Consider the following 144179-nt stretch of genomic DNA (forward strand, 5'->3'; position numbering starts at 1 on the left):
TCTAACTTCACAATTCAGTACTACACATGGTTCATCCCATTTTTACATGTTATCAGCAATGCATCACTAACACATAGAATGTGTTTTCAAGCAAATCTCTGATTTTGGTTAACTGGGACTATTGCGGCTGACTGGCGATCCAACTTTCAAAACAGCCGCGGTAGGCTAAGCAAGGGAAATTGTCCATTGAATTACGCGCACAACAAATCCACGTCTGCGTCTGCTATAAACGTTTACCTCTTTATTCCATTTCACATCGCATGTCAATCCAGACCAGTTTCTGCATTATAAGTAGGCGAGTGCAAGGTGAGGCAATATTATCCAGTGCAGAGTGTTGCGGTAAACAAATAGTCTCCTCTTTCCCCGTGCTCACCCCACCATTATCAACAAACCCAACAGGTGCACAGGCTAGAGCAATTAGTAGGCCCCAGCTACAGGTACACGCCCATTGTCACTCCCACACCTAAGTGCCCATACAACAGTGAGTGCATCCACATAACCAATAACAAATTCATAATAACAAATGCATAATAACCTTACCCAAACAACTACAAATAATAAACACACACATGGCTCCTACATTCCGGCCCCTAATTATGCTAAGGCCATAATTAAATAATCAAATATGTAGGAGATAAAACGTTAGTAATTACTAACGTTCCACGTTCCCAAACATTCTGTAGGCTACCCATAACCCATCAATATCTAATACTCACACTAAATGGCTTAAGCACATCTAGAAAGAAGATGCAATCTGCATCGTTACCACACTAGACAGCCCAAGCTGCTCATCTTGAACACCTTCAGGGAAGTCAACCTTTGTCTGCTGCTTCCACAGTTCCTCAAGTGTGGCAACGGAAATCCTGTTAATGGTGACTTCTCGTTCAACACAAGCAGAGTCAGCAATGTAGTCTCCTCTCAGCGGCCCATTCACTGTCCATCCCAACATGGTCTTTACTGCATAAGGGCCGCCATCTGCACTCCGAATAACTTCCCACGGCTCTAGGGCCCTGGGAACATTAGTCCCAATGAGCAGGTCCACCTCTGAGTCAATCTCAGCTATCTTCACATCTTTTAGGTGTGGCCACTTCAGAAGATCTTCATGTTTAGGAATGTTGCCTTGATTAACAGGCATGCGTTTCTGTGTGAAGAGCTCGGGTAGCGCACAGAAGCAGTCTGTACCCAGCCCAGCTACCTCCAGGTCTGTCACGATGTGGCTGCCAACAACCTTCTCTTGACCCATTGTCCTAAGGAGGATACCAGTTTTTCTCCCATTGAGACTCAGCCTATTCATGAGACCTTCAGTGCAGAATGATGCAGAGCTCCCCGGATCTATAAAGGTATATGTGATGAGTGTTTAATTTCCTTTCTTAGACTTCACTTGGACGGGTAGTATGGAAAGTGTGCAATCACGCTCACCGGCCCCAGTGAGCCCGCTGGTTTGTACAGAGATCAAAGCTCTGCCACCTGCTGTTTCTGCTTCCTTTTTATTCACTTGAACCATTTTTGCTTGCACTGAACCAGCTTCAGTTTCTTTGGAGTGGATATGCAACATAGTGGGATGCCTTAGATTGCAGACTTTACAGAAAAGACGTTTCTTGCAATCTTTACTTCTGTGCCCAATGCACAAACAGCCATAGCACACCCCATTCTCCTTCAAAAAGGACATCTTCTCACTGTGTGACTTCCTTTCCAATAGAAGACACAGGTCCAAGGTGTGTCCTGCTCCACAAAACAAGCAGTTTTTTCCAAGAGGCGAAGTCTTTTCTCCTTTTACACCAGATTCAATCATCTTGTCTTGGTGTCTTGTCCTTTTGTCCACAGTAGCGACAGTAGTGGCAAAGATACTTCCTTTGGCCTTAGTATAAGTTTGAGATTTAGAAATTCTCACTTCCTTTCTTGCTGCAGCTACTGGAGGATCATGTAGGTCTCCAAACAGTGGGTCGCTTGCAATTTTTACTTGCCTTTCGATGTTTTCAACAATGTCGCGAAAGGTAGCTCTACGATTAAACTTCTCTTGTAGATTACAGGCGACTTCTCTCCATCTTTCCTTGAGCTTATAAGGCAACTTCTTCACGACCATTTGCATGTTAGTAGGGGCATCCAACTCATGACTGAAATGTCCTCCTCCCATTGCGTTACTACATTGTCATAAGAAGATGCTAAATGCCTGTAAGGCTTTCACGTCCTCTGATTTTACTACAGGCCATGTGAAGACTTTCTCCATATAGGCAGAAGCGATTTTCAAAGAATTGCCAAAGTGCTCTTGGAGTAAAGATTTGGCCTTGGCATATCCTTCCTCCTGAGGCATGTGTTCACAGCCTCTGACCAACTCCCGAGGCTGGCCTCTGGTATATTGCTCAAGAAAGTATAGGCGATCTTTAGGACTGCGAGCCTTTTGCTCAATGTTATGTTCGAAGGCTCTCATAAATGCTTGATACTGTAAAGGATCCCCATCAAAGGCTTGAATGTCTCTTTTTGGGAGGAAAGTGAGAAACTGTTGCTCCACAAGCATTGATGTAATCTCATTTTGTTTCTGCAAGACTGATACAAGGTGATCAGAATTAGAGCCATTCTGTATTAAAGATGCATAATGGAGCGGTTCTGCCTGAGACTGAGGATTTGGCTGCAACAAAGGCAATTGGCTGGTCAGCATGGCTAGCGGATGCAGCACCATATTTGGTCCCAGCATTGGTAGCTGGCTAGACGGCACAACTTGAGGGTCCAGCTGAGGCAACTGGGTGAATAGCGTTGATTGAGGACGCAGTAACCTATTTGATCCCAGCATTGGTGGCTGACTAGACAGCATAGCTCGAGGGTCCAGCTGAGGCAACTGGGTGGATAGGGATGCTTGAGGATGCAGTAACACATTCGCTTTGGGCCTAGCATCCAACAAATGAGAACGTTGCTGGCCCTCTGCTGCACCAAGTGATGCTTCCAGGCTTTGCGTTGCTGCCCTAGGCACAAATGTCTCAGCTTCAACATCCAATGGTTGAGTTTTATCCTTATTCCTTTCCAGGTATGAATGCATTCCATCTGCCTTACTCTGGACAGTGCTAGACATGCAAGAGCCACCAGAGAAACGGAGAACATTTAGTTTAGCTTCTGATGCGGCTATTTCCGTTTCCAACTCCTTACAGTGAGTGCATCCACATAACCAATAACAAATTCATAATAACCTTACCCAAACAACTACAAATAATAAACACACACATGGCTCCTACAGGGACTTTAAGGAAATATTGCTGAAATGTAAAGTGCACAACATATCGTAATATGACCAACTAAGAGTATTGTTCCAGAGTAAGGAGAAGTCGTGAAGGAGAATCGACATCTGCGCGTCTACCTACGTCGTTTGATTGGGCTGACGCCGTCACCTGTGGTGAATGGCGTACGGATTTAAGACAACACCTGACCCAGTGATTAATTGTTTAATTGCCTGGGTGCCACCGCTCCACGTCCTCCATCTTGCAGGCCATAGAGAGGCATTATTAGGCCGGAACCTCAATAATACGACATAGTTGTTTAACATCTGTCAAGTGTATTTTTACCTGCAGGATGGACAGAGCGGCCGTGGTGCAGGCATGGGTCAAGCGGATACTACATGATACCGTAAGAAATGTTATCTCCACTGGAGAGAAATATTTCTATTGACATACAATCTAATAAATGACTGAACTAACTTGTGAGGTGCTCTGGAGCCAAGGTCCGTTCTACGATGGGATTGTATTGTCCATTGTGGCCTGGCGAGAGCTGGAGACTAACCATTATGACCACACTGAAGTAAGAGAGGATCAGGTGAGCTTTAAGTGAGTAGCCAATTAACCAAGTAACAAGCCTAACCAGACTGGAATTTACTATTAAAGAGTAATAGGGGAAGCGTTGTGACTATAGTGACGACTATAGTGACTATTAGCATATAACTGTTGGAAAGGTAGGCACTGACTATTATTTGAGTTAAAAGGGAAAGCAAGAAGCAGTAATCAAGTTAACTATTTAAACTCAGCAGTATAGGATGGACTGAAAGGAAAACTTATAGTGTACATCGAGGGCAAGAAAGAGGAAAAGAGAGAGTAAATACCATTTGCTAAATTATATTCTGAATTAAAACATCCCAAGCTGGAGACTCATTTTAAATCTAGTGCCCTGCAGGGGAATTAATTAGTAATATTTTATTTTCAGTAAAGTCATTTAGCCAAGAGAATTATAAAACCATTTTTAATAAAAATATTTTCCCAATTAGTGTTTGCTCTTAGCTAGTGTAGTGTTAAAGAGCAGGGCAAGCAATTGTTTAGTATAATTTATATTTTTATTAGGAAATAGATGTAAAATATTAGAAATAAGTATAGAATATTTTTTATAATGAGAGGAATAGTTTTTATAAGCTTAATTTTTGCTAGAATAATTTATATTTTTGAAGTTTTTATTTGAACTTTCCAAACCACAATCATTCTATTTTTACTCACTACTACCACCATGAAACCATGAGAGAGAGGTACTTGGAGAGAAAATCAATGACTATATGATGAATTGAACAAATTGTTATATTACACTGTTGTTATACACTTGTACTATTGAATAAGGAATTTGTTAATCTGTTGTTAAAGTCTCTGTGTGCAGCAGAAATAAATTTGGAACCAGACCAGTCGCGCAGCAATGGAGGTCAGGATACCATCATGAACGGCCTGTATGGTAATTAAGACTCAAGTGCAATCAATTATCATCATTATCATTATTATTGAGATTGTTGTATTTTTACTTTCATCTTAGATCTGTACTAACAAAGTACTATACTGTGGTGTTAATTTGTGTGTTTTAAATTAATCCAGAGGAACCAGAGCAACATGACAGAACCAAACCAGAGCAACACACCAAAGCCCAGACAAGTGTTGAGCACACATGCGGAAATTGTCCTGGAAGAAAGGAAACTAGATCTCATGACAGCCTGCAGTTACCACTGTGTGAAAGACAATGTGATTGCTGACCAATGTTGTCTCTCTCTCCATTACAGAGAGGGGGCGGGGTCAAGGCAGTAGTGAATGGAGACAGGCCACAGCTACAGGAAGCAGGTAGAGTAGAGAGCGTCAGAAATTATTGACTGTTCATTGTTCTGTGAAATTTCATCATACCCCAAAGGCCAGGTGTGACCATGAGACATGCTGAGGTCATCGCCCAAAAGAATGTGTACCCCAACGAGGCTGGCGTCAGACGGGGGAGGTGATTGACGGGTGAACCCGGCGGCTGGACAGTGGGGTTACGGCGGCTGGACGATAGGGTTCCGAAAGGAGGTCTATAGTTCAGGTGCGTGGAACATGGAATGTGATGCTGGAAGGGGCAAGGAGAAAGGAGAATGGCGCCTTACCCCCAGCCAGACTTCAGAGAGGGACACGGAAGGGAAGGCCAGCGGAATGGGGTTTAGGAAGAACAGTGAAGATAGATAGCTCTAAAACATCAGGAGAATGGACCATAATTCAGCTATGAGTGCTCAATGCTTTATGCTCAACTAAGTAATTAAATTATTGATTACAGTCCCCTACATGATAGATTTAGTTAAAACATGTCATGAAGTGTCCACTAAATTATTGATATCATAATTCCGTGTCCAAGGGGGGATTGGTTTGATTTTGGCAAGGTTTATTTTAACTCAAGTTAATTTTTAAATAAGTTTTATTTTGACACAAACCAAGCATCATTTTTTATGTAATTTACAAACAAGGCACTGGTCCAAAATGTATCTGCACAATTTATTAAAGATTTATAATAACTTTAATTTTCAATTGAAACAAGAAAATTGCAAATGTTTTTGCTGATAAGAAGAAGAAGCTGAGTAAATGTGATTGTACCCTAACTCCTACGCTGTGATAAGTTCTAGTAACCTCCGAACAAAGTGACTTTTGAACCAAAAACCATCAAGGAAGGAATCTTCTGAGGATCTCCATGGAACCCAGTCTACCCAGTCTCCCCTCTACACTCTACTGGACTGATCGGACAAAGGACATTCCTAAGCCAGGGAGTGTGGGTGTAAAGGATCAGACGGGTGGTAAAGGACATTCCTATGGGTGCCATCAGATGGGTGGCAAGCCATCAGACGGGTGCCAGAGGATCAGACGGGTGGCAAAAGCATCAGATGGGCGCCAAAGGATTGGACGGGTGCCATCAGACGGAGGAGAATGGAAGGACCTCAACGGACATCGCGAGGAGGCAGAAAAACATGTCCGTGAGAATTACTTGTCTTGATGAATAATCACTAACACATACATATTGTCATTATTTATCTGTAACAGGACAAACCATAATAGGTCCTGTCAGTTGTATGTATGTTTGTTTTGTTTAACAGTCTTATGTTTCAAGTTTAAAAAGGAAATGGTTTAAAAACGGTGTGACTAAAATGCTGATTTCCTCTCCACATGGTCTCGAAACTCTCTCTCGCGAGATGTCTTGGCTGTGGGATTTGGACAAGGCAGTGGAAGCTGGCGCCAACCGTCCCCTGAAAATTGAGGGCAAAAGACGCAAGACTTCGCTCCCTACTCCAACCTACAGACAAGCTAATGTTTTCTGAATGACAAACACAATTCCTTTGAAAACTGACTGTGTTTTTGAGTTAGCATCTATTGTCTGAAATTATTGTTTAATGTTAATTGTTGTCTTATTGACATTTTTGAGTTAAGCTAGAAGCCAACGGTGAAGTTTACTGGTTTTGAGGGAATTAATCCCTCAAAGGGGGGTCTGAAGTGGACAGAACTTCACCAATTTCGGTAAACCTGTTAACCTCTTGCCTTAGGCTACTGTGACTCTGATACCAGTGTATATTTAGATGAGCTGCCCAGCGTTGATACCAAATAGGGCATAGAAGGTCAGAATATTCTCCACAGACTCTCAGCAGTAAGGAGCAAACAACAGCTGATCTGGGATTGCCCAACTCGACATTAGATATGGTCAGGTCCCCTAGCAACTGTCTAATCTTGAACTGGTTCTGTGCCATCATCGCTTCTCACCATAACTAAAGATTGTCATGTGACCAGCCCCCACTAGGCGGTATAAAAGGAGAACCCCCGGATTGGGGAGAGCGTGCTTAACCTCGTAGCTCATGTTGGTTTAAACTATCATACGCTAGCTTTATCTTAGCCTACACGCAGAATTGTGATTTGGTGTATGATATGCATGGTGTAAAAGTGTGTTATTTATATGCAGGTTGGCGAGAATGGGCTGCTTTTACCAGAAATTATCTGTTGTGTTTTATTCTCTTATTTTTATCTACTATTTTAACTGTTTTTATTTTTTCTGTAAAGCACTGTGTGCTACATTTGTTTGTATGTAGCTCAGTTGATAGAGCGGGTCGTTCAATGATCGAAGGGTCGGCGGTTCGAATCCCAGCTCCGACTGTCCACATGTCGAAGTGTCCTTGAGCAAGACACCTAACCCCAAATTGCTCCCAATGAGCAGGTTAGCACCTTGCATGGCAGCTACCGCCATTGGTGTATGAGTGTGTGTGTGAATGGGTGAATGAGAGGCCATTGTAAAGCGCTTTGAGTGCCGCTAAGGTGGAAAAGCGCTATATAAGTGCCGTCCATTTACCATTTACCATTTAGTTGTAGGACTGAAAAGGTTATAGGGCTGACAGGGTTCTAGGACTGAGAGGGTTCTAGGACTGACAAGGTTATAGGGCTGACAGGGTTATAGGACTGAGAGGGTTCTAGGACTGACAAGGTTATAGGGCTGACAGGGTTCTAAAGCTGTCAGGGTTCTAGGACTGACAAGGTTATAGGGCTGACAGGGTTATAGGACTGACATGGTTCTAAAGCTGACAGGATTATAGGGCTGACAGGGTTATAGGGCTGACATGGTTCTAGGACTGACAAGGTTATAGGGCTGACAGGGTTCTAAAGCTGACAAGGTTATAAGGCTGACAGGGTTATAGGATTGACAGGGTTATAGGGCTGACATGGTTATAGAACTGACAAGATTATAGGGCTGACAGGGTTCTAAAGCTGACAAGATTATAGGGCTGACAGGGATCTAAAGCTGACAGGGTTGTAGGGCAGACAGGGTTCTAGGACTGAGAGGGTTCTAGGACTGAGAGGGTTATAGGTCTGAGATGGTTCTAGGCCTGGCGCGGTTCTAGGACTGACAGGGTGGTGAGCTGTGTGCATCTGGCCTCATCTGTGTTTTGTAATAGTTGTTTTGTATTTCTTCTGTATTTCTTACGCACTATTTGTGCATAGTTCAATGTAATGATCATTTCTTTCCCCCTGTGACGAGTCGTGTCCGGTCGCCCTGTATCTGTCCTGACACGTTGGAGGATGAATGGCTGGATTGTTCATCTATTCTGTTGACGGTTATTTCATATTTAACTGAGAAGATCATACAGCCACACACACACACACACTATGGTGTAACCTCAGGCAGAAACGCAGGGTAGGTGTGGAATTTCACCAGCTAGGGTGTGTGAGTGTGTGTGCCTGTGTGAGTGTGTGTGTCTGTGTGTCTGAGTGAGTGAGTGAGTGAGTGAGTGAGTGAGTGAGTGAGTGAGTGAGTGAGTGAGTGAGTGAGTGAGTGAGTGAGTGAGTGTGATTATGTGGTCTGTGTGTGTGTGTGTGTGTGTGTGTGTGTGTGTGTGTGTGTGTGTGTGTGTGTGTGTGTGTGTGTGTGTGTGTGTGTGTGTGTGTATGAGGGGGAGAGAGAGGGCTGTGTTATTCATCTCAGATCTCCTCGGGGAGCAGAGGACTAACACACTCATCTTTCTCATCCTTCTGTATTTTTACATGGCTGGTCAGGATGTTGCACCCTGTCAGAAAGACATTTTCAAATTGGATGCCTCAGTCTCATTGGGAAATTTCGAAAATGTGATTAATTAATTAGGTGGGCTAGGTTGTACAAGCTAGCCCAACCTATGATATCCCCACTATTTCTTTCTTTCTTTTTTCATTATTATTATTCTCCTCAGTTCTTTGCCGCTTTATAACTTCTTCAAACTTTGTGCTAGAAACTTCATTCAAACTTTAAAATGTTCATCGTATTTAGCTGTTTCCCGGATGTATTCAGATTTTTTATAGTTTTTATAGTTTTTTAGTAATTTAACTTTTAATAGTAATTTTTGTGCCATTGAAACTGCTGGTGGAATGTTTAGTATCATTACGTTTTTAAAGTGGTGGCAGCTGTTGCTTTGAAAATATTCACACATTTTGTAAACTGCTGGCACTCCTACAGTTTTGACAGCTCACACACATATTATATATCGAAATGTTCACACAACTGTGCTGATTCGTACAATGTAAGTATCTAAACTGTGTGACTTATAGTTTTCACTGTATGACGATTTGTTCGGCAACTGCGCTCCCCATTGGGTGCTGCAGAGCTGTGCTTCTGCACTGTGGTTGCTATGGTGACAGTTCACTGGAGAGAGCTTGAAGGTATCTTAAAGAGATTTGCGTTATGACCATTTGTTTGACGACCATGCTCACCATTCAAACTAATGGCACTCCACTCTAGCTTTTGAGTTGCTCATTCTGAATTCATACGTGTTATCTAACCTGTCACCACTCCTACAGTTTTTAAGCTAATTTGACATATTATATCTCAAAATTTTCAGCTGGTTCCCAGGATTCCTATGATATAAACATCTAAGCTGTGACATTTATACTTTTTGAGTTGGAGCTGTCTGAAGCTGGTCATGCTTTACCATACAAACAATTGATGGAATGTTCACTATGTTGGAGTGTCAGTTGTGATTTGAACTTGGGTGCATGCGCAGCCTCTCCTAAAGGTACAGACACCCTTCTATGACTACTGTAGCATTATATTTCTACCGTCAGATGAATGATACAGATTAGATATAACTCTTAACAATCTGGAGCTCAAGGCTCTCAAGACAGTGGAGATGATTGTAGATTTAGGATTTAGGAGAAAAAAAATAGCCACCCCGCGCCACACACACACACGCACGCACACACACACACACACACACACACACACACACACACAAACACACACACACACACCTTAGTATTCTAAACAATCTGGAGATTAGTCTCGCCACACACAGTCTTCACTGATGAGGGCAGGTGGGTGGCCCAGAGAGGGGTACACTGTCCCTGACTCGCTCTGACCTGAGGGGGTGGAGTCTCCCCACCACGCCATTATCCACGCCACAGAACCCACAACTAAGCCCCTGAGTGGGCTAGAGACATATGGTCTTCGCTGGTGGGTGCATGGAGATTGACCGGAGGTCATTGCACTGCCCCCAACCGGCTCTGACCTGAGGGGGCGGAGTCTCATCACCACGCCACTATCCACGCCACGGGCCCCACAACTCAGCCCCTGAGTGGGCTAGAGACACACGGTCTTCACCGGTGGGGGCGGGTAGGTGGCCCGGAGAGGGGTACACTGTCCCCGACCAGCTCTGACCTGATGGGGCGGAGTCTTGCCACCACGCCACTGTCTACGCCACAGACCCCACAATTCAGCCCCTGAGTGGGCTAGAGACACACGGTCTTCGCCGGTGGGTGCATGGAGATTGCCGGTCCGTAGTAGTACTAGAAGTAGCTGTTACATACAGCTGCAGCAACTAGCCCACCTCACATTTTCTCCAGGAAATGTACTTTCTACTGTAGTTTGAAGTTGAGGTCTATTAATTCATTTTTGCAATAACGTTTATCAGCTTTAAAGTGTAAAATGTTTTTATATTGTTTTATGATTTAAAATACTGTTTGAGTGATTGTAACCAGGGCAAAATGAAACCTTGGTCTCAATGGGTTCCCTGGATCAATAAAGATTAAATAAAATAAAAAATACTCTCCTTCTACACTACAGGCCTCTGCTCCTCCCTCTCTCTCTCCTCTTTCTCTCTCCCTCGTCTCTCTCTATCATTAGCAGACGTCATGTAGGTGGGTAGATTGTATCATTTTCGTTTTTGAACTTGATCTTGAACACACGTAGATCAACTGCTACCTGAATTACTCCAACGTCAGAGTAGCTGGATGATGTTACACACACACACACTCACATTAGGGAGTGTCTCTAGGCCCTCTCTGTCTCTCTTTTCACTCTACGCAAAATACACAACACGCAACACTGCTGCAATGGTATGAAAACACGCTGAGCTCTCCCTCTCTTTCTCCCTCCCTTTCTCTTTTATTCCCTACTTTTCCCTGACCTCCTTTAACTCGTCATGTCCAAACTGTAATTTTAACTTTCATCCAGAAAAGCCACAGTGGGCGGGATTTAAACACTGTTTGTTTTTTGCTGCTGTGTTTATACGCCCTCACTCCACAAACACACAGCAGGCAGAGAGCAGAGGCTTCGTCACACACGCCTGGGTCACAGCCAGCTCTCTGCCTGGTCTGATCAATATTTCATATAAAGTAGTCTCTCTCTCTCTCTTTCTCTCTCTCTATCTCCCTCCCTCTCTCTCTCTCTCTCTGTCCCCTGGGCTTTGACTTGGTTTGGGCATGGGGCACAGGAAGCCACTCTCAGGAACTTCCTGTTTGATAACAGAGTGGACCACTGCCAGGAGAGCCAGAAGGAAAACTCCACCAGAGAGGAAGAGAGGGAGGGCGATAGAGAGAGGAGACAGAGTGAGGGAGATAGAGAGAGGAGACAGAGCGAGGGAGATAGAGAGAGGAGACAGAGCGAGGGAGATAGAGAGAGGGGGAGAGAAAGAGGAGGGGGAGAAGGAGGGAGGGAGATCGGGGTTTGAGAGCTGGGGGGTAGGGAGATGATGAAACTGAAGAATTGTTTGTGAGAAATGTTCTAAATTCAGAAGCCTTGAGGGAAACGAGAGAGAGATATAAGTACATGCAGTGCATGAAAGATTTGTTGAATGCATGATGTCACATTGATATATTTAAACTTTTTGATATCACATTAGAATCAATCTGGTCTGATCAGACTGGGCAACATGAAGACAGGATCTGTCCAATCTGTCAGAGAGGGAGAAGAGGAGGGAATGGAGGATGAAAGGAGGGAAGGGAAGAGGGAAGGAGGATCCTGTCTTCATGTTGCCCAGTCAGATGATCAGACCAGATGTTGAATTCTAATGTGATACATCAAACAGTCTGAATGTGTCATCCATTCTGTGAATCTGTGTGAATATATGCACTGCATCTCTCTCTCTCTCTCTCTCTCTCTCTCTCGCTATCTCTCTCTCTCTCTCTCTCTCTCTCTCTCTCACTATCTCTCTCTCTCTCTCTCTCACTATCTCTCTTTTCCCTTGAGAAGATAGGTCTTCAGATACAATGGCCTGTTTTGTCTGGGTTTGAAACAGACGAGTAGGAGGAGGACCGGATAGGGAGAGCAGCCTGATGGGAACAAGCCGGAAACCACAGCTCAGTCTCCCACAATGCCTTTCATCTGAGCCTGATGGGGCTGCCAGTGTGATAGTATTTTAGACTTGTCTAGTCAAAAGATTTACCAAGATACGTTCAAAAGGTTGAGTCTGGTTTATTGTGGAAAACATTACGAGCGCAAGGACTTCCTGAGAAACACAGCAAGGGTGGTTAGTCAGAGAAGTGAAGTCAGCCTCTTCGCTCTGGCTTATATACAGATTGGCTAACTCATTGTACGTCATGTGAAATGGCAGGCGTGGCCAAGAGTATAGACATGTGAAACAAAGAAAACCAAGGTCTGAATCAGGACGAGGAAGACTAAGGTGGGGCCCTTCTGACTTAAAACAAAGAGATGAGGAAGAGCTATGCAGAGTGTGTTTACAATTACAAAGGGGGGAGAGTTGAGGTGTTTTACATTTACAAAGGGGAGACAAACTGGGGTTTGCAGGGGACTTGGGGGAAGGTGATGAATTACCAGGACAAAGGTTTAAGGTGTTTGGATGTAAATTCCTGGACACCAGACATGCCTGCACCTGCACACACACGCTGACCAGAGACTGATTATGCTGTCGCTAGGTTAACTTATAACTGTGTGACGGTGAAAAGAGAGAGAGAGAGAGAGACAGAGAGAGAGAGGAAAGATAAAAAGGACAAGAGAAAGAGGGATGTTTGAATATGTAATAGCCATGACAGAATGTTTTAAAGTGGTATTCCGAAGGCCCAGTTTGGAGAAGAATCAATATTTCAGACACTAAACATGTGAGATATCAGAGACTCATCCCACACAGGGAGCTCATCCATCTGTCTGTGGCTTCAGGATGATGAAGGGGTGACAGAGAGGTGTAGGTGAGTTCTCTATCTACAGTATTTATCTATCCATGTATCTATCCATCCATCCCTGCAAGCATGTTTGTGTGTGTGTGTGTGTGTGTGTGTGTGTGTGCGTGAGGGCTGAAGAAGATCCAGTCCATTTTCTTATTAACCAGCAGACAGACTGACTCAGACAGACAGACTGACTCTCCTCTCCTCTGCTATCTCCTCTCCTCCCCTCCTCTCCTCTCCCTCCATGGTTGCTGAAGGACAGCATTGCCTCTCAACCCCACAGTATGAAACTTTATTTAAACAGCCAGTAATTTACAATGGGGTCAGGTGGTGAGAAGAGTCCTTAGAGCTAGAACGAGAACCCTGCAGGTCACATACAGTATAGAACACTTGAGAGTGTGGACCAAGGTTATAATAGTTTTGCTTTTTTCATTAGTTTTTATTTTTATATCGTTTTAACTTTTTGTGTTCAATTTCAGTTTAGTTTTAATTTGTTTTTAAAGAAGATTTGCTAGTTTAGTTTAGTTTTTATTTTTTGATAATGCTTAGTTTTAGTTTAGTTTTTATTAGTTTCAGTATTAGTTTTAGTTGTTTTTTTTTTCTGCGCTAGCCTAGTGAGACCATCCTGATCTCGAGAGCTCATCTTGCTCTCTGTGCAAAACAAACCATCTGGCACATGTCAGATTACTTCTGCGCAGGGGCACAGCTAAAGAAATAATGGAGGATAGATTTAATATCCACCCAAAATACTAGGCTTATGTATGAAATGAAAAAGACTAAAACTCAGGACATTTTCTCTACAATTTTAGTTTATTTTAGTTAGTTTTGTAAACACACAATACAGTTTTAGTTAGTTATCGTTTTTTTGTAAAGCCTAGTTTTTATTTTTATTTCAGTTAACTAAAATGTTTTTTCACACCTAGTTTTCGTTTTTTAGTTAGTTTTCGTTAACTATAATAACCTTGGTGTGGACCAGGACCAGGACCACTGAGACAGGACCAGACAACCTCAGACCCCTCACTCGCGCACACACACACACACTCACATACACACACACACACACACTCACACACACACACACACACACACCCAGACCAACCCCCAACTCCATCGGTCCCCTGTCGGTGATGTCGTGACATTCCTCTGAACTCCCGTCAGATAGTCCATCCCCCTGGCTCTCCACTGAGCGTTTCTATTGGTGGCTGAGACACTAGGGTCACCGTGGCAACCTCACGCTCTGCTGGAGGACCTCATCTGGCCATATAGGCGTCTGTCTGACGTGCCTGCAGGCAAACTGCCCCAGATCTCTGCTGACATTTGGCAGCCTATAGTGAATGTGTAATGGTTGTGTGTGTGTGTGTGTGTGTGTGTGTGTGTGTGTGTGTGTGTGTGTGTGTGTGTGTGTGTGTGTGTGTGTGTGTGTGTGTGTGTGAGGGTGTGTGTGTGTGTGTATGAGGAGAGTGAGTGTGTGTGTGTGGAGTGTTTATGAGGAGTGTGTGTGGAGTGTGAATGAGGAGAGTGAGTGTGTGTGGAGTGTGTATGAGGAGAGTGAGTGTGTCTGTGTGTGGAGTGTGTATGAGGAGTGTGTGTGTGGAGTGTGAATGAGGAGAGTGAGTGTGTGTGTGTGTGTGTGTGGAGTGTGTATGAGGAGTGTGTGTGTGGAGTGTGAATGAGGAGAGTGAGTGTCTGTCTGTGTGTGGAAAAAGAGAGAGAGAGAGAAAGAGTGATGGGTATCATTACAGCACAGAAACATTCAAATGATAAGCACATTGCTGTTGATCCTCGACTGACTCTCTCTCCCTCTCTCCCTCTCTCCCTCTCTCCCTCTCTCCCTCTCTTCCTCTCTCTCCCTCTCTCTCTCTCTCTCTCTCTCTCTCTCTCTCACTCCCTCTCTCTGTTCTCTGTGTTCCAGTCGTCAGAACAGCCCCCAGCAGAGTCCTCTCTGACAGGGACGTTGTGAAACCTTACCCTGTGACCAGAGCTGTTCTTACCCTGGGTCCCTCTGGTCACAAGGCTAGCTGTTCTTACCCTGGGTCCCTCTGGTCACAAGGCTAGCTGTTCTTACCCTGGGTCCCTCTGGTCACAAGGCTAGCTGTTCTTACCCTGGGTCCCTCTGGTCACAAGGCTAGCTGTTCTCCACCAACTGGGAAGGAGGACAGAGGAGAGAGATACAGATGTGGGAACATAAGAATGTAACTTGACCCGCGGTATTCTAACAGGCGCTTTACGGCATTCCGCACCACCGCTCGCCTGCCCATAGGGGCGCAGTAATACCACTCATTGACCCATTGCTGTAGCTCATCTCGCACATTAGATGAGCCTACCGTTCTCAAACTCCTTGTTCAATGTCTGGTTGTAATTTAATTATTACGAACAAAGCCTATCTATTTATAGTTTCTATCTCTGTAACTTTCGCCGGGTCTATATCTGTTAACTGTCGGGACAAGTAGAAGCTTAATACATTAGGCTGAGTGTTCTCATATGGAACATGGCATCAGGACGAGTAAGATGGCTAACGGAGATGACCAGAGATGTGTTTGAAATGGTTCACTCACTCCCTCCCTATTACCATGGATGTATTGAGTGCGACTCATAGTGAACTACATGGGGAATGATTTAACAGTTTTGGGACACTACATGGAATGTAACTGCAAGATATTCATGACTCAAACAAGCAGACGCGCCTATCACTGATGGCAGCAGGTTGAAATATCAGGTAGTATTCAGGTTCCATGTTTAGTTCAATGATAAATCCCATATAAATGGTTGGAATTCTAATGATGTGCAAGTGTGATTTTGTCAACTTTAGTGCTGTCTGCTAATAGCAGCCTGTGAAGCTGCACGATAAGACCGTGATAGCAAGTTAGCTCACGACAGCAGCTTCCATAATATTAACGGTAGCTGTCGGTGGCTAAAAAGCAGATAGCTAACTTACCAACGATGATTCCTGTAGCTATTTTGATTTTGATGCTATTAGTTCAACTTCTGTTTCTCGGGCAGGAACAGAGACAAACTCGCATTAGCAGCAAAGCAGCTAGAGGAATGATCTTAACATTAGCTAACTGCTTTAGCTACTGCTAGCTACCGTCTTCTTCACTTCTCCTTCGGTAAAACATGACACCGTTGTGTTGTGGTATTGTGGAGAGCTTAGGCAGAAGCAGGAAGAGAAACCACTTTTGCCCCATATAAGTAAAATAATGGTCTCATAAGCATTTTCGATTGTAAAATTGTGTTCACTTGTTTTAGTTTGCAAACATATGCAATTTTCTTAGCTTTCCCAGCTTTGTATGTAGTTTTAATGTGAAAGATACATCTTGAATGCAGTCAAGACAAATTATTTTGCCTCATAACTTTTGTCAAACCCCCTGGTTCCAGTCAATTGGATTATAGGCTTGTAGTGGCTCGGTTCGGTTGATCTGGGATGTTTGGGCTCACAACAGACTATCGTCACACATCAGATTGAATTCACCGTTAGCCTACCACAGGGTTCTCAACGTAGGAGCCAGCACAACCACACAACCTTGTTAAAATGAGGACGAGAAATACAACAGAATAGAATAAAAGAACTTACTTTATTACAATTGCGGCAAAGGGACAGTTATGCAGACACACAAAGGGGTATCTGAATAAGCGCACTCCCCAAGGGTCGGGAGAGCATATTTATACTGGCTAGGATGCTATGCTTGTTCCACACCTCGTGACTACATGTCTGAGTACCTGATTGGTTGAAACTACTGTCTATCATGTTGGTCATATGAGCTCACTCCTGTCTAGCCGAGATAGATAAAGTATTCTGCTGTGTTACAATTTAAACAGGCTTTTCATTGTGATGTGTCCTTGGCCGTCAACTTTATCTGCCACTAGAACATAGATAATAACTGTTCATGCATACTGCATTCTGGAAAAGTACAGACTGCTGACATTCAGTATTGAAGCTTAACTTAGGCCCACATAGACAGGCCTTGCATTTAAACAACCATAATAGCACTTTATCAAGAATACCTTTCACATTTCCCCCCTTTGATCCATACTATGGATCATTCTACTGTTAACATTACTGGTGAATGATGCTAAGCTAAGCTATCAGAATGGGGAACAACAGAGTACTTGAAAACACATCTGAATAGCCCAGTGACTTTAAAACAGAGTATAAAACATAATAGAACCTAGTTACTGTACTGTAACTAGTACAATCATAAAACAGTTCAAAATGTCAGTTATGGCATGAGCCTTTAATAGTGAAATTTACAACAGTATTATTGCTTTTTAGGTTGACCCTGTTGGTCAGTTTTACTCAGCTTCTTGGTGATTTGGTCTTCAGGACTTCAAAAGTCCTCTCCGGTGCTCAACCTTTAAGTGACTGCCAGCTGGTCTGTCACGGTAGGGAGGTGGTTGTAGCTCGACTTAGCAAGGGCCACGGCTCACGTGTCTACCCGAGTTAGGAGGTTCCCGTGTGGGGTGTGTTTGTTATCAGTGTCTGAGAATGTGTGTAGGTGCTCTGTAGCTCGACTTTAGCAAGGGCCACGGCTCTCGTGTCTACCCGAGCTAGGAGGTTCCTGGGTGTGGTGTATGTTGTTATCAGTGTCTGGAAATGTGTGTGTGTGCTCAGATCTTGCCTGTTTGCTGTTGAATCACTCTGGGGTTAGCCTCATGATATCTCTGGATGTCCCACGCATTCTGCTGTGCTGGGGACAGCGAGGCTTCTTCATCCTGCAGCAGTACCATTTCGGTGGCGTCTCCTCCCAGGGTGGCTCTGGTTGCTTTGGTGATGAAACACTTGCAGATAGGAATGCCACAGAACACTAGTATTCCAATTAGAAGCAGGAAACTCACGATCATGTAGACTGCTTTCCCCGCCCAGCCAGAGAAGAACTCGGTCAGCCAATGCAGATCTCCTCCGGTGGGGGCAACCTGGCTCAAAACTTGTTCAATCATGGTGGCACTGTGTTTGAGGTAGTTAGTGACATTGTCTTTGGCGTCTGGGATAAAGAAGCAACAACTTATGCCTAACATTTTGCATACTCCACCTTCCTTGGCGGTGATTAGATCGAGGGCTTCACGGTTCTCCAGGAGAGCTTCCCTCATGGCGGATACTTCAGCTGTCAGTTGGGACATGGCTGTATTGATATCTCGGGTGGCATTGGCTAGACACTCGTCATTCCAGGCGAGGCGGTTGATTTTCTCGAGGCTCCAAACGGCCGGGATGGCTGCAGTGAAACCAAATGACGCAGCGACCCCTAGACCCGCCTCTTCGGCTTGAGAGGTCCAGGGATTGCGAAAATTAAGATTGGGGTGTTGAGATTGTGGGCCTACCTCACGTTTGTCTCGGTGTCCGACGGCAGTGGTGGAGAGTTCTGGGCCAGTTGGATTGGCTGGATGGATATTACTTTCGGGCGTCAGGAGTCCTGGGTAGCAGCATCCCCTCCAGGTTCCTGCTGGTCCTAGGGTGTATCTGTGTCTTTCTCCACAAACCCACCCATACGCCAGCATGCTTTTAGGAGTGGATATAAGTCCCCAAGGACAGGTTACATTGTGTGTGACATTTCGATAGGTTACCGTGCAGTTGGGATTGTGGGCGTCCACATGGACGTTTGTGACGCACTGAGACCATCCCAACAGTGGTGCTTTGGGGTCGTGTTGGCAGAGACATACTGGTGCGTTTTTCCGGATCACTCGGCGGCGTCTCCGGACGTCGGATGTTGGCTCGTTCTGGTGCTGACAGGTTACTGGAGGCGGGCTGGTTGCGTTGTTCCTGATCATTTGGTCAATTGAGAGAAAACTTAGAATGTCAAATGGTGTAGTGCAATTACCAGTGTTGGTGAAGTTCACATCTTTGCTGCTGATGCCTTCGAAGGAGTCCGTCCTGACTCCCTCGTGGCACACCCAGCAGGGTCCGTTGTGGACTTGACTGATGAGGACAGCTCGGGCGCAGGCCATGTTTCCTCCGCAGCGGCGGAGGGCGCTTCTGGCCTCCTGAGTGGGTCCATGGTGGTCTGTACCTACTAGGGGGTCATGATTACTGGAGAGAAATTCGGCCTCCTCCTCTCCGTTTGTCACCTGTATGTTTACACTGTTTTTCCCTGCTTGTGCGGCCTGATTGATTTTACCGATGGCAGTGGTGGGTCGAGGTTTTACTATGAGTTGGAATGGCTCCAAGGGGTCTTCTCCCCATACATCTACCCCCGCCTGATAAGCCCCTCCATCGCCCAGTCTTGGGGTCAAGGTCCAGGTAACGCAATTATCCGTCTGGCTGATCTTTCCTCTCGTAGACCCGCCTCGGAATTTTATCTGCGCAGCATTTGCATAATGCATGCCTCTCCGGTAGGATTGGCTACATTCTCGGGACCCTAGTCCGTCGATCGTCCCTGTTGACCGGAACACATCACACTTAACGCTGCATGGTTCTATACAGAGGTACACAGGGTACGCCCTCCCATAGTACGAGTACCAGTATCCGCAAATGTTCATTTCACACTCCCTCCCCTCCTCACAATGGAATGTTTGTCTGGCCTTAGCACCGGTGTTGCGGAATGACAGAGCGGTAAATAGTATGGCAGTGGCACTGGCCTTAGCACTGGTGTCGATGAATGACAGAGCGGTAAATAGTATGGTGGTGGCAACGATAAGCTTACTTTCGTTCATATTGGGCTAGGTGAGCGGGTGGCTTTCGCGCTCTCTGGGGTCTCCTAGGTGCTGGGGTCGGCTCCTCCTCCTCTTCTGGGATCTCCTGAGGGTCCGCGGGCTTTGCGACTGGTTGTTTTTCCCTGACAGGGGAAAGACTGGGAACAGAAGGAATGTCAGTTTGTGGGGTGTCGGTTCCCCCCTTTGTGGGTGACTCTGCCTCACACGATGGGAAGTCTCTGGCGGTTTCCTCTGGGATGTCGTCCCCTCTCCAACGCTTCACATGTGCTGTGTGTACCCAGGTTGGTCTCTCGTTCACTCGGACGGCTGTTGGGGTGGCGAGGATGACCTCGTACGGACCTCTCCACCGTGGGTCGGTCCACTTAGTGCGGCCGAACGCTCGGATGAGCACAAAGGATCCTGGGCTGATGGGGTTGTTTGGTTCTGGTGCTGGGTCGTATGCCTGGGCTGTGAGAGTGGATCTGATGACAGAAAATTGTTTAGACAGACATACAGCGAATTCACATTGGGTGGTGGTACCAGGTCCGCTGGTGGATCCGCTCCTGTGTATGGGGGACGGCCAAACATGCATTCAAAAGGTGTCAGAGGTGTCCCTGACCTTGGCGTGGTTCTCATGGACAGCAGAGCGAGGGGCAGGCACTTGACCCAATTCTGACCGGTTTCAGACATGAGTTTGGCGAGCCTGCTCTTGAGGGTTCCATTGGATCTTTCTACCTGTCCTGCCGACTGTGGGTGATAGCTACAGTGTGTTTTGAGCTCTATTCCCAACAGTTGTGTGGCGTGTGCCAGTATCTCACTGACGAACGGGCTGCCGTTGTCTGAGGAGATTTTCTTGGGTAAGCCAAATGTGGGGAACCAACCTCTGCACAGTGCCTCAGCCACTCCTCGTGCTGTCTCCCGTTTCATTGGGTAAGCCTCCACCCACTTACTGTACATGTCCACGACCACCAACGCCACGTTCTTGCCGGCTGCAGGATTAAGGTGCACAAAATCAAGCATTAGATGAGCTCCTACACCCTGGGCTAGACCCCCATGGTCTATGATTCTAAATTTCAAATTTCAAATTTCAAATTTCAAATTTCAAATTTCAAATTTCAAATTTCGAATTTCGAATTTCGAATTTCAAATTTCAAATTTCAAATTTCCATTCCAAATTTCAAATTCTAAATTTCAAATTTTATTTTTTTTTCTCTGCTGTTTGTGTGATGCCTGGGCAGTACCATGATCGGGTAAGGATTTGACTAATCCCCCCTTTGCTCACGTGACCACGTCCGTGAGCAACGTGACAGTCCTGTACATTCTCCTAAGCACACTCGATCCTGCAGCCACCAGACAGTCCTGTCCCTCAACTGGATTCTCCTCCGTCAGCTCCTCTGGTTCCTGTGAGAGAAAGCAAGTGTCACAATTGGAGAGAGAGAGTTAGGATTAGCTGTCAGGTGGTAACCAGCCGCTCGCTTGGCCTCCTCATCGGCCCGCTGGTTGCCTTTTGATGCTGTGTCTGTTGCATTGGTGTGTGCTATGACCTTGACTACCGCCAGCTGTGAGGTTAGCAGCATAGTTGCGAGCAGGCCGTCAATCAGTTCCCTATTCTTGATGTTGGTGCCCGCTGATGTTTTGTAACCCCTTTTGGCCCATAGGGCGCCGAAACTGTGACCCACGCCCCACGCATACTTGCTATCAGTGAAAATGGTGACCTTGTTACCACGTGATGCCTCACACGCCTGGGTGAGGGCCCACAACTCCGCCTGTTGTGCCGACCAAGTATCCTGTAGCCTGCCACTGGTCACTACCTCTGTGTCGGAAACAACTGCAAAACCCACATGTTTGTGACCTGTATTGGGATCAATGGAAGCAGAACCATCACAGTAAAGTGCACGTGCGCCCTCCAGGGGCACATCCTTCAAATCTGCCCTTGGTTTGCACTCTTCGTCGACTCGTCCCACGCAGTCGTGCTCCACCTCCGCCAAGTCGACATCTGGGAGAAGGGTTGCAGGGTTAAGTGTGGTACAGCGGACAACTGACACGTTGGACTGACTCAAGAGAGAACTTTCGTACCGCTGAACACGGGCAGTACTAAGACAGCCTTGCTCTGAAGAGTTAAGGATCGCCGCCACCGCGTGTGAGGCCTGAATGACAACTTTACAGTATCCTACAATCGGAGCACACTTTACCAGAGCGATGTCGCACGCCACGACGGCCCGCGTGCACCCAGGGAGCCCCAGCTCGACAGCAGAGAACGCCTGTGAGAAGTAAGCGATTGGTCGGTGTCTTCCCCCATACCTCTGGGTCAGCACACACCTCACATACTTACCGCTCCCATCGACGAACAGGTCGTACTGCTTGGTGGGGTCCTGGTACCCAAGACACGGTGCGGTGGTGAGCGCGGACCTTAGCTCCTCCCAAGCCGACTCCATCTCCGGGCTCCAAATCACCTTTTCTCCTGGTTTAAGGGAGAGAAACGGGGTGCGCAGTGTTTTGTCTAACCTGCTGCATTCAGGAATGAAGGTGCGACAATAACCAACCATTCCAAGAAAAGAGAGAATTTCCTTCTTGGTCCCTGGTCTTTTCATGGCCAGGATTGCTGTGACCCGGCTTGGTGTGATGCGTTTACCTTCTGCCGTGAGTGTGTGGCCTAAGAACGTGACCTGTTGTGTCACAAGCTGGGCTTTCTTCCTGGATGCCTTGTGGCCTCCTGCCGCCAGCAGGCGTAGGAGCCTCTCGGTCCCTTCCAGACAGCCTTCTCTGGTGGGACAAGCAAGAAGTATGTCATCAACATACTGAATGAGCACCCCACCAGCCGGTGGGACATACTCACGAAGGTCGTTGGATAGAGCAGCGTTGTAGATTGTAGGCGAATTCGTCCATCCCTGGGGACAGCGTGTCCAGGTGTAGCATCGACCGTCGAAAGTGAATGCGAACCAGTGTTGTGATTTGGGGTCGACTGGTACAGAAAAGAAAGCATTTGCCAGATCAATGACAGTATACCATTTGCAGTCAGGTGTTAGAGGCTCAAATATTGTGTTGGGGTCTGGTACCAAAGGAGCGAGCTTCAAACATACCTCATTCACGGCCCTGAGATCCTGCACAAACCTCCACTCTGGTGGCTGACCTGCTTCCTGGTGCTTTTTTACTGGGAAGATGGGTGTGTTAACAGGGCTTCCTTGTGGTAGATCTATAATCACCCCCGCTTTTAACAGCTCTTCCAGCACCGGCCTTACCCCTTCTTCTGCCTCCTTTGAGATAGGGTATTGCTTCACCTTAACTCCGGGCGCCTGGGCCCCTCCGTCTCTGTTGGATACCACCACTGGGGTGGCTGACCTGACTTTCCCTACATCGTACTTCCCTGATGCCCAGATACAGTGGGGTAACTTAGCTAACATTTCCCCTACATCGGCTGGTTCCTCTTCGGTCATCAGGTACTGTGGATCAAAAATTGCCATTACATCTCGGCTCATTATCAACATCATGGGATCAAACAGTTTCAATCTATATACAAGTTCACCATACATCAAGAGGGAGGTTACCTCACCGAACTGAGTGTAACCCTCCTTCTTGTGTTTACCCGTCCTCCACAGCCATTCACAGGCCCCAGTGAAACCTCCGAGGCTAACCCATGCATCCGTCCGCCCTTTGGTGAGAGAAACATGGGGCACCCCCTCCTGGACGGCGGCCACAAAGTCGTGTGCCTCGGCGTCTCCTAGGGTGACTCCTGCTGTGGTGATAGAGTCGCTGAAATAGATGCTGTTAACCCTGCCTGTGCCTAGCTTGGGACCTGCTCCATCTACATCCCTTACCCATTCTTCAACTTCCTCCTTGCTTGCTGTAACCTGCATCGTAACATGTGGTGTTTGCACTGTGCAAATAGGTGGGTCTGCGGTCATGTCCTCCCTAAAATTATTAACCATATGTGCCAGTAGGTCCCCATCCTCCTCTGCTAACTCCAGGACAAGGGCAAACCGGTCCTGTTCATCTAGCATTAGCCTGAACTCTGTGTCTGTGTCTGGGTGTGGTATGTGTGCTTTGACTCCGGCATCTGTAACTACTAAATTTAGGTTGAGTTTACACATGATGTCCCTGGCCAGCAAATTCATGGGACACCCTTTGCTAAAGATAAATGAGTGCTCAAAATCAATTGATGCTGGATCAGTGTGAAACGTGCATTTTATTGGTACAGTGAGTGGTTCAGTTGTGGAGGCCCCAGACGCGTTTCTAGTGGTTCTGGTCTCTCCCGACAGTGTAGGTCTGAAATTACAGTGGTTAGCACATAACACAGACGTGGTAGCACCGGAGTCAACAAGAAACATTATGTCCTGACCTTCGATTGTCAAAAGAACAGTGGGCAATCGTCTGTGTGCTCCCTCAATCATAATGTATACTCCCTCGGTGTGCGTATCAGTGCTAGATGTACCTTCAGCCTTGTCGGAAAAGGGAGGGACGGTCGAGTCGCGCCAATCATCAAAGACTCCCTCCCTGGCCTCCTCGCCCCATCATGCGACGTCATTGCGGTTGGCTGGTTTCCAGGTGCCTCCGGATCCTCCGGTTCCTTGGTTCTGCCTTGGACGGTCCTGTTTGTATTGTGAAACATCGTTATGAACCTGGAAGGGCCCTCTCCCTGCTCTACCTGGGTCTCCTTCGCGGTTCTGGTGCCTCCTCTTCCACTCCCTCTGCTGCTCCGTCTCTGGATATGGACAGTCCCGAATCATGTGGCCCTCCTCCTTACAGTTGAAGCACCTCATTGGTCCGTACGGGCCTCTCGGTGGCCCGCTCCTGGTCCGCTCCTTCCCCTGCACCGTTGGCTGCTGGCGTGGCCCCCTGGGCGGGTCGTGGAGCCTGGCGTGAGCATCAGACATAACCATAGTTAGTGCAGTGTTCAGACTTGCCTTGCTTTTGGCCTCCTTCTTTTTCTCCTGCTCGACAGCCTCGGCATCCTTCGCGTTCTGCTGCTTCTCGGCGTGTCTGGCGTGGATGATGAGGTCGCGTGCAGTGGGGTTGTCATCATAGCCAATCCAGGTCTGGGTCACCCGCTGTGAGAGGGCGGGTTTCATCCCCTTTAGGGCCATGCCCACGAGCGTGGATCCATACCCCTCCATTTGGTCGTTCATACGGAAGTGATCAGCGATGCTTTTCTTCAGCCGGTCTATGTAGGTCGTCACCAGCTCCTCGGCTCCCTGTACGCAGTTGGTTACCTTTGTGGGGTCTCGGCTGACGGGCCAGATGAGAACCAGGTTCCGGCGGAGGTCTCTCAGGAACAGCTGCATCTGGTGGTTGGCCACACTGCTTCCTGGTGCTTCGACCCAGTTGGTGCCTGGCTGTACGATCCGGAACACCCTTTGGTTCAGCCGGTCCCACAGCGCCCCTGGTCCAGCGGTTTTGTAGATGATGCGCACGAGGTCCTGGATAGTGAGGAGGCAATCACTAGAAAGTCTGGTTAATTGTCTAGCATACCCTTCAGAATCTGTCTTTAGTGGGGGTAGTTGCAGTATCATATCATGAATGTCACTGGAAGACATAGCCCGATGGACTAAACTCATTGTTCCGTTAGCATTAGGAAGCTCGATCATCGGGTACTGGCCCTCCTCTGCCTCCTCCTCCTCCTCCTCCACGGCTGACACGGATGCTCCGAACCCGGTGTCGGAGTCTTCAGGGCCGCCGCAGGCACCCCCTGAGTGGGGTGTGGACGCGGCCTGTGGAGCCCTTGGGGCGGGTGTCTGTGGTGCTGGAGAGAAGTTATGAGATGTCATTAATTTGTTAAAATTGTCCTCAGATAGTTTACTTTTTTTTATGTAGTTGGTGATGAGTTTTATGGCCGCCTCATCGGTGGACATTGAGGGTGGCCCTGATTGTAGCGGTTCCCTGGCCTGGTACGACCCCTGCTGGTAGGCGGGTGGAGATGACTGTTGCGGAGCTGCTGGCTGCAGCGGGCCTTGTGCCTGGACAGAGAGAGAGAGATTGGGATAGAGAGGGGGCACTGGTGCCGGTTGGGGCAGTTGTGGAGCGCTCGCTGGTGGAGGTGGAGGTGGCTGAGCTGCTGGCTGCAGCGGGGCTGGGGTGGCGAACGGACTATATTCATCATCTCTGCGAGCCTGATCAGCTTGAAACGATCCCACCGTGTCTCCCCCCTGACTGGAAAACAGTGTTATCTCACATCCCTCCTGACGGTTCTTAGCCTCTTTTTCCCAGAGACCGAGAACCGCACAAACATCACTCTCTAACTTAAACTTTCTCCTTTCCTTCTCTGTCATCTCTTCCACTTTATCCTTCACGCCTTGTATCACACGTATTGCAAACGTACCGTTAGCGGGCCAACCTATTTTATCGAGGTTGCGGAGGCCGACCACGCTACGGACGCCTTGCGTCTCTTTCATATAATCATAGCATTTACTCTGAGAGCAGAGGTCAGCGAGTGTTTTGCCTGCCTGTGCACCCATATTTCAAGCACCTCAGGTCTCTAATGCACACAACACAACAGTCACTTCAATCACACGTCTTTAACAAGTGCTAAGTAATAGTAGTATAACAGTAGTAGTACAATAGTAACAGAATGGTACCTTAGTCAGAACAGGAACGTACTCTATGTGGAACAGCAACACTGTTTAATATCGGAGTCGTAATGGTTCTATTTCACACCGCTCCGATATTAAACCTTCACACAGTCAATGAAATCGAAAACCCAACCAAAAGAATAATTCTTCAACAACTAAAATGTTAAACACAGGCGCAGCACTTCTCTGTGAGCCTATAACCGGTGTTTTGGGTGCGGGAATTCTTGGTCTATGGACGGACAGCACTTCTCTGTGAGCTATATGGTTATAATGTAGCGAGCATTATGAACTTCACCGTGGCAACCAATGTACATATGTGGACCTCTTTAATCTCTTATATTCTATGCTTACGTCACAAGCGCAGCCCTAGACATATACTCTCATTAAAAAGGAATTTTTAACTCTGTGAACAATAGATGTACGTTTGGAACTTACTTGAATGACAGAAAAGCAAAATCCTCTGGCTGTGTTAGTTGGCTGTCCTATCGGTGGTCTCCGGGCTTCACTGGCCGTCTGAGCGACCTGCGTCCGCCTTCAACCTCGTCCGACGACGGCTTGGCTATTAAAGTTGATGCGTGGAGGGTGATCAGTCCAACGTAGGTGCACTCAGACGGGCAGATCAGCCGGAATCCACACTTCTGACACCAGTAAATGTAGTGGCTCGGTTCGGTTGATCTGGGATGTTTGGGCTCACAACAGACTATCGTCACACATCAGATTGAATTCACCGTTAGCCTACCACAGGGTTCTCAACGTAGGAGCCAGCACAACCACACAACCTTGTTAAAATGAGGACGAGAAATACAACAGAATAGAATAAAAGAACTTACTTTATTACAATTGCGGCAAAGGGACAGTTATGCAGACACACAAAGGGGTATCTGAATAAGCGCACTCCCCAAGGGTCGGGAGAGCATATTTATACTGGCTAGGATGCTATGCTTGTTCCACACCTCGTGACTACATGTCTGAGTACCTGATTGGTTGAAACTACTGTCTATCATGTTGGTCATATGAGCTCACTCCTGTCTAGCCGAGATAGATAAAGTATTCTGCTGTGTTACAATTTAAACAGGCTTTTCATTGTGATGTGTCCTTGGCCGTCAACTTTATCTGCCACTAGAACATAGATAATAACTGTTCATGCATACTGCATTCTGGAAAAGTACAGACTGCTGACATTCAGTATTGAAGCTTAACTTAGGCCCACATAGACAGGCCTTGCATTTAAACAACCATAATAGCACTTTATCAAGAATACCTTTCACAGGCTATAGGCTACTTTCGTTTACAATGACGTTATCTTATGAACACAAATAGCTTAACCTATAGGCCTACATAAAAACAATAGCCTAAAACCATGTTTATTTACAATGTATTTTCTTTCATTGATAGCATGCCAATAGTTAGGGTGAGGAAAACCATGCGCGGTCTCTTTAGCCCTGAGACCATCAGGCAGGCAGCTCAGGAGGTCGTTGAAGGCTATATTATTATGATATTATGTCTAATAATACATTTGTTGAAAGTACACAGGCTGATCTACTATACGGAATTGGACCGAGGAGTGTTCTCATATGGAACTAGGCTGCACACGCCCGCCCGCGACAAGAGCTGAATTGTAGTCAGCTTTCCCCGCTGCGCGCAGGACGCGTGCGTCCCCCGCTGATCCAAGCGAGAACGCAGGCGGAATGTCGCTCCCCGTCTGAAACGGCCTTGACTCCTGGAATCCCAAGGTCTTTCATATTGAAATTTTCTTGATGGTCTGGGGATGCGAGACGTGTTAAGGGAGTGCATCAGTCGTGAGCCTTGACAGTAGGCTACCAGCCTGCGCTGCACTCAGAACAAAGTTGGATGAATGGATGGACTTATTGGAATCCTGGAAAATGTTTATTGCGCTCTAAAATCATGAAAGCATAAATGTAAAAATGCAGCAACAGAAGTAGTCTAGATGAGATGGTGGTTTAAATGAATGGCAACACATGAATTGAGACATAAATTGAGACTGGTGATAATGCTGATAATCTACAGTAGGGCCTACCTCTGGCTGAGTTCATGGTTACAGCCATTCATCTCTTACACATGGGCCTATACAATACTTGCACAATCTACTTTGGACGTTAATCCATCCATCTATCAATCAAACTAGCGAATTCAATGGCCGGTCATGGCAAAGCACCCGCTAACGCAGGCTACCCCCCTCCCCACGATCCAGGGCTAGGAAACCGGTTCATCCAGTTTATTTGAATATAAAAGAATTTGGGGGGGAGGGGGGGTTACAATAGTCTAGTCCAGGTTCGCTGGCGAGTGACGAGCTAGTCAGATGGCGCATGCATGTGTGGACATTGTAGGCCGATTCTATAAAACCTAAAGAATAAAAGTAGGCTACGTTCAACATTCATTGGAGTGGTCCAGTTGGATAGGCTAGTCTAATCTAAATAAATTGAGGACCTGTATTTTCAGTGTTTGCTGGTAGCGGACTGCATCGATCAATGCAATGACTCTCCATGTTTTTCAGTTTTACCCTTTTCATCAATAAAACATCATTTTTACAACCATGTCTCATTGATTGGGAAGGCATTTAGAGCTGCCGGTCTATTAGCCTACATTCGGACTCAGAGGATGACATAACTGTTGATTGAGAAACAATTGCAGGCTGGGCTATATAAAGAAATACCACAATGCATGTAGTCTAGATATATTACATTATGGTTATACACTTTATGGTAGACTGCCCTCTCGCTCGCTAAGCAGGCTACATTGTGGCTGTTTTGTTCATCGCAGAAGCCTATAGGCTACACAATAAAAAAAATGTTTTTTTTATATAGACCTAGAAGGAATCAGAATATGTGGAAATTTAATTTTAGCCTATTTTAATACAATTCAAATTCTGCTTAGAGGGAATTATTTTCAACGGACATTATGACCTGAGCATAATTAATAATTATCTAAGTTAATATAGGCCTATGAGAACGCAACGCTTTTTACGATAGGCTAGGCCTATGCGTCTTGTGATTGTACTGTAGCCTAGGCTACAACTTAAGGCTTGCCCTATTGAATTCATTTTATAGCCTACTAGGCTACTCATTATTATCGAATTATCTAGTTGATATATGAATAAAACAATAAGCCGTTTTAATGGCTATGGGCTACTAGTTGTAGCTATATGATGCGCTCTGCTCTTATACGCACGGTTGAGGCGGCAGCTCAAATACACTTCGCACATATCCTCTGCTATAGCCTCTCACAGACAGCTAGGTGCACTTCATGCATTGGTAGACAGTTCTGCAGCTTGTCTTCACCATGCAGGTATTTTGGTGGGGGTATTCTTCTGTGGACACTGCGAGGGGCGCCGCAGGTGGCTGTTTGGACGCCAGAGCGTGCAGCTCTTCAGCCAACTGGAGGATGTCGCGTCTGGGGAGGCTCTGTGTCTCTCCACCATTCCCCAGCGAGTCCAAGCTCCCCCAATGAATAATACTTATTTATAATAGCCTACATAGCGCGAAACTGTGCATATAATAGGCTGTAGCCAGCGCGAAACTGCGCATTCCCTATAGCCGTTCATTGAACAGCTGGCGGCCGGTATAAATAAATAAAAACATACACGATATTTTGTTATTTGAATGATCTTGAATATATATATATATTCAAGATCATTCAAATAACAAAATATTGTGTATGTTTCTTTCATTTATAATTTAACAATAGGGGGTGCAACAGAACACAATTTTAGGGAAAGTCATTGACAGGCGGACTTCAATGTTTTATTAAAATATAGTTATGTGCAAATGAAAACCCACAATCGTCCTATGGACCTTACCCCGATTTTGGAAATCAGATAAAGGCGTTCACAAGACCATTTCAATAATCGCATTATTACAATTATCGGTTGATGTCTCACTGTCAAACCTGCCGCTATGCACAAGATAGTTAATGTCCGGATATGATTGGCAATGAGTGATCTTTACTCATGGCGACTATTTCAATTTTGTATGGATCCACACCTCCGATCAAGCTTATTTTTTCTTTGTATCGTGCTGAAGCCATATAGCCTACTGCGCTCAGACTTGGCTACATTAGCTGGTGCCCTGTCTTCAAATTTACTTCCGGGGTTTACGAGTAGCCTACCAGTTGAATGCGTTCCAGAAACAAAACGCAAAACCGTCACGTTCACCACATCTTTACTAACAAATATATTAGCTTACTGTTATTTTGCGCATTTGACTTAACAGACACCACGTCTTGACCCGACGTCAGTTGCCGAGATAGATAGGCTACTGTAGGCCTAGATATATTATAGGTGTTCGTAATAATTAAATTACATCGAGATGGAGAAAACATGTGTTTGAGAACAAGTTAATAATAACAATTAAACGTTATTTGTATAGCCCCTTTCATACAGATAAATTCAGCTCAAAGTGCTTTACAACAGAGCATTTAAATTAAAGAAATGTGAAATTTAATGATGCTTCATTCGTAGACTATAGGAGAAAAACACTGAGCCCAGCCTGCTAAATCTACTCAAAGACGCCACCTGGCGGTGGTGCATCACTAAAACGAAATAACACCTGTCTGAAATCCCACGAGATTTCCAACGGGATTTCCCTGCCAAATACCGCGAGGTGAAATGCTGCAGCATGTGACATTTCTAACTTCCCACATCTGTAGTAGGGGGCAGGGGATTCACCACTCTCAAGACGCTCTGGATATAACAGGGGGTTTTATGACATGGTGTCTATAGAGAGCTGGATCATTTCACCTCCCCTTGTGTGTGTGTGTGTGTGTGTGTGTGATTGTCCTTGTTGTTGTGATTTATACTGTAGGCATAGAGAGAGAGAGAGTGGGTGTGTGTGTGTGTGTGTGTGTGTGTGTGTGTGTGTGTGTGTGTGTGTGTGTGTGTGTGTGTGTGTGTGTGTGTGTGTGTGTGTGTGTGTGTGTGATTGTCCTTGTGATTTATGGGCGTTTAGCAGATGCCCTTATAAAGCTCCAGAAGCTGAAGGTTTTAATGATGTTGCTTTATGAGACATTGATGATGCCGGTCTGGTCTGGTCTGGTCTGGTCTGGTCTGGTCTGGTCTGGTCTGGTCTGGGTTTGGTCTGGTCTGGTCTGGTCTGGTCTGGTCTGGTCTGGTCTGGTCTGGTCTGGTCTGGTCTGATCTGGTCTGATCTGGTCTGGTCTGGTCTGGTCTGGTCTGGTCTAGAGGGGCAGGCAGTGTGTGTGTGTGTGTGTGTGTGTTTTGTGTGTGTGTGTGTGTGTGTGTGTGTGTGTGTGTGTGTGTGTGTGTGTGTGTGTGTGTGTGTGTGTGTGTGTGTGTGTGTGCGCGTGTGGAATCAATCTCTGGTACCAGCAACAGAGGTGAGCGGAGCTGTTGCAGAACAGTAATAGAATAGAATAGAATAGAATAGAATAGAATAGAATAGAATAGAATAGAATAGAATAGAAAGCTTATGTGCCATGTGTAGCAACTACGGGTACAGGTACATTGTAATCGCTTGTGCTTACAGTATCTTATCAGTGCTAGCAGTCTATCAGTATCATCATTATCTACTTATCCCACCTGATCATGGATGACTATGTCTGTGTCCATGATGTAGGCAGTGCAAATAAATAAGTATACAGTTGTGCATAGTGTTCACTGTTCAAGTGTTGTCAGGTGTTGTTTCAAGTGTTCAATTGTACAGTAGTGCAGAGTCCGATTAGGTCCTCAAAGTGTCAAGTGCTCAGTTGTTGGTCCGGGGGGGTGTAGACCAGGTTGTTGGGGGGGGGGGGGGGGGGGGGGGTCAGCATGGGCAGGGGAGTGGGAGTGAGAGACTGGTCCATTAGAACAGACCAGTCGCGGGAGGGGGGGAGTAGTAGGATGGCCTCTGTGTTGTGTGTCCAGGTCAGGTCATCAGAAATCTGCATCCCTAGGAATTTGAAGTGCTTCACCCTCTCCACTTCCTCCCTGTTGATGATGATGGGATTGGGGGGGGGGGTCCTCCTCTCCTGAAGTCCACAATCATCTCCTACAATAATATAGAAAAGCTCAATGTTAAGGTGCATGAGTCGTTAAGCAACAGCTGTAATTAGGCCTACTATCCATAGAGATAGGCCTACTTCCCAGACTTCTAGACAGCAGGAGGTATCCATTCTGTGATGGTTCTCAGATGTAGACAAAGCTGCTTGATTTACAATTGCATGTAAGCCTTTTTCTCCACCTAGTGGTTGGGTGCGTCATAACATATACAATTTCAATGCAGGCTATTTGTTTATTTTTTCTGTCTTTGTTTTTATGTAAACTCGTCGTCACTGTAAATGAGGGAAACCTCAGTGCCTTACGAGTTGAAATATAGGTTTGAAATAAAATGAAATAAAATTATGAAAGACGCAAGAAATGTAAAAGTTGTCAGCAAAACATATGAAGAATTTTGTTCGAAATGTGCTCGCTTTTGTTAGTATGACTATTATTTTTGTTGTCTCTTTTCACGTCCCGTGAAAAGCAGGACATAGAGGTGTATGTAGGAACTTTAGTCGTGGTTGGTTGTTACAGTCGGAACACTCATTGAACGGGCGTTTCAAAATGGCGGACCAGGACGAGTCAGTGAGGGAGTTCGTTGCTGTTACTGATGTTGATGAAGAAAGGGCCCGGTTTTTCTTAGAGTCTGCAGGTTGGGATTTGCAGGTATGTGGTAAGAACATCGCCCCCCGAGTTGTACAGAATCTGTTATTGTATTGGAAGTCAGAAGGAAATATGAATGACTAGTGTCAGTATGACTAGCGCGCTAGCTAGCAGGCTAATTAGCTTGCTAGCTAGCTGCTCTCTACCGGCGATTTATGCAAGTCACTCTTTGAAAACAATGGCCCCAGCTATCTTAGCTAGGCCAGATTGTCAGCTAATGTTCCGATATCAATCATCATTACACAACATTATGGGACATATATATAGATCTTAGCTCTCGTATAGAATTCCTTAGATTCTTCTTCACCTTGCTATCGCTCGTTGAATGATTCAGCCAGCTAACCTAGCTACTAGCTTTCTCTGGCTAGATTCCTGCATCTTTCGTATGCACTCTGGTTTGTTAGCAATGTAGCTAGCTAGCTAGCATGTGTTGGATAACCGTAATCATTAGATAGAGTCGAAAGCAATTAGCCAGTCAGTTTGTAGTTAGCTAACGCTACATGCTGTCAACCCGGTGTGTCTCTCAGCTCGCCCTGGCCAGTTTCTTTGAAGACGGAGCTGAAGATGACATAGTGACGCTTCCCCAGCCGGAGAGCGGTGGTGGCTCTGCTCCTCGGCCCACAGGACCCAGGTAAGCTAGCTCGCTATGAGACACAGGTAAGCTATCAAGCTTTGAGATCCAGATAAGCTAGCTAGTTATGACCTTGGACATCACAAAACCCAGGTAAGATTGCTAGCTATGACCCATAGGACCCAGGTAAGCTAGCTATGTAACCAAGTGAAACGTGGAGTAACTGGTGAAAGCACTCCTCAAAGGAGCGTGACAGTCCCTCCGAGATGGACGTCCTTATTGGCGCACCTGTCAGCACGTCCACCTCTCAAGTGGTAGACCGGGGTTCTAATCCTGCCCTTGGCACACCAAAATGGATGGGTTACACTTAGACATCACAGGACCCAGGTGAGCTAGCTAGCTAGCCAGACAGGGCCATGTTGAAAGCATCCAGATTCATTTTTTATTTTTTTATTTTTTAACTAGCGTAATAATGAGCGTGTGCAGGTTGTGATTTACGTTTTACAGTGAATTAATTGATTGTTTTAATGTTTGTTTGAAGCAGTCAGCCCAGAGTGACGTCATTCAGGGATCTGATGCATGAGGAAGAGGATGACAGTGATGAGGAGGAGGGACAAAGGTGAGTCCATCTCACACACACACACACACACACCCCCACTCCATTGTACTAGAATGAACCACCACATTGTGGGGTCCCTATTCACTACAGGCTGGTCGTGTGCTCCGCTTACTGCAGCCTGGACAGATTCTGCAGTGGCTGTGTGAGGCTGGCGGGGGGTAGATGTTGTTCCTGACTGTGTAGTTCTTGACCTGGGGTGCGTTTCCCAGAGGCCTCGTAGCGCTACGTTCATCGTAAGGTCCCCCTCTAGGTGGCGAGGCGTTTCCCAGAGCCTTCTTAGGTCAAGGTATACCTTGGCTAAGAAGGCTCTGGGAAACAGCTCCACGTAAATCGCCCTTACGATGTACCTTCCGAAGATACATCGTAGGCCCTCCCTGGAGCCGAAGCGCTGTTTCCCAGAGCCTTCTTAGCCAAGGTATAGGCCTACCATAGCCCAGGGATACTTTCTTAAGGGCGTTCTGAACCCATCGTAAGCTGTCCCTTGGCGATGCGCTCCATTCATCCCGTTATATTTTTCGCACGACCAGAGCAAAATTATACTTTTAAAAAGGAGAGTTGCAATAAAGCGCATATCTATCTACCCTACATGCGCGAACTACATCAGTGTACAATAAAAGGAGAGTCACAATATAGCGCTCATCTATCTACCCTACCTGCGCATAGCCTACATAACACATCATGGGAATGTTGTTGTTAAACATTTTATTGAGCCAAATAAAATATAGAGACTATCCATAATATAAATTCAACACTTTCTTATGTAAAGGAGCAATTTGATGGCATATGACTTTTCTGGCTGTCTGTAGGCTACCCCACCACTATATATACCGACAGATATTAGGCGAATTGATTAATCTATTGAGGCCTTCTAGACCCATAGTAGGGTATAGACACAGGTAATTAAGGTCCCCTTCTATTTAGTGTGTCTAACTCGTGCTTCGTGTAGGCCTATAGGCCTACATCATGGCTACATGAAAACAATATTGTGTTTAATTTATGAGTAGCGTAGGCTATTGTGTCATGCAGGAAATTTTGAAATGCCTATCAACTTTTCCTACCTGACAGGACGCGCTACACATGAATTGAACATAACATAATGGGTGGTAGGTCATCCTGAGGAGGTAGACTATATGCCAACTTTTCAGAACACACAGTGAACAAAATCAGTCACTTATTTAGCTATCATCATCATTCTAGCTCCTTCCCACTCTGTGTCGTCAGCTGTCCCTACCCAGCCACCCCTACCCATTTTTTTTAACCTTTGTCTCTCTGCTTTCAGTTTCCCCACCTCTGCCTTGTGGCATTAAGTGCTTACACCGGGCTCACACGCTTGCGTTTGATGCGTGTCCGTCAACGTATGGCGGAAGGCGTGTCTGCCGCACGCAACAACAACGAATCACATTGTCCGAAACTGCGCTCGCAACAGCCAGTAGATTCTCCGAACCTGCTAGCGCACACTATTTTGAAAACCCACCCGGCTTTTCGTTTAGTGCTGTCATGGATGCTAATCTGGTCGAACGTGTGGCGATCGTCTATGCATTGTGGTTGAGGCAACGTGAACGTGGTGCCCGCAGGTATTGGGTACATCCTATCCTGCAAACAAACAGCGATTATCCTCCATCTTGGTATCGAAAAATGTGAAAATCCTGCCTTGCGATGACTTCTTTCTCCGTCAAGACATCTGATTGGTCGGCAGCTCCGGCAACGCATCTGAAAGTTGAACATTTTTCAACTTTCGACGCTAGCAACGCCGGCAACGCAACGCACCGGGACAACAACAGAACCAGAATGCCATTCGGCTGCAGCCATTGAAAGTGAATGGCATCCGTCAATGTTGACGCATCAAACGCAAGCGTGTGAGCGCCCCGTTACTGTGCTTTTTTATATGATTCACTCATATCATATTAGAGACTACAGTGATGGCTAACACATAATGTTAGCTACTTCTCTGTAACTATTTGTGCACTCTCCTGTTAGTCATGTCTCTCTTATGAAGTATCTAGCCCATGTTTACTACCTTAGCCAATAGACAAACATTTTCCAGGAGCTTGTTCGATCGTCTCGTTGAGAGAGGTCAGGGAAGAATTATTACAGCTCACTTTTCTGGCCCCCGGGTGAAACAGTTTTTGCTTCCCTCTGGAGAATGTAGGGGTGGGACCTATGCCCACCCTCCCATTGTTGTCTGTAAAGCGCATTGTGTTGCTTCTGTGTATGAAATGCGCTATACAAATACAGTTTTGATTGATTGATCATTAGCCATCATCCTTATCGTATTTTTCCTGGGCTTTCAATAAGTCCCAGACTAGCCGTATATGTCCCAATGAATGCTCTTTATTTTATATTTTGTAGACTATAATGTATAAATTGGAACTATCACGAGTTCTCGCCTCGACTCTTTAATAGATTAGCAGATGGGCTTAGTAGGCATAGCTTCCTTTTTTGTATATTAGATTGGGGTAAAATCCGAGAACGGTTGAAAACGTCGATCAACAAGGGATAACGATGTACAGTACCTTACGACGTACCTTACGATGTATCTTCAGGTGCCCACTAAGGGATGGTCTGGGAAACACTTGTAGGAAAAACTGTCCCTTCGCCAAGGTATACCTTGAGAAGCGTCGTAGAGCGCCAAGGTACAGCGAATCTGGGAAACGCGGCCCAGGTTTAGAGCCACACCACCACTGCTGTGACAGGTGTCTTTGCCTGGCAGAACACCCAGACTCAGGCTGCAGTCTTCTCACAGTGCTTACCTCTCCACTCCCATCCTATCCTCCTCCTCCTCCTCTCCCCTCCCGTCCTATCCTCCTCTGCCTCTTCCTCCTCTCCCCTCCCATCCTATCCTCCTCCTCTCCCCTCCCGTCCTATCCTCCTCTGCCTCCTCCTCTTCTCCCGTCCCGTCCTATCCTCCTCTGCCTCCTCCTCCTCTCCCCTCCCATCCTATCCTCCTCTGCCTCCTCTTCCTCTCCCCTCCCGTCCTATCCTCCTCTGCGTCCTCCTCCTCTCCCCTCCCGTCCTATCCTCCTCTGCCTCCTCCTCCTCTCCCCTCCCGTCCTATCCTCCTATGTGTCCTCCTCCTCCCCTCCCATCCTATCCTCCTCCTCTCCCCTCCCGTCCTATCCTCCTCTGCCCCCTCCTCCTCCCCTCCCATCCTGTCCTCCTCCTCCAGGTTCTTTGCTGGGGGATCTGAGCGGAGCGGGCAGCAGATCGTGGGCCCCCCCAAGAAGAAGAGCTCAAACGAGGTGGTGGAGGACCTGTTTAAGGGGGCCAAGGAGCACGGGGCGGTGCCGGTGGACAAGGCCGGCCGGGGCCCCGGGGAGCCCAGTAGGGCCAGGGTGAGGAAGTACTCTTACATTCATTCTTATTTATTTTACCTTTATTTCACCAGCAGCCTGGTACCAGATGGTCTGGCTCATTCTACACTCATACCAGTTAGAGGTCACCCAATAGCGGATTTTTAACGGCCAATATAATAATGATAGTTTGGAGCAAGGAAAAGCCGATAGCTGATTAATCTGCCGATAGCATTATGTATTTATTACCTCTGCAACAGCGCAGGGTGAGAGGTCATGTTTTCAGTGGTGTTTCTTTGTTTGTCTTTTAGCAGCATTACACAACAAGAAACTCGGTTGAGGGGTGTAGCATGGGCCAATTTACAACCCATTACATTTTGGAGCAGATCCGAATCAGGGCTGGGCCAGTCATTCACCTCCATTCATTCCTTGGACTAGTATTGCACAAAAACTACCAGATCGTTTTTCATGAAACTCAGTGGAGGGGTGTAGCATGGGCCAACTTAGAACCCAATCAATTTTGGAGCATATCTGAATGACAGGGTGATATCTGAATGACGGGGTCATATCCATATTACATTGGGTGGAGGCTGCGCAGCCATCAGCCACTATCAGAGCCCAGCTCAGCAGATAACCATAGTTTAAATAACGTCCCATCAGAGCCCAGCTCAGCAGTTAACCATAGTTTAAAAAATGTCCTATCGGTGCTGATTAATTGGCAAACCGATTAATTGGTCGACCTATAGTACCAGCAGCATCTTGCCCAGTAGAGAACCTTCTATCTCGCTATCTCCACATATTCTAACCATAACTCTCTCTCTGTCTCTCTCTCCATCTCTCTCTTTCTGTCTCTCCCTCTCTCTACCTCCAGGCCTTCGGGGGAGGGGGTTACCGTCTGGGAGCAGCCCCTGAGGAGGAGTCAGCATATGTGGCTGGAGAGAGGAGAGCCTCCAACAGCAACCAAGACGTGAGTGGCTGGCTCTAACTGTTTGCTACTGTTTCTAACATGCTGATACTGGCTCTAACAGGCTTTTACTGGCTCTAACTGCCTGTTACTGGCCCTAACTGCCTGTCACTGGCTCTAACTGCCTGTCACTGGCTCTAACTGCCTGTCACTGGCTCTAACTGCCTGTCACTGGCTCTAACTGCCTGTCACTGGCTCTAACTGCCTGTCACTGGCTCTAACTGCCTGTCACTGGCTCTAACTGCCTGTCACTGGCTCTAACTGCCTGTTACTGGCCCTAACTGCTTGTCACTGGCTCTAACTGCCTGTCACTGGCTCTAACTGGCTCTAACTGCCTGTCACTGGCTCTAACTGCCTGTCACTGGCTCTAACTGCCTGTCACTGGCTCTAACTGCCTGTCACTGGCTCTAACTGCCTGTTACTGCCAGTTATTTTTACTGTCTAACTGCCTGTTACTGTTACTGGCTCTGACTGGCTGCCATAGATCAATATCAGTCATATTAATCTCAGACACAATTAGAATGTATATTGGTAAAGGGAAAACAGACTTTTTAGATATTGAACTTCATAAATAATTTGCATGTTGAAGTGTGGAGCTATGCGCAGTGACCAGTATCATGCGTGGAGTTGAGCCGTGTTAAGGAGCATCAGTAAAAGGTGTGTGTGTGTTTCAGGTGCATGTTGTCCTGAAGCTGTGGAAGACTGGTTTCAGCCTTGACGACGGTGAACTCAGGAACTACAGCGACCCTCGCAATGCCATCTTTCTGGAGTCCATCCGCAGGGGGTGGGTAGCAACACCGCACGCCAGCACTACACCACAGCTACTAACCCATCCTTGCTCTCCACACACACACACTCCCAAGTCAAGTATGATGTATACTGTATGCAATCCTAAACTATATGTAAGGATTGTGAGGCAAGGGGGTCAAATGGTTGGATTCTTTCTACATGGAGATTTCTTTTTGTCACATGTAACGTACGTGTCACAGTGAAATGTTGTTTCCACTACTCCAATACTCAATTCACAAATGTACAAGTTACAAATTTGTGTGGTAGCTAGCCATATGTGAGCCTTCCCATAACTGTTTTAGCAAAAATATCCAGTAATAAGATGCAAATAATGACCAAGTAGCATAATCTACATGGAGCCGGCAAGACTGCTGCAGAATAGATCCGCACCATCTCGATATAACGCTGGTAGCTAACAGCAGCTCTGTGTGCGTGTGCGTGCATGTCTGTGTCTCTCTCTCTCTCTCTCTCTCTCTCTCTCTCTCTCTCTCTCTCTCTCTCTCTCTCTCTCTCAGGGAGATTCCTCTGGAGCTGAGGCAGCGCTCCCGGGGCGGCCAGGTGAACCTGGACATGGAGGACCATCGGGACGAGGACTTCTCCAAACCCAAGGTGGCCTTCAAGGCCTTCGGAGGAGAAGGGCAGAAGCTGGGCAGGTGAGCATGTCCCGTCTGGACGTCCACTACCCAGCTGACCAGCTACATCACAGCCTCTGTCCACGGCCCCGCCATCACCGGCCCCTTAGAAAACAGTAAATATAGAGAAAATAACTTTCACTTTGTCTGGTTGAGTGGTAACGAATCCGTCCATCTGGCTGAAGCTCAAACCCTGGTAAACGGAGTTAGTAAACGACAGACACGGGGTTAGTAAACGACGGACACGGATGTGTCATCTACGCTGTCCGTCAGCGGCTGGTTCCCGCCAAGAGCTCATTTTGATGGATGCAGACAGACACAACGGACCAAACCCAGACCAAGAGGCCCTCGCTAGTCACATGGCTGGTTGTCTGGGATTTAAAATCCAAATGATCTGGACCGCGTTTCTGAGTTTCTATCTACCATAGCGCTTTATGAAGGCTTCTAAGGTATACCTTAGAGAAGGATCTGTTTACCCTGTGAGGGTGGTACGAGCTGGTCAGACACATCGTTAGGTGTTGACCCTGTGAGGGTGGTACGAGCTGGTCAGACACATCGTTAGGTGTTGACCCTGTGAGGGTGGTACGAGCTGGTCAGACACATCGTTAGCTGTTGACCCTGTGAGGGTGGTACGAGCTGGTCAGACACATCGTTAGGTGTTGACCCTGTGAGGGTGGTACGAGCTGGTCAGACACATTGTTAGGTGTTGACCCTGTGATGGTGGTACGAGCTGGTCAGACACATCGTTAGGTGGAGCTGAGCGCAGTGCTGGAAATGAATTCATTTTGCTTTGAAAAAGCATGTTTATCATAGTTTTTAGCAGAGGCCCATAGACCTCCATTATAAAGGGGGTGTGCGCACAGAGGAAAAAGGAGCTAGCTTACTACTGAACGGATCGGTTAAATGTTGGTGTGTACAGATCGGTTTCATTGAGGACAATGCGACATTTGAGCTAAACTTGCTATGACAGCGGCGTTCCCCTTTAACTTAATCAATTACACCTGTGTCAACCCTACTATGGGTCTAGCAGGCCTCATTAGATTAATCAATTCACCTAATATCTGTCGGTGTCCTACAATATATAGTGGTGGGCTACAGACAAAAGCCATGTCATCAAATTGCTCATCATTACATAAGAATATATTGTTGTTCACAGATAAGATTGATATTATGGATAGCCTAGTCCCTATATTTCAATTTCCCAGGAGGAGGTCACTGAGGTAGGCAAACAACTCCACAGTGGCAGAGCCCCAGGGACTGATGAGATCTGTCCAGAAATGCTGAAGGCGCTGGGTGTTGAGGGGCTGTCTTGGTTGACACGCCTCTTTAACATTGCGTGGAAATCTAGGTCAGTGCCAAAGGAGTGGCAGACTGGGGTGGTGCTCCCAATATTCAAAAAAAGGAACCAGAGGGTGTGTGCGAATTATAGAAGCATCACATTACTCAGCCTCCCAGGGAAGGTGTACTCTAAGGTGCTGGAAAAGATGGTCCGGCCGATAGTCGAACCTCAGATTGAAGAGGAACAATGCAGATTCCATCCTGGTCGTGGAACCACAGACCAGCTCTTCACTCTCGCAAGGATCTTGGAGGGGGCTTGGGAGTTTGCCCAACCTGTCTACATGTGTTTTGTAGATTTGGAGAAGTCTTATGACCAGGTCCGTCGAGAGATATTGTGGAGTGTTCTGCGGGAGTATGGGGTGAGGGGGTCCCTGCTCAGGGCCAGGGTCAGGGCCCTGTACACCCAGAGCGAGAGCTGTGTCCGTGTCCTCGGCAGTAAGTCGTTTTCCTTTCCAGTGGGGGTTGGCCTCCGCCAGGGCTGCGCTTTGTCACCAATCTTGTTTGTGATTTTCATGGACAGGATATCAAGGCATAGCCTTGGAGGGGCAGGTTTGCAGGTTGGTGAGCTGGGGATCGCGTCACTGCTTTTTGCAGATGATGTGGTCCTGATGGCATCATCGGCCTGCGACCTCCAACACTCTGGATCGTTTCGCAGCTGAGTGCGAAACGGCTGGGCTGAAAATCAGCACCTCTAAATCTAAGGCCATGGTTCTCCAAGTATCCCTTAAGTAAGGTATCCCTTACCCAGGCTCTGGGAAAGGTTCTGGGTAAGATGAAGGGGGAGCTTACGATCCCTTAGCTAAGGAGGCTCTGGGAAACGCCATCTAAAGGGAGAACTTATGACGTAGCTTACGGGGCACTATGAGGACTCTGGGAAACGCGGCCCAGATTCACTAATCTCTTGACAAACGTCAGTTACGGTTGTGAGAGGAAGCTGTTGTTCCATGGTTTCACCAACAGGGTGGAGAAGAGGGGAAACTCGTTGGGCCTGGTTATAGACCATATATGTTCGGAAACATTGTGGGTTGTAGAAAACCAGGAAGGCAGCTAGCGAACTAATAAGATTTTAGTTTTACCCATTGGCCCTTTGATGCGACCCATATGTATTAGGGATATGCGCATCTTGGTTGATAATTCACCTGTAGGTACTGCTGAAGTCTTACCTCCCTGTCTGTCGCTCCGCCCATCTGGCCCTCCTCCAGCGCCACCCCAGAGCTAATGTCGGCGGCAGGCGCAGCGGTGAGCTCCCAGCAGGACCGCGCCACCAACGAGGCCCAGGCCAGCTCCTCCGTGACCCTCGACCCCTCCCAACCCGTCACCAACATCCAGATCAGGCTGGCTGACGGGGGGCGCCTGGTGCAGAAGTTCAACCACACCCACAGGTGAGGTCAGAGGTCAACCCCACCCACAGGTTAGAGGTCAGAGGTCAACCACACCCACAGGTGAGAGGTCAGTGGTCAACCACACCCACAGGTGAGAGGTCAGAGGTCAACCACACCCACAGGTGAGAAGTCAGAGGTCAACCGCACCCACAGATCAGAGGTCAACCGCACCCACAGGTGAGAGGTTAGAGTTAAAATACACCACAGATGAGAAGCTGGGATTGCATTACATTACAGTCATTTAGTAGACGCATAAATACAACAGGTGCTTAAGAGGGAGGGTCCTGGTAGTACTTCTTGAAGAGGTGGGTTTTGACCTGCAGTGAAAGATGCGCAGCGACTCTGCCCTCCGCTGAAGTTGGTTCCTCCACTGCGGGGCCGGGACAGAAAAGAGCCGTGACCATGTTGATCTTCTGCAGGGGGACCAAATGTGGACAAACTTGTGTTCCTGTCTCACAACTTGACGCACAGCAATTCTGAGTAGGCAACAGTGCAAAATCTGTTAGTAATGTTATTTGTGTTACATACACAAAGTATACAGAACGTGTGAAAATGATGACTAGGCTACTTCTTATTGTAACCATGGCTTTATATCGTTCTATCTTTGCTAGCAAGGTAGTCTAATAAGCTTTGACTCTTGTTAGCCTATTTGTCGCCTCACGTTATGAGCAAACTTTAGTTGTTATAGAGGGCCCGTCTTTAATATAACTGTGTTAAACATGATCCTGCTAAGCAGCGACTCATCTGACAGCTTTCTGAACTGCATCGTCCTGTGTTTGTGTATACGCCCCCATGGCACACTGTTTGCTCAGCTCGTCACCTGTAGGCTTAATAATATAGACTGTGCAGTGCTGCAACCTACAGGAACCATCTGGAATTTCTTTTGAGAACGAGTACTTGGGTACTTGTTCGGAAAACACCAGAGTATTGGAAGCCTGTAACATGGTATCAGGGAAAGCCCTAGTAAAAGGTAGTCCCAGCTTTAAATGTATGTAAACGCTGAAGGGTTGATTTGGAACTGGACCTTCCACTGTGTGGAACATCATGAGCAAAGTTTTTTCGGGGATGGTCAGTTGTTTTCCAGAGTTTTATTGCTGCCTGACGCGTGTGGGCTAGCGTAACTCCTGTCCTGTCCTGGTTCCAGGGTGTCGGACGTGCGCCAGTTCGTGGTCGGTGCCCGGCCAGCCATGGCTGCCACAGAGTTTGTTCTCATGACGACCTTCCCCAACAAGGAGCTGATGGACGAGAGCCAGACGCTGCAGGACGCCAACCTCCTCAACGCCGTGATCGTTCAGCGACTAAAGTGAAGGAGCGCTGCCCCCTGGTGTCCTGGCTGAGTTACAGCGCGCTGAGGGACACACCATGGACTTATCATATGGACTGCTGATTCCTGGGTTTGTTTTTCTATAGTGATCCATCGTCCCTCCCCCTGGGTGGGTGACGGTCTGGGCGGGGCTGGGGGGTCCGGTGGGGAGGGGAGGGGAGGGCTGGGGGGGGGGGGGGGGGGGGCTGGAGCAACCGATACACGTGGAAGTGACGTGAGTTCTTTTGCCCCTGGTTTGGATTGAGTTGGCGGGTTGTCACAGTAACAGAAGGGCCCTGTTCAGACCTGGTCTTAGAAAGTTCCATGTTCCATGTCCACATTCTGCAGGTTCTTATCGCAGGGTTCTGTGATCGGAACATTCCATATCTATGTTCTATTGTGGACACAGGAAGAGGGTGCAGAACGTTCTATGACAAGGTCTGCACAGAGCAGTTAGCTGTGATCTTGAGATGAAGTGTTTTTCTTAAGTCATGTTGTCCCTTTCTGGGCCTCATCTTGTCTCTGTCATGGATGAGACTGAAGGCTCCCAGCAGGCCCTCTGAGCAAACCCAACAGCCTTATGTTCCCCCTCAAACATCTCTCACCACCCCTGAAAAAACAAGATGGAATTATTTTTTTAACTGACTTGTGTTCTTTTACTTTACAGATGCTAGGATTGTAAGTCCCAGTAAGACAGTGGGTTTGATATGTGTGTAACATTAATAACAGCTAGATTGCTTTACTATCAAAGCAGTGAAGAGCAGCTCACTTGGATCATAGAAGGTGGATATGGGTTTGTAGTGGCTGATCAGCCATCTTCTCTATGCACCTGGGACAGAGTGGATGAGTGTTTGGACCTCTGGAAAACTAATAAAATAAATTTGTGTTTGGTGGAAGAGGAAGGTGTAGTACTGTGTGCTTCTCCTTTCTTCTAATGGTCTGTTGAAGCAGATTTTGTAATTCCAATTTCCCCTCATGTACACAAGAACAGTTGCGTATGTGTAGTCTGTTTTAGCCATTGTCCCTTCAGACAGAGAGGTAGCCAGAATGACAGAGAGGCTCGGACAAGCCCCAGATGAGAGGCAGCCCCTGCATGGTTATGTGCTGCTCCCAGTCCACTCAGATCCTGGAAAAGCTTCATGACCAGCACAAGCCGCTGGTCACAATACCGTCTGAAGCCCGTCTTGTAATGTGGGGAACACTTGAACATGACCACTGAATGTACTGTACAAAGGACACGCCGCACTCACATCACGCCGCACACACCATACACTGACCGCACTACACTTTGTATATATATATATATATATATATTTTTTTTTTTAGCTTATCTTATTTTGCACTAGTATTTTGTGTTGCTCCTTGCACACGTCTGTTATGCACCACGACCGAAAGCAAATTACTAGTGTTTTGAAAAACTACCATGGCAATAAAACGAATTCTGAAAAAAATCCTTGACACCTCACAGCATCTGTGCTTATCCCCGCTGCTGAAAGCCTCCCACCAGAAGATGAGCGCCTAACTGGGCAAAGTAGACGTGGCTGAATCAACCCCTCACCGGTGTGGGACGTTCCAGGGAATCACGGGGCTAAGCGGTTCAACAACATGCGACTGGCACAGAACCCCAGACTGGAGGAGCGCCTCCTTCCTTCCATGCCCTCTGCTAAATAGATGGACCTAATGCACATTATTACACCAAGGCAGTTCACCACTGGCTGGACATAAAATAGCTGCTTTGTATACGGACACGAAAATAAGGAGTCTTTTTTTATAGGCACCCTGCTCTAGGAGATGCTATCAGTTACGGAAAAACTAGAAATATGTGTTGCAATTGAGTTTGTGGTTCTGTTAACACGGAGAGGCTATTGAGGAACGCTACTCGCTTGTTCGGTTTAAAAGCTGGAACTTTGCTGCGGTTCCTCTAGTAGGCTAGTGGAGGTCAGGTGAATATGGCAGACAGCAAAACGGCGGATGAGAAGGTTTCAGCGGAGAATGGAGACGCACCTGCGGTAATGTTTTCAAAGCCCTGAATCATAGGCCTACTGTTACATTGTCGTTTTGTTAAAAAAATAAACATGAACGTTTACAAATTAGCGGGAACGTAAATTGAACGGGAATTGGGTAGCCTACGAGCAAAGTGGTGATTATGCTAATGATTGACTGACTATAAATGTCCTCACCTTATAATATTTTTCTTTTTTCATTAATTAGTATTTTTATATCGTTTTAACTTTTTGTTTTCTATTTCAGTTAAGGCCTAGTTTTGTTTTTAAAGCGGCTTTTAGTCCGTGAGTCAGTAGGGTTGGTCTGGGGGACTCATATGGCTACTATGTATTGTTACACTAGTTGAGCCTTATATATGATAATTAATTAACGTCTACTGACTCATAGAGGCTACTATATATATATACATATATATATATATAACAAGTAGCTGTGTTGATAAATATGTATAGCCTACTATATTGATGTACTGGGCGAAAATGTAGAAAGACATTTAATATACAAAATATACTGAAAATAGTGCCAGAAACAAGTCGGTGGTGTGATCGGTTGATTCCGCTGTCACATTTGATGACGTGCAGAGGAGTTCCCCTCCCCTCCCTCCAGATGAAGCGAAAAACAGGAAATACTCCAGTTTTCTGACCTGCGCATGTATTAATAGAACCTGCGTCAATTTTTCTATTTTCAAAGGAGGTATGCAAAAATCGACAATTGAAAAAACGAGTCCAAAATAGTAAAATTTCTATTTAACATCAGGTATAGAAAATGCAAAATTGAAATATTGCAACCAATTACGTATTATTCTATTTAGTCACGTCATTGATAAAATTAAACTGATAAACGTTACACGGACCGTTACACAAACCCTCTAGGCTTACATTTAAAGTCGCACTGAAACGGACGTTTGAGATCATCTAACTTCCATAGTTTGACGTATTTCCGACGCAAACAAGCTATGAGGGTGGGACATATGTTTAGAGGAATTTGATTGGAACATTGACAAGTGAACGGGTTTTAAGAACTTAAGACAGATTCGATAGAAGGATAGCGTTGATTGACGGGTGGATGTCTGCCTAAAATCTAAGGTACCTGTTGTCGTCATTGCACGTGACCTACCATTTTCCAGGAAGTAAGAAATTATATACTTTGATATAAGATTACAACAGTTTGCCTAAACTATATACTTTCTATTAGCCCTAGCGATTCTTGATGAATCGCTAGTTGTGCTTACATAGAGAGCATAGGCCTGTTGTGGTATTTCACATGCCTCTGTAATATGATCTTTAGAAACGTCTTTAGACACGAAATAGCTTCCTCACTTGTTCCAGCACGCATTGCACAGCGTGCTGGAGCAACATTGCACGCTGTGCGCATTAGTGCTGGAGCAAGTGAGGAAGCTATTTCGTTTCGAAAGACGTTTCTAAAGATCATGGCATGTGAAAACCACAACAGTTATGCTCTATGTAAGCACAACTAGCGATTCATCAAGACAGATTGATTAAAACAACCGTTTCGGGCAGAAAATAGATTTTTAGAAGCTGCATTCTCGTTGCCTCCACCACCGCCATTACATGGATATACTGGCTCGCGCTGGATTTTAAATTTCTTCTACAGGCCTCCGAACTACACCAAAGTGATCTCGGTGAGTCAAACGTCTTATAATATGTCGTAAATAAGGTCCAGGTTGTCAAAAACGAGCATTGTCCTTTAAAAACTTTTTTTTTTTGAGCCTGCTATCTTGGATTTTCATTACAGTACTGTAGGTCTACTTGCATTTAAATCTGTCATAATAAACACGTACTGTATCCTACTGTGAATAAAAACAGAACTGTATGTAGACCTACATGTTGCCTGTAGGCTGTAGTCTACTGTCACGTTTAATTTCTTTGTTACTCTAATGTCGAGCGCAAAACGCAAACGAGTCTGCTGCGCGAGAGCTGCATTCCTTGGTAGCCAGAAAGCGCGTCAGCAACCTGAAGCAGAGGAGCATCGAGTCATTTTTCGTTCCCAGTTAATGGACTTCAGGAACACAGACGTGTTGTAAGCATGTTGATTACTAGACCTACTGTATTTGTTAAATAATAGCCTACAGCCGAGGCCACGTTAGCCTACATCGGTTGTTTAGGCTGCAATAGCCTTGTCTGTCATTTCATTTATTTATTTATTTATTATCATTTGCTCTAATTGTTCTAATGTTGGGTTGTTTTTAGGCTATACCATTTTGTTCTGCGAATACAGTAGCCTATCGATGCAGCGTAGGCCTCATTTGAGAATAAAGTACTGTATTTGATCAAAGCACGCACTCAAGTGGAAATTCATTTATTTTATTCTAGGCTACTGAGTACTGTAGGCCTATTATAGGCTAGGCTGTATGAGTTTAGTTGGCTATTTGATTGCAATTGTGATGCATTTTCACAAGTAATTAAGGGTATTTATCGGACTATTATGAGTCTATATGAAACAAGTACCACTTATTGAATTTGGTGCATTTTAACATATGTTTCAGTCATCCTGACATTTCAGAGATACGAACGACCTTCGGTCCCGTTGGGTTCGGATAAGTGGTACATTAGTGGTAGGCCTATAGGCCAGTTGGTATTGTGGTACATTAGTGGTATAGGCCTATAGTTCAGTTGGTATTGTGGTACATTAGTGGTGTGGGCTTATAGGTAAGTTGGTATTGTGGTGCAACTGACAAACGTGCTCCGTGTTTTTGCGAAAGGGGACTTTCAGAGTGAAGTGGCTGATTTAGCCAAGGTATCTCAGCCCGCTATCTCCCGAGTTACAAATTATGCTATGTACAAAGTGCTAGATAACCGTTACAAAGTATTACAAAGTATATACTGTATATACGGCACGCGACAAGCGCACAAGCAGAGAAGCGCAGAAAAGAAGCATTGGTTGCTTGGTAACAGACAAACATTGATAACCGATGTTGGATTGAGTAGTTAGGATTTCCCAACTTCAAGATAGGATAGGACGAAGCAAGATAAGATATCTATTGTTCAGGGGACTTAGGAGCACAAATAAGTGCTTTCCCAGTGGGGGGTTGTGTGGGGGCCGCGTAGTGTGCCACAAAATCAATTGAACTACATTCAAGATGGCCACCAAACAGTATTCAAACGACAATAACTTGCTGTATGAAGGTTGGATCGCCTCACTGTTTGTTTCTCTTTACAATTCTGAAAAGGTGGGCTCGGCCCGATTCCAATCGAGTTCTGAATCGGGTTGTTCATGTCTGAAGGCGACCACGCCTAGCCGGGTCTGGCACAGAGAAACCGCAGGATGTATTGTGCCTTTTTGGATTAATCAGCTGCCGTACAAAGTTATTAGCCACGATGGCTGTGAAAAAAGTAAACAGGGGCTTGACATGGGGAAAGATCCTGGATATTTGGGCAGACGAGGAAATCAATGACATGCTTAAAAGAACCCACAAAAATTCAGAAGTATTCAATATATTCAGCAAACGGCTGAAACAGAGTGGCTTCGAGAGGTCTGTTGGTCTTGTTGGTCAGTGGTGATTCGGTGATAGCACCAAATCAACAGTAATTGCACCACACACCTTCTGAAAGTTTTCCATATTTTTTGTCTGGCTAACACCATCAGCTCGCACTCTGTTCCCTGTAATCTCTGGAATGACCCCCATGTCAGAATTTCCATCCAATCAAGAGCGACCTCAGCACAGCATGCCGTTTTCAAATTTGGCTAGGTTGGTAAAAAGGCAGTCTGAACATGATACATTGTTTCAAAATGAAACAATGTATAATTTTTTGCATTTTTTCCCCCGGGACTAAACCGTGCTAAATGCGCACTTCATATTTGAATACGCCCTTAACTGTGCTCCTGCACAGAACCTGACTTGCGCCAGATGGTTTGTTTCACACGCAATGAGCTCACAAGATCAGGATAGTATCACAAGGGTAGAGCAGAAGAAAAAAAACATAACAAAACTAATACTGAAACTAAACTAAAACTAAGCATTTTCAAAAAAATTAACTAAACTAGCAAATAGTCTGTGAGCCAGGGGCTGTATTACACAAACACCTTCTATCTTAAGATTTGAGATAGGATAGGACAGTTCAGATAAGATTTTCCCCGATTTGGTATTACAGAAGCAAATCCTAAATAACTTTTGGCACCAAGGATAGTAAATGTCCGGTTGTCACTCCCTCCCTCCCTTCCTCCGTCGTGTTGTTGACCTGCAGTTCTATGTTGCTACCACAAGAGGCAGTGGTGCCAGAACATCAAAACAAAAACCCTGACACCGCAGATTTTCCAGATCCTCGGTGGTCTAGTTATGACAACTGCCCAGCGGGCTACACTGTCCCCGACTGGCTCTGACCCGAGGGGACGGAGTCTCGCCACCATGCCATGCACCCAACAACTCAGCCCCTGAGAGGGCTAGAGACACACTTGTTCACCAATTGAGTGGTTGTAACATGACAGGGACCTTTCCATTTGATTCCTGATGTCACAATTATATGGAAAAGTGGGTTTATATGTATTTCTATGTTGTCTGGTTCAGGAGTTACGAAAATCGCTGTTTTTCGCCATTCAAGATGGCCGCCTAACGGTATTCAAACAATCGTAACTTGGTGTATGATGGTTGGATCGACTCACGGTTTGTTTATCAGTGTTCAGGGGACTTAGGAGCACAAATAAGTGCTTTCCCAGTGGGGGGTTGTGTGGGGGGAGCGTAGTGTGCCACAAAATCAAGATGGCCGCCAAACGGTATTCAAACGACGATAACTCGCTGTATGAAGGTTGGATCACCTCACTGTTTGTTTCTCTGTGTTCAGGAGACTTAGGAGCACAAATAAGTCAATTGGCTCATGTGTCTCACTCCCACACATTATAAGTTCTAGAGCTTTACATGTATGGGGTCCCCTAGGAACACTGATGAGGTCAAAGTGTGTACAGGAAGTTGAGAACATATCATCCTGTTAATATTATCTTTTCCTATTTTTTCCCATTGGATTAGGAAAACTCATGAAATATAAGAGAGAGAAAAAAAGGTCAACCATTTATTTTGTGACACTCAAGGTGTTCGTGGGGTCAAATTGACCCCTAAGGTAACAGGAGGGTTAAAGGTGCTCTGTTCGATTTACTGCACTTTTTGTAAAAAAAAAAATCCAATATATGCAATACATAGGTCCAGGGGAGTCATAACTATCTGTACAGAAAATATAGTCAACGGTGTAGTGCCTGTGGAGCAAATGCTGAATTTCTTTTTATTATGAGTGAAGCCGGCCGGCGCTGTGCCCCACCCCCTGAATGGCACCGTATATAAGAGAGGGGCAGCGTCATCTTGATTGACGTTTGAGACATGTCCGTTGCTGAATATGGCTGAGAGAATTTATACTCTGGGAGTAAAGACACCACGGTCTTCGGCTAAAAAAGAGTCAGACAAAAGAAGATCACATACACTAATAAATATTGGACTGGCTTTTACTTACTATCTGAAGAGAGGTTGGAGTTACTTTGGGCATCAAAAGCGACTTGGATCTCACCTTTCTTCTCATCGACGCATAAGTAGCTAAATCCAGGTTCAGAAGCAACGTTAGCCAGCCTAGTCCCCCTAAAATGTTAGCTACCATGTATTTCTGTATTATACCGACTAACATGGTGTAGGCATACACTAACATACATGGATACAGTTCCAGCAAGCTAACTAGATACCAAACGTTTGCTCCCTCTCAGGCGAGTTGTCAGTCTGAATGTAATCGGCTGATTTAGCCATGTGTTTGTGTAACGTTAGCCATGTATTTAGCTGATAAATCAGGAACAATGGGTAATTGCCATCGCCATTATGTGTTAGCTATCCCTGTAGTCTCTAACATGATATTTAAGTGAATCATATAACAAAGCAGAACAGGCTCATGAGAATGCCGCAAAGCAGAGGTAAACCGAGGAAACAGAAAGCAGAGAGCCAAGGGTAAAAAGGGGTTGGGTTGGGGTATACATACTATACTATGTAGTATGGACATTCAGACACAACCTGTTACTCCGTCCCTTGTTGGCCCGCATCTCTCTGTTGGCACTCCATTCTGCTATGAAGCCAGTGCACCCAGCTGCTGAGCTGGGCCGCCGCGATTTTAGACTGTCAAGTTGATTGTGCAACCTGTGCTGCACTGTTAGCTGTCATGCACTCACTTTTTCATGTTGACACTTCCATTTACTAAATAATAAATTATCAGGAATTCCACTATTACGATCTCACTCTTTTATCTTCATGAAAATATACAAATACACAAATACAATACAAGTTACTCATTGAATATAGACTGATACAGCTACATCCACACAGGCTTACAAGGTCAAACTTGACACAATGCTTTCCCTTTTTTCACAGAATTTAATTTCCACAGAAATTCTTGTTTCATATTGAAATGTATGTTCATATACATGTATTTACATAAGAATTACCTGGCAGTGTTCCATGATGTGTGCTATGGCTACCATACCCAAGACTATGAAATCCAGGTTTTTGCGCAAATTGTGCAAATTGGTTGTCTTTTTACCCACCAATTGTAAGACCAATAATCAAATGACATTTCCTGGCCGTGTCCCTGGTGTGTCCTGTAAACATGCTAATCTACTGAAACCATGGTGATGGGACAAGGGGGAGGCCAGGTGAACCTTGAATGGGGTCTTAAAGTACAGGTGAAAGAGGCACTTACAGTAATTGCTAATTCTTCCGGGCCATTCAGACCAGGAGGGAGAGAGACTCCTACAACAGTAACAACAACAAGCATGATGGCTCAATCAAAACCTAGCTGCCCGTGATTGTCCCCCCACGGAGCGAAGCTACTATTCTAAATAGCTTAACAGGTCTATACTATACAGTACAGAAGAAACAATAAAGAAACATTAAACACGGTGGATGATTCATGCAAAACACATATTGACCCAAACATATCACATCATATTTTCCAGGTGTTATTTTCTCATACCATCATTAATGTGGTTACATTTTTTTTTTTATAAAGCTACAAAACATCAAAGCAATGTTTAGATTTAGTGAGCTTATGAAATGTGTAACCTATGTAGGCTAACCTAAATGTATATGTGGGTGGAACTACCGGTACAATGATAGGCTACCATAAAGACTGCAGATGTCAGAAAACATTTTGAAGCCAAATTTATTCAACCAAAGGTCAACAAAAAACACAAGAATAATGTAAAAACACTGCAAACAAAAAAAACTCTAGAAATAATGGGCCTTGTCTACTGTGCAAAAGAAACCCAAAGGAATTGTACATTTGTGTTCGTTAGACCTGTAAGCTTTATGGACAAAAAATAAAAATGCTGACCACTATAGCCTAAACAATTTCATAATCACATTCTGTGTATATTTTGTGTACTTTGATATTCTGTATATAAAGCATTTAGTAGGAAAGGAAGGAAGACACCATTATTGTACATTTTCATACGCTATTTATATAACATTTCAGTTCAAGTTATAAAGCGGGCATGCACATTTCATCTGAAAGATCCATAGTTAGCTCCCCAAGGAGGCCTGTTAACACTTAGCTATTTACAAACAAGAATGCTACCTGCTGACTCAACCAAGTGTCCAGATAAGCCACTGTCTTGGTCTACTTACTCCACCTTCTAAAGGGAAGTGCATAGGGCAGGTAAAGGCTTTTATCCAGAAACAGACATTGAACCAACAGCAGCAAAATAGCTAATGTTATTGGAATCATTAGTGTAACTGCTTTAGCCATCGACAGCTACTGTTAATGTTAAAGCGGCAGCTAGTTGTTGTGGGCTCATGAGCTAACTGGCTACCCTGCTCTTATTGTGCTGGATTAGCATTGGAAGCATTGGAACTGATGTGTCCAGGCAACAAGACCTATCTTAATTTATCAGACATTATTTCATATCATTTCAGTTCACAGCTATTTCGGTGGCATGGCTTGCTGATTCCCTCCTACTAACCAGTCCTTAAGAGAAACAAGCCAGCCCCGCCCAAAGCCAGGCTGGGCCTGGCCTGGTTTTGTAAAGCCTAGTTTTTGTTTTCATTTCATTTAACTAAAATGTTTTTTCACACCTAGTTTTAGTTTTTCTGTTAGTTTTCGTTAACTTTAATAACCTTGCTACTCACTCTGTTTACTTTTCCACTATTTCTATTTTTTTCTTGATTTCCATGTTTTTGTATTTATTTTTTAATTCAACAATATATCACAATTACTTACTGTAATCATGTTTATGTTAATATTTATGTAGCCTATTCAATTATTATGACTGTGCTTTTATCACATTGAAACCAGAGATATGCAAAATCAAAACTAGCCCTACAGTGTCTTCTCCATGCAGGCTGGTAAAAGAAGCATAACACTTAAAATCCAGTCAGTGAATGAATCAATGAAGAGAGCTGGCTTGTATTTCAGACGGCTGTGGGCATCCCCCTGTCCAGGAAGCTGTCCTACGCCTCGGGCGGCATGCCCTACCAGATGACCAGCAGCGCCAAGGGCTTCTTCATGCAGATCTTCCTGCTGGATGTGGTGCAGGTGAGAGAAGTAATCTCTGGGCAGTGAGGTCACACCCCTGTGGTCTGGAAAACAATTCACTTCATTTTATGGGTCCAGGGTCAATATTATTTGTTGTATTTGCATGGAAATTCCTGCTGTGATGCCAGAAATCCATGAAACCCAACAGACATAGAGGTTCAGGTGTAGAGATTCCGCTGTGAGTCACACTATGACACATAAACAACCCCCTCTTCCACTATAACACACAGATAAACAACCCCCCTCTTCCACTATAACACATAGATAAACAACCCCCCTCTTCCACTATAACACACAGATAAACAACCCCCCTCTTCCACTATAACACACAGATAAACAACCCCCCTCTTCCACTATAACAAATAGATAAACAACCCCCCTCTTCCACTATAACACATAGATAAACAACCCCCCTCTTCCACTATAACACATAGATAAACAACCCCCCTCTTCCACTATAACACAAACAACCCCCCTCTTCACTATAACACATAGATAAACAACCCCCCTCTTCCATTATAACACATAGATAAACAACCCCCTCTTCCACTATAACACAAACAACCCCCCTCTTCCACTATAACACAAACAACCCCCTCTTCCACTATAACACACAGATAAACAACCCCCCTCTTCCACTATAACACATAGATAAACAACCCCCCTCTTCCACTATAACACATAGATAAACAACCCCCCTCTTCCATTATAACACATAGATAAACAACCCCCCTCTTCCATTATAACCCTACTAACACAATCAGGTTGCAGCAATGTTGCAGAAACGTGCGATTTAGACTTTTGTATGGTCCACTCAACGTCAAGTTAAACGTGCATGCAACGCAAACGCGGTATCTGCACACAAGTTGCTGCAACGTGCAGGTCCAACGTGTCTGCAACGTGCCTGCAATGTGCACACAACGTTGTGATTTCCGTGATGATTTCGATGTATATGGCTGCAACGTTGTATACACGTTTATATATTACTTATATACGTTGCTGCAACGTGGTCTACACTTCCGTTGGCTACATTTATAATTTGCATTACAAAACAAATCAGCTCCTTGCACAAGCTCCACTACTTCCTGAAACTCTACAGGCATATTTCTTTACCGTCCTATACTATTGGATAGCAATTGCGATGAATCCGGTGTGCAGCACACCTGATCAATCACTTCCATCCACTAGTATAGGACAGGAAAGAAATACACCTGTAGAGTGTCAGGAAGTAGTGGAGCTTGTGCAAAGAGCCTATTAATGCTATAGTCAATGCAGCAAGCAAAATTATGGTACAAAAGTTATGACCATTAACAGTTAAGAACAATTTATTTTATTAAAAAAGTACACACAATGTCTGGCCTGCAACATGATAAACAAGTTTTAAAAACAAAAAGGATTTAAAAAAAACGACAAAAAAACAGTTATTTACAAAAAAAAGTTATTTACAAAAAAAATGACAGGCTGTGCTCAGATAGGCTGGGGGGGGGGGGGGGGGCTGTGCTCAGATGGGCTGCGGGTGGGCGTCAGATGGGCTGGGGGGCAGCTAGGAAGGGAAGTCTTCCTCATCAGAATGCTGGGGAGTGCTCAGATGGACTGTTCTTGGATGGGCTGTGCTCAGACGGACTTCTGCAGATACCTAAAGACATAATGAAATGGCCGTAAATACACAACGCACATACATGCACAAAAAAGTGGTACACAATCTTTGGAACCATGCAGTGTCACTGGGTAGGAGAAACCAAAAAAAAAAGACATCACTTACCCTTCTGCATTTAGCAGGGGCATGTTTTAATGTCTCCTGCAGCTGGGCGGCCACCTCCGCCATCGTAGCCTTCAGCATGGAGACCATAACTGCACCTTTAAGTTATCAAGAAAGGTAATGGTTTCAATTCACATCGGTCATGGAACAAAGACGATGTATTAAAAAATATTAAAAATATGAACCATTTCTTACGTGTTAGAACATTGAAGAGTGTCATACTCTTCAGTGGCTTCTTCCCCTTCTTCCCATGCACACTGTAGGCGCTCCACACCGCAGCTGACAGCACCCGTCGGACTGTGTCCGCCAAGTCTCTGCCACCAATGGCACCTAGGTATTGTGTCTGCAAAACAAAGACAGTCATTTACTGTACCCTTCCCTGCAAAAATAAGACATAGTTCTGCCCTGCAGACACTCACCATCTTCCTCTGATGTTCCCGGTCCTTCAACCTGGCCTCAAAGACCTGCAGCTCCTCCTCCGTTTGGGCAGGGTCCAGTACTTCTCCCTGGGCTCCAGACTCCCCAGGCCGCATGCTCTGGGCCAGTTCCCTCACACTCTGTGCAAGCTCACGGAGTTGCTCCCGCAAGTCTGAGAACTGCTGATGTACAGACCTCTGGAAATCTAGATAAACACAGATGTGGCTATAAGTACATTGACATAAAACTAAATAAAACTCAAAATGTGAGTATGAATGTGGAATGTACTGGACAGCCGGCAGAGGCCTTTCAACTCCGGCACCTGGCATACTGGCTTTGGCCTGCATTGTTGGGACCAATGGCTGTCCTGGGCTTGGTATATCTAGTGGGATATCAGTAAATTAGCTCAGATTACTCGATTTCAAAAGTACTACTCTTTTGGGACTGTTGAATGCACTTTAGTATATTACCTTCGTCACTGGAGTGATAGCGCGTGTTGCGCGGTCTCTTTCGAACGTCTTGGCACTCGTCCATTGACGACTGCTGCTCAAAGACTTTTGCCATGAGCCTGGCACCTTCGTAATGATCTGTGTGCATAAAGTACCATAATCAATACATTTCAGCCATCCTTTTTCCTCAGAATAATGAATCATGATCTTTTTTTTCCCCCCCATCAGTATTTTTTAACAGCTTAAAATGCAAACAGTACCAGTTGTGGACTTTGGGAAAACCCGGACTCTGTGGAGCGCCCAGACAGGGTTAGGTTCCACACAGCTCTTTATCCATTGGCTGACTTTGTTCATTGGCTAGGAACACATCTGCAACTGTGAGTGAAACCATGTTAGTACCCGCTTCCCTGTACAATTGAAAAGTAGCACACCAATCAGAAACATTGTTCACACAAACATGTTCTTACCCCATCCTTTTTGGAGAGCCAGGATACTGGGACAACTGACAGTGTCCTCCCCCAGAAACTCCACACTGCAATACAGTCTGCCCAATAAACAAAAAAATATTAAGGTTATAAACACATAAGGACCCTATGGGAAAGTAGGCAGAGGGGAAGAAGCGACTAAAACAACAATTCAACAAGTCATTACAGCCGATAAGTAATTAGTGACACGCCACTATTCTATACTATTTTTTTTTTTTTTATATTCTCTGCCGGCATCTGCCCAGGACAGATGCGGTCAATGGCGGTCAATCATCAGTGTGGGAAACATGAAGCTAGTTTAGGCATTAGCCACTGCAGTGCACAGATTAAATGTATAAGGCCCGTGAATCACGCGTTACTACTCGCAGTTTTAACAGGAACGCCTGTTTTTGACTCGTGAACTCCAACAATACACACCGATACTACTAATGTGGCAAACAAAGCTGCCTCCATCTTTGTTTCGAGCTAACGTTATTGTCCATGGTACCCCGCTTACCTCGTGGGTGGCATCGTTCTCAGTCTCCCACTTTCCAGACAAATGGAAAATATATAAAGCATTATCTTGGCTTCGCCTTCACTGTTACCTATGTAATATTAGCGTAAGATTCGTGATGGCCTTGGAAAGCCTGACACGAGCGAGCTCCCAATGTGAGTCTCAAATTCAGCAGAGTCAAACAAACAATTCACATTTCCCTCAGTCCAGCGGCCATTTTAGAGTAACGTTAACTAACACAAACTACCAGCTCAGACCGTTCGCTTATGTTTCTGCAAATGTTCGCGGCGAACACAAAGCCAGCATTAACAGAAAAAAGGTTTGCAATAGTTTGTCGGAGTATTTGCAATATTGTCTAAACGTTAGCCAAGTCGGGCCTTGACTTAGCTAGCTAACACTAGGTAGCGTGCTAGCTAGCATTAGCTAACGTTAGCTAGCTATCATTGGGCTTCCAATTCCTGAACTTAGTTTAGCGTGCAGGTTATGAGTTACTTCTGTTTACTTAAATCTTATATTACCGGTAAGTAAACAAATAAATAGCTAAACCAACGGTCAAATCAATGTAATTTGATGAGAAAAAAACCCAGAGGTGACGTTAGCTAGATAACTTACCAGAGATGAAGTGCGCACCACACAAAAAAGTGTTTGTTGGTCCCCAATCTGCTCTCTTTATGGCTTTAAACCACAGCTTTCGGCGGTTCCTCTGAAAAGGGTGACATCTCGAGGGGATGATGAAGAATCTGAGGCCATCATCTTGTCCTTTTCTGTTTGTACAGTTCACAGCACAGCAGCTTTGAGGCATAATTAGCTACATGAAACGGAGCTCCTGGCTACTGTGGCTAGCGAGTTCTTTTGCCTAAAGGCTGCGTGCTCGCTCTGCTGTGACGTAGGCGGCGAACCCATCTATAGGGAGGGAAAGTAATCTCATCGCCCCCTAGTGGAAGCGTTCCATAATGCCGAGAGAATGAATGGGATTTCTCGACACGTCTTTTGAAAAATGATATCTTGGTCGACACCGAAAAGTTAGTAGAATTTTTTTTAATTAATGAAAAAGCATTCAATTTATAACAAACAGGGAAATATACAATCAATAACATTTCTAAGATGAGTTATTAACCTCAACATACAGTACAATATGAAGGATATAAGTGAATTAAAAAAAATAAAAATAATACAGGAGCAGTTTGGCAAAGAACCGCCTACTTTAACTGTGAACCAGCAAGCAGTGACGTCACGGGATAGCCCGATTGCTAGCCTAATAGGACTGTAATACAACGTTACTCTCACGTTATGTAATGATGTTGCAGGGACCCATGTTGCCAATGTTTCTGCAACGTTGCAGTAAAGTCTAATTAGACTTAGGAGGGTAAAGTTATTTTCGACCATAGATGGACGTTGTCACAACATCGCCTGATGGTAACGTTGCAACTTACCTAAGTACAACTTATGTGCAACGTTGCTGCAACCCACTGTGTTAGTAGGGAACACATAGATAAACAACCCCCCTCTTCCACTATAACACAAACAACCCCCCTCTTCCACTATAACACAAACAACCCCCTCTTCCACTATAACAAACAGATAAACAACCCCCCTCTTCCACTATAACAAATAGATAAACAACCCCCCTCTTCCACTATAACACATAGATAAACAACCCCCCTCTTCCACTATAACACATAGATAAACAACCCCCCTCTTCCATTATAACACATAGATAAACAACCCCCCTCTTCCATTATAACACATAGATAAACAACCCCCCTCTTCCACTATAACACAAACAACCCCCCTCTTCCACTATAACACAAACAACCCCCTCTTCCACTATAACACACAGATAAACAACCCCCCTCTTCCACTATAACACATAGATAAACAACCCCCCTCTTCCACTATAACACACAGATAAACAACCCCCCTCTTCCACTATATCAAATAGATAAACAACCCCCCTCTTCCACTATAACACACAGATAAACAACCCCTAACCCCCCTTCTTCCACCCCCAGATGGACGCATTCTACGCCTCTCTCATCCTCTTCCTGGGACGAGCCTGGGACGCCATTACTGACCCTCTGGTCGGCTACCTGGTCAGCAAGAGCGGCCGGACCCGCTTCGGCAAGCTCATCCCATGGTGAGAGTCTGGCTGGATGACTGACTGAAATGTTCTTGTCTAGTCCCTCTTAACGGCTTCAGTCTGTCTATCCCATCTGTCTTCTCTCTCTACGCGCCGTAGGATCATCTTCTCCATGCCGTTCGGTGTGCTCTCCTACTCCATGATGTGGCTCACCCCCCAGGACTCCATGTCTCCTGGCTTCAGCTTCTTCTGGTTCTTCACCTGGACCTGCCTCTTCGACATGTTCATGAGCGTGAGCCTCCACAGAGCAGCTCATCACTCTGTCTCTCTTTGGGAGAGTCGTTCTCTCTCTTTCTTTCTCTCTCTCTCTCTCTCTCTCTCTCTCTCTCTCTCTCTCTGACTCTCTTTCTGTCACACACTTTCTCGGTCTCTCTCTCACAAACACACACTCTCTCTTTCTCTCTCTCTCTCTCTCTCTCTCCCTCTCCCCAGAAGCCTACTATACAAGCATTGTATTTGCAGGCTGTTTGTGTGAACAGTGTGAGTGTGTTGTGGTGAAGCCTACATGTGATCACGTATCTTTATGCTTTGTGCAGTGTTGCCATGTCCCCTACTCTTCCCTCAACATGTTCCTGGGAGGAGACCAGAGAGACAGAGACTCTGCCACAGGATACAGTAGGCTACAACACACACACACACACTAGGGACGGCACCAAAACGTATACTTGGATTCCGATCAATGATTCAGATCATTGTATCATGTCAAGAATTACAAATACATTACTATTTGTAAGATACATAAAATATTTTACTAGTAATAAGACATTTTCCACACCAGAGCTAATCATGATTAGTGAATATTAGGGCTGGGTATCGGTACTCGATACCATGTAGTACTGGATCGATACAAACTGATACCAAGTAGCATCAAAACGTCTTCAGTCAAACCAGTACTTCATTCGATCCTTTTTGTATCGAGATCTAGGAAAAAAAGACGTTGTAATATGGTCCAATCACCGCACGCGTTCTTCAATTTAATGCGACGCGTGATTGGCCCATTGTGGCAGACGGCTACAATCCGTCTGGTGAAATCGACTGCAACTGCGAGTTGTTGACACAGTTTAGCACGCTGAGGTAATGCCACCAAAACGCTTAAAGGTATGGTTATACTACACGCCTATGGTAATAAATGCATAAAAACGCGGATTTCCCCCATTACCTAGCTAGCATTAGCAACCCTACTGTAATGCATTGCTTAATTAGTGCATTGGTTACTTAGTGATAGTTTGAACTTTCAGCGAAATGTGTTTAGGCTAACGTTATTAACTAATGTTATGCTTAATGTTAAGACTGTTACGGCAGCACCTCCGCGCGCATTCCCCTCCGCTCCTCCGAGCTTGCCGGTGGCCCGACGCAACGTGCGTCGGTCCGGCTCTACCCCGCGGCGCTCGGGGTCTCCCGAATTCCCGCCTCCTGAGAGTAATCCTGAGACGCCCAGCACCTCAGCACGCGCACGGCGCGCGCTCCAACGCCACAGGTGAAGGCAATCGTGGTGATTAGTGAACGCGCTTACGGCTGAGTGCTGCGCACCGGGTCCCAATCATCATCATCGCCTGCCTACAAGAACCCTGGTTTTCTCCATGCTCATCGCCAGATCTTCCCATAGAATACCTATGACCCAGTGTGCAGTGCTCGGCTTGCCTGCTATCACCACCCCTGGACTGAAACACGGATTCCCTGACCCCCCTTCTGGGTATGGACTTTGATTACGGATTACGGATATTGGACATTGTTTGCTGATCGCCTGACCCCTGCCTGTTTATCGTTTTTGACCTTGCCTGCTGGACTTATTAATTTATTATTAAACCGCCCTTTGGGCTTTGCATTTTTTCTCTGCCTCCGGTGTCGTGCGTTTGGGTCCAAATCCAACCCAGTCATAACAGAAGATCTGGCCAGTATGGACCCAGCCGGCACTGGAGAGCAACCGGAGACACCTTCGGCTCTTCAACTCCAAGGACGGGTGATCGCTGATCATGCCCGACTACTGCGGGAGGCCTCTGTCGCTATGACCGATCTACACACACGGATGGAGGTTCAGAACACCCAACAACAGGCTCAGTATCAGCAGATCCAGGGCCTGGTTGCCATGGTTCAGGCGATGTCCACCCAGATCGCTGCCCTCACCTCCATCGTGTCCCAGGCAAGTCCGGCAGCTCCTGTGGCATCAGCACCCATTCCCGCTCCCGTCCCCGTGCCGACGCCCCAGCCTGTTCCTATGGGCCCCCAGCCCCAGCGTGAACCTCACCTAGCTAACCCCAAGCCATACGATGGGACCTTCTCTGAGTGTAGGGGCTTCCTCATGCAGTGTGGATACATTTTCCAACATCAACCCAGCATGTATTGGTCTGACGCTGCACGGGTGGGCTACATCGCTACACTCACCACTGGGGAGGCTCTGAAGTGGGTCCAGGCAGCCCTGGGTCCGGGCAGTCACCTCCGCGATGACTATGCTGCTTTTGAGGCTGAGTTTAGGCTAGTTTTTGATCATGCTGCTGATGGTCAGGACGTTAATGCCCGTCTCACCACCATCCAGCAGGGTGGCCGCTCCGTGGCTGCCTACGCTACCGAGTTCCGCACCCTGGCTATGGGTAGCGGGTGGAACGACGTCGGTCTGCGCAGCGAGTTCCGACGAGGCCTGAGCGAGACTCTCAAGGACGCGCTGGTCAGGGACCGCCCCACCTCCCTTAACTAACTCATCTTTCTCACAATGGAAATCGACGAACGCAACCAGGAGAGGAAGCGTGAGAAAGCGCTGTGTCATCCTGCCCCCTCTGGTCGCTCTCCGGGCATGTTCGGTACAAACTCCTCCACCGTTCCACTCACCCTGACCATGCCTGCTCTCACCGGCGAAGAGCCCATGCAAGTGGGTAGGGCTCGCCTCACGGCTGTTGAGAAGGACCGAAGGAGGGCACTGGGATTGTGTCTCTACTGTGGAGCTAAGGGCCATCTGAGGGACAACTGTCCCACTCTGCCAAAAGAGTAGGCTCACCAGCCAGGAGGGGATTTCTGGTGAGCCGTGTTACCCATTCCCCACCATCTGTCAGCCCTGCCCGGTTCGAAGTTACCCTTGCCTGGCACGGGCAGACGCTTACCATCGGTGCGCTCATTGACTCTGGGGCTGATGACAACTTTGTTGATGCGCACCTTGCCGCCTCAGCGGCTTTCCCCCTCGCCGCCCTGGAAACCCCTCTCACCGTCTCGGCCTTGGATGGACACGACCTAGGCCCCCTCACACACCGGACCGAGCCTCTGACCATGACAATTTCCGGAAATCACGTGGAGGAGATCCGGTTCTACATTCTTGAGACCCCCCGGGCTCCTCTCATTCTGGGCCGACCATGGCTGGAGCTCCATGTGCCGCATGTCAGCTACGGCCCCGGCCGCATTCTGAGCTGGAGCACGGCCTGTTACGCGCAGTGCCTCCGTGCTGCTCAGACTCCCTCCCTGTCGTCTCAGCCGCCCCCTGCTCCCCCCGACCTCTCCACCGTGCCAGAGGTTTACCACGACCTGGGAGAGGCCTTCAGCAAGGAGCGCGCCCGCACCCTTCCCCCGCACCGGCCCTACGACTGCGCCATTGAGCTCCGCCCCGGCGCCCAGCTCCCAGTTAGTCGCCTGTACAACCTCTCCCTCCCTGAGAAGGCGGCTATGGACAGCTACATCTCTGAGTGTCTGGCTGAGGGCCTCATCCGACCCACTCTCTCCCCGGTGGCGGCGGGGTTCTTCTTCGTGAAGAAGAAGGGTGGGGACCTCATGCCATGCATTGACTACCGGGAGCTGAACGCCATCACCATCAGGAACACGTACCCTCTCCCCCTCATGAGTTCCAACTTCGAACCCCTCCTGGAGGCCACCATCTTCACGAAGTTGGACCTCCGGAACGCCTACCACCTGGTTCGAATCCGTGAGGGGGATGAGTGGAAGACCGCGTTCAAGACTCCCCGAGGCCATTACGAATACCTAGTCATGCCGTTTGGCCTCACCAACGCCCCCTCCGTGTTCCAGGCTATGATGAATGACATCCTCCGGGACATGCTGGATATCTTTGTTGTGCTCTACCTCGACGACATCCTGGTGTTCTCCAGGAGCGCTGAGGAACACGTCCAGCACGTCCGCCTTGTCATCCAGCGTCTCCTGGAGAACCGCCTCTTCATCAAGGCCGAGAAGTGCACCTTCCACACTCCCTCTGTGGAGTTCCTGGGACTTATTGTGGAAGGTGGACAAACTCGGCCTGATCCCAAGAAGATCCAGGCTGTCGTCGAGTGGAGCCAACCCACCACCCGTAAGCAGCTGCAGTCCTTCCTTGGCTTCGCCAACTTCTACCGGCGATTCATACGGGACTACAGCCGGGTGGCCGCTCCCCTCACTGCCCTCACCTCCTCTCTGCGTCCTTTTACCTGGACACCTGCAGCCAGTGCCGCCTTCACCGACCTCAAGAGGCGGTTCACCTCCGCGCCGGTCCTGCCTCATCCCGACCCCTCGAGGCCCTTCACCGTGGAGGTGGACGCTTCAGACACGGGTCTCGGCGGGGTTCTCTCACAACAGTCAGCGGCCGACCAGAAGATGCATCCCTGCGCCTTCTTCTCCCGCCGCTTCACACCTGCAGAGGAGAACTACGACATCGGCAACAGGGAGCTGCTGGCTGTTGTGGAGGCCTTCCAGGAGTGGCGGCACTGGCTAGAGGGCGCGGAGCACCCCGTCACCGTCTGGTCGGACCACAAGAACCTGACCTACCTCAGGTCGGCCAGGCGGCTGACCTCCCGTCAGGCGCGCTGGGCCCTGTACCTCGGACGGTTTAATTTCCACATCACTTACCGTCCGGGGTCCAAGAACACCAAGGCTGACGCACTGTCTCGGCTTTATGCGGCAGGGGAGGATCTTACCACTCCGGACACTATTCTTCCCGCCTCCCGGGTTATCGGGGTGGTCACCATGAACGTCGAGGCAGTGGTCAGGAGGGCCCAGCGCACCCAACCCGACCCCCGGACTGGCCCGCCCAACCGGCTGTTCGTCCCGGCTGCCGTCCGGACCCGAGTCCTCCAGTGGGGACATGCGAGCCGGTTTGCCTGCCACCCGGGTTCCCACCGTACGCTGTCTTTCCTACGCCAGCGGTTCTGGTGGCCCACCATGGCAGCGGACGTCAGAGAGTTCGTCTCCGCCTGCACCACCTGCGTCCGCAGCAAGGCATCCCACCAGCCGCCGGCTGGCCTGTTGCGACCCCTTCCTGTGCCCAGTCGTCCGTGGTCACACATCGCACTGGACTTCGTGACCGGTCTCCCTCCCTCCCGGGGAAACACCACCATCCTGACCATTGTGGACCGGTTTTCGAAGTCTGTGCGCCTCGTGGCCCTACCCAAGCTCCCCACCTCGATGGAGACGGCGGAGCTGCTGACTGAGCACGTCTTTCGGCTCTACGGTCTGCCCCAGGATGTGGTGTCTGACCGTGGACCCCAGTTCACGTCTCAGGTATGGAGGGCATTCTGTGCGGGGATTGGGGCCACGGTCAGTCTCTCTTCTGGTTACCATCCACAGACCAACGGCTAGGCGGAGAGAGCCAACCAGAGCCTGGAGTCAGCCCTCCGGTGCATGTCCTCCCTTCACACATCCTCCTGGAGTCAGGACCTGCCCTGGGTCGAGTACTCACTGAACGCCATGGTCAGCAATTCCACCGGCAAGTCACCCTTCGAGTGCTCCCTGGGGTACCAGCCTCCCCTGTTCCTGCTCCAGGAGGCCGAGGCGTCGGTGCCGTCAGTCCAGGCTCATCTCCGCCGGTGCCAGAGGGTCTGGTCCGCAGTGCGGTCCGCCCTGCTCCGCGCTACAGCGCGCGCCTCCCGCGGTGCCAACCGGCGGCGTGTCCCGGCCCCGGTGTACCAGGTCGGTCAACGGGTTTACCTCTCCACTGCTGACCTGCCCCTCCACGTCTCCTCCAGGAAGCTGGCGTCGAGGTTCATCGGGCCCTACCCCATCGACCGGGTCATCAACCCCGCCGCTGTCCGGTTGATTCTCCCCGCCTCCCTTCGCCGGGTCCATCCGGTTTTCCATGTGTCTCGGGTCAAGCCCGTCGTCACCAGCACCCTCGTGCCACCGGCTCCCGCGCCGCCCCCTCCGCAGCTGGTGGATGGCCACCCTCAGTGGGCGGTGAGGCGGCTGCTGAAGGTCCGCCGCCAGGGCCGCGGGTTCCAATACCTGGTCGACTGGGTGGGGTATGGCCCGAAGGAACGGAGCTGGGTTCCTCGGTCCCAGATCATGACCCCTGTTCTCCTCCGCGACTTCTACCGGGCCCATCCTGATGCCCCCGGTCGGTCGCCAGGTGGCTCCCGCTTGGGGGGGGGGTCCTGTTACGGCAGCACCTCCGCGCGCATTCCCCTCCGCTCCTCCGAGCTTGCCGGTGGCCCGACGCAACGTGCGTCAGTCCGGCTCTACCCCGCGGCGTTCGGGGTCTCCCGAATTCCCGCCTCCTGAGAGTAATCCTGAGACGCCCAGCACCTCAGCACGCGCACGGCGCGCGCTCCAACGCCACAGGTGAAGGCAATCGTGGTGATTAGTGAACGCGCTTACGGCTGAGTGCTGCGCACCGGGTCCCAATCATCATCATCGCCTGCCTACAAGAACCCTGGTTTTCTCCATGCTCATCGCCAGATCTTCCCATAGAATACCTATGACCCAGTGTGCAGTGCTCGGCTTGCCTGCTATCACCACCCCTGGACTGAAACACGGATTCCCTGACCCCCCTTCTGGATATGGACTTTGATTACGGATTACGGATATTGGACATTGTTTGCTGATCGCCTGACCCCTGCCTGTTTATCGTTTTTGACCTTGCCTGCTGGACTTATTAATTTATTATTAAACCGCCCTTTGGGCTTTGCATTTTTTCTCTGCCTCCGGTGTCGTGCGTTTGGGTCCAAATCCAACCCAGTCATAACAAAGACCCCCCTAGGCCTACTAGCACCACAACTGCTACTGCTGATGTTGCCACCCCCAGCAGCAGCTTTGACACACCGTTCACATTAGCTGCAAGGTCACGGATGACCAAAAATTTGTAGTCAGTGTGTAGTCAGTAGTTATATTGTAATAAATGCAGTTTGATACTCTTTTAAACACTTTCAAAATGTATTCTTGTAAAAATTATTTTATTTTGAGGATTGATGACATTTCACACAACTGAATGCTTCCATTAACATGGTGGTTATGGAATGGAAAAAGTGCAAAAAAAGAAATTCAAAGTATCGATTGAAGTATTCAATTGGTATTGGTATCACTTTAAGGGTACTGGTATTGGTACTGGTATCGTAATTTTTAAATGATACCCAGCCCTAGTGAATTTGCTAACTAAATTGACTCAAAATAACTAATTTACAAAAGTCAATGTTGTTAGAACACACTACACAAACATCTACTTTTGCATGTATTAGTGCTTTTGTGATCATATTTGAGACATTCCACCCATAAATTGACTTTCCACTGGCAATTTGTGCTTGCTCTTTCTAGCTAGATCATTTAATGACAGACTTTGCTCGGTGGACATGAATGTAAACTTAGGTTAGTTCAGATAAAGTGAGTTGTAGTCACCTGTGTTCTGTGTAGCACAGGAGTAGAGAGGGGAAGAGGGAGACTATGGGAGGGAGGGTGAAGGGAGAGCAGATGAGAGAGGAGAGGAGGGATGGAGAGGTAGGAGGAGAGAGAAGTGGAGGTGGAGAGAGAGGTGGTAGAGAGAGAGGAGAAGAGGGATGGAGGAGAGAGGTAGGAGGAGAGATAGAAGTAGAGGTGGAGAGAGGGGGGGTGGTAGAGAGGAGAGGAGGGAGAGGTAGGAGGAGAGATAGAAGTGCAGGTGAGAGAGAGGAGAGGAGGGATTTAGGTGAGAGGTAGACAGAGAGATAGAAGTGGAGGTGGAGAGAGGGGGTAGAGAGAGTAGATGAGGAGGGATGGAGAATGAGAGGTTGGAGGAGAGATAGAAGTGGAGGGGGAGAGAGAGAGGAGATGAGGGATGGAGGAGAGATAGAAGTGGAGGTAGAGAGGGGTGGTAGAAAGAGAGAGGAGATGAGGGATGGAGGAGAGATAGAAGTGGAGGGGGGGAGAGAGGTGGTAGAGAGAGAGAGGAGATGAGGAGGGATGGAGGAGAGAGGTATGAGGAGAGATAGAAGTGGAGGTGGAGAGAGGTTGTAGAGAGAGAGGAGGGAGAGAGGTCACGTCAAGGCTTTGTTTTGCTTTGTTGGACATGGATGAGGGGAAGGAGTAAGGAAGGAAACAGAAGGATGGAGTGAGGAATACTGTTAAAAATTATACATCTTATAATTATAAGAAATGAATAACACCTCCATTAGTAGATCCCGTATGTCTCTGTCTGACTGGGGCAGTTCTAGTCTTAGATATCTTCAATCCCAGTTACCTCAAAGCCTACAGTACTTATCTAGTACAGAGGAGATAGTACCTGAGGCTACAGACACAACAGACAGGCTATAGCTCATTTCTAATATTGCTTTTGCTTAAGAGTATATTGCTGTCTGAAAGAGTTGTATAAGGTATAATCATGACATCAAGCATAAGTTGTTTTTTTTACTTATTAATTTTGTGTTAAATGGATGAAATGAAATGGATAAGCGTGCCATTCATTTGACTTCAGACCACGCGTAGACCATGGTCTCAAGTGTGCTCTGCAGTAGAGCCATGCAAATTTATATTGTGTAGGTTATAGGTTAAATACAGTTTTACAGTTGAATACAAGGACATCAAGGTATGAAATGCTAAAAAGGGGAGAGAGGGTTAACTTGGAGCAAATCATAGACGCGCACTCAACATTCCTCAATAACAATTTGAAACTGGCAAGAGGGATCAAATCTGAGTAGGAAGGCAGTAAACCAAGATGGATTTATAAATCATACATTTGATCCCTAAATAGTGTTACAGTATGCCTATACTGGCATAAAAGTTGTATTAGAAGCCAATGTTGCATAACCTATAACCTACACAATATCAATTTGCATGACTCTACTGCAGAGCACACTTGAGACCATGGTCTACGCGTGGTCTCAAGTCAAATGAATGGCGCGCCATTCAAAGTGAATAGAGACCAGTGATGTACTCCCAGCGTTAGGCTAGACAGCCCAGTGCAAAAGCTCAGTAATTTATATTTTGATATAAGAACTAATGCAGTGTATTTCAAAAGCATCATCTTCGTGTGGAACAGAACTTCAAGGAGGCCAAAAACTTCTAATCAACAATTTATTGAGCAAGCCTAACACAGGGCTGAATCTCTAGGCAAATACTGAATTCTCACAGAAGGGCCGCAGCTTTTCAACTGGCTTCGGGCCAGGAATCACATGAAACAAATTTGCATACAAAGAATGTTCATCAACACAAATATAGTGACAAACAGTTCAACTGATCTTCTGACTGGTCAAGGTGTCAGCTGGTCTTTGCATCAGCTGAGCTCTTGCCCCCCTTCCTCGGACACGGGGCTTCCTGGGATCACATTACAACTGTAGGCTAACTGACTTCAGAGGTGACCATAAACAAAGGATCATGTTGACTCAGGACAAAGGACATCTGTTGTGGCCCACATGTTAAACTCCTTAATTAACACAGTTCCTACTAAAGTGAAGTTTATTCATTATTCTACTAAAATGATTACTATATGAGTAATACAGATATGTGAATAATTGGTGTAGTATAGTATAATACAGTATAAAAATATACTACACTTATAATAAGCAATGTAATAACATATGTGTTTTTGTAGCCTACAATATTGCTGTCGTATAAATTGGAGCGCATAAATAGACGTGGAGCACCAGGCCTACATTTCGGCTAAATAGGGCTAAATCGTATTACAGTAGGCTACGCTACACCTATATTGGCATAAAGCTGTATTAGAAGCCAATTTTGCATAACCTATAACCTACACAATTGTTACGTCCCCTACTCAGATGTAATAAAGGTGTAAAGGTGTAATAACTAGGGGGAAGAGGGGAACGCAACAGCCTGTGTGTAGACCCACCAGGCCGATGTAACAAGACAGTACTATGGGATGGAGTGCTCTACGGAACCAGGCAGGGAAAACCAAAAGATACCGTTCGTCACAAAAAAGGATTTATTACCACCCACAACAAATGACAATGAACAGAAACACCACAAGACGACAAAACCACAGGGGGGAATAAATGAATTAACAGAGGGCAGGAGATAAGGGACCTAGGGAGAAGGACTGTGAACGGTGCCACTAAGAAGCACAGCCCTACCTTCCCTACACCTCTACCCTATAGACCCTAACACTATCTAACTGAACACAGAACTAGAGGCCCTAACTAGCTATCTATCTAAGCCTAAACCGGAACCTTACCTACCTGCTACAAAAAGACGTGGCAGCCGCTCACTCTTACCTAGTGTGTTTAACAGAGGGTTACCTACGTGGTGAAACATGTATACCCCAGGGTATCTTACCTAAAGCCCTTCTCCCAGGAGCGGAAGAACCCAAGGGGAGATAACAAAATCACAGTAAACCCAAACACAACTAGAATTAAGGTAGGTAGGTTGACAAACAGAAGTAAACAAACAGTAGGCTATAAGAAATCTAAGGTCAATCAACATGTCACAATCACATACAACATACCCCTCTGTCTCCCTCTAACAAACAGGGAACACAGACACACATATATAGGGGGAAGGCCGCCTGCTGATTGGGCAGGAGATGATTGGGGGAGTTGATTGCTGATGGCAGCCAGGTGGTAGCAGTGGCAGCCAGGAGGATGGCAGGAGACAATGGCCCAGTCCCAATGTCCACCCTTGCAGACTCGCAGACTTAAGAGCGCGCTCCCGCGAAGTCCGCGAGGGCTTAGGGGTGTCCCAATGTCAACTCGGCAAGTGCGTGAGGGCTCTCCGGCAGCCATTTTGAGCCCTTTATGGCCCCTTCCCGTAAGTCTGCATTTCTGCAGACTTAGCCCAAGGGAATTACCCACAGTTCATAGCGTTGTGACGTGAAACACGGGGTTACCTGAAGAACAGCCAATAAACAAGCACGGACAGATCAACCAACCGTAACGTTCACGTTACAGAACAAAATTATGTTTTCATGTTTTCAGCTGGACTTGCTTATCTGCACAAGTAGCCTTATAATTAATTTGGTTTCATTATTTTTAAGTATGGGTTATTAACCCCATGGGTTTGTATAATGTGATTTGTTTAAAAATATGTAGGCTATGGTTATAATTTACATCGATTTCTGTTGCTCTAAATCATATGATTGCCCAGTTAAAAGCAGTATGACATTAATTACCCATTTCGGTGCAGTGTTCTTTGAATTGAGATTTCCAACATGAATATGGAAAGAGTTGTGAGGTGCAGGAATGTGTATACATAATATATTATCATTCTTAAGTTAATACTTTTGGATTCATCACAAACAAGAATCACAGGCAGTAATGTAGGATCGATGCGATCCTACTAACAAATACTGGGTTGGGTTGATATTTGATCGCAGATGCGATCGCATATGACCACAAAATGAAATGATTTCAAGTTGAACAAATGTTTTGAGGGTAACACAGAGAGTTCTGATAATGTAAAGGGGATTTGACTCAGCCAAAATTAATTTACACGAAGGCCTACAAGAAAAACATGTACAATTTACAAATTGATTTAAAAAAAAGCCCCACGCCCACAATAGTAAGAAATATGTTTTCACGTCAACGTAATGTGATGTCACAAGTGCTGTCCCATTCCTTGTTATACCAATTCGAGCCCTTGCAGCCTCTCACACTCGATCACTTCACCAAGTGACGTCAATAAGTCTGTGAGGGCTCAGGGCTTGAGGGTTTAGGGGGGACATTGGGACTGGGCCAATGATTGACAGGACGAATGACAAGGGAGGGTGCACACAGCATGGACAGACACCTGGGGGAGACAAACATGAACAGTAACAAAGCACAAGACAGACACAATCCGTAACAACAATATCAATTAGCATGAATCAACCGCGGGGACTGTGGTGTATCTTGCATGAATGATTCGCGGACACTCAATGTATTATCTATGTGGACCACTGGTCCACATTCACTTTGAATGGCGCACCATTCATTTGACTTGAGACCACGCGTAGAGCTGGTCTCAAGTGCGCTCTGCAGTAGAGTCAAGCAAATTAATATTGTGTAGGTTATAGGTTATGCAACATTGGCTTCTAATACAGATTTTATGCCAATATAGACGTACTGTCACATTTAGCCAAAATGTAGGCTAGTTCTGGCCTCCACGTCATGCGCTCCAATTTATACGACAGCAATATGAGACGTAATTAGGAGATCTTTTCTAGGCATCTATTTTATTTTTCTTGCGTGAACGCAATGCGCTTCCGTAGTCAACGGTAGGCCTGTTTAACTATTGTTTTTTTTCCCAGGTGTGGATCGGGATAAATTAATGGGTGTGTGTGAGCCGAGGGAGGGGGGGAATCCAGTCTATAGACCAATGTTTTCTTGATGTGTTTCGTTTTAGGTTCGGTTAATGTTTAGTCGGTTAACCTGGCCCCTCAAACAGAACCAAAGCATCATCTCAGTTCATATTTCATGTTCCTTTTAGGTGATAGCGCGTATACAGCCCTTCCTCTCGACTCCAGCTCGTCCACTAAAACCTCCAATTAGGTCGCGTCAAATTTACTTTTGCGTTTGCGCTCCTCTTCCATGGTGCAATTGTGGGATACAATTCATTTAAATAGGGTGTTCTTCACACTTTTGCACCTGTTGCCATTCACGCAATTATCTTTGATAGATCACCCGCAAAACACATTCCAACTACACGTGCAATCTGAAGGACTGCACACGCAATTTTGCGCTCTTTATTTGGGATCTTAGTAGATCAGGCCCTGAGAGTCAATTTAATTGCTATCGTATCGAAGTTCAGAATTCTGTACACACACACACACACACAGACACAGACACACAGACACACACACACTTTCAAGTTTGTAATACTTGATAAAAGTTCAAACATCATTACCAGTAGGGTGCCCCGGTAGCTCAATGGGCTGGGGCACTTACCATATTAAGGCTAATCCTTTCTGCAGCGGTGTGGGTTCAAATCTGGCCCATGCCCTTTGCTGCATGTCTTCCCCTCTCTCTCTCCCACCTTTCCTGTCTGTCACCTACACTGTTCTATCCCAATAAAGCAGAAATGCCCTAAAAAATTAAAACATCATTACCAGTAATGATTTTCTTAGCTTCAGAGACAAGCCACCTTTGCATAGTAAGTAAAATAAGGATTAGTAAGTGATTAAAATAAAACAGTATTTGAATATTAATTACAAAAGTCTAAGCTACAAAGAAGCAGTCTAGAGTCTAGAATAAAACTATTTACCTAAAGAAAAGAAAATCTGTGTCTGGGTCATCTCTGCCTCCCTCCCCCTCCCCTGCTCTGTGTGTAGGGATGGGACTAGAGGTGTTTGCTACCTTGGCGGGAGTTCTGATCCAGGGTCAGATCGTAGGGCCGTTCCACGCCAAGAGAGCTCTGGCCTGCAGCCAGGTCAACCACATCAACTCCTTCAACCTGAGCATCAACTTCACCTCCCCCCTCAGTGACAGCCTGCAGAACAACAACTACACCTCCCGCCTCACTGACACCCTGCAGAACACGGTGAGAGGTTAGAACTAGGTTCTCTCTCTCTCTCCCTCCCCTCTCTCCCTCTCCCCCCCCCCTCTCTCTTTCTCTCGCTTCCTCCCTCCCTCTCCATCTCATCACCATGACTTGGCTTTGTGGTGAAGGCCGTTGCATCAGTTCCTCTGTTGTACCAGAGTGTGACATCTCGCAACCTTTTCAAGGACTGGTCTGTTCCTCTGTGCTCCGGTGTGCATGGAATCAGCATGGACGGTCCTAACCCTGGCACAGTGTGCACTGTCTGCAGTAGCTGAACAGAACCCTGCAGGCACAGAGTCATGAGTCATTACATTACATTACTAGAGTTGTAAATAAGGCCTGTAAATAGGGTAACCAGCTAAGAGAATAATTGAGACCATAAACTATTTGATTCTTTTCAGTCCACAGTGCTAGTCATGTTGTTTACATTATGTGATCGAATGGGCAATTTTGTTTGTTTGTTTCCTTTTGTATTGTTCTAAACATGTCTAAAGATGCTAGCGATCTAAACATGTCTAAACTAAAGATGCTAGTGGTCTAAACATGTCTAAAGATGCTAGTGGTCTAAACATGTCTAAACTAAAGATGCTAGTGGTCTAAACATGGCTAAAGATGCTAGCGGTCTAAACATGTCTAAAGATGCTAGCGGTCTAAACATGTCTAAAGATGCTAGCGGTCTAAACATGTCTAAAGATGCTAGCGGTCTAAACATGTCTAAACTAAAGATGCTAGCGGTCTAAACATGTCTAAATATGCTAGTGGTCTAATTAAAGGACAATGCTCGTTTTTGACAACCTGGACCTTATTTACGACATATTATAAGACGTTTGACTCACCGAGATCACTTTGGTGTAGTTCGGAGGCCTGTAGAAGAAATTTAAAATCCAGCGCTAGCCAGTATATCCATGTAATGGCGGTGGTGGGGGCAATGAGAATGCAGCTTCTAAAAATCTATTTTCTGCCGCGAAACGGTTTTCATCAATCTGTCTTGATGAATCGCTAGTTGTGCTTACATAGAGAGCATAGGCCTGTTGTTGTATTTCACATGCCTCTGTAATATGATCTTTAGAAACGTCTTTAGACACGAAATAGCTTCCTCACTTGCTCTAGCACGCATGCGCACAGCGTGCTGGAGCAACGATTGCGCGCTGTGCGCATTAGTGCTGGAGCAAGTGAGGAAGCTATTTCGTTTCGAAAGACGTTTCTAAAGATCATGGCATGTGAAAACCACAACAGTTATGCTCTATGTAAGCACAACTAGCGATTCATCAAGACAGATTGATGAAAACAACCGTTTCGTGGCAGAAAATAGATTTTTAGAAGCTGCATTCTCGTTGCCCCCACCACCGCCATTACATGGATATGTAAAATATTATCAATTAGCAATGTAAAATATTAACAATTATTCAAAACGAAGCATCATTCCCTCAATTCCGTGGAGCAAAATAGTTCCCCTAACAAATGGGTTGCCAAGCAACAACAACAATGCATTGGATCAAATGGTAGGCGCATTAATACTGAAAATTGAATGATAGGCGGTCCCAGGTGTGTGTTACAAAGTATTTTAACACGGCTTCCAGCCAATCAGAATGAAGAACCAGAACTAACCGTTGTATAAACATGTCTAAACTACAGACGCTAGCGGTATAAACATGTCTAAAGACGCTAGCGGTCTAAACATGTCTAAACTAAAGTCAGTAGCTGTCTAAACATGTCTAAAGATGCTTGTGGTCTAAACATGTCTAAACTAAAGACACTACTGTGTGTGCGTGAGTGTGAGTGTGCCTGGGTCCAGATAGAGGCAGGGGTTGGGGTAGGGTGAGGGTAGGAAAAGGATACAGACCCGGGTTAGGGTGAGGGGAAAGGGATCTGAGCCCAGGACTGGTGTATGTCTGTGTGTGTGTGCGTGAGTGTGTGTGTTTTAACTAAATGCACAGAGTGGGAAGGAGCTAATCATGGGGAGGTAGGGGCCGTTCCAGGAGCCATAGGGTAGACCTTTGGACGAGGACGGGGGACGGACGGACGGACGGGGGGGGGGGGGGGTGGTGGTTCTCCAGGGCCTGCTACAGGGTGGCCTGCAGGAGACAGGGGAAGTCCAAAGTATAGACCTGTATAGAGTATAAGAGGGAGAGACACTAGGGAGGACGACAGGGTTAGTAGCTGTACTGGACATACACAGCAGACACGGGGGTATCTATCGGACTCAGGGTGGTCTGCGGGTGACAGTGGGGCATCCACTGGACCTGGTTAGAAAGTAGGAGAGAGAGAAATAGAGGCACTAGGGAGAGGGGAGGCAGAAAAGGATTAGTAGCACGCAGAGCCATAAAAGCAACACAGATATTAAAACAGAACGTGCCAGTTGCAGGGCAACCAGCATCTGTATATTGTGACACCCGGGCAGAGCAGGTAGGTTGGAGAACAACAGGGAGAGCGAGACCGGGAGCTGTTTAGCGCCTCTGCGCGTTTATTGGTGCAACCAAAATAGGTGAACAAAAACTCAGCCGGGAACCCTCGGCTTCCTGGACTTCCTCAGGCGTCCTGCGTAGAGTCCAGGTGGGGAATGCGGCGGTTCACTTCTGGGGATGACAAACAAAAAGGCAGTTAGTCTTGTTGGGGGGTTATGAGTGTGTCAGCCAGGCTACCTCGTCATACTCACTGAGTCTCAAGCCAGATCATTGCCTCCCTGACTGGGGTTTTAAGGCATTGTTGGCTCGTTAGCTGATTTGCCCCAGCTGGTGTTCTCCCAGTCAGGGCTCGATCACGCAATCTCCTGCATCTGGGCTGCAGGGTTGCCGTGGCGACCAGAAAAGGCCGGTAGATGCCTTCAATGACCTGGTCGCGCTGTCCCTGGTGGTGAATTGGGGTATCTCGTCCTGGGGGAGCCGGTCGGTGTATTCTTGGGGCAGCCTCCTGCCCCCTGGCCACGGGGAGGATGCCACAAAATACATCTAAATATACACACAGTGCATAACAGGATATACACCAATGTATACAGAGGATTCACAGGCAGGCTGGAGGCTGCCTTTTTGTGTCTCTAGGTCCTGGCTAGTGATTGTACAGTAGGCTAGGCTGAAAAGGTACGTCTTGAGATCTCGCTTGAAGATTTCCATTGTTTCGGCCCTTCTTAGGTACTCTGGCAAGGTGTTCCAGAGGTTGGGGGCATAGAAACTGAAAGCTTCTTGGTTCTGGCTTTTGGAACTGTTAGGAGTTCAGTACCTGAGGACCTGAGTGGTCTGTTGGGCATGTACCTGACAAGCATGTCTGAAATGTATTCAGGTGCGTGACTGTGGAGAGATTTATAGACGAGAAGTATTTTAAAGTCTATTCTAGAGTTGACAGGTAGCCAGTGTAGTGTTTTTAAAACTGGTGTGATGTGTGCCCTCCGTCTAGTCATAGTGAGGACTCGTGCTGCAGCATTTGTATCATTTGTAGTTTAGAGATTGCTTTATTTGGTAGGCCAGATAGTAGAACATTGCAGTAGTCCAGCCTGCTTGTGAGGAAATCGGTCTAAGCATGTCTAAAGACGCTAGCGGTCTAAACATGTCTAAACTAAAGACGCTAGCGATCTAAACATGTCTAAAGACGCTAGCGGTCTAAACATATCTAAAGACGCTAGTGGTCTAAACATTAATTCATTCATAACCTTTATTTAGGTTCTCGGGAACACAAAAATATATATCTAAAGATATATATCTAAATATACTAGAGGTCTAAACATGTCTAAAGATGTGTTGACTATTGATGTCTTTTATTATTGTCCTTATTAAGCTCTGCGTTGTGTTTTTGATCACAATAAAAGACTGCACCCCAAACTCACGAAATAACACACAGTCCAGTGTCTCCTTTTCAGTTGTATTCCAAATGAATCTCTCCAACACGGGATTTGAGCGACAAGCAAAAGCTGTTTATTCCAGAAGGTTTAGACAAAAGGGCAAAAGAGCTGTGCAACCTTAGTAGGCCAGGTGCTGGATCTTGGAGTACATACGTGAGAAGAGGAAAGATCCGCACACTGATTTCTCCCGCTCCACTTTATTGAGAATATCGCAACGTTTCGACCCTTCGGTCTTCATCAAGGAAGTTGCCTGATGAAGACCTAAGAGTCGAAACGTTGCGATATTCTCAATAAAGTGGACCGGGAGAAATCAGTGTGCGGATCTTTCCTCTTCTCACGTATTCCAGAAGGTTTGACATACAAAAGACGATGGCTTATAGTCTAATGTACAGTTGACCTCTGTATGCTGTCTGGACCCAAATCAAAGCATATGCAAACTGAACAGTGGTTTTGACCCTTAGAGAGGGGGGGGTGTTCCCCCCTCCTTCCTTCTAGACAAAACTGTCTCTCTCGAAATACGGCCTTGTAAAATAGGCCTGAGACGCCTGGCGCCCAAATATCTAAACAGTTGGTGTTTTTGCACCACTGAGAGAATGTCACCCTTGGCCTAGGTAGCATGCAAATCTATCGAGAGGGAGACATGTCTCCTGCCTAGAACTTGGGTATTGTAGTGACCCACCCTGCAGTGACCCTCGGACAGCCACACAGGAGCCACATACACATGATTAGAAACAGCTTAGTAAGTAAGTAAGTAAACTTTATTTGTATAGCGCCTTACACAGCACGAATGCACAAAGCGCTTCACAATACAAATAACACATAAAAAGGAAGAAAGAGCGACATACAAAATACAAGGCAATTACATACAAAATGCAATACGAACAAAATACAAGGCAATTACAATACCAGGGGAGGGGAGGGGGGAGGGAATTACCATACAGGCAGCCAGCCTCGACAAGCAGCCATACAATCAGGCGTGGCCAATATCCTGACAGCACTTTACTGTAATGAGAGGGAAGGGGGTGGGGGTGCGAAAGGCGAGGGGATGGAGTGCAGGAGGGCGGGGGTGGGGTGCGTGTGATGTGCGTGTTTGTGTGTGTGTTTCTGAGTCCGTGAGTTCAGTCCATGTGTGTGTGTGTGTATGCCTGAAGGCCTCTGGCTGTGGAGACGTAATCTCGTTGGCTCAGACCGCGGAATGTCTTAGCGATAACACAGCAGGTTGCTATGGAGACTCCCTCGATCAGCCTCAAGACCAAAGGTCAACAGGAGTCTGCTTACAGCTTACACAGTGTTAAGATTGACATTTCTCTAATCATCAATTTTCATCAGATGTTAGTGGTCTAACCATATCTAAACTAAAGACGCTAGCGGTCTAAACATATCTAAACTAAAGACACTACAGTAGCAGTCTACACATGTCTAAAGTAAAGACGCTAGTGGTGTTGTGGAAACTAGCAGTGTTTAGAGGGTTGTTTGGCCGTAAGGTCAAGTTGGCTCATCTGAGGGGAACTGGAGAGAACAGCAGAACAGCAACAGAACAGGTCAGAGTGTCCTAGCCAGGAATGTCCCATTTCACAGTATGTCTCAATAACATGATTAATATCTACTCATGTAAGTTCCAAGAAAAGCCATAAGCCTTATGTGACGCACACTGTATTTGAGATCTGCATATAAAAGGTGATGAGCCAGTTGGGCTGGGGGCTGTACATCAGAACATTGTGAAGCTGTATTAAGTGTGTTACAGTAATAAATACCCGAATAGGCTGAACGACTTGGGTCTCTTGTGAAGTTTTGTACCATCAGAAATTACCAACAGTGGTCTAAACATCTAAGGTCGCAAGCTGTCTAAACATGTCTAAAATGCTAGTGGTCTTTAGTTTAGTTTAGTTTATTCGACATATCAGTTTAAAATACATGTCATGCATAAAAACAAATTTCAAGGATAGCGCAAAAAATTCTGTTGGGGTCCTTGGTCTCAACATGAAACACTTAAAACAAACACATAAAACTACATAACACAACATGTACACATACTAACAATCCCTCCCTCCACTACCTGTCTATTCTTGGACTTTGGCTAGTAGCCATTTCCTAACATTCACCTTAAAACTGTGTTGGTTTGTGCTCTGTTTGATGATCAAAGGCAGTTCATTCCACTCCTGTGCTCTTGTGTAGGCAAATGAGCATTGGTTCCATTTTGGTTCTACACCTCAGGGGGAGCAGATTGGCTAAGCTGGACCTATAGTCATGTGGTTGTGCGATTCCTCTCCACTCTGGAGAAATAGCTGCTTAGGTATGCTGGGGCCCTGTGGTTAATGACCTTGTGTACCATGTTGAGCCTCAGCTGAGTCACTCTAGCCTCAACTGGTAGCCAGTTGAGCTCTTGAAAGTACCTCCTTCCAACATGGTCACGAGGGCCTAGCCCCATCACGACCCTAACTAGCTTGTTTTGAGACGTGTAAAGACGCTAGTGGTCTAAACATATCTAAAGACGCTAGTGATCTAAACATGTATAAAGATGCTAGTGGTTTAAACATTTGTTAAGACGCTAGTGGTCTAAACACGTCTAAACTAAAGACGCTAGTGGTCTAAACATGTCTAAACTAAAGACGCTAGTGGTCTTAACATGTCTAAAGACGCTAGTGGTCTAAACATGTCTAAACTAAAGACGATGGCAGTCTAAACATGTCTAAACTAAAGACGCTAGCGGTCTAAACATGTCTAAAGATGCTAGCGGTCTAAACATGTCTAAAGACGCTAGCGGTCTAAACATATCTAAAGACAGGGATGTGCACAGATAGACACGAGGAGGTGCTAGAGCACCTGCCCTTTGCCCTCTGGACAAGGCAAGTGCCCTTTTGAAAGTTACTTCTTTTTTTTTTCTTTAACAGTGTAGGCCTACTGTATGTGGCCCATGGTGACATCGATCGATTCTCAATTAAAAGCGTGTAATAATAATGCCCCAAAATCCGTGCCCCTCCCCTCCCTCCCGTTGTCAACAGTAAACGCGAAAAGCGGACACAAACGGAGGAGCGCTACTCCTCCACTGCCCTTTCCCCATCCAGAGTGCCCGAGTGATGATAGCTAACCAGCCAGGTAACACATAAACGAAACGAGTGTATTGTTTGCCCCCTAAGTCTCAGTTGCAAAACTATAACTTGCATTTATTTGTCTCTGTTGTGAAGTCTCATACAGCGGCAAACAGCTGAGCATAAATTAGCCAACTGCCAACCTGCTTAACAAGCTAGACACTAGGATTTAAATTGATTTAACATAATGATGACCACCACACGACCAATGTCGGTCGAATTTGTTGGTACAGCATGTTAAGCTATCAGTATACTTAAGCTCGCGCAACAATTTAATAAAAAATAAAAAATAAACTCTGTCCGCACCCCCCCCCCCCCCCCCCCCCACAACTCGCGACAATCAAAATACAAATTATCTGTCAGCACCCCCCTCCTGTCAACATCTCGCCGCGCAAGGTGCCCTAATTTTTCACTGAGCCCCTGCCCCCCAAAATGTCTGTGCACGCCACTGTCTAAAGACGCTAGTGGTCTAAACATTCATTCATTCATAACCTTTATTTAGTTTCTCGGGAATACAAAGGCCCTCATTTTCAATGTAGCCGAGATTACAAAACAAGCAGGGCTTTGAGGTATTTGCCTGTTGTGTGTGTTGTAGTCTGTCTGTGTTCGACTAGTTTTCTGTGTTTTCTGATGGTTCACCATTGACATACGATAACCAGCTGTTTTGTTTTCAGACATTGATTGATAACCTAAAATATTAATGATTGATAACCTCAGATATTACTGATTTATAACCTTAGATATTACTGATTGATAACCTCAGATAATACTGATTGATAACCATCAACGTTGTCCCCAGAGGAGAGCCTATGTGCTGGCAGCACTGATCCTGGGGGCATTCTACTTCCTATCGGTCCTGATTCTCTTCCTGGGGGTCAAAGAGCAGTTGGGTGAGTCCCTCTATTCATGGGTTTCAAATGTAGTCCTAGACCTGCCATTTTGGGGACCAACACAGGTGTTTCAAATGAATGAATTAGTTCTACTGCATAGGATTCTATGTAGTAGAGCCAATCAGATAAATTGAAACACCTGTGTTGGTCCCCAATATGTCTCTAGCCTCAGCCACATATTCATCACCTAAAAATATGGCTACCATATGGCACAATATTCTACTCTATAAGGCCGACTATGTGTCATACAGTATATCCCACATAAATGGTTATTTTCTAATTGTTTGTAATTAGAGGGGTTAACAGGTTTTTGTGTAAGAGTAATTTTGCTTTCATTTTTAGCCTACTTAGACTATGCAGCCTTACAAGTCTGAAAATGAAAGCAAAATGAATGTTACACCAATCAATCAATGTACTGGTGACATAATTATTAGCAATCAAAATTAACAAATGAAAAGCAATGGGTAGGCTTCATTTTATTTAAATAAAAGCTTTGACAGTCATCATATGGGTATCCTTTCAAATTCATTCATTCAAATCCTAACTGACATGCTGATCCTCCTTCATTCACTTCAATGTCGGCTTCAGACAGCTCTGTCGCGAAAACTATAAATGGTACAACTTAGATAATGCACCGTAGGAATCCTGAGAATTTGCTGAACATTTCAATGTATAATTGTCTGTGTAGGTTAAAAACTGTAGGCATGGCGTCGAGTTAGAAAAAGTGTAAAAAAGCAAAATTAGTAGCTCAAAAGTTAGAGTGCGTCACCATACGTTTCAATATTACATTTGGTTGGATGTATCGACGCCGCCCATGTACTTATTGTACTCTGACACAACCGTTGGTCTGGGGACATGGATCCTCTGGTATCCCTCACCTGTCTTTCTCCAGCGCAGCACTGTCTCCCCACTGTAGAAAGAGTGAACGGTGGTGCACAGGGAGATCTCCTTTGTGTCCATCCACTTCACAAACAAAAGGTCATTCTCTCTAATCCACCGGATGGAGCCCCTTGGTGACCTTTTGTGCAGTGCATTCTCCTGCGTGGTAGGAACGCCGACTCTCCCCTGCCTGTAGGTGCCACAGGCCCCGAAACCCTGCTCGCTCAGATGACGGAAGAGCTGTGGAGAGGTGTAAAAGTTGTCACAGTAGACAATGTGCCCAGACCCGAGGAAGTCCTTGTTGACAAGCTGTGACACTACATCAAAGGACAGCCCCTTCCCCGACGCCTCCGCCGACTTCCCTTGGTACAGCTACAGCTTGAAGTCAATTGTGTAGCCGTTGGCATCTGCCAGCACAAAAACTTCAGTCCCCACTTAGTTGGCTTGGCCCTCATGTACTGCTTTGTCCTGATCCTAGCCTTGGTGGGAACCATCCTCTCATCCACCAAGATGTACCGTCTTGGTTGGTACAGACTGAGACATGCACCGGATCCTCAGCATCTCCAGAAGAGGTCTGACCCGCTGGAGGAGGTCATGGTCGTCAGTGCCCCTGCACTGGTCATTCACGGCATCCTCTTCTGGATTGCTTGATGTTGGAGGAGATGGCCTGGAACCGCTCCCGGTGGGAGCAGGGAAGAGCACGCTGAAGATGTTGTTCTGCCTCCAGTAGTCAGAGATCTTCGGGAGATGGACCACAGACATGTAGAGCAGCAGACCTATGTAGCGCCTCATCTCCTTTGGGGTGACATCCATCCACATGAACTTGTTCCCAGCCTCCAGCCTCTTAGCTGTATAGTGGTTGGTGTAAGCACACATGGCCTGGAGAACCTCAGCGTCGAAGAACCTGGAGAAGATGGTTTATAATATGATGCGTTATCAGGGCTTAATAACCTAACCCATCCACAAATATCAATGATTAAAAAGAATACATAGGCTAATTATTAAATTATGAAAATGTCGAACTTTGAATGTCTGAATTTAGGTTCGAACGTGAACACAATGAACAAACATTCGAATGTTCGAACGTTTGGGGCCAGCCCTACACCCCACCCACGAAGCAGCTACACAGCTGATGAAGAGGAGTGGCAATGTACAGCAGAACCCTCAGCTGCATGGGTGAAAAGGGATCAGTGGGAGCCCACCAATGAGGCAGGAGATGGAACACCTCCGCCGTCAGCAGGACGTCCTGCTGTCCGAAATGCAGAGGATGAGAATGGATCATGCAGAACATCATCTCAGACCACACTATTAGAGGGAGCAGATGCAATACCCATCCCGGCCATCCATACACCCTGTGCCATCTCCCCGGCAAAGGATACAGGAGGCAACCGTGGAGCGACCCCCACCTATCCCAGCCCCGTGAACCAAGAGACCCAGTGCTACCCCTGGAGAGGCTGCACACTTAGGCAGTCCTGGCCCAACGTTGGGACGACCAGAGCAGGTAATAAATAGGTCACCCTCCCCGCTATCAGGATGCCCCCCCTTCACCTCCATCTGGGGTTGAGAGCCATAGGCGGGAGTCCTATAGATGGTCAGATGCCACACAGCAGCAAGGCTGTTACCGCTCTCACAGACTAGGGAGCTCCCCATCTCCATACCATCTTCGGCACCACTCCCACCATAGAACACAGAGTCCCCCCTCTCCCAGTAGCCACTCAAGGATGTACAAGGGTCCCACTCCCACCATACCAGACTTCACTCATCCAAACCCCAGAGAATTCTCACAGATGAAAATGGCCTTGTAAATGGCCTTGGAAAACATCCTCCCAGACGACGCTACAGAGAGATTCAAATTTCAGATTCTTATGGATCATGTCAAGTTAGAGGAGGCTCTATTGGTCGCCGACTCTTACAGTAGTTCCAAATACTCCTTCTCTGACACCATGGCTGCTCTCAATAAGTAGTATGGACAGCCACATCAGCTAGCTCTCCAGCGGATCGCCGAACTAATGGATGGCTTGAATATCGCCAGTCGGGTCATCAAAGCCTTCAGGTTGTTTGCCCTGCGGGTGCGCTCTCTCGTGGGTATGTTGGAGCAGCTGGGTGAGGTGGAACTGGAATGTGGCTCACATATCTCCAGGCTGCTAGGGAAACTCCCACATGATCTGAGATCCAGCTTCCGTCGATACATCCACCCACACTGGACCCCTATTCCCACTCTGCTTGATCTGGCAGACTGGCTAGAATATGAGCTCCAGGTACAAGAGGATAACTCAAGGTTCACTGACAGCTCACAGAGGGAGCCCCCAGCAAAGGGCCGGGACCAGCGAAGAGAGCCTAAGCCTGCTGTCCGTTCAACCACTGTCCTTCTTGGCACAGAGACAACATCCCCAGGTACACAACCAAGTGAAGTAAAGATGTACTGTCCCTACTGTGATAATAGGAACCACTCACTCAACAACTGCACCAACTTTAAGCGACTAACCCGAGAGCAGAAGGAAAGCTGGGTTAAAGAAAAGAACGGATGCTGGCGCTGTGGTCGAGACCATCGTGCACGGGAATGCAACCTTAAAATGCGCTGTAAGACCTGCAACCGTTGTCACTTAATGGCGCTTCACAAGGTCTCTGAGAGGTTCCCTGAATGACCTGAGAAAGCCCAGGATCAGACTGAAGCTGAAAACGGCTGCTTAACTCCTGCTTAACCACACCAACGAAGTACTATATGTCGACAGGCCTCCAGCTGCCCGTAAGGTCTTCTTAAAGCTTAGTAAGGTCCTGCTGAGGAATGGAGACCTTTGCAATCCTAGATGATGGATCAGAACGCATGATTCTCCTTCATGCAGCTGCTCAGCAACTTGGGCTCAAGGGACAACCAGAGGACATAACCCTCCGCACAGTGCGACAGGACATACAGGTCCTTCATGGGGCGGCAGTCTCCTTCACCGTGTCTCCTGCAGCAGAGCCTAAGAAAATGTACCACATCCAGGGCTGTGGCTGTACCACTGCGAAACAGTTGGGTCTGGCCAAGCACAGCCACCCTGTCAGTGCTCTGCAACAAATGTTTCACCACCTCAAGGGCTTGCCGTTGCAGTACTTTGCCAAGGTTCAGCCAGTGTTACTCATCGGATCGGACTACCCCCACCTGATAACACCAATGGAACCAGTCCGACTTTGGCCACCAGGAGGACCAGCTGCTATTAAGACCCGCCTTGGATGGACCCTGCAGGGCCCCACACAGGAGCTAAGGCACAGCCTTGCTGAACAACAGTGCCTCTTCACATCCACTCTCCCGTCATCTGCTGACCTGTACAGTCAAATCAAAAGACTGTGGCAGATTGACATGTTACCATGGCGAAGCGAGAAGACTAGCACAAGATCACATCACGACCAGGAGGCCATAGACCTTCTCGAGGCCAAGACCGTGAGAGTGGAGGTGGATGGAGTCTTACTCCCCTCCTGCGCATCAAGAACATGCCTCAGCTCAGAGCGCCAAAGCAAGCTGTGCTCTCATAGTTAAGAGGCATTGAGAAGAGGCTGACAAAGGCACCTGATCAGGCCCAGGTTTACAGAGCAGAAATCCAGAAGCTGGAGCAAGCTGGCTACACAGTCAAACTAGCACCTGGTACTGAAGAGGACACTGCCACCAGCTGGTACATTCCACACCATATGCTGCAGCATAATGATAAAAACCGTGTGGTTTTCAATTGCTCCTTCCAATTCAGAGGGAATAACCTCAATGAGCTCCTGCTCCCTGAGCCCACCCTAAGTCCATCTCTGCTTGCCGTCCTCCTCAGATTTAGAGAGCATTCTGTTGCCATCAGCAGTGACATCTGTGGGATGTTTCATCAGGTAAGGCTCCTCCCTGAAGACAGGCCGCTGCTCAGATTTCTCTGGAGAGACATGAACCGCGAAGAACCGCCCAGTGTCTACGAATGGCATGTTCTCCCGTTCGGCACTACATCTAGTCCCTGCTGTGCAACATTTGCCCTCCAAAGGCATGTCAAGGACAACTCGCAACCCGAGGATGCCATCAGAGAGGCGATCGAAAGGTCCTTTTATGTGGACAACTGCATGTTGAGCTTGACTTCCGAGGAGGAGGCCAAAGCACTCCGGCTCCGGAAGGTCCTAGAGGAAGGAGGCTTTGACCTGCATCAATGGGCGAGCAATGTCCCCTCTGTGATCTGCCATCTTCCTTCTGAAGCCAGGTCAGACAGTGCTGAACGCTGGATCGTACAAGACCAAGCAGACGTCCAAGAATCAGCACTTGGGGGGCTTCACTGGCACTGCCAGTCTGACACTCTGTCATATACGTTTTGCCCCCTCAACTATCCTGAGATCACAATGCGCACCATATATAAGGTCCTGGCTAGCCAGTATGATCCATTGGGCTACATTGTTCCCTATACTACCAGGGCTAAGATGATCGTCCAACAGCTCTGGGACAAGAAGAGAGACTGGGATGACCCACAACTACCTGAGGCCCTCTTCCAGTCATGGAAAGAGTGTGAGATGGAACTGCCAGATCTGCAGCACATAGCCTTTCCTAGGTGCTATAGCAGTCGAGAGATGGATTCTCCCACAACCTCAAGAGATATCCACGTGTTCTGTGATGCATCGGAGCGGGCCTATGGCTCTGTGGCCTAGCTCAGAACCGAGGACCCTAGTGGCAAGGTCGAGGTGGCATTCCTCACAGCAAGATCAAGGGTAGCACCTAGAAAGCAGCAATCAATCCCTCGTCTAGAGTTATGTGCAGCGCTAACTGGAGCACAGCTGGCCAAGGTACTTATGACAGAGCTCTCTCCCTATCCATCAAGTTACCTTCTGGTCTGACTCCAACACGGTCCTCACATGGCTCCAATCGGACTCATGTCGGTTTAAGGTGTTCGTCAGCACAAGGGTGGCGGAGATACAAGACCTTACAAACCGTGAATCATGGCGTTATGTGGATACAACAAGCAATCCCTCTGACTACATTACACATGGGAAAGCTCTCGCTGAGTTAGGCACACTGAGTCATTGGTACCAGGGCCCGTCATTCCTGAAGGGGACACCGGAGCAGTGGCCTAAGAAGCCGGTCACTTAACCCACAAAAGATGAGCTCAGGAAAACTACATTTTGTGGCCTGACTGCTACAGCGCCAGTCCTAGACACTCCAGAAGCTAGCCAGTTCACCACCTTTGGCAAACTTCTGGAGACTACTGCACTCTCTATCCATGGAGTGGGCGAAGGAAGCCCCTCAGCCAGTGAGTTCAGGGAGGCAGAGATATCCCTTCTCCAGCATGCACAGCAGGAATGTTTTGCCACAGATATAACACTTGAGAGCAGGGAAGGCTGTACCTCGTAGCAGCCGCCTAGTCACACTCGCCCCCGAGTTCGAGGATGCCACCCAGTTGATCCGAGTGGGATGTCACCTGCGACACCCAGTACTCTGCTAGATCAGGATGCTATGCACCCAATCGTGCTTGATCCCCAGCACTTGATCACCAAGTTGATCATCAAAGTTTGACGAGAGGCTACTCCACCCAGGCCCAGAGCGAGTATTCGCCGAAGTCCGTCGAAAGTATTGGATCATCCGTGGGAGAGAGGTTATCCGACGTTACCAGCGGGAGTGCACTGACTGTCAGAAATGGTGTGGAACCCCTCGGATTCCCAAAATGGCAGATCTGCCCCCTGCTAGACTGCACCTTCACAAGCCTGCATTCTACTCCACTGGAGTAGATTGCTTCGGCCCCTATGAGGTTAAGATTGGCCTCCGGTGTGAAAAGAGATGGGGTATTCTCTTTAAATGTATGACAACACGTGCTGTCTACATAGATCTCCTCTGCAGCATGGATGCGGACTCCTACCTAATGGCACTCAGATGCTTTATGGCTCGGCGAGGAAAACCGTTTGAGTTTCTATCTGACCAGGGGACAAACTTCAAGGGCGGAGAACGAGAGCTGAAGGAAGCCTTCACAGCTCTTCAACCAGAAGTTCAGGCCCAACTCGCCAGTCAGCAAATTTGGTTCGCCTTCAACCCCCCGAGTGCACCACATTTTGGTGGTTGCTGGGAAAGAGAGATCCGCTCCCTCAAGCAAGCCCTGCGTGTAACCCTGGGTGCCCAATCAGTGACAGAAGAGGTCCGAAGGACAGTCCTTATTGAGATTGAGGGAATCCTGAACTCAAAACCTCTGGGTTATACCTCCTCCAACATAGCCAGTAACCCTAAATGCTCTGCTGATGGGGCGGCCAGACGCGTCTCTCCCACAAGTCATCTATCATGCATCAGACCTGTTGAGTCGACGCAGATGGAGACACAGCCAGTTGCTTGCAGACCATTTCTGGAAGCACTTTCTGAAATTCGACCTGCCTGGCCTCCAAACACATCAGAAATGGCAACAGAAGAACCAGCTCTTCAAGTCGGCACCACGGTCATGAGCGTAGATCCACAGTTACCCCGAGCACTCTGGCCGGTCGGACAGATCTCTCAAGTCCCCCCTGGATCAGACCACAGAGTCAGGACTGTGGAGACAAGTGGGAGACCAGACCTATGTGCGCCCAGTGGCCCAGATTATCTGCCTTCTGGCACTGCCTGATTAGAACCCCCCCCCTTTTGAGGGCTGAGCCCCCTGATCAGAGGACTTTTGTAATTTTTGCAGATTTCCCTAAGAAATCTGGGGGTGGCTGTAAAAAAGTCAGACCTTTTCCACTTCTATCTCATTAATGTTTATAATTTCCTATTGGTTATCACAGCTGTCAGCCAACTACCATTGTTATCCAATCACGTTATGCACAGCTAGCAGTTGTCCTGCCCACTGCAAACGGGAGAAACAGAAACGTAAACTTACTGACGGCAGAAACTTATCGACGGCAGAAACTTACTTTCTTACTGTTGTGCGTGCTTACAACCCAACCACAACTTGTTGCACTTTGGAAATCACCAGTGGGTGTGTGTGTGGATGTACTGTGTGTGGTGGAAAGGTTAACTAAAGTTCTGAACTTCAACTATGGACTCTGTCTCTTACTGGACATCCAGCAGCGTGTCTGAAATCTTATAATCAGCTGTAATTTAATGACGGATCAATCAATCAATCAATCAAAGCTTTATTTGTATAGCGCATTTCATACCCAGAGGCAACACAATGCGCTTTACAGAGAACAAGGGAGGTGGGCATACGACCCACTCTCTACATATTCCAGAGGGAAGCAAAAAAACAGTAATCACCCGGGGGCCAGATAAGTGAGCTGACGGATGAGAGCTACATCAGCTAACCGTTCAGAGGAGATGGGTGAGAGCTCCCAAAAGCTAACCGTATTTTTCACTAATCATGCAGCTAGCTATCGGTAGGCGCATATGCGCAACAAGCCCACAGCAGTAATGTTGACTTGTCACCACAAAAAAACAAACTCTCAAAAGTTACCTCTGAAACGTCAAACATGATGCATACAAAGTATGTACAGGCTAGCCTAACGTTAGGTTACATAGCATTTGAGACATAATATGGCTAAATATAGCTAGATAGATCCGTTTGCATTCTTCCGTCACAATACGGCTAGCATTCTCAGTCATTTACCTTGACAGCGGACTCGGAGCAGTTGCCTGTTGTTCTCCCAGCTCAGGCAACTGGCTGTCATCCTCATCCGTGTCCATCTCCAGAAAACGCTGGGGTAGTCTAATTGTTCGTCCTGACCTGCTTCTTTCCATTTTGAACAAAATCAGCTCTCTCAAATTCACTCTGTTCGTTCTCTCTCACTGTGTTCTCTGCTTCGCGCGTCGCTTGCTCGGAAAAAAAACCTGGACAGACACCCCGTCTATGAGTGGCTGAAGAATTTGAGCTGGCCGATTTTACCGTAATGCCCCTAAAGTACTAAAAAGCGCAATTTCTCAGCTCTCAGGAAGTGTTTACATTTTTTAGATAGCGCAAACCGTTCAGGAGTTATGGTAATCTGAAGAACAGTACCGCGGATGTCTTTTTTTCGTCTCGCCGGCGAGACTGTCGTATTCAAAGGGTTAACACTGACCTCAACTAGCCCCCGTCCCCACTGGTCAACTGTCACTTGCGGGGCATGAACGCGCGTCCGCGTGCCCTCCGCGTTTTCATCTGCTTGGGTGGGCGTGTTCGGGCTTCGAGCTAACGAGCATTATAATCTTGCATAGAATACTGATTCTGTCAAATATATCGGTTCAAAAAATTATTTCTTTATCCAGGCATCTTAGTTTTTATCAGTTTCATTATAGCGGAGCAGGTTATATTTGCTCTTATGTGGTATTTATTTTGTTCACAAGTTCGCGATCGTACAGCGAGGCTACAGAGCTCCAGGAACCCCTATGCCAAGCCGAGCTGCATCACATTGTGGCCGGCCCAGAATGTGATGCAGCTCGGCTTGGCATGTGAACAAAATAAATACCACATACAAGGAAATATAACCTACTCCGTTATAATGAAACTGTTAAAACTAAGATGCCTGGATAAAGAAATAGTTTCTCGAAACGATATATTTGACAGAATCGTGATTTGATGGCAGGTACTTCACAATGCTAATGCACGGACATGCAATACAGTACAGTGGGGAGAGCAAAAACTTGTAATACCCTCTCCTGATTGGACACTGCTATGCGTAAATTAGCATAAAATAGGATGGATGTCTATTTTATGCTAATTAGCTCACGACTCCACGACGCGCCCATAGCGCCACCAGGGCGTTTTCCCCGCGACCGGAATATCATCCGACTCCACCTTCCGGCAAACGCTCTCCATTGGTTTTGAATTGGACGCGGAAATTGACGACAGTTGACCAGTGGGGACCAAGCCCCCAGGATCAGCTTGGCGCATTGAAGCCACCATGGGCTTTCAGGCCAAGCTCGGTATTGCAAGTCACGTGACGGCATGCGGCCCAAGACCCTTATTTCCCATGGTTTGTGGATTATGATAGATAGGGCTAGAAAAGGAAAACAATTTTTTTCTGGGTATCATTCAGCATCAGAGTCAAATCTAATCAATATAAACTTTTAATTCAATTGGGTTTTTTTGTTTTTGAAGCCACCAATACCTGTATCGAGCCCATTTGAAATATGTGCTGTGAACGAGCCTCGGGGACGCTGGGCGCACATTCATGAGTCCTGCGAACTCGGCGGAAAACACGTCACCATAGGAAGACCCGCCCTACTCTGCCTCTGATTGGATAGGAAGTCATATGTAATGACGTCGGCTAACATTTGCTATGCTTTTAGCAATGAAGCTGCTATGATCATGCTAATCATAGATATGAACGTATGTCTATGATGCAAATTATCATGACATGTGGTTATGATGGTGGAACCTTAATTTACACATTACTGATCAATAATTATTCAGAAAAGAGATCTTTCTGTAGTTTATTTAACAAAGAATAAGCACATATAATACCCAATACAATAACCAAGCTTCAGGCATGGTCAAATACAGTTCTGACAAGTAGCTTATGACAAAGACAGTTAAGTAACAGTAATAGACAATACAATACCGTGACAGCAGCAGAGCAGCAGAGTTGACGTCAAGTAAAACCGGTGTGAGCTAGCATGCTAACATGCTAAGCTAAAGCTAGTGTATTATAGGGTGAGGGCACAAGCTAAGCTAAAGCTAAAAGCTAAAGCTGAAAAGCTACCATTCACATCAGTTTTCTCCACTTTATATATCGTGGGACATCACATCCCATCAGTTACAATAGGTTCGGCCAGCAGGCCTGCATTTCTCATTGGTCAGTCTGATCAGTTCCAACTTGTGATTGGCCATTCTAGGTTGCTCCCATCTTGGGAGAGACAGGTCTAGTGACATAAATCATATTATGCCGCAGTGATCTGGCAACGAATCTGGCGCATCAATATGGTGCCAGCTCCAGATTAGACTAGGGGACTGACCATATCTAATGTCCGATTAAGCAACTTTACAGCTGTTGTTGACGGCGTTTTGCTGACCGGGTCAGTCCAGAAATCCTTTTCTAGCCTTCTATGACCTTCTATGACCTATTTGGTATCAACGCTGGGCAGCTCATCTAAATATACAAGAATTAACAGAGATTACTGAAACTGGTGAAGTTCTGCCCCAAAACCACTTCAGTTACTTTAGGACATCGTTGGAAAAGATCTAGAGGGTAAGTGGGTCAATGTTGAATAACTTAGCTAACATTATCTGATGTTACATTTCTTTATATTAACGTCACCTATATTGATAGGCTAGGTAGCTATGCTAACGGTAGCTAATGCTAACGGCTTAGGGTTAACTTTAGTTAACGTTGGTTGATGCTAACGTTACGTTCCGAGGTTTCAGATGTATTTCAATTTTAACATAATGTTGAGCATGCTCAATGTGACATTGTTCATACATTGATTACAGTCTGTAATCTTGTCTGGCGTTATTTAGCTATAGTGGGCTGATGCTTGCTGCTGCTACTATAGCATTTGCCACATTATACATCAAATTAATCAAGCATGGTTATTGTTATTACCTGAATGCATTATTACCATTGCAAGTAAGCATGCCATGTATATGCCATGCCTGAAAATCGAATTAATAGTGTAATTCTTCCCCATCATAGCTCATTGTACACTGATATAATCATTCTCCTTGCCTTTGCTAATACTTATCTCTTTTATCAAACTTTGTGCTAGGAAAGAAATCTGAGTGTGATTCGGCGCTAGTGCTCATCCAGGCTGTTGTCATCTCCCACCTGGACTCCTGCAACTCCCTACTTGCTGCCATCCTGCAGCGTTGGCCATCAGACTCCTGGAGAAAGCTGCTGCTGACCTGGTGTTCAACAGCCCCATGCTCTTCCACACAACTTCCCTACTCCGTTCTCAGCACTGGCTCCCTGTGCTGTCCCATCCAGTTTAGGACTGTGGTGCAAGCCTACAGGGCAAATGAACAGCTCCCTCCTACCTCCAGGCTGTGGTCAAGCTCTGCTGCCTTGAGGTGATTGGTTCCCCAGTTGCTCCAAGCCCCCCTATGGCAGATTGTAACGGCCATGGCTCTTTTCTGTCCTGGCCTCACAGTGGTGGAATGAACTGTGCACTGATGTCAGAACAGAGCCAATAATACACACTGTTCATAGTGAGCCTAGTTATTATTGATTAACTTGGACTGTTTCCTCTCTCCTTGTCAGTCATTAAAATATGTTCAGTGTTTCACAATACTTATAACATTTCATTATTTTGTCTGACCATTTCTGATATATGTATACATTTCCCTCCAATGTTATTGCTTAGCCATTTTTAACCATTTAACTACCAGACTGTACAAAAGAATCGCACACCTATAGTATTTTCTATTGGTGATTTTTTTTTTCCAAGGTATAGCCTCCTTCTCCACTTTCTCATAATGTTGGTATGAAATGGCAGTCAAACTATGCAATGATGTTCCACACTGTTTCCACCCAAATTCCCAACAAATGTGGCCACCACACTGTTCAGGACATTCACAGGTCTTCCTCACAGGGATCGGTAAAATAAAGGGACATGGTTCCTCCATAATGTGCTAAGGCTCTGCTTAGATCAAAGGCTTGGTCATCAGAAAATATCACTGTCCTGTCCTGCTCCCAGTCCTGTGTCTACAACAGCATATGCCTTAACCCTAGTCAAATTTCTAGTATGTGTGAACCATATACATGGCAGTAAACAGATCTTGAGTCATACAAACTGGAGGATGCTTGACTCATACAAACTACTTTAACTCAATTTCAATAAACAACTCCAAAATATGGCAGACAGAAGAGCTGAGCAGACTAGGTAGATGACTGGATGATCTTACAGAGAACCAAGGGAAATTGACTGGTATTAATGCTAAGAGTAATGAGGGATGAGGTGCAGCTGGGCAGAGCGGAGACAGGTGGCAGGTGATGCAGGAGATGGGAAGGTGAGTAGGCAACAACCAAGCATGAACTGGAACTGGACCACTGGCTGGCTCCCCTTGACTGTGCAACTCATCCATCAGAGTGGACACGATAGAGCCAGAGAGAGAGAGAGACAAATGCAACGCAAGGTTAGTTTAGTTCCAATCGCCCATGTGCAACATCAATAAAGTACGTAGCCAAGCTGAAGAACCGAGTTACACCGGAGGCGGGGCTCCGTGACAGACAAGCCTCACCTGTGTATCTGGTTCTGTCTGCTGGAGCGTACTGGGGCCAGCCGGTCTATCTTGTGGAAGAAGATGAAGGAGGGTCTCATTAGGTTGACCTGAGGAGAGACCAACAAACAGCCATCACAAGCTCTCAGTCAACACTGAGGATGATGGTTGGGTGTCCTGTCCAATAATTATACTCCCCTCCCCCAACCGCCACAGTTGCCCCATTGGCTAACCTGGTTAAAGAGAAGGCAGAGCTGATTATGTGTTCTGATTCATCAACCCACTTGCTAAGGCAGTCAGCTCCTTTCCTTATAGACACCTTTGTGTTTCCCTGCCTACACTCGTTAGTCTGCATAAAATCCTCTAAGTCAGTGGACAGTTCATTCCACCACTGCGAGGCCAGGACAGAAAAGAGCCATGGCCGTTACAATCTGCCATAGGGGGGCTTGGAGCAACTGGGGAACCAATCACCTCAAGGCAGCAGAGCTTGACCACAGCCTGGAGGTAGGAGGGAGCTGTTCATTTGCACTGTAGGCTTGCACCACAGTCCTAAACTGGATGGGACAGCACAGGGAGCCAGTGCTGAGAACGGAGTAGGGAAGTTGTGTGGAAGAGCATGGGGCTGTTGAACACCAGGTCAGCAGCAGCTTTCTCCAGGAGTCTGATGGCCAACGCTGCAGGATGGCAGCAAGTAGGGAGTTGCAGGAGTCCAGGTGGGAGATGACAACAGCCTGGATGAGCACTAGCGCCGAATCACACTCAGATTTCTTTCCTAGCACAAAGTTTGATAAAAGAGATAAGTATTAGCAAAGGCAAGGTGAATGATTATATCAGTGTACAATGAGCTATGATGGGGAAGAATTACACTATTAATTTGATTTTCAGGCATGGCATATACATGGCATGCTTACTTGCAATGGTAATAATTCCTTCAGGTAATAACAATAACCATGCTTGATTAATTTGATGTATAATGTGGCAAATGCTATAGTAGCAGCCCACTATAGCTAAATAACGCCAGACAAGATTACAGACTGTAATCAATGTATGAACAATGTCACATTGAGCATGCTCAACATTATGTTAAAATTGAAATACATCTGAAACCTCGGAACGTAACGTTAGCATTAACTAACGTTAACTAAAGTTAACCCTAAGCCGTTAGCATTAGCTACCGTTAGCTTAGCTACCGTTATCATAGCTACCTAGCCTATCAATATAGTTGACGTTAATATAAAGAAATGTAACATTAGATAATGTTAGCTAAGTTATTCAACATTAACCCACTTACCCTCTAGATCTTTTCCAACGATGTCCTAAAGTAACCACATGTCATGATCATTTGCATCATAGACATACGTTCATATCTATGATTAGCATGATCATAGCAGCTTCATTGCTAAAAGCATAGCAAATGTTAGCCGACGTCATTACATATGACTTCCTATCCAATCAGAGGCAGAGTAGGGCGGGTCTTCCTATGGTGACGTGTTTTCCGCCGAGTTCGCAGGACTCATGAACGCGCGCCCAGCGTCCCCGAGGCTCATTCACAGCACATGTTTCAAATGGGCTCGATACAGGTATTGGTAGCTTCAAAAACAAAAAAACCCAATTGAATTAAAAGTTTATATTGATTAGATTGGTCTCTGATGCTGAATGATACCAAGAAAAATTTTGTCTTCCTTTTCTAGCCCTATCTATCATAATCCACAAACCATGGGAAATAAGGGTCTTGGGCCGCATGCCGTCACGTGACTTGCAATACCGAGCTTTGGCCACTACGTCAAATGGCTTCATGCGCCGGTGAGCAACTTTCATTGAAATGAATAGGCAGCCATTTTCAATGCCGTCTCCAGTTTATATTATACCTCCATGGTGGGGACGGGCCCCTAGTGGGGCACGCGCATTCAAATGGCAAGCATTTTAGGCAGTGGGTTTACTACGTGCGCACAGCACTAGTTTAGGTAACGTTCATTCACGTGTCAGGTAGAGAGGATAGAACTGCGTGCAAACTTAAGTGTAGCCTCATTTATTGCATTAATTTAAAAACGGGCTAGTGAAATACATTAACTACATCACAAAGGGGACAAAGATTTTTCCTCCACTAAATATCTTATCATTTTCTAAATAAATTATAGCCTAATCCCCAATCTTTCCACATACCCCCTGCAATCTGCTCACGTACCCCTAGGGGTACACGTACCCCCGGTTGGGAACCACTGCTCTAGAACAGGGGTCCCCAACCTTTTTTGCACCGAGGACCAGTTTCATATAGCCAAATTTTCAGAGGCCCGGGGGGTAGCCTAAAACTTTTTTTTTTCTGAGCCTATAACGTTGTAGTGTAGTCGCTTTTTCATAAGTTTAAGTAGGCCTAACAACAGCACACTGATTTAAACACATTGCATGCATATTATTTTGGTGTCAACACATATTAGCCTATTATTATTATTATTATTATTATTATTATTATTATTATTATTATTATTATTATTATTATTATTATTATTATAGGCCTAATAATAAGTTTAAGTAGGCCTTACAACACACTGATATAAACGTGGTTAGCTCAAGATCAACTCGGAAGTGCTCCTTTATTTGGAACTTCTGGGTCAGAAGTTCAAAATCTGTAAATTGTTGTGGGGTTCACAGATAGTGGTTACTAGTGGAAAAATGACCAACAGACTGAACACAGTTTAATGTAATAAATGTATTACCCCACCACCCCCAAAAAAAAAAAAAATTTTAGGCCATACTTTCCGAGGCCCGGTAGCACCTGTGCCGAGGCCCGGTACTGGTCCGCGGCCCGTTGGTTGGGGACCAATGCTCTAGAAGACCTATGCGCGTCCTATCATTCAGCCGAGGTGAGAGAAATGGGCGAGCGAGGTAGGCTATTAACCTGACGAGCACCAGTTTCTACAAGCCTACTGGTTGAAATAGGATATTTTACATTCACACAGGTGTGAGCTATTTTTTTAATTTTGTTACTTAGTATTTTGTCACAATAATACATTTTCTGTATGGAAGGTAAAATAAAGTTTTATTATTATTAAACTGTGTGTGTGTGTGTGTGTGTGTGTGTGTGTGTGTGTGTGTGTGTGTGTGTCCAGCCCCCCTCAGCACTCTTGGAAGGATGCAGATTCCCTACCTATCAGGGATGAGGCTGGTGGCCAGCCACTCCCCCTATGTCAAGCTGGTGTCCGGCTTCCTCTTCACCTCCCTCGCCTTCCAGGTGGGGCTGTGTGTGTGTGTGTGTGCGTGCGTGTGTGTGTGAGTCTAGTGGTATCTGGATGCGTGCATGCATCATCAGTCAGAGATGAAGATGATGGTAACCATGGTAACGCCTCCTCTCCCATCACTAGATGGCCCAGGGGAACTTTGCTCTGTTCTTCACCCATGCAGCTGGACTAGGACCCTACTTCCAACACATCATCCTGGTCCTCCTGGTCAGAAACACTGCTATCATTATTATTATTAGTAGTAGTAGTAGTAGTAGTAGTATTGATGTTTTTGTTGTTGTTGTTATTGTTGTTTTTGTTGTTGTTGTCATTATTGTAATCATATTGCTGCTGTTATTGTTATCATTAGTATTATTGGACCTCATAAAAAAAAATGCTGCAAACACCCATTAAAAATACATTTTTGCCATGGAAATGCAGGAAATGCAACCTAAAATGAAAAGACAACATGATATTCACAATTCCTGCTGGAAATATTTGCAGAATACATCTGAGAATCAGTATGTAAAGTTTAGTGAATGCACCTGCCCTGGAAGTTGAGATAGCAGGTACCGAGTGACGTCAGGTACTGAAAAAACATAATTTTAAGAAAATGGCTGATAAAGATAAGCATTATGAATTCATATTTTTATTTCAGAGGAATAACAATTAGAAAAATAGACATTTTTAATAAATTCTTGCCATTTCTCTGTTAATGTAGTGATAGTATACATGTTATAGTAGAATAAAAATTAAAAAAAAATCTGATAATTGAGGTTGGGAAGAAACAACACCATTTTGACTGTAGTGTCTCCCCTTATAGCATGCGCACAGCGTGCTGGAGCAATGATTGCGCGCTGTGCGCATGCGTACTGGAGCAAGTGGGGAAGCTATTTCGTTTCGAAAGACGTTTCTAAAGATCATATTACAGAGGCATGTGAACAACCACAACAGGCCTACGCTCTATGTAAGCACAACTAGCGATTCATAAAGACAGATTGATGAAAACAACCGTTTCGTGGCAGAAAATAGATTTTTAGAAACTGCATTCCCGGTGCCCCAACCACTGCCATTACATGGATATACTGGCTCGCGCTGGATTTTAAATTTCTTCTACATGCCTCTGAACTACACCAAAGTGATCTCGGTGATTAAAACGTCTTATAATATGTCGTAAATAAGGTCCAGGTTGTCAAAAACGAGCATTGTCCTTTAAGTTGAATGTGCGTTCACGTACACCTGGATTTTCATACATAAACGCCCCTCCAGCTCCTTACTACAGGGTCGTGTGCACACAAAATCCCCAGACAACGCGGAAAAAGTTGAGACGTTCCCAATTGACATGCTTGATGTTGAAGGTCACGTGCAAATTCAACGTTTTATTCGTCACATGCAACATAGCCTACCAGTAAAATGAGCAGCGAGATGTTTCTCCGCTGGCTCTTATAACGTGCACACTAAGCTTAAGCAAGGTGAAACAAACCAATACAAAATAACAAAAGAAAACAAGACGGTATATATGGGCTTTTAATACAATATGCTAAATATATAACCTACATGAAATGGATGGGATGTGCTGAGAGCAGATTGAATTGTAGCCTACAGTTTAGTTAAATGCATGAGTAGGCTTATGGATCTTCATAGGCCCTTATCTATATTATGTAGGACCATTATTATTTTAGTTATGGATATTCACATGTTTACAGTATTTACAGAATGTAGATGTGTCCATTCTGACGACTATGGAATATAAGGTGCTGTTGTGCCGAGTCTGAGTATAGCGACTGAGTTTAGTGCTTATTTAGAAACTCAGCAGGAGGTCCAGCCTCAGCCCTATTGGAGAGAAAATGCTCAAGTGCAAAGAGACCTTCCTCGTGGTCAATATTGGTATATAAACTTTCCACATCCATAGTGACCAAGTAATGTGATTGTAGATTAGAGAGGGTGGTAAGGCAGTTGAGCACATCAGTCGTATCCTCAATAAAAGAAGGAAGTTCCTTAACGAAAGGTTTAATAAAAGAATCAATGTGTTTAGAGGCTGGTTCTGTTAAAGTACCATTACCAGATATAATGGGTCGGCCCAGAGGATTATCAAAAGGCTGTTTACGTATTTTGGGCAGTAAATAAAATGCAGCCAATTTAGGGTGCTCGACCAATAGGAATTTAAATTCATCCTCACTAATCCAATTATTGTCTCTAGCGTCTTGTAAGATATCTTGAAATTGTAGAGACATCTCTGTTAGAGGATTTTTCGAGAGTTTCATATAATATCTGGATTCCAGCTGGCGATTAGCCTCCCTGATATATTGATCTCTGGACAAAACAACAGTGGCACCACCCTTATCAGCTGGCCATACAATAATATCATTATTCTTGGAAAGTTCATCCAGAGCCCTACGTTCTCCCTGAGTCAAGTTACGTTCAGAATTCAACATAAAATTCTCAGACAACTGAATTTGCATACATAAACGCCCCGCCAGCTCCTTACTACAGTGTCGAGTGCACACAGAATCCCCAGACAATGTGGAAAAAGTTGAGACGTTCCCAATTGACATGATTTATGTTCAAGGTCACGTGCAAACTCAACGTTTTATTTGTCACATGCAACATACCAGTAAAATGAGCAGTGAGATGTTTCTCCACTGGCTCTTACAACTTGCACACTAAGCTTAAGAAAGGTGGGGGGGAAAACTATACAAAATAACAATAGAAAACAAGACGGTATATGGAGTTTTAATACAAAATGCAAAATATATAGCCTGCATGAAAGAGATGGGATGTGCTGAGAGCAGATTAAATTGTACAGTTTAGGTAAATGCATGAGTAGGCTACTTGTGGATCTTGATAGGCCCTAACTATATTATGTAGGCCCATATGATATATTTTAGTTATGGATATTCACATGTTTATTTAGCCTACAAAATGTAGATGTGTCCATTCTGACGACTATAGAATATAAGGTGCTGTTGTGCTGAGTCTGAGTATAGCGACTGAGTTTAGTGCTTTTTTATTTAATTTTTATTTATTCACTGCCATTTGCAGTGTTTGTGTAGTGCTTTTATTTATTTTAGGATACCACGATGCCTTGTAGAATCATGGCTATAAATCCATCCATCTTCATCCGCTTATCCGGGGTCGGTTGGCGGAGGCAGCAGTTCCAGCAGGGGGCCCCAGACATCCCTTTCCCTGGCAGCATCAACCAGCTCTGCCTGGGGAATCTTTAGCCGCTCCCAGGCCAGTGTGGAGATGTAATCCCACCACCTAGTCCTGGGTCCACCCGGTGGCCTCCTCCCAGCCGGACACGCCTGGAACACCTCCCTAGGGAGACACCCAGGAGGCATCCTCACTAGATGCCTGAACCACCTCAACTGGCTCCTTTCGACGCAAAGGAGCAGCGGCTCTACTCCGAGTCGCTCCCGGATGACTGAACTTCTCCCCTGATTTCTCAGGGAGACCCCAGCCACGCTCCGGAGAAAACTCATTTCGGCCACTTGTATCCGTGATCTCGTTCTTTCAGTCATGACCCATCCTTCATGACCATAGGTGAGGGTGGGGACGAAGATAGACCGGTAGATCGAGAGCTTTGCCTTTTGGCTCAGCTCTCTTTTCGTCACAACAGTGCGGTAAAGCGACTGCAGAACCGCACCAGTTGCTCCGATTCTCCGGCCAAACTCCCTGTCCATGGTTCCCTCACTCGTGAACAAGACCCCCAGATACTTGAACTCCTTCACTTGGGGTAAGGACTCATTTCCTACTCGGAGTGGACAGACCACCGGTTTCCTGCTGAGAACAATGGCCTCAGACTTAAGTGCTGATTCTCATCCCAGCCGCTTCACACTCAGTTGCGAACCTATCCAGAGAGTACTGGAGGTCGCAGGCAGATGATGCCATCAGGACCACATCATCTGTAAATAGCAGCGACGCGATCCCCTGCTCACCAAACTGCAAACCCACCTCCGCACGACTACGCCTCGATATCCTGTCCATGAAAATCACAAACAGGATTGGTGACAAAGCGCAGCCCTGGCGGAGGCCAACCCCCACCGGAAAGGAAGACGACTTACTGGTGAGGACACGGACACAGCTCTCACTCTGGGTGTACAGGGATTGGATGGCCCTAAGTAGGGATTCCCTCACCCCATACTCCGTCATAACCCTCCACAAGACCTCTTGAGGAACCCGGTCGTAAGCCTTCTCCAAGTCCACAAAACACATGTAGACAGGTTGGGCAAACTCCCAAACCCCCTCCAAGATCCTTGCGAGAGTGAAGAGCTGGTCGGTGGTTCCACGACCAGGACGAAATCCGCATTGTTCCACTTCGATCTGAGGTTCGACTATCGGCCAGACCCTCCTTTCCAGCACCTTGGAGTACACTTTTCCTGGGAGGCTGAGTAATGTGATGCCTCTATAATTGGCACACACCCTCTGGTCCCCTTTTTTGAATATTGGGACCACCACCCCAGTCTGCCACTCCTTTGGCACTGACCCGGACTTCCACGCAATGTTAAAGAGGCATGTCAACCAAGACAGCCCCTCAACGCCCAGCGCCTTCAGCATTTCTGGACGGATCTCATCAGTTCCTGGGGCTTTGCCACTGTGGAGTTGTTTGACTACCTCAGTGATCTCCTCCTGGGAAATTGATGATGACCCCCCATCATCTTCCGGCTCTGCCTCGATCGTAGAGGGTGGATTAGTCGGGTTCAGGAGTTCCTCAAAGTGCTCCTTCCAACGCTCAACAGCCTCCTCAGTTGAGGTCAGCAGTGTCCCTTCCTTGCTGTATACAGCTTGGATGGTCCGCCGCTTTCCCTTCCTGAGGTGTCTGATGGTCTTCCAGAAACACTTTGGTGCCGACCGAAAGTCCTTCTCCATGATTTCTCCGAACTCCTCCCATACCCGCTGCTTTGCCTTGGTCACGTCTGAAGGCGCAGCCCTCCGGGCCAGTCGATACCCTGCAACTGCTTCTGGAGTCACCCGGGCTAACATATCCCGGAAGGCCTCCTTCTTCAGTCGGACGGCTTCCCTGACCACCGCTGTCCACCATGGTGTCCTAGGGTTAGCGCCCCTTGAGGTACCTATGGCCCTCAGGCCGCAGCTCCCAGCCGCAGCTTCAGCAATGGAGGCTTTGAACACTGACCACTCATGCTCGATGTCCCCAACCTCCACAGGGATGCCAGAGAAGCTCCGCCGGAGGTGGCAATTGAAATCTCTACGGACAGGCTCTTCCTCCAGACGTTCCCAGTTCACCCTCACTACACACAAGGGTTTTCCAGATCTGTCCAGAGGTTTCCCCCGCCATCGAAACCAGCTCACCACCAGATGGTGAACAGTGGACAGCTCTTCCCCTCTCTATGGCTATAAATGTGAAACGTAATTGGAAATGATACAAATATTCTCGTATTTATTATTATTATTATTATTTCAAGCCTAGGATGTCTGTAGAATTGATGTGAATGCAATCACCTCGGATTTCTCATAATGTCAGCCATTGCGAACATGGGCACACTCCAATCTGGCCTACCTACGACTGCATTTCTGCGTTCTTAAATCATATTATTAGATAAGAACAAATCCCAGATAAGGAACCATCCTGGAATGCCTTACCTTAAGAAATGTCTTCTTAACTTTTTTCTTAACTGTGTTCAGGAATGAGGACCATTGGGCCTCATTCACCAATATCTTCTTATGTTCCGTTCTTAAATTTCTTCCTAAGAACGTTTCTAAGGAAAGCTTCCGTCTGATTCACGTGTTCGTAAACCGCTGGAAGAGTTCGCACCTGCCTTCTCTTAATGGCGAATCTCATGGTTTCTCAAGTTCAAAGCTCGTGGCCGCTCACATGAATTAGCATAGGTAAACTCCCCGCCAGCTCCATATAAGGATAAGCAACTACAGGGTCGTGCGCAGATGTCACTTCTCTGAATGAATACCGGTCATTCGCGCCCTTGACTCGCCAGCTTTTCGATAGCATAATGGTTTAGATGGGGTTGTGTCAGGTGCGTTAGCAAGTCAGAGGACTGCATGTCGAATCCAGCGTGAGCAATCAAAATCCGATTTTAATTCAGCCAAGTAGGCCTCCTACTACGAGGAATTTGCCTTGGTGCATAAACATAGCGAGGCATAACGGTGCAAAATGTCAACGTGATAGAATACAATATACAAGCCTACAGTCTACAAAAATGTAGGCTATATAGCCTACACAGCTGTCAACGCTAGCAGTTGACAACAGAGGTGCCCTACTTATCTGATCTTATCTACATACTGTATAGAAATGGTCCTTATTGTGTCATTTGTTAATTGAGTATTGGAGTTTATCTATAATGACCATAACATTGGAGCCGGCGGCAACATTTCCCTGTGACTGGACATTAGGCTGCATGTGACAAATAAAGGAATCGTGAATGTTTAATCTTGAGGAGAGATTTGCAGGCCACTGGAGGGGGGCCGGCGTGCCCACCGTTGTCCGAGTTTCACCAGCGCGTTGGTACCATAATAGGGACAACAGCACTGTTGGGTGTGCGCGCCTATATGGATACAGACACCAGGGACACGGACTTTCACCCCCTCTCCGCAGCAGACTCTCCGTCTAGCGCACTAACACACATCCAACTGTAGAATTGAGCTGACCGCAATCACCAATTGATGAAATGGTCATGGATTTGTTGGTATTATATGTAGGCCTATACAGCGAAATCGTGCTTTTGCAGAACGGTCAAAGAATTAAAACAAAACACAACACTCATTAATTTACACCAAAATCTCAAATTATTAACACACAATCGAAATATTTTATCGACATATTCAAGACTGATCAACATGAATAACAAGCAATTCGGAGCGAAATGATTTAAACTATGACATATCAGATATTCTGACGCAAACGTTTACAATGGAAATTATGGTTATGATTAGGATACGTTATTGGGAATTATGCAAATATAATTGTATTTCAATCATATATCATCCAACTGTAGAATTGAGGTGACTGCAATCACCAATTTTGCATAGTCTACATTTCCGCACTCAAATGGCCTACTTGTGACTGCTATTCAGTGTTAGTATATTCTGTTCTTAGCTGAGAACAAATCCCAGATGAGAAACCATTGGTGAATGCCAGAATTTTCTTAGAAACGGCGTAAGTAGTTTAAGAAGAAATGCTTCTTAAGAACTTCTTTACTTCGTTGGTGAATGAGGCCCATTGTTATTATTAACCTATATGTAGTTCTTTACTCATAATATAATAATTGTATTTATTCATTTATTTATCTATGTAGATTTCCACACTAGGCCACTACCTAACTACACTGCCTACCTGTCGGTTGGTTTGTCTGCCTACCTGTCTGTCTGTCCGCCTACCTGTCTGTCTGCGTGTCTGCCTACCTGTCTGTCTACCTGCCTGTCTGTCTGCCTACCTGTCTGTCTGTTTGTCTGCCTACCTGTATGTCTGTTTACCTGTTTGATTGTTTGTCTGCCTACCTGTCTGTCTGCCTATCTGCTTGTCTGTCTGCCTACCTGCTTGTATGTCTGCCTAACTGTCTGTCTGTCTGCCTGCCTACCTCTGTCTGTGTGCCTGCCTGTCTGTCTGTCTCTCTGTCTGCCTGTCTGTCTCTCTGTCTGCCTGTCTCTCTGCCTGCCTGTCTGTCTGTCTCTCTGTCTGCCTGTCTGTCTCTCTGTCTGTCTGTCTCTCTGCCTGTCTGCCTGGCTGTCTCTGCTTGTCTGTCTCTCTGCCTGTCTGTCTGTCTGCATGTCTGTCCCTCTGCCTGTCTGTCCATCTGTCTGTCCAGACGTCAGCCACCCTGACCATCCCCCTGTGGCAGGCCGTTCTGTTGAGACTGGGGAAGAAGAACACGCTCCTCATCGGCATCTCAGTGAGTCTCCTGGCCTGGCAGAACAAACCACTAATCCAGACAGAAACCTTTTCAGCTGTGTTAGGTTCCAGACAGAACCCTTTTCAGGTGTGTTAGGTTCCAGACAGAACCCTTTTCAGCTGTGTTAGGTTCCAGACAGAACCCTTTTCAGGTGTGTTAGGTTCCAGACAGAACCCTTTTCAGCTGTGTTAGGTTCCAGACAGAACCCTTTCAACTGTGTTAGGTTCCAGACAGAACCCTTTTCAGGTGTGTTAGGTTCCAGACAGAACCCTTTCAACTGTGTTAGGTTCCAGACAGAACCCTTTCAGCTGTGTTAGGTTCCAGACAGAACCCTTTTCAGCTGTGTTAGGGTTAGGGTTAGGTTGCAACTTAGGTTGCAACTGGAACTCTTTTCATGTGTGTCAGAGTATATACTGTAGTTCTCAAGTCATCTGACTGAGGTCCCAGTAGCAGTAATCTGACTGAGGTCCCAGTAACACTAATCTGACTGAGGTCCCAGTAGCAGTAATCTGACTAAGGTCCCAGTAACACTAATCTGACTGAGGTCCCAGTAGTAGTAATCTGACTGAGGTCCCAGTAACACTAATCTGACTGAGGTCCCAGTAACACTAATCTGACTGAGGTCCCAGTAGTAGTAATCTGACTGAGGTCCAGGCGTGTCAGTGGTGAAAGCGGTTTACTAACTGTTTTTTCTTCCTTCTCCTTTCCTCCCTCTTCCCTGTGTGTGTGTGTGTGTGTGTGTGTGTGTGTGTGTGTGTGTGTGTATGGTATGACAGATCTATGTTCCTATCCTGGTGGTCTTCGCCACTGTGTACGGCAACCTGACAGTCTTCATCTTCCTGGCCATCATAGCTGGAGCTAGTTTAGCTGTTCTCTACCTCCTGCCCTGGTGAGTGTGTGTCTGTGTGTGTGTGTGTGTGTGTGTGTGTGTGTGTGTGTGTGTGTGTGTGTGTGTGTGTGTGTGTGTGTGTGTGTGTTGAAATAGTTGTACTTCTTACCACATCTTTCACTTTCTATTGGTCAAGAGGTTGATTTTCTTCATTGAGTAGATGCACATCTGTTCCTACATTCTCATACTATGGGATTCACCAACCCCTAATGAACTAAAACACACCCGTGCTCGACTCCACCCATGGCTGAGCAGAAGACTATTTCCCCTGATGCACCAGCATGTTGTTATCTGTGAACTCTAGAAAGTCTGTAAAATATCAACATCAATACCTTTTCTACACTAGGGTTAGGGTTAGCAGGGCTAACCCTGCTTCCCCTCTCACAACTCTCTAGCCCCTTCCCCCTTTCAAGAAATTAGAAAACACCCACGCACGTTGCCACAACCATGTGTGTGTGGGAGTCATGAGTAAGGTGGTAGCTGGTTTCATTACCAGGAATCTGGGAGGTGGTGTTGATAAGAGCTCTGACTAAGTTGTGGAAAAATACTGATTCCCACTGAGGAAAGTAGTCAAATCTAGAGAGAGGAAAGTACTGGTGTCCCAGAGCTCAACTCAGCATGGATGAGCTCACTGAGAGGCTAACGGACGTACGCCTCTGTATGTGGAAGAAATCAATTTCCGTTGTATTTGATATGAGAACTGACAGGACGTGACGGGACACGTGACTTTGTGACTCAGAATGATCCAGATTTTGTAATACCTTTTTTGCTATCCCTAATTGATCTTGTCCTGGTTTTTCAAAGAATTTCCAGATAGGATCATTCTGATCCAGATACCACAAGATCAGGATTACAGAATCTAGATTTGCAGTCTTTGGATAGGCTCTGTTGGTCAAAGTAATTTTCATTTCATTTTATTTACAGACATGAAAATGTTAGGAAGTGTAAATCAGTTTGCATATTATTCATATTCATTTACCTGCATTAGTACACAATTCATAGGCCAGAATTGCATAGTTTGGGGCTGGTCATAACCATCTGTCTGGTATAACTATTGCTGCATTCACCATTGCTGTTTCTTTTTTTCCTCTGTGAAGCACTTTGTCCCATTATTTTTATTATTAGTATGAAATACTACTACTACTTCTACTGATAATAATAATAATAATAATAATAAATATAGCTGCAAGCAGCAATGTGGGGGCCAAGCAGGATGCACGACCAGCAGCAAAGACAACAAGTGAAACACGCCATAGCCGCTTTCGAATCTCTACTGCAGATTTGAAAATCGGGCATGCGGTTCAGAATAAATGCACTTCCAATTTTGACAGTGGAGTGCGCAAACCACCCTTCCGCCCCCTCACACTTGAGCCTGAGTCCTGAACACTTAATTAATGTCAGCTGGAAGGGTTGCTTCCTCTCAAGTGAGAGGGGGGGTGTCATCATTTAAATTGGCACACGGCGAAAAGTATACATAGCATAGCTCAACTATTTACTTGACATCCCCATCCCGGAAGTTCCCGCTGCTACGGGGCTGCCTCTGGAGCTCCGTCTACTATGGGCTTCCTTCCACACCTGCCCCTCGTCTCCTGCCGGCGATGCCCAACCTGGAGACGTTCATGGAGGAGGGATGGGCTCAGCCGGCTGCACTGAGAGCTCTGCTACGGTCCTTCGCTAAAGCTACCAGGGTGGCTGGCTGGGATGACGTCATGACAGGTGGCTCCCTGCGCTGGAACCCGACATCGCTGCAGTGTTCGTGCCCGGCTCCTCCGCTGCTTGGGGTTCTATCAGGAAGCCGTTGATGCCTGACCCCAAGGACAATACGACCCTGTCCTTGGCGGACAAGAGCTACAGCTGGCGTCGCAAGCGGGCTGTACTACCCCCCAGCTGTTGGTTTGCCATGGCCCGGGCAAGGGTTGTGTGGCGGGTGGGGCCAGTGCTTGGGTGGGCCAACTTTTGGTATGGTCTCACCTTGGAGCGCTTGGCTTGTGTCCTGGCTTGCCAGTCCTTTATTATTGAGGTGCCAGCAAGTGTGTATGGTGCAGTTGTGTAGCTCCACTTAATAGGAGCTAGCCCTGTGGGTCGGAGCTCCACAAAATAGAATGACGGTTACGCATTGTAACCCTAGTTCTATGAGTGGAGCGAAGCCCCACAGGGAACAGACTTGCTGACCCCGCAGTCTGCTCACTGAAAGTTTTGGTTAGGAGCAGTTGTGCAGGCTAAGCCCACTTATACAGTGGAGCACCGGACCTGGTTGGACACAGGTGCGTGTATGGGTTTTTTCTTCAGTCAATTGTAGCTAGCGAGGTTTCACTAGCCAATAGGAGCTAGCCCTGTGGGGTTCCGCTCCACTCATAGAACTAGGGTTACAATGCATAACCATCGTTATGCAAATGTGTGTGTATGTGCGTGTGTGTGTTTACATCTTCATGCATCTATGTGTGCATGTGTGTCCAGGTCCATGCTTCCTGACGTGGTGGATGATTTCAAGGTGAGGAACCCGTCCATCAGGGACCTGGAGCCAATGTTCTTCTCCTGCTATGTGTTCTTCAACAAGTTAGGAGGCGGCCTGGCGGTGGGCATCTCCACCCTGGTGCTGCAGTGAGTACCACATGCTGCCGAAACACACACTCACCCAGACTTAGAACACTCACAGAACACTGAGCCACTTACACTCACCCAGACTTACAACACTCACAAGACTGAGAAAAATCGTAGAACATGCAATCTCTGTTGTGGTGTACAGCAGAACCGCATAAACAACACATTAAAAAAGGTAAGAACAACTACGATCAAATAGGAAATAAATCAACAAATAAATACAACAATAGGAAAAAGCAACAATACTAAAATGTGATATGCAGGCGCATCCTGCATAGTTGGGTCCAGTAATAGAGTACTCACAGTAGACATGACCGCAGAACTGCTGTATCCACTGGCCTTTACAGTATGAAGACAAGGGGAGTGCTTTCTCTTGAGTGAACTATGAAGGGAGAAGGTGAGGATGTAGACGAAGGCAGAAACCATGAGCCACCAACACTCTCCATTACAATCTGAGAACTGCAACCTTTCCCTCTCTGACATCTTATCCTCCAGTGTGTGTGTGTGTGTCTCAGTTTTGCAGGGTATAAGTCAGGGGCGTGCAGGCACAACTCTGTGGTGATCCTGTCTCTGAGGGTGCTGTTCGCCCCCGTGCCCATCGCCCTCCTCCTGGTTGGCATGGCGATCTTCTACTTCTACCCCATCACCGAGGAACAACGCCAACGCACCCAGAGAGACCTGCAGAGGCGGCAGCGTGAGTCATGTTAGCCCCTCTCCAATTCAGATACGTGTCTGAAACACTCAAACTGCCCTTTTGCTCTCAGAATGAAAACAAAGAACAAAAAATTGTATCTAAAACACGTGTAAAAATTAATGCTTGTTTACGCCCTCTATGTACAATAGTTAAACATCCAAACATACAGTGCCAATTTTACATTGACATTTTAGTAGTTTAGCAGACGTTTTTATCCAAAGTGACAATTAGTAAATTTGTCTGGAGTAACGGACTGTACATCCCAATTATCGTCAGGAAAACCTTAATAGGAAAAAGATCCACCAGCAGTCACCATGCTAGAGAAAGGAAGAGGACACGTTAGACACAGGAATCAATGAGAGAGTCCCTGAGAGTGCAGGCTGGGCATGCAAGAGAAGCTTAATCAAACACACCTCAAGAACTGAGATACACAACCTGTATCTACTCAATCTTATGGTTGATTGATTGATTTATTGGTTTATTGATTGATTGGTTGATTGGTTTATTGATTGATTGATTGATTGATTGATTGATTGATTGATTGATTGATTGATTATACTTTATTGTCCCCGTGGGGGAACTTGTCTTGGGCATAGTACCGTAATGCTTCAAAGTGCAACAGAGACAGAGGGTTGAGTTATGAACAGGAAATTGTGTGTTGGAGTGACACCTAGTGTCGCTAGTATCTAGAACCTAGTATCAAGAACTCTTTTGAATAGATGCTCTATACAGTTAATTTAATCTGTGTACCTAACACATTTCATACAGTTTATAGTACATATTAATTCAGAAAAGTGCTCTCATGTGCCTCCCCTGTTTCAATGACACGTCTGGGCGATACATCATTGGTGTGGGACAACTTGTTTACTGTGTACTTGTTTCAATCTGACATAGTTGAGATGAGGGTGCTGTGTACTTGAACAGATGAGGGTGCTGTGTACTTGAACAGATGAGAGTGCTGTGTACTTGAACAGAAATGTACCTTGTACTGTATAACAAGCTGATGTTTTGACCTAACAGCAGAGAGGAGCAGAATATGATTAAACAGTGTGTGGACCAATCCAATGATATCTGTTCTTATTGGACCAATCCAGTGATATCTGTTCTTATTGGTCCAAATCAGTGCTATCTGGTCCAATCCAGTGATATCTGTTCTTATTGGTCCCTTCAGGAGGAGAGACGGAGGCCTTGGAGAAGATCTACTGATACCTCTGTAGTCTGTCAGACTGGACCAAAGCTGTTTACATAACTGTTTATGTGTCTGAGCCTTCTCTCTCTCTCTCCTTTTCTCCTTCTCTCTCTCCTTCTCTCCCTCTCTCTTTCTCCGCTGCAAATGTGATCTTGTCATCTATATATTTTTTTTTTTACATTTATTTTATTATTATTTTGTTATGCTATATCCATAAATAAAATCAAGAAACCATGCTGGTGTTAATGATATTATGTAATTAATGTGACCCCCCATTTTTTCCCTCCTTTTCTTCCCTCTTCTTGTCATTATAACAATTCTCAATAATTGTGATTATTAGTGTTAATTATTTCTGTATTTTCCTTCTTCTGATTGAATAATCAGAACAGTTCTTTGATATATACTGTAATGTAATCTGTAACCTGTAAGAGTGGGAATGGGCATCTTAATTTGTTAATCATGATGTATATCTTTTACTCCTGTTTGAAATTTTGCAAATCAATAAAATATTTACAGAAAAAAAGGTGTGGTCATTTTCGAGATTTGCACACACATCCCAGGTTGTTCCTTAGGGTACGAGATGTTCTCCTGAATGAAGTCCATCCACACAGCTGCCAGGTCCTGGACTGTCAATCACAAGTCAAGGACAACAGTACAGGACTGCAGCCTATAGCCTCATGTGGATTTCTATTCTTCGTTTTCCTGTGCGGGTGAGATAATGCGCCAAATGGCATTTTCAGGTGAGCAAAGTTCACTTATTGAAGTATAAACGTCGCTGTGCCAGGTCTCTGTGGGGGCCCGGGGAATCCAGGTCTTTGGTGATGGAGCGCTGGTGAGATGGAGCTAGTGTAGCCTGAACCGTAGGTACAGGAGGTTTATGTTGAGCAGTAGGGTGGTTGAAACGGGTCGGACTCACCCTGTATCAGACCGCGGGCGAGGTCCAGGACCAGGACTTCATGGCTAGCTCCATAGACACAGATAGCACGCGGGCACCTGCCCTGTTTAGGTGGATGCCGTCCCTAGCGAAGAGGTCCCCACGGTCCCAGAAGGTGGTGAAGTTATCCGCAAAAGGGATGTTCATGCAGCAGTAGTATCCCTTTAGCCAGATGTGGAGGCTGCGGATCTGGCTGTACTTAACATCACCATATCGAGGAGAGGAGAAGGGTCCTGAGATAACAGGTCTTTCCAGGCCCTGATACAGTGCTGATAAGCGTATTGAAGTTCACATCCTTTGTTTTGATTGGGGTGTACATTCAACCCCCCATGCTGTGATGCAGGCGGCACAACGTGTGCTCGCTGACCAGATCAGGGATGTGGAGCGTAAGTTCCCGGATGCCTTTGTTATTGTCTAGGTGTCTTCAACAGAGCTAATCTCAGCCATGAACTCCCCAAATACTACCGGCAGATAAACTGCCCAACCAGGGAGGAGGACACTCTGGACCCACTGTTACACTAGGCCTACACTAACAATGCCTACCATGCCATCTCCCATGCTGCACTGGGCCACTCTGACCACGCCATCGTCCACCTGATCCTTGAACACAGACAGAAACTAAAACCAGCCTGTCATTTCAGGGCTCTAAGCTAACATTTTTCACTAGGAGCACATGTGCTCCTATATGAAAAAATGTAGGAGCACAGAAAGAAATTTAGGAGCGCAACGGAAAATTAGGAATAACAGATCTTTATTAGCAACACACACATTAGGCCTACACTGCCAACAACAATAAACAATAATAACCTGCTCACCATAGGAGCTCTCATCCTCTCCTACTATATTATTCCCACACACTTCATCAGGTGCATTGGTCCTAATGAAGACTATACCCTACTATTCCCACACACTTCATCATTTACATTGGTCCTAATGAAGACTATAGCCTACTATTCCCACACACTTCATCAAGTGCATTGGTCCTAATGAAGACTATACTATTCCCACACACTTCATCATTTGCATTGGTCCTAATGAAGGCTATACCTTTCCCACACACTGCATCATGTGCATTGGTCCTAATGAAGACTATGGCCCAATCCCAATACCCCCCCCTTAGCCCTAGCCCTTGGCCCTACCCCTACATTTTGCACGTTCACGCATAGGGTAGTGTATGTAGGGTGATTCGTGCCAAAATTAAATACAATACACACACTGAAATACAATACACGATATTGAAATACAATACACATGTAACATGAATACAATACAAAAAAAAAAAAAACTTTTTTTTTTTTTTTTTACAAATCTTTGTATTTCAATGTCGGTCAGGAATATTTGTGCCAAAATAAAAACAATACAACCGTATTGTATTTCGAGGTGTGTATTGTATTTCAAAGTGTGTATTGTATTTCAAGGTGTGTATTGTATTTCATTTTGGCACGAATCACCCCCATCTATATGCCAAAATGAAATACAATACGCACAATACACAATATTGAAATACAATACACGTCATATCACAACGTGTGCTCGCTGACCAGATCAGGGGTGTGGAGCGTAAATTCCCGGATGCCTTTGTTATTGTCTAGGTGTCTTCAACAGAGCTAATCTCAGCCATGAACTCCCCAAATACTACCGGCAGATAAACTGCCCAACCAGGGAGGAGGACACTCTGGACCCACTGTTACACTAGGCCTACACTAACCATGCCTACCATGCCATCTCCCATGCTGCACTGGGCCACTCTGACCACGCCATCGTCCACCTGATCCTTGAACACAGGCAGAAACTAAAACTCTAAGCCTGTCATTTCAGGGCTCTAAGCTAACATTTTTCACTAGGAGCACATGTGCTCCTAAATGAAAAAATGTAGGAGCACAGAAAGAAATTTAGGAGGGCAACGGAAAATTAGGAATAACAGATCTTTATTAGCAACACACACATTAGGCCTACACTGCCAACAACAATAAACAATAATAACCTGCTCACCATAGGAGCTCTCATCCTCTCCTACTATATTATTCCCACACACTTCATCAGGTGCATTGGTCCTAATGAAGACTATACCCTACTATTCCCACACACTTCATCATATACATTGGTCCTAATGAAGACTATAGCCTACTATTCCCACACACTTCATCAAGTGCATTGGTCCTAATGAAGACTATACTATTCCCACACACTTCATCATTTGCATTGGTCCTAATGAAGGCTATACTATTCCCACACACTGCATCATGTGCATTGGTCCTAATGAAGAAGTCCCAATCCCAATACCCCCCCCTTAGCCCTAGCCCTTGGCCCTACCCCTACATTTTGCACGTTCACGCATAGGGTAGTGTGTATGGAGGGTGATTCGTGCCAAAATTAAATACAATACACACACTGAAATACAATACACGATATTGAAATACAATACACATGTAACATGAATACAATACAAAAAAAAAAAAAAACTTTTTCACAAATCTTTGTATTTAAATGTCGGTCAGGAATATTTGTGCCAAAATAAAAACAATACAACCGTATTGTATTTCGAGGTGTGTATTGTATTTCAAAGTGTGTATTGTATTTCAAGGTGTGTATTGTATTTCATTTTGGCACGAATCACCCACATCTATATGCCAAAATGAAATACAATACGCACAATACACAATATTGAAATACAATACACGTCATAATAAATACAATACAAAAATGCTTTGTATTTCAATATCGGTCAGGAATATTTGTGCCAAAATAAAAACAATACAACCGTATTGTATTTCGAGTGGTGTGCAAAACCTCATGTCGAAAAAGCAATAGCAATACGCTGTGTATTGTATTTCGAGAGGTGTGCCAAAACCTATTAAGTCGAAATACAATAGGCCTACGCTGGTAGCCACATGATGGTGGGAGTCAACGAAACGATTGACGCGCAACATTTTGTGTGGAAAATCCATAGTGGAGGACGGAGCCGGGCTAGGCTAGGCTGGTTCATAATCAATCAATCAATCGATCAATCAATCAAATAATTAACAACTCTATCTATCTATCTAGTAAAGATTTAATAGACCTCTAAAGATGCTTCGGAAAGCAATAGCTTGAATTATTATTTTACATGTTATCCCTTGGATCTTTATCTTTGTCTTGTGTTACGTCCTGTCGTGTCTTGTTGTTCTCTCTCTCCCTCTCTCTCTCTTTTGTGTCATTTCAATCCTTTTCCCTTTTTGTTCTTGTGTTCTCTTAGCTAATAAATGTCATTTTCTTGCATTTAAACCCGTTTTTGTGTCCGTCTTAATACTTGCCTATTGATGCACTTATTTTATCATAAAGTTTCAAAATGACGCAAGTGTGTAAATAATATGTAGGCTCAATTTGCCTACTACTGGGCTATGCTGATGGATATAGAGATTTGTCTTTTGTTATTTTTTAGAATGTCATTGGGCATAGCCTACTATGCAATGTTGTTCCGCTGCTTATTGTGCACAGTTATCATCACTCGATTCTGTAAATGCTGATAGTGGCAGGGCAGACTACTGGTATTTGTGCTCAATGAAATGGCCAAAAAAGTTATACTCGACAAGGCTCCCCCGAAAACCTCAGTATATTTCGCACACTGGCATTTAAAAGAAGCCTAGATGTATTAAGCAGGCGGTCAAAAAATATGTTATGGGCATGAAATCAGATCTGTGCATCAAGACTTAGGTGAAGGTTTATTACAGGATTAATACAAGGGAATATAATTCTCTCTTCTAGGTCATTCATCATTGTTGACCTGGTAGTCTACCAAAGAAAATAATCCTAAATATACCACTATCACAGGAACCCACTCATTATCTTATTCATTCACTTTTTATTACTATTTATTTGGTCTTTATTTAGCTATTTATATTCATCCCTATACATAGCATGTACACAGTAGCGTTGCATAGGGTGCGTTTGTTCTGCGAACCCACGGGCCCCTAGAGGATATATTGCGGCGGGGGAAAAAGGCATGCGGGTTTAGTTCAATGATTGAAGCACATGAAAGCAGGGGGGTATTCCAGAAAGCGGGTTTAGTAATCCTGAGTTCGCTAAGCCTCAAATAAGGGAAAGCCTGGGTTTTCCGTTCCAACAGACTGTCTCCCCGTCTCTAGTGCATTACTTCGGGAAGTTTTAAATGCATCCATGTTTCACTGGGAGAGGATTTTAAGACTGCGATGGGATGTCCTATCATTCCCCGAGGCATAGGCGATTTTACCCTCTGAGAGTAGGGGGAGCAACATTTTGACGTGAGAAAAAAAAACAGTTCTGCCGTCCCGTCCCATCTTTTTACAAAGAATGCCAGTTGTGAACTGTCCTATGCTAATAAGAAATCCGTATGACAATTCAATATGCACAACGCATCAAACTTCATCTAGACACCACAATCATGTCAATATGACCAAGCACTAGGCCATACCCAACATCACAACATCAAACTGCAACTGCCTGCTGGTGCTAGCTTCCTCGCGGATGGTGATGTTGCTAGTGCTAGCTTCGATAGCCTCTGGAGCACTTCTGCATTCGATTGCACTTGCTGTGGTGTCATTTCGAGTGGTAGATTTTTCATTAGCATTGCCAGTTTTTTTTTTTTTTATGAAGAAGTGGTCAATTGTTTTTATAACTCTTTTCACCATTGTGAGCAGGTTGGCTAGTTGTAGCTTGTTGAGCACTGAGCAGTACAGTCAGATCTCATTTTTTGGCGGTAACAGATCAAACCAGAAATAGTTGAGGTCGACGGACGAGTTGTGCCATTGGTGGATTATGAATATATATATTTTTAAAGGTAGCCTAGTTTAAGTAATAAATACACTTTTAAAATGAATGATGACCTAACACAAACTGGTACAAACCATAATTATGTATTTAATAATTGTGTTAATTAGTAAAAAAATAAAAAAATAACTTTTTTTTTTTTTAGAATTTGAGTTGGGCTGGCCCCCCTATAAAATCGCCCATGCCCTGAGGATTATCTAATAACGTTACCGTTTTTCCGCAAACTCCAGTAGCCTATGTAGGCTATCTAGCCTACTAAATAACATTTTCCGGCCTGAAATCGCTAGACTACACAATTCACATCGTGGCCGTGCTCTTACATCAGAGCAAATTATGTGGGCTGCCCTGCGTTTCTGCAAACGGGAGGATTCTTTTTTTAATATAGCCTACTAACATTGGCGATGCAGTAGCTACACATTGGGAAAGCAACTGTGTGTAGAGCCATAACTAAGGAAAGTGTCCTTTGCTCTGGACACAACCTCTGACCATGAAGGAGGAATTCCACAGAATAGCAGGTGACTATGTTGAAAGCATTCAGCTGAAGTTAATGACGATATTTTACATAATATTCTGGTAATGCTGCAACCTCATTGTTCCTACTGTACCTGTAGTCTAGTACTGTAGTACTGTAATGAGTGAACAGGAAGTCGTTCCACAGCATTAATGTGCAGGTCATTGGTGCAGGTAGCCTACATTGACTAGGCTACCGTCTGTAAATTATAAACACTATTCATTCATATACTGTATACAATATAGCCTACCTGCTGCAGAGCGCACTTTCAGTCGTCTTAAACTAATTAAAACATATATATGCGGCCTTTGTAATGTATTTTAACTGATCTAGTCAAAAAGGATTTACCAAGATTCGCTCAAACAGGTTAAGTCTGGTTTATTGAGAAAACATACGAGCGCAAGGACTTCCGGACAACGCACATGAGTGGTATCCCAAAGAAGCGCCGCCTCTTGGTCAGTGCGGCCTTTATATTCAAGAAAAACACAGGTATGGCACTTTGAGGATGTGATTGGCTAACCCATTGTACGTCATATGAAATGGCAGGCGTGGTCGAGAATACAGACATGTGACATGAGAAAAGGCGGTAATTTCTTGGGAGACAAAGGGACAAAGGATGGTTATTCTGGAGTAGACAGATTTCTAGGTGTGTGGACCTCCTGGAGGTCATCCTGTCATGAATTAGGTTAGCACAGCTATGTGAAAAGTTGAGGGAGGTGGTGAATTACAAAAGGAGAGAGAGGACAAAGGTGTTTGGAATAGCAAAAGGCAGGGGACTGGATCAATAGGTTTTAAGAACAAAAGCTGAGATCTGAAAGGTCTTGAGGCCAGTTGTAAATTCTATGACAATCTCCCCCGTTTGTGCCTGACCAGGCACATAAAAATATATACATCAAATATAAAATAAGCATAACCAAAATCAATTCCAAACACAAATTGTAAAACTCAACTCTATGCTATACATGTGGAAAGGAAGTAATCTCTCCACTAGGTGGAGCAGAATAAAAATGAATTTTATTGTGAAACATTTAACAAAAATTAGATTACTTTCTTTCCACATGCAAATCATGCACCAAAACTCCCTTGTTTCAGAAATTTGACAGGAAACAAGGTAAAAAAAAAGATGACATGATTACTAGTCTAAAAGGAGACCACCATTCACCAAAAACCTTGATTTAAAGTTTGACAGAAACAAGGTAAAAAGATGACATGGTTACCAGTGTAAAAGGGCAAAAAACCTCTTGGTCAATTAAGAGGAAAAACCCAAAGAAATAACTTTTCAAACTCATGTATCAACTCATGTTTCAACCATTGTAACTCTTCTAAACAAATATGATATTTTTTCAAGATAATTTCAAAGTTCATTCACTCCTGTTGTGAACAATCAAATGTAATTTCCTCTTCTGGATCGTAGCTTCCATGTTTGCATCTCTGAATGTCCAATGTAGGTTCCAATGTGTGCGTGTTTATGTGGTGCAGTCATTGCTGTTGAGCTTGTTCACGTTGTTATAACAACGACCACGAGAAGGCGGTGACCGGCAAGGTCACTCTCCGATTGCTCATCAGAGGAGAGGACAGTGTGGAGGTGACTGGCAAGGTCACTCTCCGATTGCTCATCAGAGGAGAGGACAGTGTGGAGGTGACCGGCAAGGTCACTCTCCGATTGCTCATCAGAGAAGAGGACAGTGTGGCGGCCCACTGCTTTGCCCTTGAGATCTCTGGTTCGGCTGCATGGACCGTCCTCTCAGCTACTTTTGACAGCTATTCCACACAGGCCTGAATGCCATGGTCCTGATTGTTCCATCCTTTACGGGTAGGTTCACCCCGCTACTTCTACTTCTCTTCCATGTCTTCTGGCCTCTTCTTCTCAGGCTGCTCGTCTGCTCCCTGGTCTGGGACGCAACGGCTCTTATGGACCCACAAAGTTCTCTGAGCTACTCTGGCAGCCGTCTGCGTGGTGAGTTGAATCTGGTATGGCCCCAGGTCACGGATCAGGACCCAATGGCCTGGTTGGAGATGATGCAAGAAGCCCTCTCTGGCGTCCGGAATGGTCGCCTTCCCTTAGTGGGGATTTCATACGGGGAGCAGTCTTGCAGGTCGGCAATGGGAGGAGAGACCTGTGAATCTACAGATGAGAGAGACAGCATAGACAAAACAGGAGAGCAAGAGGAGAGTCCTCTGGTCTGGTGTGGTCTCCCTGTTCTGCATAAAACAGTGAACTCTGGTGTAAAGCAATATCTATTAACATCCTTCACTACTCCTGTTTTTTTTTTTTTTTTTAACATGATCTGGTCAGTGTGCTAATTTGAAAACATAATGAAAGCATGGAAGATGCAGTATAGGTTATGCTAATTATGAAATGAGCATTCATTCAAAATCAGGGTGAGAGAGGAGAATATCTGAAAGGTTTAAGCTGATTGATTTCCTCCACTACGTTGACAGTCATGTCTCTCCGGCTTCTGGAGGAGGAAGCAGAGTTAACCCTCTTGGCGCCAGGTTTTTTATCTTTTTAAACAATATTTTGACATCGAAATTTCAAAAGAGTGTGGCTTTAAAGTGGTTAGAGATAGAGACTCACTGTAAATGAGACAAATGTTGAGAATGATCCAAAGTTTATGTTGGGTCTAAATTTATCCAACTAATTTGCATATTATGATGTCATAGGGTGGCGGCCAACTTGAATTATGCCATTTTTCAAGGAAATATGGGATATTTTGAATCAATTTGAACTTATTTCAACAAATTTCCCCACCTCTGTCCATTTGTTATGTTATCCAAATATCAAATGAACAGGGAAACAGAAAATGGTAAGCCAACAGTAGTAAACAAACTAATTACTATGCCACATAGTAGCATCACTCATGTAAACAGAAGGCGTCTCTTAGCCGCAGAGGCCTGTGTACCTATCTATCCAGTGTACCTATCTATCCAGGTGACACTGTTTAGTTTTTCAGAGTGTGGTACCTCTCATTGCAAGGCACAGCACACAGAGCCACACACTGGCCCTGCTGTCCCCTCTCAACATAGGCCTACTCATCATTGTTTACAAAATGCAGAAATGACAGGATGATTTCAAATCTGTTCCTAGATCACTTTGCCAAATCCAGGTGTAAAAGTTGGCCAAAACTGTGCCCAGTAATCCTCAATCTCTGATTTCTCTACCAGCCCCATGGACAAATATCATCCAAAACTTGCTCACAATTGAACCTTATGGCAGCCATTTGGCGTTTTTCCAACGCAATAATCTACTAAATTCTGCTGACTCGCTCTCTCAATAACTCTGCTCCGCTCCGCTCAACCCACAACTGAATGAACAGTCATCGTGTGTATTTATAGTAAACGTGAGAGAGGACAAAAACATATCTATAAATATACTGTGCTTACTGTAACTGTACAAAATCATTGTTGTGATTGGTCATAAATTGTGCGCGCGCGATTCATTTGCAGGCTGCTCTTCCTCAGAGCGGCCACGGTGTCTGAGCTGGAAATATGACGCTATCTAGTCAGACTGGCCGAGTGTCATGGAGAGGATGAGACTTACCCTCAGCTCTGGTGAAATCGGTTGTAACGTGAACCACGGAATGCGCAGGGCTTCGTCATCTAAATCATTCCCAAATGACCAGGAAAAGTCGCTAGATTTGTCGAGATTATTTTGTTGTACGTGGGATGTGTTATTTGTACAAACACAACGCAAAAACTAAACTTTAGACGGTAGGCTATCTTGCAATCGAACTCTCCATCCTGGTATTTTCTAGTAATTGTATATCCCCATCCACATGGATAGACAAAGTAGGCTACTGCACCAGGCAAAGCAACCTATCCCCATAGTTTACAACTTTGTGGTTGGACGTAAATACGGAAGTCGGCTACACAAATGGATAAACCGAAGCTTGCCAGACAGCGCAATTTGTCTACTTTTACAGGTAAAAAAACTTGTCTCTAGGTCAAACTATTTCAGAAATATGCCGTCCTAAAGAACATATGGTATTTAGGAGTGCTGGCGCGCCCCGTGTATAAAATAGGGAACTCGTAATGAGATTTTCTCAACTATATTGCATTGGAAGATGGTGTCATACTGAATCGAGAGCAAAGTTATACATGTCTGGCATCTAGTGGTGGCGGGAAAATCGAGGTTTCAGCTTGTAAATATCATAAAATCACTATTTTAATCAGTAACGCAGCTTGTCGCAGAAATGCGACTTTGGCGCTAAGTGCATCATGTCTCTCCGGCTTCTGGAGGAGGAAGCAGAGTCAAGAACAGTGCATCATGTCTCTCCCTGTAAAAGAAGAATAGACACAGCATGCAGGACATGGACAAAACAGCATGCGCAGTGCTACTAGGTCTTAAACATAGCCAGTGGTAGCTGCCACTGATTTCAAGTAGGACACGAGTCCTTTTAACAGAGTCAAGTCTTTTTGGAGTCAGAAATACTTACGCAGGGTGCGTTTCTGTTAAGCGTCGTTAGAGCCAGTCGGGCTCGTCAGTCCATGTAATTTTGGCAAGGGGACCTAGCTTTTGTCTATTTACCGAATCGGACAGTAGCAGGGATCTAGGCTCTGCAGTAGCCTACAGTGACATCAGGGGCAGTGTAAGAATTACTTTAACACGCCCAGTCCCCAGTCGGGATCAAGGCAATTGGATTTTGCTCTTAGAATTTTTCTCGCCATTTTATGAAATAAAAATAAAATAAAAACATTCTTGTCTCAACAAAACAACGGCCCCCAAGGGTAAAAACTGAAAATTCCCTTAAGTCAGGGTAAAACAGAGATGGGGGAAAAATGCATCACTCAAATAAAATAATACAAAAATGAAACCGCTTTATTTACAATTAACAACATTTTAATTATCTAAAACTTCCCTCTTCTGCATTTGAGGACAGAGTATTGGCACGCTTCAGACGAAATGGTCTCTTCCCTATGTCATACTTATCTGTCGCTCACGGTGAGTCGGTGACATGGCGTTGGCCCTGCATCCCACGAACCACAGGTGTCGCCCATCTGTAGGGAAGCAGGCCGGTAACCTCCATCTCAACCTCCGGTCCCGTGCCCGTCTCCTGGTTCGGCATTCACCCGTCACTCCCGGAACGACAGTTGTCTGTAAAAACACTCAGAAAAACACTCAGACCCGATGAATGTGCCTCAAACTATAAACATGAGATATTTAACATAAACATTAAAAAAAATATAATTGGGTTGTTAGGCGATGCTGTATGCAGATTAAGATACTGGCAAACATTATCTATCCTCCCACCATCATGTACAAACCTTACGTCCTCAGCTACATCTGTCTTGTCCTGTTTATTTACCTTTAAAAAAAATGGGTCTGTATTGGCTAGTTAAAATCTACCTTGTGGGTTGTTCAAGGGAACCCCAGCAGGTGGCGCTGGACCCCAAATCTGAGGCTCCTCCCTTTCATTCAGCTTGCGGTAACTGTGACACTCTCTAATCCAGTGACCAACTTTACCACAATTAAAACATGTATCAGGTCTGTTTCCCTTCCTGTTTTCCATCCTGTGATCTGTTCTGTTTCTAACACTACGGTTCTTATTGTTCATGTGACGGCCGCTACGTAACTCACCCAGCAACTGGTCCTTTGTTGTCCCTCTGGCTCGGGGCGGAAAACCAGAGCTGGGAGGCAGGGCGGCGGCCAGCAACTGGTCCTTTGTTCTCCCTCTGGTTCAATGGCGGGATCACCGGGAGAGTGGAGTAGGCTAGTTGTTGTTTGTCTCCCAGACGACCAGCTACCGGAAACCTAGCAGTTACGATTTATGGCGGTCGAAATAGTGTCGAAAATGTAAACAATACCTACCTGGATAATAGGCGCGCTTAACCAAACATACAAGACAAGAGCCGAAGCTCAAACAGTAAACAACAAAACGAACAACCCCGTGCAGGGACACGGAACACAAAGGACGAACAAAGGCCTACGTTAAAACAAGCAAAAAAGCATATGCCTGCCCGGCTGAACACCAGCCTCTTGGTTGGAAGCTAAACTCGTTAGGCTATATACCAACCACCCGGGATAAAGGGGAAAACGTTTCTCCAAGAAACGCTGATCGGACACCACCAAATCACTCCCAGTAGCTACCTTCGTTGAGAAAACATACAACGGCTTGCGGTTTGAATTACACCTGCGACCGGCCAAAGGGGAAGCCCGTTTTCTGTGCTAACTTTGGCGCATTGACTCAACACCAACTCAACCGTTCTAAACTGCAGCCGATAAACAATCTAAACTGTACATAAACTGCAAGGGAACAAATGAGTCACAAGACCAAAAATCACACTTGTACTGAAAAGCAAAACCCCTAGTAACGAAACAAGGACGAAGTCAAAGAACAATACAATATCACCAATCATATATCGCAATTGTTGAGTTACAACTCCTTAGATCGATACCACCTACTCCCCCCCCGGGGAGTTTGTTTCCAACAATACGCCAGACCAACAACACAATCCGAAACGAAAACAAGGCAAATACAACTCAAAACCATAAGAGGGTTCGTTCAAAACGTACCTGGGAGTTCAGGAAGCCAGTGAAAGAACTTGGGAAATAATCTCAGCGTGCGCTCTGGCGCAAGAGAGAAAATTGATTTTCCAAAAACGCACTATGGACCGACACGTCTGCCGACCAGTTCATCCACTGGAATCCCCGAAGCAACACACAGGCAGTCCTCCCTTTTCGTCATCCGCGTCGCCAACTGTAATGGATTTTAACTGATCTAGTCAAAATGGATTTACCAAGATTCGCTCAAACAGGTTAAGTCTGGTTTATTGAGAAAACATACGAGCGCAAGGACTTCCGAACAACGCACATGAGTGGTATCCCAAAGAAGTGCCGCCTCTTGGTCAGCGCGGCCTTTATATTCAAGCAAAACACAGGTATGGCGCTTTGAGGATGTGATTAGCTAACCCATTGTACGTCATATGAAATGGCAGGCGTGGTCGAGAATACAGACACGTGACATGAGAAAAGGCGGTAATTTCTTGGAGACAAAGTGACAAAGGATGGTTATTCTGGAGTAGACAGATTTCTAGGTGTGTGGACCTCCTGCAGGTCATCCTGTCATGAATTAGGTTAGCACAGCTATGTGAAAAGTTGAGGGAGGTGGTGAATTACAAAAGGAGAGAGAGGACAAAGGTGTTTGGAATAGCAAAAGGCAGGGGACTGGATCAATAGGTTTTAAGAACAAAAGCTGAGATCTGAAAGGTCTTGAGGCCAGTTGTAAATTCTATGACACCTTCAATGAGTGAGAATCGATTCTCAAATCTGGCAATGCGGTTTATTGAGAGAGAAATGACTGAGAGGGTGGACTTCAGCAATGTAGGCCTAATTGAGACATTTGCGAGGATGAAGAAAAGAAGAACACAGTTCAGATAGTCTACACATTCCAAGAATAGCCTACTTTTAAATATTTTTTTTGTCATTTTTCATGTGCTCAATTTTTTTTTGAGTAGACTACATTGGATTATTAGGCTTATAGCCTTTAACATGACATGTTGCCTCTGAGCGAATTGAGTGAACATACCGTATACTGTAGCCTATTGAGCCTAGTGATTTGTCTTACATTAGTATGGCTATACTATTTGTTGTAGAGTTCTAGCACATACTAGGCCTGCTGGTGACTACGTAACTGCAGTTGATGCCTGGAAGTGCTGTGTCATGTTTAGTCTGGTCTCTTATAATAAAGAACACGTCTTTTGTTATCCCCAGTCCTCGTTCTTATGTAGAAATAAGTTTATATAGCTCCAGTATATCACAGCTATATGTTTCAGCTGGTACAAATTAAAATAAATTCAATAGGCTATTTTAATGAATATATTATTAGAAACATATTTTTGATTGACAGACAGGCTAGGGGCCCATGGGAATTAAAAAAAAACATGGGAATAAAAGTGAATCTACGCCCCTGCATGTACATAATCCATCAAGACCGCTATCTGTACCACTTACCGTACCACACTGTATAGATAGCGGATGTCTTGCTACAATCCTGAATGGGTCCATGTTGTCGGCTCCGTCCTATGGATTTTCAAATGTTCCGCGACAATCGTTTCATTGACTCCCACCATCACGTGGCTACCAGCGTATTGCTATTGCTATTTCAACATGAGGTTTTGTCACACCTCTCGAAATACAATACAGTTATATTGTTTTTATTTTGGCACAAATATTCCTGACCGATATTGAAATACAAAGCATTTTTGTATTGTATTTATTATGACATATGTATTGTATTTCAATGTGCGTATTGTATTTCATTTTGGCACATATATATGGGGGTGATTCGTGCCAAAATGAAATACAATACACACCTTGAAATACAATACACACTTTGAAATACAATACACACCTCGAAATACAATACGGTTGTATTTTTTTATTTTGGCACAAATATTCCTGACCGACATTGAAATACAAAGCATTTTTGTATTGTATTCATGTTACATGTGTATTGTATTGCAATATCGTGTATTGTATTTCAATGTGTGTATTGTATTTCATTTTGGCACGAATCACCCTCAATACCTTAGAGCCCTGCATTTGGATATTCAAGAAATGGACCAACGAAGCCGAGGAGGAATCTAGCGTGACTAGAACATGCTGGCTGTGATGGGGCGGTGTTGGCTGGGCGGGCACAGAGGCTGCTAACAACCAGGATGAACGTCAGACAGGAAGTCCATGATCCACCTGCAGGTGGGATCAGGCAGAGTGGAGAGCACGCCCTCTAGAGTGAGCGGGAGGACGGTGTTGAAAGCAGAGCTGAAGTCCACAAAAAGGATCCTGGCGTAGGTGCCTGCAGACTCCTGGGGCCTCATTTATCATTGAGGTACGCCTTCTTTTACACGGTCTTTTCCGCGATTTCAGGCGTACGCCATTTCCCCCCCCCCCACAGCGCGATCTATCAAGCCGAAAGGGCGAAAATTTAGTCGCCTTTCTACGCGCTTTTGTAGGACACCTCTCAAGTAGCCGTACCGATTTACACGGTTTTCTACACCCTTTTTGAACACAGGGGGAACTGGCGACGCAGGTGGTGCGTCGGTGAATTACAATGTTTGATGGAGAGAATAAGAGCGACAGTTTCTGAACGCACAATCATGTAGGCTAATAGCCCAATTCAGCACAAACATATATCGCAATGCAAGATTAGACGTGTCCTCTAACCGGCTCATTCATGGTCCGATATGGATTTGTTCCCCAAACTGAACCTATGCGCTGTCCCAAACCTTTCTGCGCAATATGTCACACACCTAATGCAGGCACTCCATCAAACGGCAATAATTGACCAATTAGATTGTCATTAATATGTGATCATGTGGACCTGTTTGCTGTTTGGTAAGCATATAAATGACAGTCCTCCTGTGCGTAATGCGAGCCTAAATGAATCCGGCGCTACTCGGCCTACTGGCCGAGATAGAACTCCAAAGAGGTGACGGCGATGGCGACTGCACCCACATAAGGGCACCATCAGTGAATGAATACGTCTATGTGAATCGCAAAAATGTGCACACTATAAATACCCAAATCATATGTGACGCCGACATGCTCATCACAAGTGTAGTGGCACGGTGGCCTGGCTCCACGCATGACTCATTCATCCTGGCGCACAGCAGGGTAGGGGCTAGACTGGAGGCAGGCGCTGCACGTGACGGCTGGCTTGTTGGTGTGTGCATAGCCAAGATACATATTCTTTGTCTTTTTTACTTTAATCTTTATTAGCATTTTCCATCCATACGACAATACAATAAAACATAAAAACTTACAATAACAGCTAATGGGTACTTCCATCCATGCAGCTTTTTTTTCTTACTCAAATATGACAATTTTAATATTAGTGGTATCATCACACTTCCTTCTATAATCCATCCATTTTTCCCATCTCCCTTCAAACTTTCCTTCCTGCATCCTCAATGCATAAATAAATCTCATAAATCTCCTCCACAACACCCACCACTGCTCCTTGGTTGGGGGTTCCACCTTATACCAAGCCCTCATTATTGTCTTTTTACTAGCAACCAATAGTACTTTCACTAGGTATCTGTCCCCTCCTTGTACATCATTCTGTTATGTTTGCCAAGATGTATATTCAAAGCTGATAAGAATGAGAACCAGTCAAGACCCCACCACAAAATGAGGACCCAAGCCCTCAGCCCTCAGTCATGAGGTTTACCAGCGGGGCCAAAGGGCCCACACTGAGGTCATGCGCCAGCTATGAAGACACAAACAAGTAAGGTTCACATTTCTACCATTTTATTGTCTGTTGGTGGGTGACTGTGTGAGGTGTGTGAGTGCGTTTGTGAGTGAATGTGTGAGGTCCGTGAGTGTGGTAGTGAGTGACTGTGTGAGGTCCTTGAGTGTGGTAGTGAGTGACTGTGTGAGGTCCGTGAGTGTGGTAGTGAGTGACAGTGTGAGGTCCGTGACAGCATGTGTGAGGGAATGAAGGATGAGGATGTCCTGTTGGCTCTGGTGGTGTAGTGTGGTGACCTCCACCAACTGCTGCACAACTGCCCCACAACTGCCCCAATCCCTTCTGCCATTTCCCTCTGGGCCTCTAGGGTCATGAGCCTCCAGCACAGCGTCTGAGAGGAAGCCCAGCTCTCAGGGACCCTTGAGGCAGGGACGCTGGCAACCGGAGGTGGAGGCGTGGGCGGTGGAGACGGAGACAGAGGCGCTGGAGATGGCACTGGAGGTGGAGGCCGGTGCGCTGGAGGTGGAGGCACTGGAGGTCGTGGCGCTGGATGTAGAGGCTGCAACCGGCGGGGGCACGACCGTCAGGTCAAGGACCACTGCAGACTCCCCGTCCTCTGAGTCCCACCCCACGTCAGAGTCTGGAGAAACAATTTCAGTCATTTTCTTTGAGTTTGTCTGTTAACTTGATTATGCATTAAACATTTCATTGTGTAGCCATATTCAATTGATATGTTTTTCTGTTGGCAGCCAAATAAATGCTTAAGTGTGATTTACCGGGTGATTTAGATGAGTCTTAATTTCCCAGAGGGGAAAATGTTTAATGTGGTCTAACATTATGAAGTGGTCATCTGTGTTATCGTTCCCTGTTTTTGGTCCTAAATCAATCATAGCCTACCACAGAATGTGTGGAATGTTTGCTTTCCTCACAGCCACATAATACAGAATGTCCGTGTAGCCTACGCCAAATACAGGATGCACGAAACGTACAGTAGGCTACCTAAACTGTAGGAGCAATCAGACAAATGTAGGCTCGTACAAATAGCTTACCTTCCGAAGATGATTTTCTTTCCTCGCGTGGACCTCACCAACAAGCACATGCACCTCCGTCTCCGAAAAGTTTCTCTTTCCGCGTTTTTCCCCTGGGGCCTCATATATCAAAGAGCGTGTAAATTCAGGTGTAAAAGAGGGCGTACGACGAAAACGAGAAAAGGGCGAACTGCCGCGTACGACGAGAATATTTACACGCTTTTCGGATCTGTCAAACATGGCGTACACGCTGCTGCGCCGATTCCAAAGAAAAATCCGACGGTGTCGTAGAATACAGCGGACGTGCACGCGCCTCGTGTACCGTCCTCTCCACGCCCAAATTCAACCATATATGGTCAAAACTATGACAGCGCACAACGTGGATACCCGGAAGGAACCGACATAATATAGCGTGGAGCAAAGGCAAGACAATTACATTTATGGAAAAACGCGGAAAGAAGATAAACTTTTCGGAGACGGAGGTGCATGTGCTTGTTGGTGAGGTCCACGCGAGGAAACAAATCATCTTCGGAAGGTAAGCTTTTTGTACTAGCCTACATTTGTCTGATTGCTCCTACAGTTTAGGTAGCCTACTGTACGTTTCGTGCATCCTGTATTTGGCGTAGGCTACACGGACATTCTGTATTATGTGGTTGTGAGGAAAGCAAACATTCTGTGGTAGGCTATGATTGATTTAGGACCAAAAACAAGGAACGATAACCCAGATGACCACTTCATAATGTTAGACCACATTTAACATTTTCCCCTCTGGGAAATTAAGACTCTCATCTAAATCACCCGTTAAATCACAGCATTTATTTGACTGCCAACAGAAAAACATATCAAATGAATATGGCTGCACAATGAAATGTTTAATGCATAATAAGGTGTACAGACAAACTCAAAGAAAATGACTGAAATTGTTTCTCCAGACTCTGACGTGGGGTGGGACTCAGAGGAGGGGGAGTCTGCAGTGGTCCTTGACCTGACGGTCGTGCCCCCGCCGGTTGCAGCCTCCACATCCAGCGCCACGACCTCCAGTGCCTCCACCTCCAGCGCGCCGGCCTCCACCTCCAGTGCCAGCGCCTCCGTCTCCACCGCCCACGCCTCCACCTCCGGCTGCCAGCGTCCCTGCCTCAAGGGTCCCTGAGGGCTGGGCTTCCTCTCAGACGCTGTGCTGGAGGCTCATGACCCTAGAGGCCCAGAGGGACATGGCAGAAGGGATTGGGGCAGTTGTGGGGCAGTTGTGCAGCAGTTGGTGGAGGTCACCACACTACACCACCAGAGCCAACAGGACATCCTCACTGCACTTCATTCCCTCACACATGCTGTCACGGACCTCACACTGTCACTCACTACCACACTCACGGACCTCACACAGTCACTCACTACCACACTCAAGGACCTCACAGTCACTCACTACCACACTCACGGACCTCACACAGTCACTCACTACCACACTCACGGACCTCACACAGTCACTCACTACCACACTCACGGACCTCACACATTCACTCACAAACGCACTCACACACCTCACACAGTCACCCACCAACAGACAATAAAATGGTAAAAATGTGAACCTTACTTGTTTGTGTCTTCATAGCTGGCGCATGACCTCAGTGTGGGCCCTTTGGCCCCGCTGGTAAACCTCATGACTGAGGGCTGAGGGCTTGGGTCCTCATTTTGTGGTGGGGTCTTGACTGGTTCTCATTCTTATCAGCTTTGAATATATATCTTGGCAAACATAACAGAATGATGTACAAGGAGGGGACAGATACCTAGTGAAAGTACTATTGGTTGCTAGTAAAAAGACAATAATGAGGGCTTGGTATAAGGTGGAACCCCCAACCAAGGAGCAGTGGTGGGTGTTGTGGAGGAGATTTATGAGATTTATTTATGCATTGAGGATGCAGGAAGGAAAGTTTGAAGGGAGATGGGAAAAATGGATGGATTATAGAAGGGAGTGTGATGATACCACTAATATTAAAATTGTCATATTTGAGTAGGAGAAAAAAGCTGCATGGATGGAAGTACCCATAAGCTGTTATTGTAAGTTTTTATGTTTTATTGTATTGTCGTTGTATGGATGGAAAATGCTAATAAAGATTAAAGTAAAAAAGACAAAGAATATGTATCTTGGCTATGCACACACCAACAAGCCAGCCGTCACGTGCAGCGCCTGCCTCCAGTATAGCCCCTACCCTGCTGTGCGCCAGGATGAATGAGTCATGCGTGGAGCCAGACCACCGTGCCACTACACTTGTGATGAGCATGTCGGCGTCACATATGATTTGGGTATTTATAGTGTGCACATTTTTGCGATTCACATAGACGTATTCATTCACTGATGGTGCCCATATGTGGGTGCAGTCGCCATCGCTGTCACCTCTTTGGAGTTCTATCTCGGCCAGTAGGCCGAGTAGCGCCGGATTCATTTAGGCTCGCATTACGCACAGGAGGACTGTCATTTATATGCTTACCAAACAGCAAACAGGTCCACATGATCACATATTAATGACAATCTTATTGGTCAATTATTGCCGTTTGATGGAGTGCCTACATTAGGTGTGTGACATATTGCGCAGAAAGGTTTGGGACAGCGCATAGGTTCAGTTTGGGGAACAAATCCATATCGGACCATGAATGAGCCGGTTAGAGGACACGATCTTGCATTGCGATATATGTTTGTGCTGAATTGGGCTATTAGCCTACATGATTGTGCGTTCATAAACTTTCGCTCTTATTCTCTCCATCAAACATTGTAATTCACCGACGCACCACCTGCGTCGCCAGTTCCCCCTGTGTTCAAAAAGGGTGTAGAAAACTGTGTAAATCGGTACGACAAGTTGAGAGGTGTCCTACAAAAGCGCGTAGAAAGGCGACTAAATATCCGCCCTTTTGGCTTGATAGGTCGCGCTGTGGGGGGGAAGGGGGGGGAATGGCGTACGCCTGAAATCGCGGAAAAGACCGTGTAAAAGAAGGCGTACCTCAGTGATATATGAGGCCCCTGGAGAATGAAGGGTCATGTTTACTGTGTTGTACACAGACATGTTTGCTCTGTAGGTGAACTGCAGGGCGAGAGGGTCTGTGATGGATTTGAGATGCTGCAGAACAAGGTGCTTAAAAACCTCCTTATACAACGGTTAGTTCTGGTTCTTGATTCTGATTGGCTGGAATCCGTGTTAAAATACTTTATAACACACACCTGGGACCGCATATCATTCCATTTGCAGTATTTATGCGCCTCCCAGTTGATCCAATACATTGTAGTTGTTGTTGTTGCTTGGCAACCCTTTTGTTAGGGGAACTATTTTGCTCGGCGGAATTGAGGGAATGATGCTTCGTTTTGAATAAATGTTAATATTTTACATTGCTGTGTTTATTTTACACTAATACCTGTAGTAACCGTTGTATAAAAGCAATAAACCACGAGAGGCCGTGTGTTATAGTGATTTTATAACAGCTAGGGGGCGTTGTTAGGCACGACGCGAAGCGGAGTTAAAAAATCACTATAACACACGGCCTCTCGTGGTTTATTGCTTAAATTGAGACGTGTCTCTGTATTCATTGCAGCTGTGACGTCACAATGTCTCCATAAAGTAGTGGAAACATTGCCACAACGTAGGCTACTGGTGACATACTCCCGGAATTTCACTTGGTAGGTTGCAACAACGTTACATGACGTGTTACTGTTACTGTGACGTTCCAGCAATGTTTTTTTTTTTTTAACTGAATTGTGTTCTTTTACTTTACAGATGCTAGGATTGTAAGTCCCAGTAAGACAGTGGGTTTGATATGTGTGTAACATTAATAACAGCTAGATTGCTTTACTATCAAAGCAGTGAAGAGCAGCTCACTTGGATCATAGAAGGTGGATATGGGTTTGTAGTGGCGGCTGATCAGCCATCTTCTCTATGCACCTGGGACAGAGTGGATGAGTGTTTGGACCTCTGGAAAACTAATGAAATCATTTGTGTTTGGTGGAAGAGGAAGGTGTAGTACTGTGTGCTTCTCCTTTCTTCTAATGGTCTGTAGAAGCAGATTTTGTAATTCTAATTTCCCCTCATGTACACAAGAACAGTTGCGTATGTGTAGTCTGTTTTAGCCATTGTCCCTCCAGACAGAGAGGTAGCCAGAATGACAGAGAGGCTCGGACAAGCCCCAGATGAGAGGCAGCCCCTGCATGGTTATGTGCTGCTCCCAGTCCACTCAGATCCTGGAAAAGCTTCATGACCAGCAGAAAAAGGGGTCAAATTGGGCCGGGGCTATCCAGGGCTCAGGCCCGGAACAGACGTCATCAGCCGGAGCTCAACCCCAGCACATCTATCATCCACATTTCATTTATTTTTAAAATTGTTGTCGATCTTTATTGTTAAAAGGATAAGATAAGATGTATTGCTGACATAAATGTATGAATGTCACAGAACGTCCTCCAAATAAACCAGGACAAAACTGAAGTACTGATCATTAGTGAAAAAGGTGAAGGAGAGAGACTAAACATTGACACTGAATAACAAATGCTAGGCCAGAAACGTAGGTATCGTGCTGGACTCTGATCTTAGCTTTGAGGCCCATATAAATAATGTGACAAGGACCTAATTTTGTTTTTAATAAACATTGCCAAGGTGAAACCTTTCCTCTCTCAGACTGATACTAAAAGACTAATACATGCTTTTATTACTAGCAGGTTGGAATATTGTAATGCTCTCCTGTCTGGCCTACCAAAAAAAAGCGATTAGTCCACTCCAACTGATTCAAAATGCTGCAGCACGTGTTCTTACAAAAACCAGAAGGAGGGCTCACATCACACCAGTGTTAAAATCACTGCACTGGTGACCTGTCAGTTTAAGAATAGATTTGTCTTAAGTCATTCCATAATCAAGTTCCTACAGTACACCCTGCCAGAGCACCTGAGCATGTCTGTGACCGGGGTCATTTTTAAGCAATATCTCAAAACATACCTTTTTAACATTGCTTTTACCACGTAGCTTTACTTTTAAATCTTTACTTTTACTTTTTAATATCTTAATGTTTTTAATTTGCTGTGTTTGTTTGATTGTTTTTATAGTTTTTATTCTATTTTACACTATATTTTATTTTTTAATGTTTTTACTTTTGTTTCTTTTCAATCTGTTCTCACTGTGTTTATATGGTGTTTTTATCCATTTCTTTTTATGTAAAGCACTATGTGCTACATTGATTTGTATGAATGGTGCTATAAAGGTGCATCCCCAAAAATTTGAATATTGTGAAAAAGTTCATTATTTTCCAGTTTCCGTAGCCTTTTTTGTTTTAATCTTTATGATTGTACAGTATGTTCATTTGTACACTCAATACTTGGTGGGGGCTCCTTTTGCACAAATTACTGCATCAATGTGGAGCGTGGTATGGAGGCAATCAGCCTTGAAATATTTCACTACATGTGTTATGAATCTATAATATATTTAAGTTTCACTTTCTGAATTAAATTATGGAAAATAATGGAACTTTCCACAATATTCAAATTTTCTAAGATGCACATGTACAACTAAAAATGACTGACATTTCTGTTCTCACTGTGTTTACATGTTTTTACCTTTTTATGCAAAGCTACATTGATTCCACCTCTCCATCTCTCTCCACCTCTCCGTCTCCATCTTCCCATCTCTCAACCATCCTCACTCCAGTAACTTCACCCCATTCCACCTCTCCAATTACCCTTCCTCCCAAGAGCTGAGTCATGAAAGGGTCCATGTGCTGTCTTTATTCAGGGTGCATGTTTGACAATGCAATGACCTCTCAGACACACCGAGCATGAGACAAGGTGCGTTCAGCTTCCATCATCATCTTGTGCTGCTTTGAGCCCTCGGTGAGGATACAGAACAGAAAACATCAGAGAAAAATACTCTTGCAGCTGTTTTATTTTGTCTTAGTAGCAGTTCAATAAATGCTAGTACACAATGAACAACAATTTCACGTCAATGCAAAGATAGGAGTTCTGAGCCATCTGAAGGAGTGCTAGATGCTTCAACACCAAATATAAATAACAATTCAAATGTTTTTCCCCCCGTCAAATTCTTAAATAGGTTACTACGCTAGCATACTATTCTAATTGTTTAAATAACTAGTATACATGGTGTCGTGCCAATGCTGATAGGATTCCTTCCTATACTTCCTGCACACTGTTACCTAGGCTACAGTATCACACACACAGTTTGGGAGTGGGTAGGGTCAGGTTTGGGAGGGGTTAGGGTCAGGTTTGGGAGGGGTTAGGGTCAGGTTTGGGAGTGGGTATGGTCAGGTTTGGGAGTGGGTATGGTCAGGTTTGGGAGGGGTTAGGGTCAGGTTTGGGAGTGGGTAGGGTCAGGTTTTGGAGGGTCAGGGGTCACACTGCAGAGGAAGCCTGCGAGCAGCTCTGTGCCTGGCGTTGGTGCGCTACTAGAAAAATATATACTGTCTTGGAATGTATCAGAACAGGCAGTGTAGTCGTCTCTAGGTGGTGATGGGTGTACTGGTCTGGATCAAACCCTGGTCTCTAGGTGGTGGTGAGTGTACTGGTCTGGATCCAACCCTGGTCTCTAGGTGGTGGTGATGGGTGTACTGGTCTGGATCAAACCCCGGTCTCTAGGTGGTGGTGATGGGTGTACTGGTCTGGATCAAACCCTGGTCTCTAGGTGGTGGTGAGTGTACTGGTCTGGATCAAACCCTGGTCTCTAGGTGGTGATGGGTGTACTGGTCTGGATCAAACCCTGGTCTCTAGGTGGTGGTGAGTGTACTGGTCTGGATCAAACCCTGGTCTCTAGGTGGTGATGGGTGTACTGGTCTGGATCAAACCCTGGTCTCTAGGTGGTGGTGAGTGTACTGGTCTGGATCAAACCCTGGTCTCTAGGTGGTGATGGGTGTACTGGTCTGGATCAAACCCTGGTCTCTAGGTGGTGATGGGTGTACTGGTCTGGATCAAACCCTGGTCTCTAGGTGGTGAGAGGCTCTGATCACAAAGAGTCTGACAGGAGGGATGCAGCGGTGGGAACAGAAGTTCTTGTATTAAACAGTGAAATGATCAGGAATGGATGTGGAATAAGATGAGGGGTGGTGATGGACACACGCACGACCAAGACCAACCTCTGGGAAAACACAACAGCATGGTATGTTAGAGAACCAATGCCTAGTGTTATTGAAGCAGATTTATAATGCCAGATATTGATATTCTGTACCTCAACTGTCTTCCTCCTTTCCTGAACTATCCTGGTTATCAGTCAGGTAGCGTGGAGCTAAATACCAGACGGCAGGCCTGGCTCCACACGACTCCGTCTGATACGCTGCAGGAAATAAATATGTCTGGAAACCACAAGATGTTTCCCCCAGCCTCCTGTGGATGGGTGTGACGTACACGCATGTGTGTGTGTGTGTACTGTACATGTGTGTAAAGCAGCAGGTGGCCGTGTTGACTGACACACATGCCAATCGTCTGTGACAGCCTGGAGATGAACAGATGAACGGGGTGGGACTAGGCAGAGAGATGGAGAGAGGGAGGTGGAGAGAGAGAGGGAGGGGGTGAGAGAGGGAGGTGAAGAGAGAGAAGGAGGGGGTGAGAGAGGTGGAGAGAGAGAGGGGGTGAGAGAGAGAGGGAGGTAGAGAGAGAAGGAGGGGGTGAGAGAGGTGGAGAGAGAGAGGGAGGGGGAGAGAGAAGAGGTAGAGGGAGGGGAGGTGGAGAGAGAGAGAGAGGTGGAGAGAGAGAGAAGTGGAGAGAGGGGGAGGTGGAGAGAGAGAGGTGGAGAGGGAGGTGGAGAGAGAGGGAGGTGGAGAGAGAGAGGGAGAGGCATGTGTTCCTCCTCCAGTCTGCCTGCCAACAGGCCCCTGCATCATCAGCTGGTCATGATCATCCAGAACCTGAGACAGAACATCTGGACCTGGCGTCATGCTATGACCACAGGCCACGCCCCCTGCTGTTCTAACACAATAAAACATTGTTACAGGCTCTAGAACAGACAAACGCTCATTGAATGACACACTGTAAATCCTGTCAATAAGGAAGTCAATAAGGACTTTTTCAAGGGATTTTATGGTACTCTCCAACTCTTCAAATAAACATTCATAACAGCACTTAAATATGAGCGTTTATTAATCCTCCATAGTGCTGGCTGGTGAGTGTGTCTGGGGTTGAAGGTGTTGGCCAGGGCCAGGCAGCGTCCTGTCTGAGGTCCAGACCTCACAGACCCTGCCTCTCTACACAACTACAGACCACCGGCCAGACTCCAAACAACAAACAAACAAACAGGGAAAATTATCCTTCCTCAGTCCTCTGGGTTAAGACATGTAGAATCACCTAACAGTGAGCTCGTCTGAGCATCAGGAGAGACGGGAGAGGGAGGAGACTAGAGGAGAGTGGAGGAGACTAGAGGAGAGTGGAGGAGACTAGAGGAGAGTGGAGGGGACACGGAGAGAGTGTTGGGGCAGGGGACCAGTCCTCTGAGAGGTGGGCGGGGTGTTTCTGCTGGCTGTTTGCATGTCAGACATACATGAGGAGAAACGTGTTCCAACCACCTCAAACAGCATGTGGAGGAAAACTGAGAGAGTAGATGAAGGAGTAGGTTTGGTCCCCAGACTGAGCGCTCTCTCTCTCCCTCTCTGATCAGGTCAGCCTCAGTTCTCAGTGCATTGGGGAATGTGAGCGAGTCAATAACAAGTCTGTTTCTTAGCTAAATAAAGGAGGGGGGGTGAAAATAGATAAAAGCTCCTTCATTTTTATTGTGGGGAGGCAGGGTCAGAGAGAGTGTGTCTGTGGAGGAGGATGGCCAGATAGCAAGAGTAGGGGGCGTGGCTTGTTCGAGTCCGTCCTCTTTACAAGCGTTTCTGGGCGAGCAGCGACCCCACCACGACCCCAGTCACCAGGGTCATCCCCGCCAGCAGCCACTTCCTGAAGCTCTCCTGGGACTTCCTGCCCTCTGCCGCCGCGTCCTGGCCGAAGATCTCCGCAAACCGCTCCTGGAGAGGGGGGGGGGGGGGGGGGGGGGGGTGGCGGAGTTAGAACCCAACTCAACAGTCTGAATTCATAAACACAAGTCTTGAAACACACTTCCCAAAATTCCCCATTGTGCTTTAAGAAGCTGTTTACAATTAGTCCTCTTCATCTGTGATCTGATCTCTGGTCAGTCCTCTCATTGTTGACATTCCTTCCTCTAGCAGGCCCCTCCCTCCTTCTCTCCCTCGCTCAGCCCCTTCCTGGAAGTGATGGCCCCGCCCACCACTCTGACACCACAGCCACAGTACTGGCACATCCCCAGCAGGGGGTGCCAGAGCAGCGAGCACTGAGGGTCAGGGATAACACATGACTTGATGGTATGAAACATCTCAAACTCTCATCTGTCTGGATGAAGAGGTGTGGTAGGTAGGTCAGCATAGCTTCCCACCCCAACACTAGCTCATCACTGCCATTCACTTCAACATAAAATGAAAAATAAACAAAATGGTCAACAGATTGACAAGAGAGCTTGGCTTTAACTGCCAGAGAGAGAGAGAGAGAGAGAGAGAGAGAGAGAGAGAGAGAGAGAGAGAGAGAGAGAAAGACAGTATTGAATCGTTCCAATATGTGCAGTATTGAATACAGATGTATGGCATGACACACACACACCTCTTCCTCTCTCCCACTTAAGTGTGATCACACGCTTGCACTGAGGTCACTGTGTGTGTTCTGTAGTAGTTCTGGGGAACTGAAAAACCTGTTTCCTAGGAGGGGGCTTCTGAGAAGAGCCAACATGCCGGGGAGAGATAAGAGAGAGAGGGAGACAGAGAGAGAGGGAGACAGAGAGAGACAGACAGAGAGAGAGACAGAGAGAGAGGGAGACAGAGAGACAGATAGAGAGAGAGGGAGACAGAGAGAGGGGGACAGAGAGACAAGGGAGACAGAGAGACCGAGAGAGGGAGACAGAGAGACAGATTACTGTACTGTAATGTGTGTATCTTTTTTTCATGGTATATATTTTATATAAATGTCAGTAATGTTTGTTATATTATTTACACATACACACGCACGCACGCAAGCATACACACATCCACACACACACACACACACACACACACACACACACACACACACACACACATACATCTGTTATTGTGTTAATGTTCATTTATTATGCAAATCTCTACTGTTAACTACTACTGCCTACTGTTCTTTCTATTATTTATTTATTTTCAATCTACATACATTTTAGAAAGCTTTGGCAACACATATGAACAATTTGTCATGCTAATAAAGCAAATTGAATTGGGAGACAGAGAGAGACAGACAGGGAGATAGATAGAGAGAGACAGAGAGAGAGACAGAAAGAGAGACAGAGAGAAAGAGACATAGAGAGAGAGAGAGAAGAGAATGCAGAAGATGACCTCAGTCCTGAAGACCTCATCTACCAACTTCAGAAAGACGGTGACTGACACACACACGCCCTCTCTCTCCCATGATTAAAGGGGCACAGTCACGCTTGTTTCACTTGATATTATTTGGATTAAATGCTTAAATTCTGTAGTTCTTTTTAAAATAACCGTCAGTGTAGCTGTTCCCTACACGGAAAATGGAATGGTGGAAATAGAGACCTACACACAGAGTTTAAACATTGAATTGAAATAAGATGGGGCGCAGTGTGACTGTGCCCCTTTAAGAGCAGCGTGACTGAGCCCTTTAAGAGCAGCCTGTGGTGGAGTCATGTGCAGATGGATCAGAAAGATGCCATTGATGACGGCACTCTCCATACACACCACTCCTCCTGGAGGTAAATACTCCAGTCACTGAATAAACACTGTGTGTGTGTGTGTGTGTGTGTGTGTGTGTGTGTGTGTGTGTGATTCAGCGTGTGAAAAGCTCTAAAGGCATGTTGATATTCAACTCCAGTAGCAGCACGGGAGCTGTAGGTTAGACTAGTACTAACCACATCTGCATGCCTGAGGGGATGAAAGAGTCTGTGTATGCGTGAGTGTGTGTGTGTGTGAGAGTGTGTGTGTGTGTGTATGTGTATGCGTGAGTGTGTGTGTGAGTGTGTGTATGTGTATCGTGAGTGTGTGTGTGTGTGTGTGTGTGTGTGTGACTGTAGATGCATCTGGCTGCAGACAAAATGGCTGATCTCCGCAAGAGGCGCCTTCGCAGTTGACAGGAAATCACGTGACCTCTGCAGTTGACAGGAAATCCGTTGTTTTTTGTGAGCATGCGCAAGAGACACCTCCACAATTGACAGGAAATCACGTGACCGCCACAGTTGACAGGAAGGTCGTCTTCTTGTAGTTTTTTCGTGAATGACAGTGTGCAGTCAGATAAGAGAAGATATTTGTTGTTTGCGAGCCACCATTAATTCCAGTGAAGAAGAAGATAAGATATTTTTTATTTATTCTTTATTAGTCCACTTGTTGCCGAGAAGCCTCTGATACTGCGACAAGGTTAGATACTTTAAAAGGTTTGTTGTCTTTTCTAAGGTTTTATTCAGTGTTGTCTATCAAACTTTATGCCAAGTGGCTCTAAGCATTTAGCTAATTTAAGCTAGCGATGTTTCGTTGTGTCGTTGTTGCAGGTCATGTAGCTAGCTAAGCCGTTATTAAAATGTGTAAATGAATTAGTTTAATTGAGTTTAAAATGGATATCGTTTGAGTACAAACTGTTTGAATCAGGTTACATTAGCTCGCTAATTGGCAGCAGCTGTAGTTAGCTGGTCGGATGCTAGGGAGATGTTTTCTTTATTGGAAGTTTTATTGGACAGTTTTACTATGGAGAACTAGTCTGGCTAACTCCCAGAGCGTGCAGCCAGTGTAGCACACAGTTGACGTTACTAGCCTGACAGCCAAGGTTAGCGGGCTACTACTAGCTGGCGAGTAGCCTATTATATGTCTATTGTATTGTATTACATTTTGATATTGATAATTATACAACATGTACAAATATGTGTACTGATTTATTTACATGGATAGACAACATGAATGTAATGGTTAGAAATGTCGTCTGCCTCAGGGGGGCCCTCCATCCAGCCCTCCACCCTGGGGACCCCCACCAAGCCCCTGGTCACACCCCAACACAGGCCCATCCACACCCAGCTGTCACAGCCCCCGCCCCTGCAGGACCACCATCAAGTGGCTGCAGACAAGACAGCAAGCCAGGTGAGCACTCTCTCTCTCCAGTGACATCAGGAACCTTGTTCAAGTTCAAGTTGATTTGTGTATAATAATGGAAGTCCTAGGCAACTAGAAAAAGTGCATTTGACATTTGGGACTTGTTTAATCAGATCCTATCCTCTCTCTGTTCTTCCCTCTCTTTCTTTCTCCTAACCTAGCCTCCAATGGACATCCTCAAGATCGCCATGATGGAGGCAGAGATCGACCCCCGCAATGAACCCATGGTGCTCGACTCCTCGAGCGACTGCAAAGAGGACCTAGACGTCATCGAAGAGTTGTAGAGTTATGAGTAATAGCTGACCTAGTTCTTCTCACTCAGCCATGTCCATCAACATGTGGGGTCTGCTACACCATGTGTGCCAAGTCCACGGTCATGAGACAGTTGTGATGGATGGGTTTCAGCTAGTTTCTTTCACCAGGCAATCAGGCTACTGAACAAAGGACACTGGTGACCTGCAGCATACTGTTGCATAGACTGCACTAAGTACTGTATACTCATCACTTATAACACTTAACATTGAGATAAGTACCGAGTAACAGGCTGAGCACTGTTATTATTGGGTAATAAGCCTAGCACAATTACTATGAGTACTGTGAACTTAAACACTGGACACTTGTGTCTGAACGCTGCTATTACAATGCCACACATTGTATATTTGAGTAACGAGCCGAGTACAATCAATGCTAGAGTACCGAGTACTGTGTTTTAAACATTGCATATCGTGGTGAGTGCTCCTACTACTATGTTGCACATGCGTGTATTAGTATGTGTTATCATTGCCATTGTAATTATTGTGTGTAATTATTATTATTATTAACATTGAGTGTAATTATTGCCATTGCCGCTGCAAAGTCTCCATCAGGATAAAAAAAATAAAAAAGGATTTGATGAATATGTCAACGATAAAAACAGTAGGCTACATTCATTACAGGTCAGATGACTATGGTTTGATACTTGCTGATAGAATTTGTTGTGTTTGTGTTGAGAGGGAACAATCAATGTGAGCAGCTGAGATGCTGAGCACAAGCCTGTCTCTTCTGCAGGAGATATATCTTAAAGGGGAACAGAAATAGCCAACTAAGAACTGATCACGTGTTGTTCCTCATATTTAAAGAGAACTAGTAAATTCATTACTCCCCAAAAAACAGATAAAAACCCAAAATAAATCACATTTCCAACATTGATATTTACGTTTCTAGCTGTCTAGTGCCGCCATCTTTAAATTCCACGTCACACTACGTCACTGGTATGGTGAAACCGGCGGCGCGTTTAAAGCAAACAAGAATATAACTAGCTAGCTAGTTGTAAAGTAGCCTAAAAATGAGCGATTCAGACGACCAGGAGAGAGAAATCGTGGTGCCTTTAAACCCCATAGCGTATGCGTATGAGCCTGTGCGAGAAACACCAATCGTGCAGTTTGCAGAGGAAGAAGCTGAGGAACAAGTGGTGGTTGTTCGGGGTCAGGAGCGGGTCGGCCGCAACGACTGGTGCAGCTGTGGGTGTTGCATCCCAATGCCGACCGCGGTGGAGTGTATTTGCTGCCAGGAGGCAAAATTGGACGATTTTGTGGGTGAAGGCCAGTGCATTACCTCGAAGAGGACTTTCCAGATGTTATGTGGGGAGAGAGATGTACTGGAGGTGGCTATGCTGTCCCTGAAGGACATCAGGGCTGAGACGCTGGAGCGTCCCATAAATAGCAGGTAACGTTAATAGATTACGGAAGGTAGCTAACGTTAGCCAGCCCAGGTAGCCACGTTGTGTCAGAAACGCACGCTAATCATCATTATAATCGAGACACCCTATGTGTGCAGGAGCCCCCCTGTTTTATCACGAATATAGTGGATGATTCGTGCTCTTTCAGACTGTAGAAGTTATGTTAGCTAACTTGCAGTAAGTAGGCTAATTCTTCTGAATGTTTCTGACGTTCACAACTCTACTGTAGGCTGCCGTAACGTTAGATTACACAAGTTAATTTAGCGGTGTCAAAGCTGGGCTATAACTCAAGGAAAGTTAACAGACCGACCGTCTTTCATCTGTTTGTAGTCTGTTGTATTTTGTTATTTGCATAGTTTTTGGCCATTCATTTAGGCTATTATTACCTAGGCGACTAAGCCTTGTTGTAGCCTATCATTACTGTAGGCTAGTTTTTTTATTTTTAATTCTGGACATCAATGCAAATGCATGAGGCAATTCTCAATGTTCATTCGAGTTTAAATAAAGGTAGCCCAAATAACATTTTGCATACTTTTTTCAGACTCTTCAGGTTGACAGCCTACAGACAGTTCACTCTTTGGACGAGAGGGCATTTGGGGAAAAGATACCGGATTCCACTCCCATCCTGCGCTGTGGCTTTCATCAGGAATTTGTTCCCCTCTCCTGAATACCATGGATTTGAATATGCTTGTGATGAATTTGAAATATAATATGCCATTGCCAACAGTGTCATTGTCTGTTTCAATTCATTTTTTGTCTTTATCTGCTCGTATCCCTGGCTCTTGTCTGCCATGTCGATTGCTGTAGTATATGCTTAGGCTATTCTTTGTTTAGAATATGCTAATAATAATAATAATAATACGCCTTACACATACATATGATTATGGAAGTATGAATGAGTATGAGTGAATTTTGTACTAGAGTCGTCATGTAGCCTGCTTATATTATCACACTATTTATGATACCTTGCAAATTGAAAACCGGTATGAAAGTAATTTAAAGTAATGCAATTATGTTCCAATACTCAAATAGCCTACCCCAACGTTTTCAGAAAACTGAGTTTGTGTTCCACCTCTCAAAATTATCTCAAGCCTACACATAAGCGCCTGCGCAGTCACCCACCCCATCTGCGTGCGTGAGTGTGATACAGTTGGAAAGCGACAGTTGAAAGTGAAGTTTCCTGTTGTGTCCGATGAAACAAATCATTCGACTTGATCGGCGAGATACCATCCAACGTGGTCCGGTGTCGACACGATGATATCCGGGAGGAAAAAGGTAAGCCTGTAGTGCGCAACCCTGGAATTCACCGTTTGTCTCAATATGTAACATTGAAAATAGGTCATATCGATCCTATCTTCATATCATGCGGCCAGTCGTCCATTACGCTAGGCCTAGGTGTGTGCATGTGGATGAATACAACAGGCCCAGATTCAGACTGCAATTATGGCCTAAATTTTTTTCCTTAGATTGTCAGCATTCTCACATAGGCCACTGCATCAGTCAATATATTGATAATTGATGATTCACACTACTCAACAGCTGCAAATAGACATTTAACGAGCAAAATTGTAAAAAAAATAAATCATACCTCAGTTCTCTCACTTTCTCACACACCGATTCATCGTTCCAACTTTATAATATAACAAATTATCATCAGTCCTATTGCTATCTGTAGGCTATCTATGTTATCCTATTGCTGTACAGTCATCACTCTCCTCGTTCGCTTTCTTTGCTCTCTAGGCCTACTGACTTATCTATTGTCTCAGGTTCGTTTTTTCCCCTCTGTTATCGTATCTGTTCTGTACATGTTTGTCTATTAATATAGTCTTCCTCTATTTTGCTGTCATTGTGTTCTCTGTGGCTGTCTTGTTCCTACTCACTCATGTAATGTCTCGTTCCTTATGTCAGCCAGTCTTAACTCT

General features: G+C 45.8%; 3 protein-coding genes across 6 annotated transcripts in view; 2 read left to right on the forward strand and 1 right to left on the reverse strand.

Annotated features, from left to right (window-relative positions):
• Positions 1-32885: 32885 nt before the first annotated feature.
• nsfl1c (NSFL1 (p97) cofactor (p47)) lies at positions 32886-44006 on the forward strand (the record flags this gene model as incomplete). Of its 4 annotated transcripts, none has more annotated exons than XM_084462009.1 (9): positions 32886-32987; positions 33512-33615; positions 34097-34174; positions 37341-37506; positions 38336-38431; positions 39103-39212; positions 39733-39870; positions 42390-42569; positions 43714-44006. In XM_084462009.1, 9 exons carry the CDS (start codon positions 32886-32888, stop codon positions 43874-43876), a joined length of 1137 nt encoding a protein of 378 aa, XP_084318135.1. In that variant the 3' UTR covers positions 43877-44006. The 4 variants fall into 4 exon arrangements, with proteins under 4 accessions (XP_084318135.1, XP_084318133.1, XP_084318136.1 ...); XM_084462007.1 differs by having other exon boundaries at positions 39733-39869; positions 42377-42569; XM_084462010.1 differs by having other exon boundaries at positions 34100-34174.
• A 1815-nt stretch (positions 44007-45821) lies between these two features.
• On the forward strand, positions 45822-111079 carry LOC311307271 (sodium-dependent lysophosphatidylcholine symporter 1-like; the record flags this gene model as incomplete). The annotated part of the gene is made up of 14 exons (XM_084436068.1): positions 45822-45881; positions 54270-54389; positions 60005-60129; positions 60232-60364; positions 60669-60747; positions 73538-73746; positions 81467-81557; positions 97621-97742; positions 97873-97956; positions 105507-105590; positions 106367-106479; positions 108937-109080; positions 109596-109774; positions 110946-111079. The coding sequence occupies 14 exons, from the start codon at positions 45822-45824 to the stop codon at positions 110978-110980; spliced, it is 1578 nt and encodes a 525-aa protein (XP_084292194.1). The 3' UTR covers positions 110981-111079.
• A 25083-nt stretch (positions 111080-136162) lies between these two features.
• The window catches only part of bcl2l1 (BCL2 like 1), a 43982-nt gene continuing 35965 nt past the window's right edge, over positions 136163-144179 (reverse strand). The window contains exon 3 of the mRNA XM_084462019.1: positions 136163-137375. Within this exon, the coding sequence (XP_084318145.1) occupies positions 137232-137375 (144 nt within the window). The 3' untranslated portion in view covers positions 136163-137231. The remainder of the gene's footprint in view (positions 137376-144179) is intronic.

The sequence above is a fragment of the Borostomias antarcticus genome (assembly GCF_949987555.1).
Source record: "Borostomias antarcticus genome assembly, chromosome: 3".
Classification (NCBI taxonomy): Eukaryota; Metazoa; Chordata; class Actinopteri; order Stomiiformes; family Stomiidae; genus Borostomias; species Borostomias antarcticus.